The 144,179-nt window shown below is 35.3% G+C and overlaps 5 protein-coding genes, 1 long non-coding RNA gene and 1 pseudogene across 10 annotated transcripts; 3 read left to right on the plus strand and 4 right to left on the minus strand.

The window, feature by feature from the left end:
- Nucleotides 1-32,341: 32,341 nt before the first annotated feature.
- LOC18438476 (U-box domain-containing protein) lies at nucleotides 32,342-53,612 on the plus strand. Its single transcript, XM_011626748.3, has 16 exons — nucleotides 32,342-34,199; nucleotides 37,998-38,202; nucleotides 38,302-38,453; nucleotides 38,782-39,058; nucleotides 46,946-47,098; nucleotides 47,584-47,787; nucleotides 48,315-48,427; nucleotides 48,847-48,961; nucleotides 49,818-49,907; nucleotides 50,029-50,232; nucleotides 50,446-50,541; nucleotides 50,703-50,825; nucleotides 50,950-51,042; nucleotides 51,575-51,739; nucleotides 52,830-52,919; nucleotides 53,174-53,612. Exons 1-16 carry the CDS (start codon nucleotides 33,388-33,390, stop codon nucleotides 53,288-53,290), a joined length of 3,009 nt encoding a protein of 1,002 aa, XP_011625050.1. The 5' UTR covers nucleotides 32,342-33,387; the 3' UTR covers nucleotides 53,291-53,612.
- Nucleotides 53,613-58,029: 4,417 nt separating this feature from the next.
- On the plus strand, nucleotides 58,030-64,166 carry LOC18438475 (glyceraldehyde-3-phosphate dehydrogenase, cytosolic). The gene is made up of 12 exons (XM_088850076.1): nucleotides 58,030-58,098; nucleotides 58,287-58,319; nucleotides 59,084-59,184; nucleotides 59,552-59,667; nucleotides 59,823-59,922; nucleotides 60,297-60,443; nucleotides 60,668-60,728; nucleotides 60,854-60,951; nucleotides 61,154-61,296; nucleotides 61,504-61,587; nucleotides 62,644-62,733; nucleotides 63,850-64,166. The coding sequence occupies exons 1-12, from the start codon at nucleotides 58,095-58,097 to the stop codon at nucleotides 63,896-63,898; spliced, it is 1,026 nt and encodes a 341-aa protein (XP_088706202.1). The 5' UTR covers nucleotides 58,030-58,094; the 3' UTR covers nucleotides 63,899-64,166.
- A 3,695-nt stretch (nucleotides 64,167-67,861) lies between these two features.
- On the minus strand, nucleotides 67,862-75,224 carry LOC18438472 (glyceraldehyde-3-phosphate dehydrogenase, cytosolic). 3 transcript variants are annotated; one of them, XM_088850077.1, is made up of 12 exons: nucleotides 75,159-75,224; nucleotides 74,664-74,696; nucleotides 74,235-74,335; nucleotides 73,880-73,995; nucleotides 73,579-73,678; nucleotides 72,444-72,590; nucleotides 71,147-71,207; nucleotides 70,863-70,960; nucleotides 70,375-70,517; nucleotides 68,776-68,859; nucleotides 68,606-68,695; nucleotides 67,862-68,223 (listed from the first exon to the last, which is right to left on the minus strand). In XM_088850077.1, exons 1-12 carry the CDS (start codon nucleotides 75,160-75,162, stop codon nucleotides 68,175-68,177), a joined length of 1,026 nt encoding a protein of 341 aa, XP_088706203.1. In that variant the 5' UTR covers nucleotides 75,163-75,224; the 3' UTR covers nucleotides 67,862-68,174. The 3 variants fall into 3 exon arrangements, with proteins under 3 accessions (XP_088706203.1, XP_088706204.1, XP_088706205.1); XM_088850078.1 differs by having other exon boundaries at nucleotides 74,972-75,224; XM_088850079.1 differs by having other exon boundaries at nucleotides 74,907-75,224.
- A 10,857-nt stretch (nucleotides 75,225-86,081) lies between these two features.
- On the minus strand, nucleotides 86,082-87,260 carry NRP1 (nodulin-related protein 1). The gene has a single exon (XM_011626747.3). The coding sequence runs from the start codon at nucleotides 86,892-86,894 to the stop codon at nucleotides 86,382-86,384; it is 513 nt and encodes a 170-aa protein (XP_011625049.1). The 5' UTR covers nucleotides 86,895-87,260; the 3' UTR covers nucleotides 86,082-86,381.
- Nucleotides 87,261-88,900: 1,640 nt separating this feature from the next.
- LOC105420992 (pentatricopeptide repeat-containing protein At1g08070, chloroplastic pseudogene) lies at nucleotides 88,901-90,959 on the minus strand (annotated as a pseudogene). Its single transcript, XR_016043128.1, has one exon. The product of XR_016043128.1 is annotated as a pentatricopeptide repeat-containing protein At1g08070, chloroplastic pseudogene (transcript).
- Nucleotides 90,960-99,355: 8,396 nt separating this feature from the next.
- On the plus strand, nucleotides 99,356-108,799 carry LOC110007644 (uncharacterized). 2 transcript variants are annotated; one of them, XR_002281690.2, is made up of 3 exons: nucleotides 99,356-99,940; nucleotides 107,976-108,336; nucleotides 108,430-108,799. It is a non-coding gene; the product is annotated as an uncharacterized LOC110007644 (long non-coding RNA). The 2 variants fall into 2 exon arrangements; XR_016043130.1 differs by having other exon boundaries at nucleotides 107,976-108,213.
- Nucleotides 108,800-117,216: 8,417 nt separating this feature from the next.
- On the minus strand, nucleotides 117,217-119,993 carry LOC18438470 (uncharacterized). The gene has a single exon (XM_006848655.4). The coding sequence runs from the start codon at nucleotides 119,391-119,393 to the stop codon at nucleotides 117,609-117,611; it is 1,785 nt and encodes a 594-aa protein (XP_006848718.1). The 5' UTR covers nucleotides 119,394-119,993; the 3' UTR covers nucleotides 117,217-117,608.
- Nucleotides 119,994-144,179: the final 24,186 nt, after the last annotated feature.

The raw sequence follows: 144,179 nt of genomic DNA on the forward strand, positions 1-144,179 counted from the left end.
ATTCACCTGCTAATACTTCACCCCTAAGTGCAACTTATAGCATCCCTATACAGGTTAATCGTTACAGGTAGACAATGAAAAACAAAATCAAAAATTATTTTGAATGCATATTAAGTCAATGAAAATAAAATACATAAATTAGATAATATACCAATGTCCTCTCGTTATAATGGACTGCGAGGGGGGGTACATGGGATTGTGACTGCGAGGGGGGGTACATGGGATTGTGACTGCGAGGGGAGGCACATTGGAGTATTTATATAATTTGATTACGACTGCGAGGGAGAGCACATGGGAGTATTTCTATATCTATGAGTGAATCTATTGTACCAGCTCATATATTCATTTGTAGGTATTCCACCATATTTATCAACGTCTGCCTTGACAATGTTTCATTCTCGTTGCCGCCAATCAATTATCTCAGTTCTCAACTCGTCAATCCAACTTGTGGGATGTAAACCGACCTTTTCCTTCCTATTCCACTTGGGTGGCCCAACAGGTATCGCTTGCATCATCCCAAATTGCTATAATACACGATCAGGCATATAGTACTCTGCAATGTTGAAACATGTCAAATATGACCGGTACAATATGTTTTCTTTACTTAGTGTATCTAATGGATTGTACTTCTCATATGGTTGTCAAGTCACCTACAACAAAAACATAACACAATAATAACTTATTTGTATATGTATTTACCCCATTTTAAATCTGACAAATTATGTGGTTTCCTGAACCCTTAGGATCACACTTAACCTAGTAAACCCATTTTTTTTATATAAGTACGTATTGGTTCTGTGAGTATATCCTCCCTAACACATTTTGACCCCTATAAACCCTCTTTTTGTGGCCATTTGGAGGAAGAAAGAGACCAAACCCTAGGAGAGAGCAGATAGAGAAAAAAAAATATGAGAGACAGGAACCCTAGGGAAGAGAACAGATAGAGATCAGAGAAAAAAAAAGAAAAAAGAAAAAGAGTTACCAGAGAAGAGAAAACCCTAAAACAGAGAGAGTTACATGAGAGAAGAGAAAACCCTAGAAACTGCTTCAGGAACCCGAGCCTCTTGAGAGAAAACCTAAGTCTGAAAAAACCTAAACCTAGGGCACAACCACCCTTCTTCAACAAGAGACTTTTTGGTTAACATCCGACTCAGAGAGACAAAAGAGGACCGGTTCTGATACGGGTGAGCCCGCCCAAAAGGCTTGGGAGTCTCGAGCCATCTGGCCCGGTTCAGTATCGTTCCTTACTCTTTTATTATTTATTTTCTACTTTTATTTTATTTTAATTAGATTAGATTAGTTTTTATTATTTTTTATTTCGTGTTTCATATTCGGATCAATGTTGACGCTGCCATTGATCTGATAACAGATCCGCTCGTTTCTAGGCGGATCTGATAACAGATCCGCTCTGGCCTCAAATCAAAATTTGATTTTCCTCATATTCTCTATCATCTGTTTTTAAAATCAGTTTGTGGTGTTCTGAAGATCTCTTTGATTTTGCACTATTATCAGTTTGGCACCTGCCGTGGGGCATTTCGAGCTAGATCCGTGAATAAAAAAATTAAAAAAAATAAAAAATAAAATAAAAGCATCCCCCGATCTCTTTTAGGGTCTTTTTTTAAAAAAATAAAATAGAATAAAATAAAAATAAAATAAAATTCATAGGAAAATCTTGTTTTCGTTACCTTTTTCCCTTTGTACTTCTTTTCATTTTATTTATTTATTATTATTATTGTTTGTAAGTAGGAAAAAAAAAAAGGATCACTCATTGGACTTTTGTGATAAGAGCATGTTTATGTTTATGTGTCTGTTTCTTTTCTACTTCTAAAAGGTTGTTTTGGGTTCGCGCTTATCTCTATTCAAAAAGGCTACTCAACTTCCTATTTTCTTCTCTCTCCCCCTACTCCAACTTGTTAAGGGTTTGGATCTGTTCCAAATAATTTTCTTGTGTTTCAAGGAACTTTCGTGTCTTTGTTTATGGCTATAAATTTTCAGATCTTAATGTTTTCTATTTTATTTTCATCTCTTTGAATTTTTGTGAGTTTTAGACGGAGAGAGAGAGAGAGAGAGAAGAGCATAAATATTTTATTTTGGGATTCTGACTTTAGTTTCCTTTTTTTTTTTAGTTCGTCTGTTGTCTTCTTTTCATTCCTCATAAGGTTTCCTTGTTGTTTAGTTATTTTCCTTTATCTTATTAAAAGAGGTAGAGTTTTTTATTAGGAGATAGAGCTTTCTTTTTGGAGTTATTATGTAGTTAACACTTTGGGTTAATTGTTAGCCATCTCTACTGGTATTCACGTTCAAAACATTCTTTGGTCTCTTTTTCCTTAATCTTTTTTGACATTCATGGAATAATTTTTTCTTCTTTGGTATTCATGAGGTAGTTTTTCATATCAATAATCATGAGATAGTTTTTCATATCAATAATACGTGACTTTAAGTTAAGTGGGATGATGCGTATGAGTTGTCAAGAGGATTTTGGAGAATAGATAAAAACTATTCCCTTAAAAGGAGATTTACATAGATAGCAATAAATCCCTTTAAAGGAAATTTATGGAAGATTTAGATAGAGATGGATAGGGAAGGGAGATTGAGAGAAAATAGAGAATGGAGATTGAGAAAAAATAGAGAGAAGAAATAGGGAAAGGAGATTGAGAGAACATAGGAAGAAAAGGTCGTGACAGAGAGAGAGTTTTAGGGTGTGGGAGAGAGAAAAACCAAAAAAAAAATTAAAATTAAAAAAAGCACTAGTTTTTCAAAAAAAGAAAATTTATTTTAGGGCCATCTTGCTTTTTAAAAAAAAAAAATTTAAGGCCTTTCTCATTTTTGAAAAAAAAAAATTCCTTTGCAATAAATAAATAAATAAATAACTTCATAAGGTCCCTTTGTTTCAAAAAAAAAAAAAAGATCTTTTTTGTGAAAAATTGTTTTGTCTTTTTTAAGGTCATTCTATTTCAAAAAAAATAAAAAGAGTGGGTGTTTGAGGTCATCTTTCTTATCCACTAAAAAACAAAAAAAACAAAAAAAAAAAAAAATATCTTTAGCTTTTTTTAAAAAAACTAAAAATCTCTTTCCTAAAAAAAGAATATTAGCAAATGTTTTAGGCATCTTTGTCTCAAAAAAAAAAAAGAATAAATCTTTTAAATGCAATCTTGCTTTCAATATATATATATATATATATATATATATATATATATATGTGTGTATTGAGGCATTTCTCATTTTTGAAAAAGAAAAATTTGATTTACAAAAAAAAAATCACTTTTGCTACAAGAGTTTTTTTTTGTAAGTCATTTCGTTTTTACAAAAAAAAATAAAAAAAAGAGAGAATCTTCACTTTAAAAAAAAAATGTCAAAAAAAAAAAATCTCTTTCATTTCTTTGCTTCTAATTCGTCATTTGCCGCTTCTTTCTCTCCTCATTAAACAAAAAGAGGTTAAAAAAAAAAAAATCCAGGGTCACCTGCACTCTATCTGATTGTGCTTTGATCGAGTCACCTTCAACTTGGGACGCGCTCAACTAGGCACAGGTTGTACCTAGTTCCACTTTCATTTACTGTATACCTTCTTAGGGGTTGCTTGCCCCCACATTTGAACTGTGCTTTTGGTCAATCAAAAACCCGACCCAAAGTACACCTCACTTGGTACGATTTGCGTCAAGTGCTCACATTTTTCTTGTATTGTTTGTCTGCTTGCTTGGTACTTTATTTTTGCTTACGTACTTCTTTACACACTCTTACACACACCGGACCGAGAATGCCTGGGAAATCAACAAATATTTTCAAAACCCCCCAAAATCTACGTTAATGGCGTGAGGGGAACCTAGCTTTGAGAGTCGAGGCGGTTGGAATTCGCCTAACTTTAACTGTGAGCACCCCTCTATAATCCTTTGCCTCAAAGCAACGCTGCGTATAGTAGCACCTATTGAACATCCTATAACAGGAGGACTAGACCTATGCGGGGACCTATATCCGCCTAGCCACATTTCAATAGTTAGGAACCCACTCTCAAGTCAAGCTTACTTATAAACTAAGTCAAAAGTTTTCATGTGATGTGCTTGCTTATATTTTTTTGTTAATCTTAGATCTCAGATTGGCCTCTCTTTTAGTCGGCCCCTGGGTCCAAGTCCAGGCTTGTACCCAGCTTAGCCTAGGTCTGAACCAGGTTTCGCCTTGGTCCGAACTTAGGCCCCCTCTCGGTCCGAGCCGAGGGCACGTTCCTAGTTCATCTTTGATCTAGTTCGGGTCCATACCTGGTTTAATCATCAAAACTCTTTGGGTCCAAGTTCAAGCTTATACCCAGCCTAGCCTAGGTCCGACCTAGGCCCCCTTTTCGTCCAGGCCTAAGGCTTGTGCCTGTCTCAACCTTGATCCAGTTCGGGTCCACACCTAGTCTGCACCCAGCTCAGTCCAGGTCTGAACCAGGCTCACACCTAAGTCCGAACCTAGACCGACTCTTGGTCCGAGCTGAGACTCGTACCCACCTAGTCTAGATCTCAGTATAGGTTCTAGTATAGGTCTAAGCTTAGAGTTGCCTCTAGAGCTAGACTAGGCTTACCCTAGTTCAGAGTCTGAACCAAAACCCATTGAGTCTAGCAAATTTCATCCAGTCTAGTCTTAGCTTAGATTTTATTTAGGGTTTTGCCCTTAGAGTCAAACTAGGTCTACCTTGAGACATCAAGTCTAGATCTCACCGAGTCTAGGAATCATGACTCAGGATCATAGCAGAGCAAGGTCCAACCCCATGGCCCCATCTCAGTCTAGATCCAGAGAACCTAATCAGTCCGAGAGGCACCGTCACAGTGCTCCCTCACAAATCATTCATAACACACGTGTCAGTGAGCCGACTCTGGACCTACATGGAATCAAACCTAGCCGTCCGAGCCGCCTTCAGGCCACCATTTAGAAGTCACGAGCCAACTGGTTGATAAGGTTTGTAACGCCTTGAATAGTCAAGGGGTCAAGCCGAGGGCTATCCTCCAAGACATAGGGGTTAACCTCAAATCCAGTCAGAACGACACGAATAAGGCCCCGGCCCAAATCTCTGAGTCAGGCGATCTCAGCCGTATGTACCCTGATGGTCAATTAGTAGCCCAACATTCCAGTCTTGACAATCAGCCAGTAATGGACGAGTGGATTCACATACAACTAGGGAAAGTCTACCCGAGCAACCCATCACCAATAAAGATCAGGGTTTTGACTTAACTAGATATAAAAACAGTCCTAAGGTACATGCTTACTTTTAAGACTTGCTCAATAGAGGATACACCATCACTCAATCTAGGAAAGTCAGGTCAGAAGCTCAAGTCATAGCCCAAGCCCAACATTTTGGCTCAAACTAGGATAATCCTAGGGTTGTTAGCCTGCCAATCCAACCCACTACGGGCCAGGGGTCTAGTTCTAATCATCACTAGAGCCTCTGGTAGTTATGGCTTTCTTCACTCTTTCAGTCCAGTGTTGGGGCAAGAGAGTACCCTAACCCTAGGGATAGATCATCCAATCAAGGTCAGGGTCAGGTAGACCTAGCCGCCCAAGGTCAGAGGTCTAGTCATCATAACAACTTGAATCATCCATCCTAGTTAAGTGGTGATTCTATCCTACAGGCCTCAAGTTATGCAACCTCCAAGTAATGGGTATACTCTGACCCAATTCAACTCGGGTGAGTCTACAAGTCGACAACCGGCACATTGAGTTCAACACATTCCTCAGGCTCAGTCCTTGGGGCAACTTGCTACATGGGCCCAACAACCAGTTCATACGAGTCACATACCACAAAATCAGGTTCAATAAACCATACAACTAAGCCAGCTCACAGTTACAACGACAGCTCAATTCGCTCGTATAAAATACCTCCAAGACTCTTTAGAGAAAATGGGAATATGAGAAATCTCAACTCCTAAAGCTTATGTACAAGAAGTTATATAACACCTAGAAGATCTACCAGTGTGGTTTGTGATGCCATAGTTTAGAAATAGATTTCAAGGAAAGAGGATCCTGAGGCCCACATCAATGCCTATTTATTGATGGTCCACACACTGCGAGACCGACCCAACCAACTTAAGGTCATGTTCTCGCAAAGCTTATCAGAAGAACCTTTGATGTGGCACATAAGATTCATGAATAATAACCCTCAAGCAACTCTTGACGAAATGTTCATGCAATTTTCTTCTTGCTATAGTGGAGGAAGGCTAAGACCCATCATCCTTGGTGAGTTAACTTCCATCAAACAAAAATTGAGCGAATATCCTTCCCTGTTTATAATCAGATTAAGAGAGGTCGCTATGCCAGTCATTGAAACTCCACTCCCTGAAGCTCCGAGGGTAAGCTTGGCATTAGATAACATGACTCCAAAATATGTCATGTTCTTCAGTATGGGGACAGTTTCTTACTCATTTGATGTTATTCTTGAAAGAATAAAACCTTCTCACGAAGGAGAGGTAAACATGATCAAGAAAAGCAACCTTCTGCAAACCATTCACAAGAAAAGACCAAAATTCATTGTACCACATGGAGAATGCAGACTTCCACACCAAGGGAATTCATTCCCACTAATGAGCTTATGACCGATGTCATGAAGAAGTTGCTTAATGCAAGGCTCATAGAATTACAGACAACAACCAAGATTCCTCCTTTCCATGGAGGTGATAGATCTCGATGGTACGATTGGCATCAAAACTATGCCCATAGCACTGAGAAATGTCGAGCTTTCAGACATAGAGTTCATGACTTCATGATAATGGCCCTATAAGTGTCAGAAAGAAAGACGCTGATGACATAAAAAAACCAGAAACTCTAGATTCTTTGAGAAACAATTATGATGTCAACTTGATTAACTCTGGAGAATCACAAGCTGTGCCCAAACCCGAAGAACATCCACAAAGGACTTGGAGCACAAGACGAAATCAACTGGAAAGTCCAGTAGATGAAGAACGAAACGAGCATAATCTTACCCAGGAGTTAATGACTACGGATACTCAAGATAAAAGCAGTGAGGATGACCGTAGCTCCAAGCCCATAACTGAAGAAGGGGGAGAAGAAAGGGGTATTGTATATGGGATTCCGCTCCAAGATACACTTCAAAAAATGTCACAAGAAATCCCTATCATCAAGAGTCACACTAGGGCATATAAACCCTTCAACCTGTACTTTCAAGTTAATACAATAAATGGTTCATATGTGTATGGCAACGAATCAAACTCGCAAGAGCAATATGAACTCGGGCATAAGCTCAACCAAGGTTTCAAGCTATGGATTCCCAAGCCCATGATAACAAGAAAAACCTTAATTCTGGGACAATAACTCTTGAGGGGGCAAAGGAGTAAGTGTTAAAAGGAAGCCCTTCACCTCAAAACCTTGACGACCCACCTAGGTGGGATCAATATGATGAGGATGACGTTTCAGAAATTGAAGTGATCTAGATCAACGAGAAGGGATCATCTTCCAAACAATGGGTCAACACCCCAAAGTCTCCCATTACACTTCCAAATAAGGGGCAAACATCTCAAATATCAAAAGAGGTCGAACCTTTGGAAATTCTAAGAAGCCCACCTGGGCCTCCTTCACTAGACTTCCTCGTCAACCCACCTACATGGGATGAGAAGCCAAACTTAAAAGATTTAACCGAGTCACCTCTCGAGGTGAACCCAATTATAGGTGATGGAAAAGCAAAGAGCCCAAATTTGACTATCCTCAAAGATTTGGCATCTTCACTAGAGTTGATAGAGCTCGAACATTTAGAAATTCCAAGGGGCTCACTTGGGCCACCTTCATAAGATTTCTTGAATGATCTGCCAATCTGAGATCAAGAATTGGATATTGAAAATCCGACCATGTTACGTCCTCAAGAGGCAGGCTCTCTAAAAGTCATTAGCGACACGAGCACAACTTCGATAACCGGAGCGCCACCATGTCAAGAGAATTCATCATGTAAAGAACAAGTTTCCAACAGAACAGAAAACCCTGCAAGGCAACCCCATCAAAATATTCAATAGGGGCAAACTCCTCTCATGAAAAGGATACAATAGCGGCAACTAATGAGACTGAACCCTTCTTCGTTGACTCCCAACATGTCGTAAGGCCATCTAGTACCAACTCAACCACTCCTCTTATTAGATAGTCTCACCTAAGCTCGAGTACTGAGAAGGAGCCTATCATGGAGTTAACCTTTGAAAAGCAATTCGAAATTTCCAATGAAAAATATTATCGAAAATAAGTCGGGTGATCAATCACCCCTTGCAAATAACCAAATGATGCATTCATGCCTCACACTTTAAAAGGCATTAACGCCTGATGAGTAACATTAAGTACTCTATTAACAGGAAAACCATGATGAGCCTATCGGTCCATACAAAAGACTGAGAGATTAAAAAATTGAGAGTGATTTTTAGTCCCAAAATCAAGGTTCAAGTGGAGCAGTTTAAAGGAAATATTCAACAGAAATTCAACAACCATGGGAAGACCGATATTAGAACCTCCCTGCCACTTGGAGGAAGGAAAGATGATCAAATTCTTACATAGTCTTAACGCGAATTGCTAAAAAAAAAGAGGAGCACCTTTGACTCTTCTCCCTCATCCTCCGCTTCTTTTATCGTTGTTCTTTTCTTAAAAATAAAAATAAAAAAATCCGCTTGGCTGAAAATCCGAAAGGAACCCCAAGTATTGGAAAAAAGGCTACCGCGCTGAACAGCCGAAAGAGACCCCGGCGCGATGAAAAAGAAGAAGTTATCTCCTTCCTTCTACTCTTCAAAGTCTCTTCTCTCTAAATATCTTCTCTTCCTCCCCTGAATCAAAGTGGTGTTAAAAGAAAATCAATAAGCATTTCTCCTTCCTTCTACTCTTCAAAGTCTCTTCTCTCTAAATATCTTCTCTTCGTCCCCTGAGTCAAAGTGGTGTTAAAAGAAAATCAATAAGCATTAGCCCGATGGAACATTGTTAATGACTTAGATCATCTGCAACTTCAAAAGGTGAGTGGTGGAGGAATGAAATCGAAAATCCAAAGAAATTCTGAACACCCAAGTATAGTATCATATATTTTCAAGACTTTGTTTCGCTCGAAACTCCAGAGAACTCTTCTTGAATTACAACACAAGAGCTGAGGTTAGAAGATAAAGAACTACTTGATGATTCCTCGTCCCGAAGATTCAAGCAAGGACCCGATACATTCACATAGGGTCCACCAAAGGGGTGGTTAAACTGTAAGATAGAAAATAAAAATAATATATATATATATATATATATATATATATATATATATATATATATATATATATATATATATATATATATATATAAAATAAAAAATAAAAAAATAAAAACTCCATGGTCGTATGAGTATAACTGTTGACTACACCGTCCATCGCTGCTTGACGTTAAACTGCTTAGAGGGCTCTATGGTTGCGGGAGTTTAAACTGCTAACCAACCTTGTTTTTTGAAATATCTTCCCCTTTTCAAAATTTTCACTATATGTCTTGTGTTTTCAAAAACTTTAATTTTTTTGTTAAAATCGTAACTTGTCCCTACTCTAGGTTCTATTTCAAATCTCCCCCTATCTTCAAAATTTCTAAAACGTCTTTTAAAACGAAGGAGCTTGGACACCCGTACATGATGAGTATCGCATTTGCCGTGATTGCCGCGTTGCTGCCTCGTCTCTCACTTCAAATTCGGCCAGAAAAGTTTCTTCCTATAAAAAGCCTTTCCTATAGACAGCTTTAGGAAACCCTAAGGAGATCAAAGAAGATGCTAGGGTTAAAAATTTTCGAACTTCAAACACCTAAAGTTAAGTGGCATAGCCAAAAAATCCAACTCGAGTTTCAAGCTTGTGTAACTCATTGACATCTCACGCCGAAAACCCTAGGAGGAAAAATGCCCTAGGTGGGTGATCTCAATAAGCATAATGACTTGGAGGGATAGTTGGTATGCCCTCTGACCAGGTGACCTCAGGAAGAAATCTTTGACGTTCACTTGCCCCTCGAAGGACAGGGAACGCCAGAGGGTCTACTTTTTTGCCACTCACCTGTCCCTCAAACGACAAGGAGTGCCAAAGAGGGACAACTGTAAAACACCCCATTTTAAACAGTTAAGAGAAAACCCTAGAAACTGCTTCAGGAAATAAGTCTGAGAAAACCTAGACCTAGGGCACAACCACCCTTCTTCAACTAGAGACTTTATGGTGAACATCTGACTCAAAGAGACAAAAGATGACCGGTTCTGATACGAGCGAGCCCCAGAAGGCTCGGGAGTCCCGAGTCATCCGGCACCGTTCGGTATCGTTTCTTACTCTTTTATTATTTTTTTCTGCTTTTATTTCATTTCAATTAGATTATATTAGTTTTTATTGCTTTTTATTTCGTGTTTCATATTCGGATCAATGCTGGCACTGCCACTGATCTGAGAACAGATCTGCTCGTTTCTGGGTGGATCTGGCCTCAGATCAGAATTCGATTTTCCCCACATTCTCTATCAACTGTTTTTAAAATCAGTTTGTGGTGTTCAGATTTGAGGGATCTTCCTTTGAAGATCTCTTTGATTTTGCACTACAAACACAATTACATAAATACACAAGCAAATAACAAATAATATCAATTAAGATGTCATCAAATGTTGTTAATGGGTCTTTCCTACGTAGTTGTTTCTTCCATTTGCAAGCTTTAGGCATTTCTATAGTGATAGTTGTAGGCTTGCTGCCTAGAGCTGGAAAATGCTCATAGATCCAACACTGCAAAGAAAAATAGCTAGAATGTAAAAATATATCAAGAAGTAATTACTTTGAAGCCAAATGAATTATAAATATCAGAATACTGACTCTAAAAATTAATGTCCCATACAAGTTACCTATAATAGTGTTGCTGACCCACTAAAATGTGTATCCCCATCCACGACCTTAAATAAAGAACAATACAAGAATGCAAGCACTGTTGTACCCCTTGCATATTTCCTTGTCTCATTGAGATCTCGGAACAGTTGCAGGTAACTTGTCGGCGTTGATCCTTGACATGCATCAGCAAATACAGTTGTGTCGACTAAATACAGGAGATAAGCTCTAATGTATTGAAGCAATTTTAATTTCATAGGTTTTTTTTGTAGTTGCTCAAATTTCATCGTCAAGCAAGTATGTTTAAGGCGGCTCAACTTATCACCATTAGGGAAATCTCCCAAATACTCCATGATGAAAGCCATGTAGTCTTTAGGTCTGATATCTGTTCTATGCTCGTTTGTCATGGGTAACATTAATATGTCCCACACATCGTAGGGGGTTGGAGTCATCTCACCAACAGTTAAATATGCAGTATTTGTTACGTTGCATCACTTTCCTACAAAGGCCCTCAGTAGACTGCAATCGATATAATTGCCCCCTATATCTATCAAGGAGCTCAAATTGGTTTTTTCAACCAAAGCTATCTATCGTGGATCTAGCTCCCATTTTTCCAAGGTATTAGTTGATTCAATAATACGAAATTTGTTTTTCTTCTGAAATTGGATTCAATAAAATATGTCAATAATTATTAACAATATAAGAATTACCTAATTAATGTAAATCATGAACTAAAGTAAATCGAGTATCATACATTTTCCCTTCGATCGGAGGAAGTGGATGGGCGCCTTGTTCCAATTGACGGTTCTGGGTCTTGCATCACTATATCTATTTATATTATCAGAGTTTACATGTGCACAACATATGAATTGACAAAAATAGCTACAACTGCACAATTTAGACTTGTACAAGTACAATAACAACAATCAAATTAAAAAGAGAAGTCAAAATGAAAGGGCTGCAAAATTTACATTTGTACAAGTACATTATAATTATACTAGTACACAACTGCAAAATTGGGCCCCTTGTTCCACTTGATGGTTCTGGATCTTGCATTACTAAATCTATTTATATTATCAGAGTTTACATGTGCACAACATATGATTTGGTAAACATAACTACAACAACAATCAAATTAAAACGAGAAGAAAATGCAAATAAAGTATGCTTCTGGGAAGAAAATGTAAATAAAGTATGCTTCTTTAACCAAAATACATAAAAAGTGGGTACTTTAACCAAAATAATTAAGCTGAGTATAAGTTTATGCCTTCATGTGAGTGCTTTTATAAGTTATCATGTTATGATCAGTTCCTCTGCACCGACTACAGTGAATAGGTCGCACTGGTACTTCCTGTGACTCGATGCGCTTTTTTTTAGGTCGGTCAGGGGGCGTCTTGAGTGAGGTGGAAGTACTCTTACTCCCTCCGGATGAAGTTGTCCACTTAAACTACACCCAAACAAGTTGATCAAGGTAACTGGCATGATAGCTATGTTTCACGAAATTTCACAACTGTGAAATATTCTTGACAATAGTCAACGGGATCCCTATTCATTACTTGAAGGGCTTTACAAACATGCTTGCGAGGAAAACTCGTTATTTGTCAACCCGGGCATTCACATTTTCGTATAATAATATTTACCTTGTAATTCATGCGATCACCCCTAGCTTCATAAACTGCTTCATTTGATACCACAGTGACCCTCACAGAAAGGGATTATTTTATAACATTTTTTAGTTCGTTATGTGCTTTTGGGATAAGTGTTGTAGTCCATGTTTCAGCTTTCAAGCTGCGAGTGGCTATTAGTTCCATGATTTGTCTCCTAATCAAATCAATGTACTGGAGAATTAGTATATCTCATGTTTTTATAATTCACTAGTTATATGACTCATCCACATTAGTTGTTACTTGGTCATATCGATTACCCTTGAACCGTGATGTGGCCCAACGGTTTGGTGAGGCTTCCATGAACCATTGAAATGCGTCCTCAGAGAGTGATTTAATTTCCATGGTCCTATTTGCCCTGTTGCATAAGTACCAGAATTTATCTCCATCACACGGTTTACATATGCTGGTAACTAGTTGTATGCCTCCTCTTGTGAACTATGTATGTCTTTGATGACCATTTCTTTTTCTTGCCAAGCCTTTCAATAGGGTAATTCTAACCAATAATCTCGAGATAAATCACTCATGATTTCTCTAGCCTTGTAATGTGCATTGTCACTTAATTTATCCTTGATTAATGATGTAACAAATTTATGTGAAGCTCTTCTCTGTACATCAGGTTGTTCCAATATTGCATGAGTGATCACTTATCCATGTTTTGATTATGAAAACATTCGTCTTGCTATATATCTCTCATTTGCATCCTTCACCTTTGCATTTTGCCCTTATGCGATACCCCTCATCTTTAATAAAATGATATGTGAAAGGGTTTGCTATAGTAAACTTGCCAAGGGCTTCTCGAAAATCTTCTAAATATTCAAACTACTGCCCTATCCCAGAAAGTGCATTCTCTCATGTGCTAAGTAACTTTGGTGCAATGCTTTGTTTGGATACAGAGACTAAAACATTAGAGGATTGTGGGGCATAGTATTATGTGAAGTACTTTCATCCCTACGTTCACTTCCATCAAATACATAGACAAACACTTCATTTTCACCTTTATGGACGTTCAACATCCTAATAATATCGTCATCATTGTATAGGTTCACAATAAATCTTTTATTTCTCGGGACAAAGTATCCCAAAGATATTAAGTGGATGTCAAGTGAGAACCGCTCTGCTACGTATTTCGCATGTCATCTAACCTAATACTACTGTTAATCATAAATGTACATGCATCACCACCAATATAATCCAAAGTTTATCGACACTTGTACGGAGTTCTCCACCAAAAATACAATAACCCAATATGTTATCACACATTTTCTTTTGTCCTACACAGGATTTGTAACAATTTACACTCCACACATTGCATTACAACATCTTAATACTAGCCTTAAACTTGTAGAAGTTTAGCAAGCTATTAAATTTTTTTTTTCAAAGAGCTACAATTAAATTTTAAAAGGAGGTATGCATATTGTTGAGGGTATATAACCTACAAAAAAGTGGAGCTACACATAATTTTTTTTTTTTAAATAAACTAAAGTTAATAAGAATAATAGGATGGATTATTCATATCATAATTGACAGCAAAACAAACTCAATTGCAGCCAGGAGAATAAAGAATCTCTCTTATTTATTCTCTCTGATTTGCAGCAGACCATAGGGGACACATGTTTTGATCTTTTCTTTTCTCTATCCTTTTTGTAAAAAGGGCAACTCTATAATCCCAACCTTGTCTTTGTAACAAGCTCTCTCTTCTAATCAATTTTTTGTACAACTAACTTCACAATGAGTCCCATCTTTGCTAAGATGTCACATTCAAGACCTAAAGATACCACATTCAATTTTTTATACAAAAAGTAAACAGTTTCAAACAAAAATTTACAACTACCAATAACATTCAAGCCCTAAATATACCACATTCAAACCAATCTCTATTCCTTTAGATAATCTCAACAAAGTCGATAATCAAGATTGAGAAATAGATACACATGGATTAAATTATTCTCTTTGATCGATTTAATTTCTCAGATTTAAATATTCAATACATGCACAAAGAATATATCTAGCCAGGAAAAGAATATCACATAATATATATCATCAACAATTTACCTAAATAAAATCCAAAAAAGTTAAATTACATGTAGGATTAGAGTAAATTATCTAGAAACCACTAGCCCAATTAATATTTTATTTTAATAGAGAGGGCAATATTTTTTTTTTTTTTTTACAATAATAAACTCTCTTTCTACCTATGGGCTGATTTAGGGTTAAAATCGAGCTCGGTTGCTTCAGCCTAGTTTGAGGGAGCCTGGTTTGAGGGGTAAATCGTGAAGAGCGAGAGAGCACCAGAGTAAAGAGAGAGAGCCGGTGGAAGAAGACAGTGAAGAGAGAGAGCCGATGAAGACCGGATGTCTGCTTGTCCTGCGAAGAGAGTGAGAGAACAAGACTAGAATACAGTGAAGAGAGAGAGAACGAGAGTGATAAGTAAAAAAAAAAGAAGGAAAAGATAGGTTTTATAAAAGGGAAGAGAGTACGAGAGAACAAGGGGTAGTATCGTCTTTAGCTTATTACTTTTGGTAGGTGGGGGGGTATTTGTTAGAAAAGATAAGTTTTATAAAAAGGTAGTAATGAAAGTTTGGAAGAGGGGTTAAGTTGATAGAAAAGCTATTTCTGGGGGGTTTTTATAATTTTCCCAAAAATAAAATAGTCGAGGCTACAGAGACTTTGGTGTTAGGTTTTTAAGTTCAGGAAGTGGATAAGCTCTAATTGATAGGAATTACAACCACAATTACGATGAAATTATGATTGTAACTGGCTTGGATGCTATAGTAAAAATTTATTTGGAGAAAATATCTTAATTTATATATGATATTGTTGTCGGCTCACTACTAGCAATCTTTAAATCAGATTTGGTACGTATAAGTTATATCGACATAAAGAAGTATGAAATGTTGGGTTTATGTGGCCTTTAAAGGCCTTATGAGTGCTTGTAAAATGAAATGATATAGTGGAACATGAACTCAGTGGGAGTGTGGTCCCTTGTAGACTATACTAAGCAAACGATGTTTACAGATACCGGATTATGCTTGACAATCTAGGCCAATCGGTTGGGAAAAACCCATGTTACCATGATATAAAGAACAAACCGAAAAGGGTTCTAATGGGTTAGCCCTTGATGAGGTCGGAAAAAATGCCCGGATGAGTGAGCCGAGGGATTGTGTGACCCTTGTGTGTGATGGTGGCCTATAGAGACGAGGGTCAAAGCCTCATCCATGTGCCATCACACAGCATGCATATCGATAGATCGTTCGGGAAAGCCAGAAATCCATCTTTTAGGGTGAAGCGTATGCATGTGCGAGAGATACCCCTATGTACTATAAGAGCTATGATCGCATCAATTCTAGGTGACCTTGACTCGTCTCTAGGTGAGGACTTGAAATCCACATACTGAGATTGCGATCCCTTGGCTCATCGACCGAACTTTGGCGACCCGCTAATGAGCCCCTGTTTGGACTGTGGGTCATGAAAAACACTGGTCGGTCTGATAAAGCAAGTGTGGTCTGTAGTCCACGATTGAAGGTGGAGTGCCCCGTGATTGTTGATTCCTAAACCATATGGATCATTTTCCCATCAAATTAATTTAATTGTGTTTGTTTTATGATGGAAATTATTTTAAGATTATTATTTGAATTTTTATGAACCCCTGGATATTTTATTTATAATTTTTAGATTTATAAAATTAAAGATATTGATTTTACAATTGTTTAAATATTCAATAATATTCTAAAATATTTTTATTACTTTTAAATAGATAAAAATATCATGGGGGCCCATTGTGCACATGGGCCCGTCATATTTTTAAAAGGTGCGGCCCATGAGTGTCTCCCTTGGGTGCACGCCCCACCCTTATTCTCTTTCCTATTTTTTTTTGGTGATATGGCATGTGGCCATATAGGTCTTTGAAAGATTTTGTGGAAAGATTGAGTAGACTTGTCTTATTTTATGGTATGCACAATATTTTGATTAGATTTAATTTATTTAATTTCTATTGATGAGAAAATGGTTTAGAAAAGGAGGATAATGGTTCATGCACTTTCCATAATGTTGATGGCCCATCTATGGAATGGATGGCTCAGATCTCTCACCCCACAAGTCACCCTTGATCGACAGTCTATGTTCAATCTCACAAGAAAAAGCAAGCCAAAAAAAACCCTAATCTTATTCAAAGCCTATAAAAAGGGATTGTCTCTACCAAAAAAATATCTACACCTTCCCTTTCTATCTCTCTCTCTCTCTCTTAAGAAAGTTTATCTCTCTCATCTTTGATCTCTCTCTCACACATTGTGAAAGAACCTAAGGGTTTAGGTTATGGAGTTCTTCTCTCCTATCTCTCAAATATGGATTTACGGCTAAGGGTTTAGGGTTTAGCAAAAAGGGAATTCATATATATCAAACTAGGTTGCTAAAAGAATTCACTTAGGGTTTGAGTTTGTGATCAAATGGGTTCATATTCTATTGGTGTGGCTTGACCGAAAATTGCTTTCCCGGATCACGATTGAAGCTAGACCGTTGATCCCGCGCCATCAAATGGCGGTGACTCGGCGTGGGGTGTAATAAGCCCAGTTGAGGTAATCTCCCACACTCTTCCTTTTGTTTATTGTAATCTTATTTTTTATTCTCAAGCCATAGTTGTTTCAATAGCATCAAGTTGTTAAGATCTTGGTTTTATTGTTATGTTGATTTTATTATCTTATTGTAATAAATACCACCTGTAAGTGATCTTTTGCCAAAAGAAAGGGGTAAAAAAAAAAAAAGTATTTCTCGGTAAAAGATCACATAGGTCTTTCTTTCATAAAAAGCTTGCCAAATTAAACTTCCTTCTTGAATTTTAGAAAAGCTCTGACTTGAGCCTAAATTTTCAAATTTTTTGTTGAGAACTAGTAATTTGGCACTTTAAACTGGTTTGGGATGACAATGTCATATGGAGAAGTGATAGGGTATTTCAGACAAATGTAAAAAGGGCTTTAAATTTTGTGAAAATTTGAATTTGAAAATGCAATGTAAAAGTCAAAGAAATGATTTATTTTGAAGGGGAGGTGGAGGGTGCCCCTGAGAGTTGCCTAGTCAAATTTGTTTGCTAATAAATTACCATCCACTTCAAAGAATTATTCAACCCTAAACTCTCTCTCACACATTCGTCTATGAATTATTCACTGGGCTTGTTCGGTTCCCTAGAAATGGGTCTTTGGGAGATCCATTTCTTTGGAAATGGGCTTGAGAATGGTGTCTTTTGAGCGATCCAAATAGTGTATAGGCATTTTCGAGGTATCTTATAAGATGTCATAATCTGTATTATATGAGATGCCAGGGATGCCAATTCAAGAATAGGCATCTCCCTAGGATCCATTTCCAAAAAATCAAACAAGGCCTAAATTCTTAGCATCCCTTCCTCTCTCTTCCCCTGCAACATGCACCTCTCCCATCTGCAACCTCAACCACCACCCCCCCTCTCTCTCTCTCCAAATGACCCCATTATCCTATGGAGTGTTTTAAAATCCACTGATTTTTTATCCAGATGCATAATCCGCCAGGGACCGAACTGATTTCTGAATGGTATCCCTCCTAAAACCCCCCATTTCAATATTTCTTTTTACTTTAAGCTTATCTAATGTTTTTTTTGGTCCCCCAAATTCCCACCCCATAAACCTCCATTTTAATTTTTATTTTATATCATTTATTTTTATTTTGTTTACATCACCGATTCCGATGAATCAAGAATGATCTGTATCACCGATCCAGACCGGGATTGGGGGTGATTGATCTACCCCATCGATCTATTTTTTCAAACATGATCCTATGCAACATGTCTCTCCATTCAACACAACTCCCCCTCTCAAGTTCACAAAATGTCTCTCCCCAGACATACACATACACATATCACCACTTCAATGAAAGTAGCAGCTCAGTCAAAATTATAACCGGTAGAAGTTTAAAAGGTCCATTAATACCCCACTACTTTCAATACTTATTTTTGCATGGCATTTTGGTAATTTGCCCCAAGCGTTTTACCACCGACACCGACAGTCCACCTATTATTAAAAGGGAAAATATCCTATTATCACCTATTTTTAGCTTCTATATCTCAGCAGACCTAAGAATTGAAAATATTGCTTGTAAGCAAAAGGACTTCATCTTTTCTATCTTCCAACCCCCTAAATCCTTTTGACCATGTATTATGAAATGACTCTATCTATCTATCTATCTCTCTCTCTCTCTCTCTCTCTCTCTCTCTCTCTCTCTAAAACTCCATCTCTCTCACATTATCGTCTCTCTCTCTCAAAACTTCATTTCTCTCTAAAACCCAAACTCCATCTCTCTCTCACACACATCATCGTCTTTCTCTCTCTCAAAACTTCATCTCTCTCCCTAAAACTCAAATACCATCTCTCTCTCTAAACCTCCATCTCTCTCTTTCTAAAACTCGATCTCTCTCTCACATAAGAAGGTGTGCTCGTATTCGAGCTCAAGCTAAACCCCTTAGCTAGTAAACTCATCGAGAAGCGAAGAGAGAGAGAGATAGAGTTTTAGAGAGAGAGATGGAGTTTGAATAGGGTATCATTTTAGTATTTGTTTAGGTAAAAAATTTATAGTCAAAGGGGTCCAGGGGGTTGTAATATAGAAAAGATGGAGACTATTTGCTTATAAGTAATATTTTCAATTCTTGAGTCTCATGAGATATGAAAGTTAAAAATAGGGGATAAAAAGATATTTTTCCTTACTAAAAATCATCCCAAACACAACATAATCAATGGAGATGTGTGTCCACATTTATATATATATATATATATATATATATAGAGAGAGAGAGAGAGAGAGAGAGGGCCTATTAAAGAACACTAGGACTCCTATGTGCAATGGATTTATGTTTAGTAATCCTTGGATTAACACACAATCATTAGGTAAGAGGGAGAATCATTGGTCTTCCACTCACATTTATAAGAAAATTAGTGCTCCTCTCCCCATGATTATTTGATCAAATTATCCATTTGTACCATAGATTTTCTCAATGAGAACAAAATTTCTATTATTTCCCACAAGGACAATACACTACGTGGGTTTCTGCATCAAAAGAAAAGTCTCTCTCTCTCATGTTGAAGGACTTAAATAGTGCCTTAGTTTTTTAATGTAAGTTATAAGGACACGGTTTCTGTGAGTCGATGTAGAAATGAGTCACCTCTTAAAAATCTACTTTTGAGATTGATTTTTGGATTTAATTTTTAAGGACATGTAGTCTCTAACATGTAGATCATGCATATGATAAATAAATAAATTTTCAAAATTAAAAATAATAATTCTATTAAGAAAACATTTGAATCATTGGTTTCGATTGTTTTAAGATAGACTACCTATTTGCATCCATCTTTAGGATGGATGCTTTATACCTCGAGGATTGCAAATGTAAAAATGTGGTCCTCGCCCCCATGAAACAATTTTCGAAGTTATAATCCTCAGGTTTTAATTTTCACTATTTATCAGGAAATGCAAAGGGTGTCTTTTAGGGTTTTGGATGATAATGGAAATAACTTAGGTTAGACATTAAACTTTGGTTATATAGTTCAGAACTCGATTTTAAATTCGATTGAACAATTTTATGGACCAAATTTTGACATAAGCAAAAAGTTAACATACTCCATCTTGAACGTTTACGTAATCTCTATCTTTTTGAGAAGAAAACACCTCGGGGTTGAATAGCGACCGTCCAATTTTTGGTTTGTTCAGATCTAAGTATTTAAGAACTCAACAACGATTTTCACTTTCTAAACATATTCATATCATGATTCTGAAGTGGATTTCACATCAAGAAAATCATCTTCAACATGTCTTTTGTATAAGAGATTAAGCATATAGCGTGGTCCCACAGGAGGACACCATAGATTATTCTGATTAAAAGATATGGGTGAGAGAGAGGCATACTCCCACATGTCGCACATTATACATTTACTCCCTTGGGCAAATACATATATAAGAGGATTCGTTCGATCTGATTTTTTTACTATCTCTGGATGACTACATTTAGAAAAGAAAAAAAAAAAGGGTAAATCAAGTTTCTAACTTATAAAGTTGACTATCAAAAAATTAGACAATCTCTATTCAATCGCAGGACAAGCATCTTCAGCAGATACATGAAGTGCATGTGCAATTTTATTTATTTTTTGAGATTAACCACTAATCTGAGGATATTACATTCGACAATCTAGGGTTTAGGGTCCTGTCCCCTAAAACGATTTTATTCCCAAGAGTGAGTGCAAGATTTGCATATAATCTTTTTGACTTAGCAAGGTTGGGCTTGTTTGGTAACAAGTTTTTCTCGAAATCGAAAAGGGACGGTTCCTTCCATTTCTGCTTCCCATGCAAAACAAACCCTAAAAAAATGAAGGGTAGTTGTATAGTGTCACACATAAAAGTAGAAGTTTATTAAACGATAATTGGCCCTTTCTTTGTTCATGAAACATGAAGAAAATAGTGCTGCACACTTGAATAGTGTCAATTTTTTTTTTTCCATCCTTTTGTAGTGTGAAGGGTATTTCTACTCTCACCAAAGTTTCATGGAGAGTTTTAAGTCCACAATTCCCATCTAGGGTTTTATAAAATATAAATCCTACTATATGTTCCTCTCTTGTATAAATTATATATGTTTTCTGTCCTACTGCTTCATGCACTAAATAAATGGTTGGGATTGCTTCAGTCTTAATGTCACAAATTAGCCTTTGATTGTCTGATGAGACGACTTAGGGTATTTTATTTTTAATGATTTGTATAAATCATCTTGACAAAAAATTCATTTAAGACATGCCTATTCTCATAGGGGCACACCTAAAAAAGTTTTTCTTTGATAAAACAAAGTACCTAAAATACTCATCTAAGTTTTAGAGGTACTTAGATATTTTACTTTATAAAAAAAATATTATTTTTTATATTTTGGGCATGACCCTATAAGAATAGGCTACCTCAAAATTTTATATCAAGACGATTTATAAAAATCTAAATTAAAATCATTTTATAAGCACAAGCTAGCCCAGCTGTTCATTCAAAATGAAAGCACGTCCTTTGTAAAAAAATTATATGTGGGGACGGCGAGTTTGGCTTCATGAGTCGTGTTTATCTTGACTTAATATTAAGAAAATATTGTTTTGGCTTACATGGTTGTCCTTTTCATCCAAACTTTATACATTTGATCCATTTGGTCTCATGGGTCAAACCACTTGTTCAAGCTTGTGATAAAACTTTTTTTTAGAGTTACCTTTGATCTATGATTCTATTCAGTTTAGCAAAATTGTTTCATGCAGCGGGGATCGTATTTCTACATTTATAATTCCTGCGGTACGAAACATCCAGTTTAAAAAAATAAATATTTAAAAGATAAATTCTCTTTATTTTTAAAAAGATGATGGTTGAAACACATATATAAGATGATGGTTGAAACACAGACATAGAGATCTATCTCGAAATGTTTTTGAGTTATTTATTTGAAATTTCATTCCATCTCAAACCTATATTATCTGTAATATATTCCGTCATCCTCTGTCTCTCTCTCTCTCTCTCTACACGCAAGAACACATTTCATATCAATCATCTTATCCTCACTAATTTCAACTAGATTTCTTAAGCCACGTGCCTTACTAATTTAACTCCCTACTTATTTAATTTTCTAAACCCAATTTCCACGTTCGAGAAGCCAACATACATGAAACCATCGATGCTAAAGCAATGTGAAACCGCCATTTTCATTCCAAATCTCCCAATCAAACTCAACTTCCACCTAATTACCCAAGCCCAAATGCTCTCTCTCTACTCTCTCTCTCTCTCTCTCTCTCTCTCTCAACCCCCACCTAATCCCCATGCCCTCAGTGATTACTCTTAATTATCCTACAATAACACCCCATGCTCCTTAGTTCTCTCTCTCTCTCTCTCTAGCTATAAATCACCCTTCACATACATGTTCCCCCACATGTAGAGAAAATGGCTCTTCTTTCTCCCACTAAATTTGCTTTTGAGCTTCACTCTCACCTTCTTGCTGCAATGTTGCATGTGTTCAACTAAAAGCTCTACTCCTTTGATGGATTCCTCAGACTCTCCATCCTCTTCAGGGGAGAATTCTCACCATTTGAATGTGAAGACCACTCAAGAGGCCCTGCTTAACACCATGGACGCTATGAATGTGCCCGTACTGCCGCCCGGGCCGAGCATGCACCATAAGTGAGGAAATATACTAGGGGGAGTATACAGTAAGACTATTTACCTATGGTACAATACGCTCACAATTTTTCTTAGCTATTATAGGCGAAATTGGATCGCTAAGTGTGTTCTTCCCAAGTTTGGAGTCCAATAAAAAATTTCTTGAACTTTGAGTTGGGAAACGAACATTCTGGTTATTCTATTTTGCATCTGATGGCTTCGGGTGTTTGTGACCTTTGTTTATCGAAAATAACGGTCTCATTGTAAACAATCCTGGTATACAATATAGATATTTAAGTGTGATTGCAAATAGTATTTGCATGCTTTTTATGTGACTTAATTTGGAACATGGTATGTATTACTTATTTCTTGCAAATAAATGGCTTTGTATGTATTTGGTGGGATTATATGGCCTAGAGTCATGTTTTATCTAAAACATAAACTTCAAATATGAGGCATATGAGTGGTGAATGTTTCATTAAGAATCAGACAAGGTATCTATATACATGAATGGATGGAAGCATGGATTTATGAAATAAAATTCATTACTCTTGTCAAAAGGAAAAAAAAGATATATAGAAGCATGGGTTTATGAAGGATGTATGGTATGCCTAGCGTGTAGGAGCCCACGTATAGCATGTAGGGCTGCCAGTCGGGCCAGGTGACCAGTAGGCCTCCAGGCTCCAGTTGGCTCTGGCCGAGCTTGAACAACCCAAAGGGCCCTTGTGCTAAGCTAATCCTTGTCTAAACCATGCAAGAAAGCGTGGAATTTGGATCATTTGTAGGGAGAGATTATTATTGCTACCTACCTAAGAAGAAATGTAGGTAGTAATAATAGGAATATTAGGCTTAGGGAATAGCAATGGATTCCCTTGGGCTTAGTCTAAAGAATAGAGGTCAAAGGAAGGAATCAAATCGAACGAGTAGACAAGAACTTCACACAAGCAAGCAGGAACTCGCTGATAGAATAAGCTCCCAAATGTTTGAAGCTTTATAAGGTTTTTAGTAGTCAATCTTTTTTTTCCTGAGCGAGTGAGGCAGCCGAACGAATAAAGCGAAGCCCTTTCCATTCCTTACTCCCTGGCTTTCCCTTAAGAAAGGGAAGAGTCGTCCTTAGGCCCATTCTAGTGGGGAATGAGAGAGCCTTCCTTTGGGAACAACAATTTTGGTACTCAATCCACCTCAAAATCTAAGTTTTAAGGTGGATGTATAAAAGTCTCAAGTCATTCTATCACATTCCCTTCGGAGCTCTAAAAATGTCCCAAATTCGCCGTGACCCTAAAACCAAATTGGGACTGTTTATTCCAAAGATCGATGGATCAGGGAATTTCAAATTGGGACTATTTATTCAAAAGATCGATGGATCAGGGAATTTGGACGTTTTCTCGATCTCCCAATCACATTAAAAAGTGGTTTTTGAGGTGGTTAGAGCATCAGCTTTGGTGATTTGGAATCATTCCCCCAATTTCCTAACGTCTCCTTGCTTCCCCTCTCTAAAACTATAATCCTAAATAACCGCTTGGTCATTTAAATATCCTATGGAACTCCCAAAATTAAATAAAAAATGATGTTTAGCCCCCATTTTTACCTTTCCATGGTCTAAATTATCGAATTTACTATTTGTTTTCTTAAGCAACATGTTATTTCTATTCTAGAAAACTTTCTTCTCTCTTTCTTCCTCACCTGTGGACTTTTTTCTCCCTCTCTCCAACAACTTTCCCTTAATATTTATCTCTATCTCATCTCACTAACCTCACAAGTAAGTTAAAAGTACGATCACAAATTCGATGTGTTTTACGAAGTTAGGGACAAAAAAATATGATAAATTGTGTAATTTAGACGATGGAAAAAGTAAAGAGGGGGTTGTTATTTTTTTTTTGTTTAACTTGGGGGTTCATAGGATATTTATTGGAGTAGGTGGTTATTTGGGATTATAATTTTGAGAGGGGGATTTATATCTTTTTCCCTAAATAATAACATTGGCATGGCATTATAAGATTTTCATGAATAAGCACTGATAAATGAACGAGTGTCTTTTTCCCTAAATAGTAACACCGGCCTGGCATTATAAGATATTCATGTATAAGCACTGATAAATGAATGAGTAACACCGTTGTCTTCCCTATTCTTATAAGCACGTGGACTATGCTCTTGTGAGAGTATATTATACAATTATTCTTTGGGTGAAAATGCTGCTTTGAAGGATCTTTTTCGATCTATAGTTAGGGGATCCACCTAACCTCAAATAATTGAGAACAAGCTTTGATGGTGATAGGCTAGATATAATAAAAACCATCAAACAATTAATTTAAAAATAATTTTGGATTTTCAGTTTTTAATCGCTTTAATTCACCCTCCCTCCAAAAATTAGATGACGGATATTTAATCTTGAGAAGTCATTTTCTTAGGCATTGACTTTTTCTTTTTTGCTTTTTTTAATCTCTAAGTTTTGTATGCCCCTACTTTGGCTAAGGGGATTTTTGGGTACCTACAACCTTAAACCATTGGGCCCAAACCTAGTTGCCTTCCCGGAACTATCCCAAATCTAAAACCCACTTTCTGTCCTACATAAATACATTTTTCCCTCCTAAATCACACTAGGTTCCATACTAGCCATGTAATCCATAATGTTCTATGTCCCTTGATTCATGCACCCTAGGAAACAACCTAAGAATGTCACAAGAGCTCCCATCATTAAGGAACCATCAATGGTTAAGCCTAAACCCACTTAGCCAACCCTAACCTTTCAAATTAAGCTTAGAAAACCTTCTTAATTGGGCTAGAAACCTTCCTATTGGCTTTGCCACCTTGATCATTTTTCGAATTATCACAAATATACTTTAATTTTTATCTATTTAGAAAAACACTATCAACTTTCATAAACCTCACCCACATCCTTTTTTTTCAATTTTAAACGTTTTTTACCAAAATAACCTTCACCTCACACACACCCTTTTTCTTCAATTTTAGGCGTTTCTTGACAAAAATAACATTCACAGTAGTCGTATTACTGTGAAGCACCTTCATCTCACCCACACCTTTTTTCTTCAATATTAGGCCTTTTTTTTTACCAAAATAACATTCACAATAGTCGTATTACCGTGACGCACCATTACGTCATTTAAGTACCGTAAAAACTAACCCATATTATACGACATTTTATATATCGTAAGGAGTTGAAGTATAAACTAACCCCTGTTATACGGTATATAAGTATTATTACGGCACTCAGAAATACCGTAATAGTATCGCACCTTATAAATCTTACCTGAAACATTTTCTTCTTTACGGTTGCGTCTGTATTTATCTTTAATTTATCTTTTTAATTCTTTTTATATTTATCTCTTCTTTTTCTCTAATTCTTTTTAATATTTATCTCCTATTTCTCTCTCTAAATCGCTAAAGAAAAAAAGATTTGGAAAGAGAAAGAAGAGATAAATACTAAAATGAATTAGAGAGAGAAAGAAGATATAAATACAAACATAACCGTAAATGAGAAAATGATCATTTTTTCATTTACGGTTCTATTTGTATTTATCTATTCTTCCTCTCTCTAATTCTATTTATATTTATCTATTCATTGTCTCTCTAATTCTTTTAAATATTTCTCTCTAAACCACTGGAAAGAGAAAGATTTAGAAAGAAAAAGAATAGATAAGTATTAAAAAGAATTAGAGAGAAAAATAAATTACAAACAGAATCATAAATTATAATGTCGTGTTAGTTTTTACTATATATAAAATACCGTATAACATGGGTTAGTTTTTACTGTACTTAAATGCGACTACGGTGTGAAGGTTATTTTGGTAAAAAACGCCTAAAATTGAAGAAAAATAATGGTGTGGGTGATGTTTATGAAAGGTGAGAGATTTTTTTAAAAAAATAAAAGAAAATTAATGTATATTGGTGATAATTTTCCCATAAAAAACTGATAATTTCCCCATAAAATAAAAATAAAAATGGGTTATTAACCACAAAGCTAAGGCGAGAGAAGCTCAATCTTTCTCATCCCTAGGGTGTGACAAAGGTTGAAGGCATTATATCCCTGAAATTTGGGGTCTTAAGAATATTAAATCGGATTTCACATAAGGAGTAAATGGATAGTATGCTCCTACAACGCAAATATTTTTTGGCTTACATGATTACCCTTTTCGTCCAAACGTTATACATTTGGTCTCATGGGTCAAGGGACTTGTTCGTGACCTCAACTTTTTTGGAGTCACCTTTCATCCATCATTCTATTCAGTTTAGGAAAATTGTTTCATGCGGCGGGGACCGCATTTCTATAAATGTAATTCCCGATGTACAAAGCATCCATTTTAAAGAGGAAAATTGTTTTATATGGGTTGGACTACATTTCTATAATATACGGTCCAGAGGTATAAAACATTTGAAACAAGTGTAACTAGTGGTGGAAATGTTTTCTTAATATAATTATTATTTCTAATTTTTAAAAAGCATTCATTTCATATTCATGATCTCCATGTTAAAGATTATATATCCTCTAAAAATTAGGATTAAATTATATTTCAATAATATTTTTATAGCCAAGCCCACATTTCTACAATATGCAGGCTGGCCGCATAGAAACCGTGTCATTTTAAAGATAGATGCAAATAGATGGTTCATCTAAAATTAACCCATGTGTATAGGACCCCAAAGGATCACCATTAAAGTTGGCAAAGATCTCTAGAAAAGTTATCACATGGGTGTGGAACTTAATTTTTCTAGAGATTTGTACCAAATTTAATGGTGATCCTTTGGGGACTTACACACATGGGTGTAGGAGGATCTCATAGGATCATTACTCTTTTATATATATATATATGAAAAGGGGGGTTAGGGAGGGTTGGGCTAGTACCAATACCTTCCTAGAGCTAGTTCGGTCCCAACCCTTCTCGATCAGGATCAGTGGGTTTTAAAACACTAGAGCAACTCATTCTTGCGGGGCCACCAATTTATTTTTGTTTGTTATTTTCAATACCATAAAACAAGTCATTTCAATATATGTTTGAAAGTAGTCAAATAAGTATTTATCCCTCCTTAAAAATGAAAATAAACATTGAGAGGGCCCTAAGCCATGTGAAAGTTTTTGAAAATTAAGTGTTTAAAAAAAGGACACGGTTTCTATGCGGCCAGCCCGCATATTGTAGAAATGCGGGCTTGGCAATAAATATATATTTTAAGTGTAATTTGATCCTAATTTTTAGATAATATATAATATTTGAAAAAAAAATCAAAATAAAAATAATAATTATATTAAAAGAACATTTGGACTGTTAGTTACACTTGTTTTTAGATGGACCACCTATTTGCATCCATCTTTAAGATGGATGCTTTATACCTCTAGACTGCATATTGTAGAAATGCAGTCCAACCCGCATGAAATAATTTTCCTTAGAAAAGTGCATCGGTGGGGTGGAACGTCCAATACCATGTCAAATCACTAGATCATTGGTCTAGGAGAATTTCTAAAACAGAAAAAGTATTTTGAAATTTTAAAAAATTAAAATAAAATGATACAAAATTATAAGGTACTTTTAAACATAGTTAGCAAGTCAGGGAATAACAATATATCGACAAATCAAAACATTGGAATAAATTGGTTTTGCTCCAAAAAGTCAAGCCGCAAAAAAATTAGGTCAAACATACGGATTGCCATAAATTAGAAAATCTTGAATATCACGGATTTGGTTAAAAAAATGAAATGAAAAAACCAAATATGTAAAGACAACACAATATAAAATTATGAGTTGCATTTATTATATGGATACATTAAAACCATTGTCATTACCTAGTATTATTTGAGTCATACTTGAAAAAATTTTACGTAAACTTTTAATAACTATAAAACGAATGCTTACTATGTTTTCTGTTGTCACGACACAAAATATATGATAGATTTATTTAGAACATACATACTACAACAACAACACCAAACACAAGAAGTACATTAGCTAATAACAAGAATGGAATCCAAAGTACAATTTTATCATTAGAAGAAAAAAACAAATATGACTTTTAGTATATGATTCCAGTTAACTAAAACGCAAAAACCTAAAAATGTAAAATAGTGATCCATCCAAATTGTTAGGTTGTTTATATTAATGGAGTAAGAAAAATTTTAAAAGCAAAATTATTCAAACTTCTATATGCAGAGAGAACTAAACAAAATGCGGAAATCCAAATATTCGAAGTTCATATTGAATTCCTAGCTACTTAAATATTTAATTGTCATTGAATCTTTCTCTTGCTCTTATAATGATGTTCCATGTTTAGACGAAAAGGAACTTTTCATTAGGTTATTCTTCGTCTAACTCTAATAGTTATTTTGAGGGCAAAGGTTTCTATACTTCCCCTACATCATAGAAGATGTATGCTTCCCCTACCATCCAGCCGTCCAATTTTAATCAAAAGATCCACTCATCGTTTGATCTTAGATCTGACGTCTCAAAGTATTTTATTTTTAGTCCTTTTTATACAAATTGTATGAATATGAAATTTGGTATGTGTGTATTCACATTGGGGCGCACCTATAAAAAATATTAAAAATAATTTTTCGATAAAATATAATAACCAAAATACCCCTTGAAACTTTCAGGGGTATTTTCATCATTTTATTTTATTGGAAATATTTTTTTACTATTTTTCGCTAATGCGAGTTTAATAGAGGATTCGACATCCAAAATTTGGAGTCAAAATAGTTTATAGAAAAAAATTAAAAATAAAATAGTGTAAATACGTGATATTGTCATTGGAGCAATCTTAGCCCTCCATTCAGAATGGACGGTTGGATAACAGGAAGTATATAAGTTTTATGATGTAGGGGAAGCATAGAAAGCTTGCCTTATTTTGAGATATATGGTTGTTTTGATGAATTTTGGGAAATATATTGTACTTTTTTTAAGGTAACATATTGGTAAAAAAAATTATGAATTTGTTTTTTAAATCAAGATTCTTAATTTACTTCAACTTTTAATCTACTTATCTCTAATCCAACTAATCCAAAATTTAAAGATAATAAATTAGTGAAAAAGTTTTTTGAAAAAAAGATAAGATATGGCTCCATTAAAAAACGCAAATTTTTAAGATCTTTTAAAAAAAAATCTAATTCCAAAAATTTATTTATTTATTTATTTTTAAAATTGTGTTTTAAATAAAGACTTACAAATTGCTTCTAAACATTGGAATGCAATAAAAAGAAAATCAATTAAACATCAACAAAAGTATAAACAATAAAGAAAGAGGATTTTAAGGAGCGAAATCAGTTTGGTTCCACTGATTCCGGCCTTTCGTGATCCGGATGGCAATTTATGGATTGATGTTAATGGTTGAAAGAACCTTCTTTATTCACTGGCCGTTGCAAGCAAGGTTTAAAAAAAATGAATGGGTAACTCAAATCGGTCACACCCATACCCGTTTCGGATTGGAAGAATTTTTTTCTTCAAAGTTTTTTAAAAAATAATTCAAGAAAACAATGTTCATCCTTTTTCTTTTTGCTTGACTCGGTGAAGAATTGGTCGAAATCGGTGAAGAATCTGTCGGACATGGTGAAGAATCGTCGAAATCAGTGGTTTCGCAAAAAATTGGCGATTCTACTATTTGGAACTGCGTGAATTCGAATCGTCCTGGCCGATTTTTTATCCAGATCTTCCGATTTCGAATCGGGTTACCGATTTTTTAAACCTTGATTGTTAGTAATATATAGGGAAAATATCTCGATACCCTTTATTTTTATGTTTCATTTCACAATAGACCTAAGGTTTTAAAAGATATATTGGGGTTCTATTTTTTCTAACCCCCTGAGCTAATTTAAACTTATTTTTTAGGCCAAATAAATCTAAAAAGACATACCTTTTCTAAAAGCCATCCTCCCAAACTTCTAAAATAAAAGGGGGCTTTATGGAGGTGAGAGGTTACCAACAGGAGAAAGAGGTATTTGGAGAAACACAAGAGGAGAGAATATGAGAAGCACAAGAAAAGAAAAAAAGAGAGAAATTTGTAGTATATAAGTGAAGAGAGATAAAAGATTGGGTTTAGAAAGAAATGAAATGCTTCTATGCTTCCCCTACAGCATAGAAATTCTATCCTCCCCTTACCATTTAGCCGTCCAATTTTGATCAAAAGAGATACTTACCATTTGATCTTAGATCCGACGTTTTAAAGTATTTTACTTTTATTTTTTTTATACAAATTGTATAAATATAAAATTTGGTACATGCCATCTTCTCATTGGAACACACCTATAAAAAATATTAAAAGTAATTTTTTGATAAAATATAATAACCAAAATACCCCTTTAAACTTTTAGGGGTATTTTCGTTATTTTATTTTATTGAAAAAAAAATTTATATTTTTCGCTAGGGCGAGTTTAATAGAGGAATGGACGTCCAAAATTTTGTGTCAAAATAGTTTATAAAAAAAATTAAAAATAAAATAGTGTAGAGACGTGAATGTGATTGGGGCAATCTTAGACCTCCATTCAAAATGGACGGTTGGATAAGGGGATGATAGAACTTCTATGTTGCAGGGGAAGCATAGAAAGCTTGCCCTAGAAAGAATATGTCTTTCTCATATTTATTTAAGTTAAAAAAATAGGTTTAAAGTGACTAGAGGGTTAGAAGATATCTATCTTATAAAACTTTGTGTTTTTCTAAAGGAAAAAGTTTAAAGCAATGATCCAATGCAAAGGTTGTATCATAGTATAATGCAACGACACTTCTAAAAAACCATGTGTTGTGGTATTTGTACGACCTCAAATTTTGCACACACACTCTTTTCATCTCAATAATCAATCCCCTAAAAAAAAGTTCAATTTGAATTTAAATATGGTTAAAATTAGTCCCCTCCAAAAACGAAGTTAGACTATTCATTTTGTGAATTTCAAAGTCTTAGCTTTTATAAACTTAAAATCAATTTTCTCTTTTTTAACATTGTTCATCTAATGATAATAAAGCCATCCAAAAAAATTTGAAATGAAAAAATCTTTGTAAGGCATAGATCTAAGCATCTCACCAAAATGAACATCTCGACATCGAGATATATGACTATGAAAAATAAAAATATTTTAAATCTCATAAATAGTGCATTTTACAACATATTATCTACACTGTCCATTTTCAAGATTTTTATATGCTTATAGATCTATTTGATTTTAACCATTTTTGAAATTTAAAATTTTATAATTAGATATAAAAATAGATTTTAAGATAATCCTAATAACATTTTACATCAAAATTATATACCATGATAAAATTTGAAGGGCACCCTACCTCTACACCTACGAGGCGTCCGTATGGAAACTGCAACTTTTTGTAAAGCTTTTTATGTTCCCCCTACAACATAGAAGTTCTATGTTTCCCCTACCATCCAGCCGTCCATTTTTATCAAGAGAGCCACTCACCGTTTGTTCTTAGATCCGACGTCTAAAAATATTTTATTTTTAGTTTTTTTAATACAATTTTTTTTAATATGAAATTTGGTACGTGCCATCTTGTCATTGGGGTACACCTATAAAAAATATTAACAATAATTTTTCGATAAAAAATAATGGCCAAAATGTTTTTAAAATTTTTATAAGTATTTTGATTATTTTATTTTATTAAAATTATTATTTTTTTACTTTTTTTTTTGTTAGTGCGAGTTTAATATATATGAATAGACGTCCAAAAAATTTGGTATCAAAACAGTTTATTAAAAAAAAATAAAAAAAAAACCATACTTGCATTGTGGTTGGGACAATCTTATCACGCCATTAAAAATAGAGGGTTCCCGAGATATTTTCCCCAATGTATATCCTCTTCTTCTTTGATAAAATGACTTTCAGCTCTTTTTCTGAGCCGTTCTTGTTTCTCAACTAAAATGAATCTCTACCGGAGCTCCTCTTTCTTCTGAATACTAATTCCTCAGCACTCGGTGAGTCGTATAAATTCTCTCTCTAAAATTTGTTAGTTATTTGTTGTTATCGATTCGAATTCTGCTATTTCCTGCGAATCTCGCTTCCGTTTCTCTGCAACTTCTGGAAGAACACCAGGTATTGCAATCTGGGTTGTTCCTTTTCTCGTGAATCACACGATTGTTTAATCGAGTCCCTCTATTTTCTCTTTCTAGTTCTTACTTTCTCTCTCCTCTGTTTTTCATCAAAGGTCCATATCTGTATTTGGGTATCTCTTTTTTGCTTGAATCACCACACCAGGATTGCTGAATTCTCAGTGCATACCCATTTCCGGCAAACCCTACTCTCTCTCTCCTAATTTCTCTCTCTAGCTCTTACTCTCTCTCTCTCTCTCTCTCTCTCTCTCTGATTTCCATAAAGTTCCATTTTTTCCATTTGGGGTCCCTTTTTTTTTCCTGAATCACCCACTGCTTAATTTTCAATACCCATTGCCTGCAAACCCCTACTTTCTCTAACTTCCACTTTCTCGCTCTAAAATCCATTAAAATGTCTATATTGATCATCGCGTAGTTTGCTTAACCAAACCAGAAGGATTGCTAAATGCCTAATATCTATTTCCAATAAATCCCTCCAAGCACTCCACAGTGTTCCAGCTATCTGATATTCTAATGGAGAACCAGGAAACCCACAAAACCCTTACTTTCTCTCTCTGACATCCATTGATATCTCTTTCCAATTGGATATCCCGGTTTTTGCTCAACCAACCACCCAGGATTGCTCGATTCTCAATAACCTTTAAACCTTTTTACAACCAGTACACCTTCTTCTAAGCTCTCTAATGGCAAACCAGAAACCCCGAAAAAGCCTTGCAGATATAGAGGATGGCTTACTCCAACGCATCTTTCGCGTTACCTTGAGCGACGAGTTGGGCTCGGACTATGTGTATTTAGAGATGACAGCTGCGGAGATACTCAGCGAAGGGAAACCACTTTCTCTCTCTAGAGATGTAATGGAGAGAGTTCTCATCGATCGTCTATCTAGAGTCCTTCCAGACACCCAACCTCCATTTGAGTACCTAATGGGTTGCTATCAAAGGGCTTATGACGAGGGCAAGAGAGTAGCCTCCATGAGAGACAAGGAATTGAGGTCTGAGCTTGAATCTGTGATCAAACAAGCAAAGGATTTAGCTGTTTCTTACTCTAGAATTCACTTGGGTAATCCAGATATGTTCCCTCACCCTCAAACACCTGACAGATCACCTCTTCTTATGGTAATTTTAACTATGTTTTCTAGTAGTGTTGATTTAATTGGTGATGGTACGCCAATTGGGCCACCTGGTTTTGTTGATGATTTCTTCAGAGACGTGGATGAAGAGACACTGGAGCCGGTATTGAGGCCTTTGTATGAGGATTTGAGAGGCTCAGCGAATAAGGTTTCAGTTCTTGGTAGTTTTCAACAACCATTAGGTGCGCTTTTGAAGCTGGTTTCTTACCCGAATAGTGCAAAGGCTTTGGTTAACCACCCTGCATGGATTCCTAGAGGGGACTATGTAGATGGTCGGGTCATGGAAGTGGCGAGCATCCTTGGACCCTTCTTTCATGTTAGCGCGCTTCCTGATCATGATGTTTTCATGAGCGAACCAGATGTTGGGCAAGTTTCTAACTCATCTTTATTAATGTCTTCCTTTCCAATGCAGTATTTTTCATGGGGTTCGACTTTTATATTTTGATTTGTGTCTGAATTATTGTCAATAGTAGCCTCTTATTTTTTTATTTTTGCGTTCTATTTCTCAATTCTCATTTACTTACTGCACCTTCCATGCCATTTCTATGATTGGTATGGATAGACACAATTTTTTTTTGTAGTTTTGTGATTACTTGTATGTTCAATGTGCCACTTTTGTGTCCATGAGTATCTAGGATTTTCTTGGTACTGATGTTTGCATTTGATAGAAAAGAATATTTATGCTAGGAATCTTCTCTTGTGATTTAATGACTGCTCTATGTTTCTGGTGTTCAAGACTCACTTCTTCATATATCACGATACTTTGTTGAGTTACTGTATTCATTGCTTCCCCTGAACATCACCTTGTTTGAAGCATTGTTTTTTTTCTTTTTTATTGGTATTGAAATCTCTAGTGTAAATTCAAGGTAACATTAAAAAATAAAAAGGTCCAATGCCATAACATGTAAAGATTACAAATTGATAATAGATCCCGACCAATGGAATGTTGAGGAAGCATCATTGTTTTACCCAGTGAGACCCTAAAATGCTGACCAATGGCAATCCACCCCCTTCTTTGACTAAAGAATAAGATGCTTTATTTGCCTCATAAAAGACATGAGAGAAGTAAATATTTTCGGGCTTGCACAAGATTCAGAAACTTGCTAATTGCGATGAAACTGGCAAAATATCGATGACTTTTTCACTGGATCACATTGAAGGAATAAATGCAATAAAATGGTTTGAAGAGGAGTTATAAGAATTTCCAACTTTTTGATCAGTGAGTGATAGGAGGTTGGGTCATATAAGAAGCACTCTCTCCTCTGTCTCTATGTCTGCCTCTGTAAAGTTTCACACTGATGGGGACCTCGATGAGTCCCACATAGTCCTCCTTAGACAGTCAGTTGAAACTGGCAGAATATTGACGAATCTTTCACTTGATTACATTTAAGGAATAAATGCAATAAAATGGTTTGAAGAGAGTTTTAGAATTTCCAACTTTTTGATCAGTGAGTGATAGGAGGTTGGGCCATGTAAGAAGCACTCGCTCCTCTGTCTCTGTGTCTGCCTCTGTAAATTTTCACACTGATGGGGGCCTCGATGCGTCCCACATAGTCCTCCTTAGACAGTCAGTAAATACTACATACTACTGCAAATTCTAGATGATTCATTGGGAAACCATAAAATTTAACTCAAGAGCTAAAAGATTCATTTGCCTCCTAGTGCGACTGATTAGGCTTCCCCCTTTAAAATGCAATCATTCCCCAGGAAAATGTAAGGGAGCTCTCCCTCTGCAGGATTTGTCGTTTGGATGGGAGAAAAATCTAGATCCAACTACGGGAATGAGACGTATGACGTCCTCTAGTGTCACCCATTTTACATCATAGTTATTGGAGGTGGAAGCGAGAGTGGAGGATTGTTGCTTTCTAGGGACTTCTGTCTTTTGGGAGCGCCATGAGGACACCCTTATTATAAATATATTAAACTAGAGAAGAAGAGAAAGAAATCATTATCTCTCTTGTACACATTTATAAAATGTGACAAATGTTGACCACCATTCCCTACATTCAATGTGATTTTGAAGTACTGGAATTAAAATTTTCCTTTTGTTATTGATGCAGATTTAAGAATCACTTTTATTTTGACATGGGCTCTAGACAGAGGTGGTAGTGTGGCAGTTGCCACAACATGACGTCTAGAATTCCATTCACACCAAACCAAGCCTAAGTTAACATTAAAAAAAAAACTCTTTTAACAAATCAGGAAACATATATTCGAATAATTATTTTTTTCTTTAATTGATATGTGCTATCACCTTCTTTTTTTCTTTCTTTCTTTTTTTTTCTTTTGGTTTTTCATGTATTGCTTTCTTTTTTAATTGACATGCATATATTTCTTCTTTTCCATAAGTAATATAAAGAATATGGGTTTCTTAACCTGTTGAGCTACTCCTATTAGCTTGGGAATATGCTTCGCCAGCATCTGATCACATCTAGGCCATGATCCTGCTCCAGGAGCATGGGATCCCGTTCCAGGAGATGGATTGCCACCCATATTCGAAGAGATGGTAACAAGATTTGCTTCCTGTCAGTACAAAATGCGGGTTTTGTAAGCTGCAATTCTAGATATGATCTATGATGAGAATTTTAATCGAACACAGTAACCATCAAAAGCTTCTACCTTCAATGGAACCAGGATATTCCATGTCTTTTGTTTTGTTTTTTGAAGTGTGAAATTGGGAAAGGTTTAGGAAATCTGCTACATAAGTGAGAGCTCTATAAAATGACATAACTGAAGATACCCCACAACTATCGAGAGAGATCGAGAGATCGAGAGAGAGAGAGAGATCGAGAGAGAGAGAGAGAGAGAGAGAGAGAGAGAGAGAGAGAGAGAGCTGCACATATCTTTTTGTACGATGTGAGAACTTGGTCTCTTCCTTTTTTCTTTCTGTTTTTTTGGTTGAATCAGTGGGGAAGACGCCCTAACCCTTTTCCATTAAGAATAGAAAAATAATAGCTGTTGTCATCAATTCAGTTTTGGCCAAAAGGTCCAAAGCGTGGTTAGTTTTATGCTTAATGTGTTGGATATTCCACTGATCATCACGAATCCACGAAATGCAATTATGGGCTAAGGTGCAAAAGCGCCATGGAACTGTCATCGAGTCTCTCACAGACCCCGCCACCAAACTAGAATCACTTTCAATTACAATATTTGTGCAATTGAGTTATTTATTAATCCCCTTTGCAAGGCCTTGAACTCTGCTGCATTATTTCTATGTAATCCAATGGGTTTTGAAAACGTGGCCATGAATCTCCCATTGTGATCGTGAATGACTACTCCATTAGCAGCTCTTACCTGGGTTCCCAGATGAAGCCCCGTGAGGGCTTAGCTTAAACCAACCCATTGTCATTTACTGATAATAGTAATACAAAATGGCAGGCCCCTCCAAAACCCTGGCTAGCTTAGCTGAAAAGAAAAAAGACGAGTTTCCATATCATATCCTGTGCATCCCTGGATATGAGAACCAAGTTGCTATGCCCCAATGTCTCTTGAAATGCTTGGACTCATGGCTTGAAAGTTGACAAGTTGCCAAGATTTTAGTTGTCCGGAACTATAAGTCAATCAGGAAGTCTGATATTTGTAAATTAGCCAAGGCATTACCTGTCACTTCGAAGGTGATGGAACTGTACTGGGTTATTGTATCAAACTCTAGAGTTTATTGGACGAGGCAGATTTAAGGGACCAGATTGTCCCCATGACCACTTGCGAAGTTTGATATAAGAAGGAAATATCTTACGACAAACAAAATCCTGGAGGTCTCAGCCCTGCTCTTGAACTTGTGCACATTATTATCTGACTGATTTGGAACCATCTGAGTAAAAGCATTATCAGGAATATAAAGTGCATTAATGGGACAGAAGCTTGAGAATGCAGATAATCAAAGTCATCAAGATATTGCAAATAAACATGAGTAAATGTTAAGGTGATAAAGAACCCTCAACCTTAAGGTGGCAACTAGTGCCTTCCAGTTGAGCTGTGGGTTTGAAGCCGGATTCATGGCTGTACTATATCACATTCTTTGAAGTATTATTACTATAAGTATATTTGACACTCGTATGGAATTCCCATTTTCGAATATTTGGATAGGCTTCGAATGATTTAAAATGATATTATGCTTTCGGTTCTAATTAATAATTGATATGTTCTCTTTCTTGAAAATGCCAGGTTACAGTGTTTCTCAAATGCATCAACACGTCGACCAGCAGATCTAATGTCGTCTTTCACTACTATTAAAACTTTGACGAACTATCTCTATGATGGCCTTAACAATGTTTTTCTCACACTATTGAGGCTGAAAGATACTCGAGAGCGTGCTCTGAGCTATCTTTCAGAGTTGATCAAGAAAAACTCGGGGAGATCTCATATTCAGGTGGTCTACCATGACATAATCCCTTTGTATTTGAATAGAAACGGCAGTTTCTTTGATTGGGTTCAACTCGGATTTAAATTTATATTTGTTTGGTCATAGGTAAACCAATTTTCCTGTGCGAGTTCGGGTATGTTTGTCAATCTCAGTGCTGTCATGCTTCGGCTGTGCGAGCCCTTTCTAGATGCAAATTTGACAAAGAGGGACAAAATTGATCCACAATATGTTTTTGATAACAAAAGGATTGACTTAAGGTGAGATTTATTTATTGCAGTGCTGCATTCTTTATACTTATTTGTTTGGAAAGTATGGTAGAACTGCATTAGTATTATCTAGATTAACATTAGTATTTCAAACAAACACTTGATTGACGAAGTAGTCCATTTAAGAAGATGACATTTTTGGTCATTGTTGGACCTGCGTTATTTATGCAGGTCTTCCAGGCACTTATTTGATATTCCCCCATATTTTTATTGTTCTATTTGAACTTGATTTCAGCGAGTCTCAGCATCCTATTTAGTGTGGTTGGGCTCTAGTTTCCTTGGTAATCATAACCAATAACCATCTTGGTTTTTGTATCAGTGGTTTGACAGCTCTTCATGCATCATCTGAAGAAGTTGCTTCTTGGGTTGCCAATAAATATTCTGAGCCCACGGAAGGGTCTACAGAGAACCGGTTCTTGGAATCTCAAGAAGCCACAAGCTCTGGGAATAATGTTCTCTCTAATACAAAGCCATTGCTGAATTCTCGTGGGACATCAAAAAATTATAAATTTATCTGCGAGTGTTTCTTCCTGACAGCAAGGGTGCTCAACTTGGGTTTGTTGAAAGCTTTCTCTGATTACAAGAATATAGCTCAGGTAATGTTTTGTCTGTGATTCTCTACGAAAACCAAATCCTGGTTAAGAACTCAAGTATGATGTGTTGTCTTTTTAAATGGATGAACCCAATCTTTTTTTTTTTTTGATAATTATGAACCCAATCTTATTCGTTATAGGAATTCATGACTTCTTAGCTGTTCTTGACCTGAAACCTTTTTTATTAAAAAAAAAAATACAAATGTTTCATTTTGTACATGACTACATTAAGAAACAATTCATTTTAATATATTCACATGTTTTACTTACATTGTTCACAAAGTTTTAATCTAATAGTTTATTATCTATACTACATTAGCAAGCATAGTTAAAAGTGGATATGTGTCACAAGAATAAAAGGGGACCCTATCTCTAGAGAGGATGTAAGGCATGCGACCTTCAAAAATAGTTAAGGCCTATAAGATGGCTAAGGGCTCAAGCCCTTCTCTCTCGTTCGCAGGCTCTCTCTCTACATATAAGAAGGGAAACGAAGATGTTCAATGCGAGGCCTCTCTCTCTTACACAGTCACATGTGTACACAGACACACATGTGGAGCCATATGCCCTGGCTCTACATACAAGAAGAAGAAAGAGAAGAAGATGGCCTCCAAGTGTTCAATTTGAGGCCCCCCTCTCGCTCATGGACTCATATTCTATCGCTCTCTCTCTCTCTCTCTCTCTCTCTCTCTCTCCACTAAGGAGGGGGAAGAAGATTTCATTATCAAATTATCAAAGCTAACCAACTGTTATAGCAATATTCTATACATATAAACCAGTTTGTTGGAACTAGAAAATAACCAAAACCCCTAACCAAGTGTGAAATTGACTAGATTACCCCTGAGCCCCATTTCCTATACTTGCATGCAACTTTCATACCCCCAAGTTCCATACATGAAGCCAAACTTCTAAGTATTGAAACAACACATTTTGACCTTTGGACTCATGGAAACTTTCACACATTAAATCACTTGTCTCTACGCCTAATTCCCTAGATCTTAACAAATCCCGAAATGACCAAACACATCCTGGGACCCAAAACAAAGAAATAACGACAAATTAATACCGGTGACCAAAACAAATCCTGAAAATGACGATTACATCCCAGTGACCAAAAGATTCTGAAAATGACAATTTCATCCCAGGATCCAAAACTTATAAATGCAATTTGCATCATCCTCCTTGAGTTGAAAAAGACTCGACCCTGTCGGGTCGCCGTCACTATGACATTCAAATAGGTCTTGTATGTTGAAGATCGGGGAGATATTCCACCTTCTTGGTAGCTCTACATCATAGACATTGTCATTGAATTTCCTTTTGATTTTACAAGGGCCAATCCTCTTTGCTTTGAGCTTGCCATAGGTACCGACGGAAAATCGCTTTGGCCTGAGATACACCATAATATGGTCTCTAACTTTGAACAACTTTAGCCAATGGTGTCAATTCACGGTAATACTTAATGCAACTTTTTTTTCTCAAAAAAAAAAATTACTTGATGTAACTTTCCTCTAACTTCTTTTGAACCTTTTCATGTAACTGCTTCATATAGTCAGCCATGTTTGAAGCATCTGCATCAACATTCTCACACATAGGCAATGTTAGATCATGAAAATGCAAAGGTGATATGCCATAGACCACATTAAATGGAGTTGTCCCATTTGACTGATTTGGAGAATTATTGTATCCGAACTCTGCCTGTGGTAACACCAAGTCCCATACTTTCAAATTCTCTCTAACCAAGCTTCTTAACATAGTATCAACACTCCTATTAACGACCTCAATTTGACCATCAGTTTGTTGGTGATATGCACCCACATTACTACATGCAATTTAGTTCCCATTTTCCCCCACAAAGTTATCCAAAAGTGGCGCGGGAGCCTAGTGTCTCTGTTGGATGTGATGGTCTTAGGAAGACCATCCAAGCGCACAATCTCTTTGAAGAAGAGATTGGCTACCATGGTTGCGTCTGTGGTTCGCCTATAGGGTATAAAATGTGCCATCTTTGAGAACCTATCAGCCATCACCAAAATCGAATCATGGCCTCTTGTTGTCCTTGGCAAGCCCACAATGAAATCCATTGATAAATCAACCCATGATCCATTTGGAACCGTCAATGGAGTGTATAATCCTGTATTTTGAGAATGCTGCTATAGCTCTTGATATTTCGTACACCGGTCGACAGATCTATACACATCTCGCCTCATAGAAGTCCAAACATACCTCTCCTCCAATAAAGAAAATGTGCTATCCCTTCCAAAATGTCTACCAAGACCACCGGAATGCGAATCATCAATGAGATGCTCCCGCAAAGAGGTATTAGGGAGTCATAAATGAACACCATAGAACAAATAGTCATTGGACAAAAGAAATTGGTGATAAGAGTTGCTCTTGTTTGCTCGGCACGTCTCCACAATGCCTTGTAAGTATGGGTCATCTTGATAGGCTTCTCGCACGGCTTCTAAACCCATCACTTCAACTGCTAATGTTCTCACCAAATAAACTCGCAGACTAAGAGCATCAACCACTCTGTTTTGCTCTGTCAATTGGTGCCTTATAGTGAATGTGTATTCTTGCAAATAAGCCACCCACTTAGCATGTCTTGCACTCAACTTCTTTTGGCTATTAATGTGCTTGAATGCATCATGGTCGGTGTAGAGAACAAACTCTTGGTGAATCAAGTAATGTCTACAATGGCAAAGAGCTTGAATGACAACATAGAACTCAATGTCATAATTTAAATATCGCTGCTTCACGTCATTGAGTTTCTCACTGAAAAATGGAATGGGTCTCTTATCTTGACTCAACACAGCGCCAATTCCCACATGAGAGGCATCACACTCTACCTCGAATGCCTTATTGAAGTTAGGCAAAGCATGGACTAGTGCATGTGTCATCCTGGCCTTAATCTCCTTACAAACCTTTGTAGGTGCAGTAATCCACTGGTAGCCTTCACCCTTTAAACACTCAGTGATTGGCGCCATGATGGTGCTGAAATTTCAAATGAACCACCTATAGAATGTGTCAAGTCCATCGAAACTTTGAACTTCAGTTGCAGTTTCAGGAATTGGCCAATCAACTATTGCCTTAACCTTCTTAGGGATCCACCTTAACACCATCAGAGGAAACCACAAAACCCAAGAACACCATACTGTTGGTCATGAAACTGTACTTCTTAGTAAGCACTTGGTGCAAATGGCTAAAGTGTGCCTCTGGATCAGTACTATAGATCAAGATACCATCAAAAAACACGACTACAACTTGCCAAGGAAATCTCGCAAGACTTGAGTGCATGAAAGTGCTAGGTGGATTGGACAATCTTAATGGCATGACAAGCCACTCATACATGCCACCCTTTGTCTTAAAGGTTGTTGTCCCCTCATCCCCTTCACGAATTTGAATTTGGTGATACCCATTCAAATCTATTGTTGTGAACACCAAAGAGCCAGCCAACATTTCTAACATGTTGTCAAGTCTCGTGATTGGAAACCGGTACTTAACAGTAATCTTGATTATGGCCCAGCTATGAACAAAATGTGCCATGAATCATCTTTCTTAGGTGTGAGCAGTGCCCGGACAGCACATGGGCTTATACTTGGTCAAATCAGTCAGACATCAATTCATTAACTTGGTGTTGTAACTCCTCATGCTCCTTAGGAGTCATTCGATATGCCAGTAAATTTGGCAAACTAGATCCCTGAATAAGGTCAATAAAATGTTGTATACTCCTTATTGGCAGTAATCCAGCTGGTAATTCTTTCAACCTAAGGTCAACAACTTCATCCATTAGAGGCTTAAAGATTTCAAGCACCATAGAACATTGTCCTAACTCATTTTTAACTATCATGAGAACTTTGCTCACTTCTTCAGTAGCTTCAACAAACTGTCAATATGAGATCAAAGCCACACCCTTATCCTTACTAGATTTAGGTGAAACTTCTTCTCACAATGGCAATAAAACAATCTTTCCCCCATTTTCCAAAAAGTACAAGTGTTACGCTCACCATTATGGAATATCTTGCAATCATATTGCCGTGGGCGACCATATGGCATGCATACATTGGTGCAACATCACACCACACCTCGTATTTATAAAAATTTCCTATAGAAAATTTAACAAGACAACTGGAATTAATGGGTACCTCAAGTCCTCTTTTGAACCAAGCAATCTTGTAAGGTTGTGGGTGCTTTACCTCCTTTAGTTGCAACTTGTCTACAGCCTCCTTTGACACCATGTTCTCGGAACTGCCGCTATCGATGATTAAGTAGCACACTTGCCCATCACAAGTGCTCCGGGTGTGAAAGATATTTGAGCTCAACCAACCATTATCTTATGGGGCTTTAGGAAGAGTGAGAACCCTTCAAACAAGCAACATCTCTCTTTGGTCCGCAAGAACCTCCTCTCCTTATTCATCCTGACCATCCTCCTCATCACACACCGGTAATCAGCAATTGCCTCCTCTTCTACCTCACCACTTTCCTCGAACTCTGCAAGATTAACATGCCGTTGTGTAGCAGCCGATGGATGCTCTGCCGCCCTACGATCCAGATTGCTCCTTTGTTCGGGCTCGCAATCTAGTGTTGTATGGTATAGCACCCGATCAATCACTCGACGTCCTTTCTTTACTCGGGCCAGCAACTCCTTGGGTTGGAAGCGTTACCCTCTTGGGTTGTGATGTGCCTACACTTGGCCTCCAAGTAGTACTCCTTTTTTGCCTCTCCTTGGCTCGCAATGCAGCCTGATATGCCATTTCTACTGGGGGAAGGTGTTGCAAGGAAAGTTCATCTTGGATTTGAAGCCGCAAACCTGAGATATACCTTGCCACTTGTTGGTCCTCCATCTCATCCAACGCCAAGCAATGGAAGTCTTCTGTATACTCACGGATTGACTTCGATCCTTGTTGCAATTGATGGAACTGTTTATACACGGTTTGTGCAAAGTTTGGAGGAAGAAATTGCTCATGCAGCTTTGCCCCCATGTTTGCCCTAGTTCGAATCTTATTTTTTCCCTCTCTCAATTTTTCTTCCTAAACTTTATCCCACCAAATGGATGCAAGTTCCCAAAGCTTAATTGCAACTAATTTTACTTTCTTTGAATCCAACAAATCCTTCCATTCAAAGAATCTTTCTACCGCGCTCAACCAATCTGAAAACTCTTTTGGTGATAAACTATCAGAAAATTCAGGTAAGTCAACTTTAATACCAGAGTCGTCTTCATGGTGTCGAGCTCGCCTACACTTGAGTCACCATCCAACTCATGCCTTCGCGAGACCTTTGTTTATCAACACTTCCGCGAATCAGTCCCTAGTTCTGAGCTAGAAGAAGTCATCTCCATCTCCAATTCACGGTGCTCACCAAACAAACCCTCATGTATGGGATCTATGACCGGGGATCTGCTCACATTTTGCTGATTTCTATCTTGCAAAAACACAGCCACTGACTTCAGTAGATTGTGCATAGTCTCCACCAACCTGCCGAGTTCATGACCTACGTTTACGTGGCCACGACCTCTACCACAAGCAGCCATAACCACAAACCCGGTCTGATACCGAACGGTGCGAAGCTGAGACCAACCGAGAAGGTTGAGACCATGTAAGCAACAAGACTCGTCAATTGCCGTTAAGGAAGGAAAAATGGTCCCTTCAATCTATGAGAATTCCCTGATACCAAATGACGCAAAACCGGCAACAGATAGTATAGATCCGAGGCCGATTGTGCAACAACGACCTAGCTGTCTTGATCTCAGTCAAGGGAATGAAGAGGAAGGGATCTTCAGCCCTTACTCTTGCCACTCAAGGTACTTGCAGTACACAAGGATGGCCGTCCAACTCAAGGTACTCAATATGGGAACTCTCTTACTCTCTGTCTCTCTCCACCAAGGAGGAGGAAGAAGTTTTCATTATCAAATTATCAACAAAGCTAACCAACTGTTATAAATCAGTTTGCTAGGATTAGAAAATGACCAAAATACCCCTAACCAAGTGTGAAATTCAATAGATTACCCCTGTGCCCTATTTCTCATACTTGCATGCAACTTTCATGCACCCAAGTTCCCATACATGAAACGAAGCTTCTAAGCATTGAAACCACACATGGAAGTTTCCATGACCTTTGGACTCATGGAAACTTCCACACAATAATTACTTGTCTCTACACCAAATTCCCTAGACCTTAACAAATCCCAAAATGACCAAACCAACAAAGAGAAAATGACAAACACATTCTGGGACCCAAAACAAAGAAATGATGACAGATTCATACCGATGACCAAAACAAATCCTGAAAATGACGTTTATGTCCAGTGAACAAAAGATCTTGAAAATGACACTTTCATCCCTGGATCCAAAACTTCTAAACGCAATTTGCATCAATTATGTATAACAAATTACAGACTAATATAATAGTTGTATATGAAAACATCAATACCTAAATGGATTGGGCCCTACCTTTTTTAATACTTTTGAATATTCTACTCTAATAATGTCACTCTCTCATTCCCTCTAAAGAAACATGTCATCTTTATTCAAAAGTTTGAAGTAAATATGCTTTATTCAAAAGTTTGAAGTAAATATGCTTTCTCCCATACATATTTAAATGGATCTACGACTTGCAATGCACGTATATCAACTAGGCTTTTTGTTTTTTTTTTAACATGATTTGACATCCATTTTCTGCCCAATGGATCCAGCGACTACCTAGCTCAACTTTTGTTACGATACAAGCCCAGATGATCTGGATGAACTTATGTGCTTCATCCCAGATTTGTTTTTTGCCAAATGGTTATCGGTAATCGAGATCTAACAACTTGGACTTGATTGCACCACTTTTCTGGTCCAAATGTTTGCATGAATAAAAGAATACTTGAAATTGAACAGTTGCACTCACATAAGTGCATAACATGTTGATGAAGTGAAAAGTGGTCAAGTGGAGCAAGTGAAGACTATCATATTGGGAGAAGCAGATTTCGCCTAATGCATGCATCTATTTGGAGGACGCAAACCCCAGGCGAGCTACTAAGAAGAATAAGAGGAACAAGACCTGATCTGGAGGGTTTTCAATTTATTTTGGGACTGTTATAGTGATTTTTATAGGTTAGGAGCATTATTGACTTTTGTTAATTAAATATTGAATAAAAGAGGTGCATGGGGTTCTTTGGGGCATTCATGTAAAAAAAGGCAAAAGAAGCTTTTACTCCCTAATTAGGGTTTTGGGAGGTAACCTCGGTTCCCTTTAATTGGTGCTTGGGCTTTGCTTGGAATTTGTTTAAGTTTCTGTTTTCTTCATCAAATTTCTCCATTACATATATGTGTGCATGAGATAAGGTATGGTGTGTGGAGGGGGTGGAAGGTAGCAATAGTGGTGGAATTTCTTCTATGTTGTCTAGCAAAAGGGCGGAGTAATTAGGAATTTGGGAGGAATTAAGTTTAGGATGGAGGACTGAGGATGATCTTTGGCATGGGGAGGAGAGTTTTAGGACTAGGTCAAGCTGTTTATTGAGAATAATGTTGAAAATAGAAGGTTGGCTCTCAATGAGAAAGATTTTATGTGCACTGGGTTGGTGCAGGGGTTTCTGTTGTTATGAATTTCCATCCTTTACAGTAAAAGGGTTAAATTGATCATACCTTGTTACTACCAAAAAAAAAACTCAATGGTTCATATCGGGAATTTCATGTTGTAAAGCATGGTCTAATTTATGTTGCTATAAGTACTTTTATTTTATTTTATGTTTTGAAATGTTAATGGTGGGAGTGGAGGGTGGGACGTTATGTTGGAGCATCAAGCCCCCTAACCACCAATGCGCCAACCCCATTCCCTATAAGAACTTTTATTGTTTGATACTAATTCACTCTTTTATTTTAATAATTTGATATTTGATTTCCCTATCTTATGAAATAGGACTTGACAAGATGTGAAGATACTCTTGCTTCTCTTAGAGCAATGCGGGAACGGGCATCCTCTTCCCAGTTGGAGCAGGATTTAAATCGTTTTGAGGTTGAAATTGAGAGAATCCTACGGGAGAAGCTATGCTATGAAGCTCAAATATTGAGGGTATGTTTTGTACTAGAGTTGCATTGCTTTTCTATTCAAAGCATTTTCAGTTATGGAGACCTCAATTTCCATTTTTAGGTCATTATGGCATGAGTATTTTGATATACTCTATGCTTCTATGAATTTATATCTCAGAGTATGATACTTGTCCAGTTTATGTGGAATTAACTAATAAACTGTACTTGGTTCTGAAGTACTTATAAATTGAAGAAGATTCTCTTTTGTTCGAAATAAATGGGTTTCATTTCTGTATCTTATTATTAGACATACTATTGCCATGTTAGAATTCAGATACCATCAGAGCAAACATGTAAAAAGCTGGATTTCTTGTTGATTTATAAACTGAGGCTTAATCTATACAACATAAAATTAGGTCTTAGAGAGGCTCTTTTGATGGTTAACAATAACTTAGAAGCATATGTTAGTATAGTAGGAATTAATGGTTTTCGATGTTTCTCTTCTAATTTTGCATGTTATTTTTGAAGGATGAACAACTTCTTCAGCAGGCCCTATCGTTCTATAGGCTAATGGTTGTCTGGTTGGTTGATCTTGTTGGTGGCTTCAGAATGCCACTCCCTTCCAAGTGCCCAATGGTCTTTGCATGTATGCCAGAGCACTTTGTTGAAGATGCCATGGAATTACTTCTCTATGCTTCTCGTCTTACAAAAGCTTTGGATGGTTTCTTACTGGTGCGTATGATTGCTCACTGATCTTTTCTCTGCATTGTTCCAGCATAGAGCTTCACTTTCTCGCTCACTTATTGTTAGTCTTATATAATTGGTCCAAAGTTCATCATTATGGTTGAAACTCCAGCCAAATGTGCGAAAGAGTATTTGTTCGATGGAATTAGCTTGAAATTTGGCTTAAATCCTCTTATATATTGTCTGCATATGAGCCATTTTTGGGCTAATATTTGGTCCAAATTTTACCAAAATGTTTGAACGAGGCCAAACCATCCAAATTGGCAGAACTCGGTAACTAATTTATTTAACAAACCTTTTAAACTTGGGCTAAAACTTGGACTAAGTTTCCCATACTTTTGGCCCAATACCCAATTTCAGCTTTTTAATCACCACATAGTTGTTTTAGGCATATCCATGTTTCTGCATTAGTCATGCCTTGCATCAACCTTGAAAGCAGAGGAGACTAGGCATTGCTTCTGTTTTCTGTTATGGATCACCTGAATTCAATGTTGTTTATGTCTGAATCTTATCAGGATGATTTCATGAATTTTATTATTATGTTCATGGCAAGTCCAGCCTATGTAAAAAACCCTTATCTAAGGGCAAAAATGGTGGAGGTCTTGAATTGCTGGATGCCGGATAAAAGGTTGGTCATTTGATTTCTTTATCTTGGCTGCGAGTCAGCATGTTTTGTTTCACTTATTCGTTGAAATGTTATACTTCACTGAAGCAATATCATGAATATAGGAGGGAAGTGTGCTAGATACCAGTGGACTCCGGGAAAACCATAATGCATTGGGGCCATGAATGGATGGATGATGCTGGAGGGAGTGGGACCCACTATAGGGTCATGTGTTGTTCTTATGGGTACACTCTCTCCATCACCGTCCATCATTTCATGGGACAGTGATGTCCTTAAGGGACTCTAGTTTTGCATTGTCCGTTGAACTTTAATATACATTTACTATTGGACAATGTACGTTTGGGAAGAAAATTGTTTTTCTTTTATGTCGATGAAATGGCTTTCTTAACATATTTTTGATGCCATATATGTTCTCCTTGCAGTGGTTCTTCTGCTACAGCTTCACTTTTTGAAGGCCATCAGCTAGCTCTAGAATATTTAGTTTACAATCTTCTGAAGCTTTATGTGGACATTGAGTTCACCGGTGCTCACACACAGGTAGTAGCTATAAATGAACATATGATTGTTTTCTACATGAAACTCTACTCTTGATTGACCGCCCCAAAAAGGCAAGGGCATTCCCGTTATGCATGCTGAAGACTAGGTTACATGCACATGTAGAAGTTTGGTAGCTGCTGTTGTTGGTTTTATGGCAATTTTTCATCATTCATGTTCGCTTTCCAATAGCCCTTGAACCAAACAAGTTTGAATAACATTTTGTTAATGCTTTTAGCTAATCTTATGGACTTTTGCCCGTTTAGTAGCTGGTTTCATACTCCTCGGTCTTATACTAGATCAATGTTTTCATCAATGCCTGCTTCAACATGACCTTTTGCCAGTTGAGTCAAATTTTACTTGCATGAAAGCAAAATTGAGGAAAAATTAAATGCTTAATCTTATTAAAGAACCTGGTGGATAGCTATAGTTTGGTTGATGTGTTGTGACCCTGCAGTACGAAGCTCTTCATCTCAATGATTCGGCTTCTGCTCTGAATCAATGACTATAGACCAAACAAAAGGGAAGGACTATAGCTATAGAAACTGTATCATGGAAATGCTTATTGTGTTGAAACTAGTGGCTATTTAAGAAACTGGCAAACGAAGATGTCGGGATGACATGAAATTGGCAAACGAAGATGTTGGGATGCTTGCTTTCATGAAATTGGCAGAAATAAATGTGTTGCTCGTTTTCATCATTGAACTAGGAATTCCTTATTTTCATCTGCTTTGAAATCAAAAACTGTCAATTTATTGTGATTTTTGTTTTATATCCAAATCTTGCTTGTATTAAACCATTGATTATAATTATCTTTCTTTTTTTATTTTTTTTTGGGCTTTTTTTTTCTGTTAAACAGTTCTATGATAAGTTCAACATTCGGCATAATATTGCCGAACTTCTCGAGTATCTTTGGCAGGTTCCTAGCCACCGTAATGCATGGAGGAAGGTAAATAAATGGTCTCAAAAGCGTCGTGTTTTACTTTTGTTCTGAAGCCTTCTATACTCTAAGTGAATCCATGGCTTTGTCTTTATAGCTTATACTCTTCTCTTCCATTTATTGTTGGCAGATTGCTAAAGAAGAAGAGAAGGGAGTTTACTTGAACTTCTTGAATTTTCTCATTAATGATAGCATATATCTTCTTGATGAAAGTCTCAATAAAATTCTGGAACTAAAAGAGTTGGAATCAGAAATGGCTAATACTGAGGAGTGGGAAAAGAGACCAGCACCAGAAAGGCAGGAGAGAATGCGCCTGTTTCATTCCCAAGAGAATGTGGGTATTGGAAATTTTGCTTGAAACTATTTGGAAGTGTTTCTTCCTTTTTTTTCTTTATGGATTGTTTGGGAGTCCTTGGGGTTTTTAGAGAGGGAAACACCTTCATGCATTTAAAGAATTAAAAGTGCTTCGCTTGCAAATATTGTTTAAATTTCTCTGTGGATTCGGAAGGCTCTTATCTACTACATATGTGTTTGCTGGATTTGCTAGATTATCCGAATTGACATGAAATTGGCAAACGAAGATGTCGGGATGCTTGCTTTTACATCGGAACAGATTACTGCTCCCTTTCTTCTTCCTGAAATGGTAATTTTGTTTATGTTTTTCTTGCTTTTTAGTAAACATGAAAGAGATGCTGAAATTCCATTCTGTCAAGATGTAAAGATCACGTTGCTGACTGTATCATTCGTGCTTTTAATTCAACTATGCTTTCTTTTGTGAGAGACAATTGGGATGCTTTCTCACAGGTAGAAAGGGTGGCAAATATGCTAAACTATTTCTTGCTACAACTTGTTGGGCCCCAAAGAAGATCTCTGCATCTCAAAGACCCTGAAAAATATGAGTTTCGGCCCAAGAAACTGCTAAAGCAAGTTAGTGTCACTTTCCCAGCCTTTAAATTAATGTGTATAATGCTATATGTTAGCATTTTGTTGATTTGTTTATTCACCAAGAAATTTGCAAGATAGCTGAGTCGATATATAAAATGGCTTGAAGATTGTAGATATTTATGTTCATATTGCACGTGGAGACAAGCAAAATGTTTTCCCAACTGCCATCTCCAAGGATGGTCGATCATACAATGAACAGGTATGTTTAACCCAAAAAAAAGAAAAAGAAAAAAATGAGCAGGTATGTTCTTTGACCTTTTTGCTTATGATACCCATTGGTCCAAAGAGCCATATGCTTTGCCCCTCCTCATCAGCCATTTAATTTGGATTTTAAACTTTTTGACTTTAGAATTTAATGAGTTTTGGCCTAAACTGGCTCAAATGCCATAAAACATTCGACAAAATTCTGGGGATTGTCTTCCTAATTTCAAAAGTAAGCACTTACCTAATATCTGAAGTAAGCAGCTAGATGTTTGGCAATTTCCAATATGAAGATAACTTCGCTATTGAATTTCAACCAAAAATTTTCTCATTGTCCATATTCTGGGGTTTCCCAATAAAAAATGAATCCGTTACGTTCAAAATCCATCTGACTTTGGAATCATCAAAGTTCAGCTTTATTTATTATTTACTAGTATATTTTTGTGAAACATATCATAAGCGATATATATTTAAGAGAAATATGAATGAGTAAATCATTTGGACAATGATCTTCTGATGTTTGCTTCCAGATATTTGCTGCTGCTGTGGTTGTTCTTTGCAAAATAGGAGAAGATGGGAGGGTAATTCAGGAATTTATTGAGCTCGGTGCAAAAGCGAAAGCTGCAGCTTCTGAGGCAATGGATGCAGAGGCTGCACTTGGAGACATACCTGATGAATTTCTCGATCCAATTCAGGTTTTTGTTTGTTTGGTTTTGTTCAAAAGAACCTGAAACATAGGAAGATCCTTTATCCATACTGAATCAAAAAATGGGATTCCTCGTCCAATCAAGAATTCCATTGAATTTCTCACAATTGGACATCAAAGAAAAAAGATGCTTGAATTATTAATTGTTTCTCTTTAAGCTCTCTCTCCTTCACTCAAATATAAGGAAAAATCTCATAAGTGAACTCATACAATATTGCATTTATTTATGGCGCATCACCGTCTAAAGTCCATTAAACGGTCATTATTGTTTGATAGTATTTGAATTTTAATATTTCTTTACAATTCAGATTAACCTCAAACTTTGTGGGTGTGTGTGCCTCAACGAAACACATCTAACTAAATATAAAAAAGTATTTAGATAATAAAATTACCAAATTACCCCTATAAATATTTCGGGGGTATTTTTATCATTCTAGTTCTTGATAATTATTTTTTTAATATTTTATTTTTGTGCGAGATGGTTAAATGTACACATGCCCCAAGGTTCAGATAAATTGGATTTGTGAAATAAATATTAAAATTCAAATATTGTTAGATAATCATAACCGTTAGATGGACTTTGGATAGTGATATGAGTGGAAGTACTATAGAAATTCACTCCACCATGGCCGGTTCCAAGCCTGTTATACCAGTCCCAAGCCCAGAGAAAGGAGGGTTGTGTTAGGTGGGCAGCCTGTGTAAAACTTTTACTACGTCTGTTTCATGAATCATGATCTAATGTGGAATGGCGGAACATGATTGGTGTTCTTGACTCTAAATAGTTGGGATAAGGCTCGGATATAGGCACACGCACACCCACTCACCCACGGGTCATTCTTTCAACGCTTCTTCTAATCTCTCTTTCTCACACAAATGTCCCTTTCTCTTAATTTACTACACTCTCTATATCTAGTCTTCCCATTCGATGGGCTTCTCTCTAAGTCCATTGTTTCACTTGTTATATTTCTGCCCACCAAAGACCGAGTTGAGATATATTCTTTCAATTTTCTACTATTGATGAGTAAAACTATATACTCTGGCCATGAAAACTGATGTGCTTACTTTTGTTGTATATGCAGTACACATTAATGAGAGATCCTGTAATTCTACCTTCATCGAGGATAACAGTGGACAGACCAATAATACAGAGACACTTGCTCAGCGATAATGTAGTTCTTTCTTGACCTCCATCTTCTTGATATGCTTGTTAATATATGAAATCAACCCCTTACTTACAGTTTCAGTTTCTCTGTCCACCAAAAGATAGAGAATCATGAAACATGATCAAGTTAGTTTATGAAGCCAACTATTTATTTAGTGTAGTTGCTCTGTCAAAATGAAGAAAAAGGCCGGAAAACCAACCATTTAATAATATTTGAACTTGTTTATTGTAATGGCTAACATGTCTTGGCTATGATTGCAGACTGATCCATTCAATCGATCACATCTCACTCAAGACATGCTTATTCCTGATTTAGAACTTAAGGCAAGAATTGAAGAATTCATCTCATCCCGAAATTTGAGGAAACATGCCCAATGATTTGTACTGTACAGCTTTTGTAATATCACCAACATTGCAAGCAAGCTCTTGATTATGTGAATTTTTTTTTTTTTCTAGTATTTATCAGAAGATATGGGATTATTGAAGCAGGACCTAGGTGAAGATGCATCACATTTTTCGCAATTTGAAACAAATTTTGGGCTTGTCGACCCAAGGTGGGGGATTGGTTAAGAATGTGGCTGTGGAGTCATTACTCTCTCTCATGGCAATGCGAAATTGAAACAGTTAATAGAGAGAGAGAGTGCCATGAATCTGCTATGAATCTATTTATAGGCATACAAATTTCTTTTGTCACAACAAAGAGACTTGTTTCTGAATATGTCCATCAAAAGGTGGGCAATGCAAGACGCTCTCTATGCTAATGGTATTATAAGTGGTGGGGTATTTATGCTGTGGTTGAATCTCTCTCTCTCTCTCTCTCTCTCTCTCTCTCTCTCTCTGGTAGGTAGTATTTGAACAGTTTCTGAAAAAAATGAGACCAGTATTTGAATAGGCGCCCACCCACACACTCCCATATGCACACTCATGGTTTTCTGAATAGTCCTTTTGAGAAGTGAGTGTGTTAGGATTGGGCTCTCTCTCTCTCTCTCTCTCTCTCTCTCTCACATTTATCAAAGGGGTGTGGTTTGTATAAGGTTGAGGCTTCAAACAATGAGTACAAGGCACACCTCTAAAGAGTGTGGAAAGCTGTTTTTAGGTAGCAAGAATCTTTGTAATAGCTTGAAAGTTTATTTTCATGTCTAATTATCAAATTCAATGCTTGAAAAACAGTATAGATCAAGCAAATTTATAAACACTTAGAAAATATTGAAAATTGAGGACACGGATATTGTATGGCAAAATGTGCTATTTTTTAGTTAGAAATTTATCTTTTTCACCTCAATACATCTTGAGGTCATGATGATCGATTTGAGAGTTTTTCAACACCACAACAACAGCATCTAGTGAATTTTTGGGGTGCGCTTTAATTTGATTATTCGGATCCCTAACTTGATACAAATGTTTTACTTTATCAAATGCATTGCTTTGTGTGGTGAGCTTTTGACCATATCTGTTCTCTCGGCGGACAGGGAATCCGAAAAAAGGCAACAAAATGATTCAACTTTTTCATGGAACAATATCATTAAAAAAAGGGAATTCAAAAGACAGATGGGACCGCAGTTTTTCATACCTAGAAGGTTAATGCTAAGAAAAATAGTGCAAGTATGAAATAATCAGGGGCCTGACAATATTCAATGCAATTTCCAAAAGAATATACCAATGGTATCTACCCTCTTTTCTTATTTTCTACAATATGATGTTTGGTGATATGCCTTCTCTTTCGAGTTAGGTCAGGTGATCTCTGTAATAATCTCGAGAAAACATAGGAAGGCTACCTACCAAAAGCATAGAAACCACCTAACAGTCTCAAATACTCTCTTTCTCTCTCTCTCTCTCTCTCTCTCTCTCTCAACCATAAGGCTTACCCTTCACTTGCTAAGTATCATGTTCTCATTCTCTGATGACCTGTAATAAATAAACAACTAAAGTATGAAATTTCTTTAAGGCTTATGTTTTATGAAAATAAAATAAAGCCTCAACTCAAATCCACATCCGAAAAGCACTTTAGGCAATGGAAATCTCCACGATGATTCTAAAATAAAATTTCAACACCGACAATAAAATTTGAAACTACAGATCTTGTAGATCTATGATCACTTAGTTTTTGGGTGAAATGTACGGTCTAAATAATTTTTATAATATACACTATTTGTATAGCTTGAAATCCTAATTTTTATTCCCAACCCTAATATTCAAGTTGAGATGATCGATGCAAAGGTTTTTCAATATTTGAATTGCAATTTTTGATGAGTTATGAGGTGAGACTTTACTTATTTTGAGGGCAGCAGTCCTATCAAACCATTTTCCATAAATAAATAAAAGAACATGTTCAAGATGGTTAAATGGCGGGATACCACACAATGTCATTTGAGTTCCATTCTTATAATGGGTACGGAGACCTCTTCCCCACTAAACTACCAAAAAAAATAAAAAATAAAAAGAAAATTACAAATATATCCATTATAGTTTCCGTTATTACGGCTATACCGAATAATTTCAGTTATTACCACCATATCCCTTTTTTCATGTCAAAACGAAAATTTCAAAAGAGGTAGAGAGAATACGTGACAAGATTTCTCCTAATCTTCTAATCTCATAATCCTGAATATTTCTCCTAAATTTAGGGGCTCAAAATAGTTGTTCCCCTTTGATTTTATTCGGATAACTATGACTTCAAAGAGGTAGAGAAAATACACCACAAGAGAGAGAAAACACTTTTCGGTTCTTGAAGAATCGAAAATTTAAAATTTTTGGTTCTTCAACAACCAAAAATTTTAAATTTTTCGTTCTTCAAGAACCAAAATTGGTGTATTTTCGGTTGTTGAACATCCGAAAATACTTTGAATTCAGTTGTTCAACAACCGAAAAAGAGTAAAGTCGTCTTTTTTTTAAAATTTCCATTTTGAAATGAAAACAATGGACGTGGTGGTAATAACGGAAACTATTTGGTAGAGTCGTAATAACCTATATGTATGTAATGGTCCCAAAAATAAAATAAAACATCAACTTTTCTAAACTTTTTGAAAGTAGCCCAAACTTTGAGAAAAATAATAAGAATTTCCTCTCATCAAAATTTGGGGTTTTCCTTTTCTCTCTCGAGCTAAACAAAACAAATTCCCAGAATTTCAAACTCCTTGATAAGATTATCGTAGGTTCGGGTGATATTCATCCCTTTTGTTGTTATGGAAAACATAAAAATAGATCATTTCCGCGGAAAATATTCGATGAGACTACTTATTACGATACAAAAGAGTTGAAAAAAGCACCCCAAGGCATGTTCCATGGTCACACGAGTTGATCACCGGCTGCATTCAGAGTTCGAGAAAATTTATCTTTAGATTTTGAAAAAATAATTGTATATCTAGTTTCACGTTCAACAGCTTAAGTAACCTTCTAATGTCAAAAATAAATCGTATTATTTGTATTGTTCCCTTTTTTTCGTGTTATTGACGAATCTAATCAAATTGCCACCGTCTCCTTTGCTTTCTAGCCGGAAAAATTTCAAACGTGTTGCTCATAAAAGCCTTGCTATGCTAAACAAAATACTGGGGAAAGTTAATATGACTTACCCAGAATAGTGGTCCATCCAAACTAGCAATTGATGTTGAAATATAGAGAATTTGATTTTGTTTTTTGAAAATAAAAATGTGTTTAAGCTATGAACTATGTAACATCTTACCCATGTTTTGTCTAATTTTAGATAGTTCATTGTGCTGATTAAAATTAAATAGCCCAACACTAATCCATTTTTTCTTTGAGTTATTAAATTAGATGAAAAAATATTGGTCCAAATTTTAAGTATTTCGATAAAAAAAACGTTTATATAAGATTTCAACCTCACTTGTAAAAGTAAGGTTGCAGTAATCTGCACCATCCATCTTATTTAGACATTGTAAATATAATACTAACAAGGACATGCTATACGTTTATACTGACTTAAAAAATGTGTGAAATCTAGGTTGTCCAATCAAAATAGATAACCTTATTTTAGTTCTCTACCAGTGAAGTCACCACCTTATACAAACCCCATCCTTCTAATAAAAAAACGTATTTGATGCAACAGGGATCCAATTCCAAAGCAACATCCTCAAGGCATCACACAAAAAATTGTGACCCCACAAAAACCAAAATAGATGTTGTTAAAAACATACAAAAAAAATACTATTTTTATTTTTTTGATTTATTTTATTTTTTATATTCATGTTGACCGTGGTTCAGATTCTTAACCTGAAATCTTTTGATCCAAAATCCATCTCAAGAGGACTCATCTAAAAAGATGAGCCAATGGACTCATCAAAACCTCATTCTTTTGATTAACTTTTTTGGTGTTTCACTAGTAATTGAACAATACTTTGAACAATGGAAAAGTTCAGCAGTAAATGATCATCCTTGGACAAATGGAAAACTTGTTTGACGTGTCGGGGATGCATAATAACATTTGTATTCCCCCAAGCATCACACATCTACCTTAGTAACAACGCCTAAAATTAACCATTCATTTTTTTCAAAAATTATCATATTTATTTTATTAAATTATATTTTTTTATACATTCATGATCTTTTTTTCGTAGGTCAGTCGGAAATACAGACTCCAACCCAATCTTTTTAAAAATAATTAATGGTTTTCAAGGGAATAGAAACCCAAAACCATCTAAAAAATAGATAATAGATCACAAAAATAGGACATATATCTACATACGAATCCTATGAAAGGACACGGTTTCGATGGGTGCATGAATAAATAAATAAATTTTAAAAATTGAAAATAATTATCCTATTAAAAAAACATTTGAACTATTAATTTCAATTTTTTTTTTTAAATGAACCAATTTTATATCTCTAAAATCGTAGGTATAGAAATGCGGTCCCCGCCGCATGAAACAATTTTGCAGAACAAAAACTGCCTTGCATGAATCGGTCTTCGTTAGTGTCATTAGACTCGCCATGTCGCCGATCATGTGGAAAGCACGCGTGCGAGTTCTCATCCCGGTTTTTCAAAAACCGCCGAACCGCCTATTGAGTGGTTTCGATAAATCCGTCAAATACATGGAGCTCCCCTGCTTTTCTTGTTGATAACGCCCTAGCTATAAGAGCCCATTGCTCTTCTAGATTTCTCCATTCGTGCTCTCTCTCTAGCTTCTGAGATTTCTCTCTCCTCCAAAACCATCCAAAACTATCCTAGATGGGTACGTTTGATGTTTCTCACTCTACATTTTGTTCCATTAGATGGCGATCGGTGATTGGTGTTTCTCTCTAGATTTGGTTCCACTGTATTGCGATTATTTTTATGATTTCTCCTCTATTATATTGTGCATTTTTGTGGAGTTTTTAAAATTTTGTTTTTTGCGTTATGTCATCATGGATTTTTTTCCAGGTTCTGGCAAGAAGATCAAGATCGGCATCAATGGTATTGATTCATAATAACTTATTTGTTTCTCTCTCTAAATTTTCTCTTGCTCGAACCATTTATTCGTGCTGTTCTCTGTATATTGAAGTTATTTTTGTCGAGCTTGTGTTATATTTAAGTCCTCTTTTTTTTTTTTTTTCTTCTTTCTCTGTAACTTTTTCTCTGATTTTAATTATTTTATTCTCTGTATCTAGAAGTTTTTTTCTTTTCTTGTTTTAATTTTTCATATGCATGATTCATCTCTTACAGAACTGTTCTGATATCGGTTTTAGCAGTTTTTTTAGCTGTTCTCTTTTTTGACTCATTTCTATTGTTTTGTCGATTAATGTTGCTCACTAATATTGATCTATTTTGATTTCTGTTGTTAAGGTTTCCATTAATTTCTTCTTGAAGTTTATTCTATGATCTGGTTTTCTGTTAGGGTCTCCTTGATCAGTTAGTTTAAACCACTTATTTCTAATTTTTCTTTTAGTTTCTTTTGATGCCTTCATCCATTCCACTTTGATCTATTTTTCGTTTGTTTTTCACTTGGATTCATTTTTCACCTACTTCTATTCTATTTTTTTCCTTTTTGTGATCTGGTTTGCTCTGTTATTTGTTCTGATCTGCCGTCCTCTGATGCATGTATTTTAACCAAATCTATTCAGTGCATTCTTTTTTATTTTTTGGGTTAAGTTCAAAATTGCATGGTGTATTACTATTGCCTATTGACCAAGAAAAAGCATTTGGGATTATCTGATATGGAGTTTCCATGAAAAAATTAGGGTTTGGAAGGATTGGGCGCCTGGTTGCCAGGGTGGCTTTGCTAAGAGATGATATTGAGCTTGTTGCTGTCAATGATCCTTTCATCAGCCCTGAGTACATGGTATCTCTGTCTCTCTCTCTCTCTCTCTCTCTCTCTCTCTCCCTCTCTCTCTCTCTCTCTCATTTCAACAACTTATCAGCAGATTCAACACGGACACAGTAATGAAGAACTTTGTCTCCTCTTTTCTCCTATTTACCTTCTCCTTGTTCTTGAAAATCTGACTTCTATCTGCACAACCCTTTGTTTTATGTTATCGTCTTTTTGTAAGAGCTCCCAACTTCTGGGATGCCAGCACTCACATCTCGTGAGAATTTTGTAAATTTTATATGAATTTGTATTTTCGCTTTGTCAAAAAAAACTTATTAGTAAATTATGCTCCATATTAGACACTTGTATTCTGAATATATACTATTTTTTGTTTTGGCAGATCTACATGTTCAAGTATGACAGTGTACATGGTCAATGGAAGCACCATGATCTTAAGCTGAAAGACTCGAAGACCCTTCTCTTTGGGGAAAAGCCAGTAACAGTTTTTGGCAACAGGTAAAAATCCATCCTCAACCTGGTACCTTTGAAAGGTTCAACATTTTATTCCATTGGCGTTAGTGTTTTATTTTTATTTGCATTTATGTGCTGTTTTTCTTTTGAGATTTGGATTTCATAATATTTGCCTCTTGTGATCTTTGTTGGGATTGAAGAAACCCTGAAGAGATCGCATGGGGTGAAGCTGGAGCAGAGTATGTTGTTGAATCTACTGGAGTCTTCACTGACAAGGACAAGGCAGCTGCCCATCTCAAGGTCTCTTTCTCTCTCTCTCTCTTTCTCTTAAAAAAAAAATGTTTGTGTTAGGAGCTTAGAAAATAAAAACTGATGGTTAACAGTTATTACTTTGGAAGCTTAACAAAACTGAAACATAAGATCATTCTGTTAGCTATTTTATGCTAGTTATTCATTTTGGAACATTCAAAACTGTGAGAGTAGGTAATCGGTTGGCACTTCCCTAGATGTAGAAAACATTATGAACATATTTGCTCATAATCTTCTGGTTAATTGCCAAATTTGCCAAACCATTGTGACTTGGATATGTCAGCCTGCTCTGAATTATTTTAATCATTGTTTGCGTATCTTTGAATATGAGATCTCTAACAGATGGGTGGTCTCTGAATATTCAGGGGGGGGCTAAGAAGGTGGTTATTTCAGCTCCAAGCAAAGATGCCCCCATGTTTGTTGTGGGTGTGAATGAGCACGAGTACAAGCCTGACGTTCATATTGTTTCCAATGCTAGCTGTACCACCAATTGTTTGGCACCTCTGGCCAAGGTACTTTCTTGTTGTCATTTGTTTCTTAGAATTTACTTGGGCTTATATCATTGTGTGATAGCTGCACCAGAAATGATGAGAACTGGGCAGCTGGGTTATTTTATGTTATGGTGTTAAGATATCATAGAAATTGTGCAGTGGAGTTGTAGCCCTCAGATCTATTATTGCAGCCATACTAACATGCTGACATGGAATGCTGATTTGTATTTCTATGGAATTGGCAGGTCATTAATGACAGATTTGGCATAGTTGAGGGTCTTATGACCACTGTCCACTCTATTACCGGTTTGTAATTCTTCCGTTGATTTGTTCTCAAATTCTTTGTTTATTTAGTCTCTCGTGATGTCTTTCACCAGCCTTTTGGATATAATTCTTGGCTTTTCTTATCTATTATTGTGCAATTTTTACAGCCACCCAGAAGACAGTGGATGGTCCCTCAAGTAAGGACTGGAGAGGTGGCAGAGCCGCTGGCTTCAACATCATTCCCAGCAGCACTGGAGCTGCTAAGGTAATGAAGCCCAACAATAACTAAGTTTTTTTCTTTCTTTTTTACTTTTTTTTATTTTGATGGGGGGGTAGAGAGAGAGAGAGAGAGAGAGAGAGAGAGAGAGAGCTGATGTAATGTTTAGATTTCTGTTTTGTTAGTCCCTATGGTTTTCCTTTCTGTTTTATTGAATGGTTATTGTTGATTGCATCTTTGAAATTCAAAGGCTGTTGGCAAAGTGTTGCCATCATTGAATGGGAAGTTGACGGGTATGTCATTCCGTGTTCCAACCGTGGATGTCTCGGTTGTTGATCTCACTGTTAGACTGGAGAAGGGTGCTAGCTATGAGCAGATCAAGGCTGCTATCAAGTAAAGTTTCTTGCTCCCACTATACCTTATTGTTTTATGTTGCTCGATCAATTAGTTTCCAACCCCTCTCTCTCTCTCTCTCTCTCTCTCTGAGGATTCATGATACTAGATTGCTTGGTTTCGTCTTTTTAAACTTGTCCCAGATGAAAGAAAGCGATAAAATGTGAGGATAACTACAACTGGTGGTGGCTTTTCTGTTTTTTGCAGGGAGGAGTCTGAGGGTAAGCTGAAGGGGATCTTGGGCTACACTGAGGATGACGTGGTCTCCACTGACTTTGTTGGAGACAGCAGGTACATGCATAAGCCTCAACTTAGTTTATTCCTATGGGGGTGGTGAAGGATATAATTTTTGCCCAATTTTCTCAATTTTCAGACATGATGAGTGTAGATGGAGTGGGCCAATCTTTGGTTAGTTTGTATAGGGCAAATGACAGTATAATGTTTGAAGTTACTTTAAAATATATCTCTTGATTGTAACTTCAAAATTTATTGGCATTGAAAAAATGAAACAGGTCGAGAACTTTATTTTTCTTGTACTCGCATGATCTTAGTCTGGTGTACCGTGGAAACTTTTCATAAATTTCAGCTAGAAAATATTGGTAACTGCATATTCTGACCTGAAATTATACACCTTGCCCAACTTGTTTGTGACACTGGACATGTCATGTACCGTGAAAACTATTTCTTCGGTCTAAAAGGATCATGACTTTCAACACCCAAGATATGCCTAGCCAACTAATGGCATTTATAGACCAGATCACATAACAACACCAATTAGTTTTTTGTACCAAACAAGAAAAGCAATATTAAGGTTTGTTTCTGTAAGATTTTGAAGGTGTTCATTTGGAAAAGATAAAGCCAGGATGGGAGGTAATTGGTGATTTTGTAACTAGTGCTTTAGATTACCTTCTAGTAGACTAGTGATACTTGCATGTTATGTATTTATTGGGCATTTTAATTTAGTGTACGGGAGCAATAAATCCAAAGCTTGAACTCTTAGCAACCTTTACACTAGACTTCCCAAGACCAAGCCAGAGTGGCCAGTGCAACTGGTGAGACTGCCCGGTGGTCCCTTGGCTTCTCTAGTTTGGAGGAAAAAATTGCTTGGTCAAAAATTGGTTAAACCAATTATTCAAACTGGTTGGAATTGGCATTTTTGGACTAGCCAAACAAGGTTGTGCAACTCTTGTTGTAATATATGCTTGATATTTTAAATATATTATTCCATATATTTGTTGGTTTTAAAAATCTGGTCTTACATGTCTGCCTAGCGATTGGACTCCTGACTGTTGCTCTAAAGAGATTGTCGCAAGCATCTGATCATGACATTGTTATGTGTTTGGGCAGGTCGAGCATCTTTGATGCGAAAGCAGGGATTGCATTGAATGATCACTTTATGAAGTTGGTGTCGTGGTACGACAATGAATGGGGCTATAGGTGTGTATGCACATTCTACTGAACTTTTGACATTGCTATATTATTTTTTGTTGGAGCATGGTCTTTTTTATGTTGTTTTACTACAATATGTGCCATTCATTTCTTGGGTTCACATGTATCGCATATATAAATGTGTGTATGTACTAGGCTATTCCATAGGGCAACAATGTGTTTTGTATTACATATAGGTCTTCAAAGGGATACTCACTAACAAATGTATGGCCTAGAAAACCCTTTTGGCTCATACAAAACCAATTGTATTTGCTCCTTTTTCTCATGGAACACCAAATAAGTCTAGGCATGGGAGACAAATGTATCCATCGTACCCGTTACTAAAATTCAACAAATGAGTTGGAGTATGTATGGTCCTGTGCACCCCCACCAAAGCAGGACGTGATCCCTGTGGTAGGGTCATTCTCTACCATAACTCTCCTGAATTCATGTGTTTAGGACCATCCAACAAAGGGGCGGCACCCTTGAGGCCCTAGATCAAGTGATAGAGAAGCCCCACCACCCTAAATCCTATGTCCTTTTGGCCCAAGGAAAGACTTATCACCCTATGGACAGCATGGAAGAATGCCCTCAGTGCAGAATGCATCCTTGCTTCTCCACAATCAAGTATACCTGGATTTTTGAAATGGAGATCCCTCTTCCTTTGCTTTGCTCAAGTTTCACTATTCAACTTGAACAACAACCTTCAACCTAAGGATGTTAAAACTCATTACCTCTTTCCACCCTGCTCCTTATCCACTAGAAATAACCATGGGATCACTTAACCAGCGTTTGCGTCTCCATTTTCTTCAGTTCTCTTTGGTTTTAGTCATGGGAAGCCTGGACACATTGATTATATCTAAGAATTGGTCTGGCTGGATTGAATCTGGCCTGGGTCCGGGTCAAGCCAACCTGGTGTTTGCATATAATTTGAACTTGAACCCAGGTCGGATTTGGGGCCCATTTACAAGCATAATTTGTTTCTAAACTTTTTTGGGTATAAGTTATTTGTCAATATTTTTTTTGAGTATTTGTTATGAATGTACAACTTAAAAGAGTTGATATCTAATATTTTTTAAGTTTGCTTTCCACTTACACTGACCCTTGTGTTTTTGCTTCTTGTAGTACACGTGTGATTGACCTCATCTGTCACATGGCGTCCGTATCAAATTAGAGAGATAAAGAAGAGAGAGATGGAGGTATTTCTCTCTCTACTTTTTTAGGGACGTGACTTTGTGTTCCTGAGGATGTCTAAGCTCTAGAGTATTTTTGAGGATCAAGAGTGAATAATGAGTGTCTGAGTGGGTTTTGAAACCGACTGGTCTTCGTATTTAATGTTTGCGGTTATGCTTTTAATGTCACTTTATTGTAGTTATGTTCTCCTTTGTTATATTTCTATCTTTTTTGTAATGGCATATACACCTAATTCCTTCTTTTTGCAACGGCATACACGCTTGATGTTTTGGATTGGGTTGGGGAGCTGCTTGTTTGTGGTTTTCTGGATGGACCACATAGCTCATGGCCTCGCGCGTACGCGTCTTGTCTGTTTGAGAATTTTCATCTCATCTTTTGATGGTTTAAGGATGATATAAAAAATTTTGGATGTAGAAAAAAAAAAGAAAGGGAACCTCGTGTTTTGGGCGACAGACCATGTTCTATTCTATTGTGGGCGGGCGGGCGGGCTGGCTGGCTGGCAAGATCAGCAAATATTTATAGAGAAATTGTTTAGAGATGCAATTAAAGGAAATCGGTTCTCTTATTGTGGGTGGGAAAGAAATCCTCCATTCTCGATGGAAATCATGCGACCCCGTTAACATGTAAATTTGACGCCCCTTCTCGGCTGTTCGATCTAAATCAACCCCTTCTCGGCTGTTCGATCTAAATCAATGGCAGGCATTGGTCACAATGTTGTACCAAAAAACTGTTCGATTGTAATTTTCTTTCTACAAAACCTTCTATTGTTGTTATCTTTCGACCAAACTTTCTTGGCTGAACTTTGGGGCGTTCCTAAACCTTTGGCGCCCCTAGCAAGAAAATTAGTTCTCGTGAAAATAAGTGATTAAAATGCCGCTAAAAAATGTGGGGGTATTTTTGGTAATTTTTATCACATGAAACTTTTTTATTATTATCGTATGCGCTCCTCTTAGATGCAGCATGCGTGCCTCAAATTTCACTGTAGAATGGTTTATAGAATAAAAATTTAAAATACAATACTTTGATCAAGATCTGATGCTAGCTTGTGAATCAAACCGTTTCAGCCATCTATGCAATTTAGATTTGGTGGCTGATATTTGGGGCCATGAATACTGGGCTCTCATGAAAGCTCTCCCCTCCCAATCAATAAATAAGGACATTAGTACGGTAGTTCTCCAATGCAATAATCGGAGGGAAAATGCTAATAATGTACGCTTTTATTTTGTCGGTGTGCATTTATGCGGGTTCCGTGTTAGCCATAGAGAGCTTTAGAAGGCTCTTGAATAAACTCAATGTGTGACGGCACAAAATTAATAATGTGATCCACAAAAATTAATAAGAGTAGTGTGATCCCTTGGGGACTTTGTGCTTAAAACAATATTAAAGCCCAATTTTAAATCTACCAGTCAAAATGTGATCTGTGCGTAAAAATTAATCGGTCTCATTATATGTATTTCCAATTCAAAAAAGAGAATATTGCCGCCGATTGTTATTTCTACAAGAGGGAACAAAGAAGTGATTGGTGATAGTTGATTTTGATGAGGGGGAGTTTTGAAAAAAGGAGCATATAGGAGCTCCTATGATCCACTTTAATCAGTCTTTTCACCCATGTTTTGCAATCTTTGAGGGTAGGTGTTTGCCCTGGTTTTAAGCCCTCTTTTGCATTTAGAAGTAATAGGCCAGCCCTTTTTTTTTTGTTTTTTTGGGGGGGGGGGGTGGAGTCGCTTTTACTACTATAGTCAGGACCCCTCTTCAGTGTTTGAAGTACCAAGTGGCCTAGCCACCCACATTGGTGAAGAGGGCTAGAGCCTTACCAAGGAAAATAGTCATCCAAACTGGGCCGCACCTTAGTTAAGTACCACCCTATCATAATTTGCGTAAAGTTCCAACATTACACAATCAAAGGCACACCTCTAGATTTTATTATAAAATGCAATTTTTGGGTAAAAAATTATTTGAAAATCTATTTTTATCTCTAATTATAAAATTTTAATCTCCAGAAACATTTCAAATTAAGTAAGTTTATGAGCACATTAAAATCTTGAAAAAGGACAGTCCAAACAATGTTTTGAAATATACACTATTTTTTAGACTCAATTTTTTATTTTTTCAATTTCTATACTTCTCGACATCGAGATGTTATACCACAACAGCCTTTTCTTGATAGATTTTTTAGATGCACTTTAGTTCTACCTTCTAAAGTTGCAACCATGTATAAACCTTTTCCATCATAAAAAAAAAAAACTTATTTAGATAGGTCTTTAACCTCATTCCCATACAGAAAGGATTGACACCAGTACTACTGGTTCTTTAACCAAGTCTTGGGGGTCTACCATGCCCATATGTAAATTCCAGGACCTTTGTCATATTCTAAGTATGTAAATTCAAGGACCTTAGGCATATTCTAAATTTAAGCACAAAAAACTAGTGTACTTAAATGACCTAGGAGAGATTGAAATGAAAGATAAGGAGTACAAATTTATGATTATGGTAGTCATGATAGACATGTAAAGTTCTAAATTATTGATTCATATCCAATATGGATTTTAGAAAGGGTTGATCCTCCTACGATAGAGGATGATAGGCAACTTTAAGTTAAAATTAGAGAAATTATAAAAAATATACCCCTTTTTTTATATTATTAGAAATAAACCCCAAATTTTAAAAAAAAAGTCATCTTCACCCCTTTTGCATTTTTGTGATTGAAATACCCTTCACATAAAGTATTAGATCAATGAAGCCATAACAGTTCTTTAAGCGCCGTAATGCTTCAAGTGACCAGCACGGTTCTTTAAGAGGCGCGATGCTTCAAGTGACCATCACGGTTCTTTAAGAGGCACAATGCTTCAAGTGACCATCACGGCTCTTTAGTTTCTGCGATGCTTCAAGTGACCATGTGATAATCTAGAAACCCTCTGTGATGCTTCAAGTGACCATCATGGTTCTTTAAGAGGCTCAATGCTTCAAGTGACCATCACGGTTCTTTAAGAGGCATGATGCTTCAAATGACCATCACGGTTCTTTAATTTCCGTGATGCTTCAAGTGACCATGTGATAGCCTAGAAAACCATCACGGTTTTTAATTTCCACGATGCTTACCATGTGATAGCCTAGAAAACCATCACGGTTCTTTAGCTGATGTGATGTTTCAAATCACCATCACGATTATTTAAATGCCATGACGCTTCAAGTGACCATGTGATAGTCCAGAAACCCATCGTGGTTCTTTAAAAGCCATGATGCATTGGCTTAAAAGCCGCTATGGCCATCACGGTTTTAGGTCAACCATCATGCCTTCACGGATCTAAGACAACCGTGAAAGGCATTATCATCAAAAGGCCACAAACAATAGATTTAAAAAAAAGGTTTGGATGAGATTTTGAAAAATTTGAAGTTTATTTCCAATATTCCAGAATAAGAGTAAATTTCCCTTAAAACTAAAACATGACGAGAAATAGTTTAAATATCACGCGTACATTGACAAATTTCCCAGGAATTTATCCTAAATGAAATAAAGAAGGAACCAATTTATTACTAAGCAAAGATCAATGCATGTCGGTGCTCTCAATTAGAGATAAGAGACATAATAGCATCAAAGATGATATTTTCTCACCGCTGCATATTATTTGAATGGAATGGATTTGTATACAATGAGACCATTTACTTCTTATACAACGTGGTTTACAACCATTTTATGTGAAATTTGATAGCTTAAAATTCAAGAAAATTTCTTTTGAGCATGGTCTATAGAATAATTGTAGCCACCCAATTTCATATCCAATAGTCAAGATTAATGTAGGAGATTACAATTGTTAAATCCAAGGTGCACTACATAGGTTCAAATCTCAAATGGAGAGGAGAGGCGAAAGAGAGGCAACAATAGTAAAACCAACAGTAAAATAGCATATTTAAGGAGATAGAAAATTTATCAAACACCTAAAAGTGATAACAACTAACACTTTCACCTATATTTTTTATTTTATTTCATAATATCAATGTCTTCGTACGCAAGTTTTGCCAGAGGCCGTACGCTGAAAGGCAAGTCTGCCCGGGCGTCGTTCCAGGCACCGCCCCCTCATTCTCATAAAAAAACTAAAAATAAAAATAAAACGCATAATGTTGAGAGGGAGTAGTTGTAAATGGGTAAGATACTAGATAATCTCTCTTGTGGGTATCTCGATAAATTCCCTACAGAGATTTTAAACACCAAACCAAAAGGAAAAGAGCTCCCTCATCTTAATAAAACTTCCATTTCCTTAGCGAGCAACGGATGCCATGTGACAGATAAGATCGATAACCCGTGAGCTGCACCAAACCAAAAATTTCGTTTAAAGAGAGAGAGACGCTGCCTAAGTACATGAAATTATACTTCACTGAAATAACTTTCGCATAGAGAGACCAATCAAATAAGTACTAGAAATTAAAGCTCATAAACAGTGAGAAACCAATCAAATAAGTATAAGTACTAGAAATCAGAACTTATAAACAGAGAACGAACTGCAGCAAACCAAGAAAAACTATATATTTTTAGAGAAATAGATACTGAATAAAGTAGAAGTAATTACATCTTAGAGATACTTCCTGTGGTTCCATACATTTAGAGAGAGGGATCTATTACATAAGCACTAGAAATTGAAGTTTATGAAAATAAAATTTTGATTTTAGACTTCAGGGTAGTGAAGTATACCTGTAGCCCCACTCATTGTCGTACCACATGACGAGCTTCATAAAGTTGTCGTTCAGTGCTATTCCTGCCTTGGCATCGAAGATGCTTGACCTGCCCCAAAATACAAATTAACACCATTAAGTAACAAAATCTCTCTTTTCTCTCTCTAGGCTTAGGGGTAAGTCAGGTACCGGCTGTCTCCCACGAAATCGGTGGAGACGACATCATCCTCGGTGTAGCCCAAGATCCGCTTCAACTTCCCCTCCGACTCCTCCCTGCAAAAACAAAACCACCACTGCCAAATTTAGTGAATCATCCTACTAATAAATCTAAAAAAGAACAGCCAATGCACTATAACCATCAATATAGAGAGAAGACATCAAGGGATTGTCTACAAAGAGACAATTTATCTTTTATACGTGGAGGTCACACTCATTCTTGTTCCTTAGATTTCAAAATGAGTGGTTGTAAGGTGTCATTGAATAGACACAAGGTTCCAAAAAAAATTTCTCAACCATCCAATTTGACATCTAATGAGTGAGAATGATTGTGACCTCCATATACAAAAGATAAATGGTCTCTTTGTAGATAATCCCTTCCTATAAACACAGATATAATACATATTTTGTAATGCATTTTTTGACCGTCAATTTTCAAGATTTTCAAGTTTTCATAAATCTATCGATCTACACCACTTTTGAAGTTTTAAACTTTATAAATAAAGATGAAAATATATTTTAAGGCTATTACAAAGATTTCTAATGTTGAAACCACATTTCTCGACACTATTTAAAGGTAGGCTCTTATTTGATTGTTTAGAGCCTAGCCTCTATACAAACTGCACCCTATATATATAGGGAAAAGTTAATATAGAGCCGAGGCTCTAAACAATCAAATTTGAGCCTACCTCAAAAATTTCACTAGAAGAGCTGGTTTTGATGCCCAAATATCTTCAAATTGATCGTCTTGACATCAAGATGCATAGACATAAGAAAAAAATGGATTTCAAGTTTTGGAAATAGTGTATTTTGTAACGCATTTTTAGACCTTCAATTTTCAAGATTTTCAAGTTTTCATAGATCTGTCGATCTACACTATTTTTGAAGTTTTAAACTTTATAAATAAATATGAAAATCTATTTTAAGGCTATCACAAAGATTTCCAGTGGTGAAACCACATTTCTTGACACTATTTGACGGTAGCTCTAAGTTGGTTGTTTAGAGCCTAGGCTCTATACAAACCACTCCCATATATATATATATATATATATATATATAGAGAGAGAGAGAGAGAGAAAGAGAGAGAGAAACAGACAGGCAGAGAGAGTTCTTTCTATTACAAGAAGATGAGGAACAAAGAAACAAGTTTGATGAATCATGTGACAGAGAAGAACAAGCACTGATTTTTCAGATGAAAAGGAAAAAAAAGATATGAACACCCACACACACACACAGATTGAAAGACAAAATGTGGGAAACAAAAATGGAAAACAAAGAAAATCCAAAGAGGGAGAGATTCGTTCATCCGGTTAGATACTGAAAATTGGGGTGGCAACTTTCTTGTGATTTAGGAGATGAAGATTAGATGGAAGGAAGTGAAATAAAGATATAGAAAGAAAGGAAAAGATTATAGAGACAGATTTGGGAAGAGATTGGAGAGAGATTAAGATTTCGAAAGAGATGGTAAAGATGATAGAGAGATATTCGAAAGAAATGGTGTCTGTGTGTATATGTATAGAGAGAGAGAGATGAATGACTTGAATTTAGGAAGAGTGAAAGAAAGAAGCATACTTGATGGCAGCTTTGATCTGTTCATAGGTGGCCGCCTTCTCAAGCCTAACAGTAAGGTCAACAACCGAAACATCGACTGTTGGCACACGGAATGCCATACCGGTCAACTTCCCATTTAAAGAAGGCAACACTTTGCCCACAGCCTTCCAAAAAATCAATAAATCAAATCAAATAAAAAATCAACAAAGAGAAACAAATGAGATTACCAAAGAGAACCCAACATTGGAAATTTATCAAGATAACAAATGAAACTGATCCAGTAACTTCATCTCAAGCTAACCCCCCCCCCCCCCCACCTCTTCTTGTGGGTCTCTCTCTCTCTCTCTGAACCCAACATTGGAAAGTTATCAAGATAACAAATGAAACTGATCCAGTAAATCTCCATCTCAAGCAATCCCCTCCTCCCTCTTCTTGTGGGTCTCTCTCTCTCTCTCTCTCTCTCTCTCTCTCTCCAAAGAAAGCCAACAAGTGCTGTTGCAATTTACTACCTTTGCAGCTCCAGTGCTGCTGGGAATGATGTTAAAGCCAGCAGCTCTCCCACCTCTCCAATCCTTGCTTGATGGGCCATCCACTGTCTTCTGGGTTGCTATAAAAATTACACAACAGATAAGCAAGCAAAATTTATAAACTCTAATTCTTAATGCAGAAGAAAAGAACAAACAACAGACACTAACACAGAGAGAGAGAGAGTAACAAAGAAATTAATGGAGAGAGAGAGAGATAAAACAGAAATTAACGATGAGAGGGAGGGGGGAGAGAGAGAGAGATGCACCTGTGATGGAGTGTATAGTGGTCATCAGACCCTCTACTATGCCAAATCTATCATTGATAACCTGTTCACCATAAAAGGACACTCATTCATTCTCAATTTTTAGGGTTCTCAATAGTAACGATCCTAGAATTCTTAAGTTCAGAAAAAAAAAACAACCACCCTAGAAGTCTTACTCCAAAGAAACAGAGAAAGATAATCATCTTTCTTTTGAAGACCAAACAAGAGACATAAATATATAGACAAGGGGAGTATTTCATGCAACGGTTTTATAGTATCATAATGGAGCGCCCCCTCAAAATTCATGTCAGGGGCATTTGTAAAATACATCATTTTCATTCATATAAACAATCTCAAAAAAAAAAAAAAAAAATTGACAATGCATCCTAGAAAAGTTTGAGTTCTTAAAAGCTTAGATCTCAATGTCCACTAAATGGTCAGTTTGGATCCTTTGTTGGACTTATTTTGACCTTTTCTAGGATGCAAATTCAATTATTCTTTTTGAGATTTTATTATTGGAATGAAAAGAGTGCATCCGCGAAATTTAGGGGTATACACTTCCCATGACATGATTTTCTAAAAGACCAAGTTCATCATACTATAAATGAAACATGACCCATAACATCACTTCCCTATACATAAATAGAAAGGAAAACATGCAGAGACACATTAGAGGGAAACCTTTCTCTATGTATCCATACACTCAGTTGATTTAATTCTAGAGACCCAAAACCGTCTAATCTTGATCGCACGGCTATAAAGTGAGCCTACAATGATAATGATGTTAGTTGTTTTTATCAAGTCACAACTATTGTGTTAACATTGTTGTCAGCTCACTTGCAATCGTTTGATCAAGATCCAAATGTTGCGTCTCCATATAACATAGAAACCTCACCTTAGATTTGTATATGCTTGTGAATGTGCCTAGCCGGGGGGGGGTCGAAGGAAGGGAAATAGGAAAGTTCTGGCTACCCAATAGAATAGTAGGCCAGACAACTCAAATTGATTATTGAGTACATCCAATGACCAACAGCATTATTTTATTTTTTTATAAAATCTTTTGAGCTGAAATTTTGGGGAGAGATGTGGTGAACCAAGAGAAGGATAAAAAAGAAATCATACTTACAAAACAACAATGAAAATACCCCCACCTTTATTAGTGAAGGTCGGCCATCCAGATTGGGCAATCTGGGCCATCTAGCCTATATTATAGCATAGGCCAGCTTGGACACATAAAGTGTGTGTGTATATGTGTATATATATATATATATAGAGAGAGAGAGAGAGAGAGAGGATGAACCTTAGCCAAGGGGGCCAAGCAATTAGTGGTGCAGCTAGCGTTGGAGACAATATCAATGTCACTCTTGTACTCATGCTCATTGACACCCACGACAAACATGGGAGCATCTTTGCTTGGTGCCGAGATAACAACCTTCTTAGCCCCACCCTGTAAAGCCACAAAGCACCCATCTTCAGAATAAATGAAATGAAATGAAAAAAGACTAAACCGAGAGTTTACATGTATCAAGCAATAACAGAGTTCAAGTCCTATCTTTACCAAAACAGCAGATTAAAGGGTCAACAAATGACCAACTGATTACTAATTATTGCATTACACTGGAGGTCCATCAGGCAATTTACAGATAACCATCATTTTGAATGTTTCCATATAATTCAATATGGCATAGAATGGCCGATAAATATATGTTAAGTCACGTTATAACAAGTACAAATACATTAAATCATCACATAATATGTTAACTTAATCATGCAATGGATCATGCAGTTGATGCTCAAAAGGATGCGCAGGAAGCATCAAGAACAAATCATGCCAGTGATGCTCAAAAAATGGGTAGCAAACATCAAGACAAATACATACCAGATCTTAATCTTAACATAGGAAATATATGTTTTGATTTTTTTCCTTTTTGAAATCAAAATTCAATGCTTTTGATCATGCTAAAAACAAATTATTAGTTTGTATAATATTGACAATGCTTAATTGGACATTTAGACACCATTCTGCGTAAGCATGCAAGTGTGCACATGTGGCTTGGTGTGCATGCGCATGTGTGTGTGAGAGAGAAAGAGATTAATCCCATGATAAGATTCCTTATTTTTGTACATATAAAATCAGAAATCTTCCCTGAAATGGTGGCAATTTTACGATTAAAAGTTAAACGATATATATATAGAGAGAGAGCGAGATCGATTCTAAATAAGATTTCTGTCTTTCTGTTCATATAAAAACCAGTAATGCGTACAATACTAGCAATGCTACAAGCACTAGTCACACGTGTGCATGCAGAGAGCGAGAGATCGATTTTAAATAAGATTTCTATCTTTCTGTTCATATAAAAACCAGTAATCCGTACAATACAAGCAATGCTACAAGCAATAGTCACACGTGTGCATGCAGAGAGAGAGAGAGAGACCTTAAGGTGGGCAGCTGCCTTGTCCTTGTCAGTGAAGACTCCAGTGGATTCAACAACAAAGTCAGCTCCAGTCTCACCCCATGGTATCTCTTCAGGGTTTCTTTAATCCCAACCAAAGAAATAAAGGAAACAAAGATAACTAAGATCAAAATTTGAAAGTAAAACAGCCCACAAATGCAAATGAAACAATAATCACAATCTACATTTTTTTTGTTTTGATTTGCAACAATTCAATCGAAATTTTAAACCAGAAAGTAATACAAAGTTTCTAAAAGATTAGAACTGGGGCTCCATTTTTTACCTGACCCCGAATACTGTAACTGGTTTATCCCCAAATAGGAGGGTTTTTGAGTCTTTTAACTTAAGATCATGGTGCTTCCATTGTCCATGAACACTGTCATACTTGAACATGTAGATCTACAAAAGAAAACATCGACAGGTAAATGATAAATTAAAATAATCTTGAATTGATGTAAGTTAACCACATTAAAGAATATAAAGTATCGTAATTGCCACACACAGAGAGGAGAGAGTATCAACCAAAAAAAACATAGACAAGTAAATGACAGAAAAAACTGAGGTATTGAAATGATTCAAATGAACCATATTACGAGTATGAAATCTTGTAATTTCTAGAGAGAAAATAAGAGAGCTACCATGTAATCAGTTGTGATGAATGGATCATTGATACCAACAAGTTCAACTTCATCACTTTGCAAAGCGACCCTAGCAACCAATCGACCAATTCTTCCAAATCCTAATGCATTACCATTAAAACCCAATTCAGAAAAGAAAATTCATGTAAAAAGCGAAAGGAAATTAACAAAAAAAAAAAAAAGAGCATGGAAGATAACAGTGAACTACAAGAAAAGTTAATCGGGCAGAGAACTGAAATGAACTGGATCATGCATGAGACTTAAAAGAGGTAAAAACCAACCTGGAGAATGTTGAACATATAACAGTTGATAGAGGGAGAAATGATTGTTAACATTTTACAATATCAGATCAAGCACCAATATTTTACAGAGGAGAAAATCAGGCAAAGCCAACAACCCAAAAACGAAAAGCTACATTTTTGTTATTACCATTGATCCCGATCTTGATCTTCTTGCCTGAACCTGCAAAAAAGGACACAAATAAGAGCGAGAGAGAGAGGAAACAAAAGAAAACCCAACAAGAAGAAACGGGCGGATCGCTTCGGGTTTACTAGAGAGACAATAAGAGCAAAATACTGAGAGATACAAGAAGAGGGGAAACCTTGTTTTTTCTTTAGAAAAAGTGAAAAACAAAATAGCGAGAGAATAATAGAGAAATGAATCTAAACGTACTCATTTTGGTTTTTTTTAGAGAGAAACCGAAGAACAGAGGAGTGGAGCGAAGAATCAAGACATACTCATTTTGGTTTCTAGAGAGAGAAACCACAGAAAAGACGAGATCTTGACAAGAAGTAGAGAAACCAGAGGATTTCTTAAACAGAGGAAAAATGAAAAACCATAACAAAAATAAAAATAGAAATAGAGAAAATAAAAATAGAAATAGAGAAAATGAAAAAAGAAAGGAAAAAGTGAATCAGAACGTACTCATCTTGGGGTTTAAGAGAGAGAAACTCGAAAAAGCAAGAGCTTAAGGTAGCAAACAGTGAGTGTAACGAGAATAAGCTCGGGAAAGGCGTTATTTATGGAGAACGAAGACAATAAAACCGGTTTTAGTAGCTTTAAAACCGGTTATGATACGGAAAACTGCTTTCTGCAAGCCATTTGGCGGTTTTAGATGAAACCAGGAGGAGGAGGTTAAACATGCGTGGGCCCACGTCACCGAATTTAGAAGAAGGGTCTCGTCGTCGTATTGTGGAAGGCGCTATTCTCTTTGCTCTCTCTCCTAAAATCTCTCGCCTCTTTCTCTCTCTAGAAAAACATACAACATAAATGGTTATTTTCTCTCTCTAAAAAAACGTACAAGATAAATTTTTTTTTTTTCTCTAAAAAACCATCCAAAAAAAATTGTTATTTTCTCTCCCTAAAATCATGTGATATTTAAAAAAACCAAGGTTTAATTGATTAGCCCTTGATGATTTACTAAGCCACGTCCTGGGCTCGATTCTTGCCAAGGGGTCAGTCCTCTTCCAACTTCCTCACCAATAAAATAAAATCATCTTAGTAAATTTATAAAAAAGGTTCTTTTTTTTTTTCTAATTTTCTTGAGAGTTAGTCTATACATCTCTCTCTAAATTTCTCATGGTCCCCTCTGATTTGTATAAGGCTAAGGTCCTGAACAATCTAAATAAAACGCATCTTTGAATAGCATTGAAAGATGTTGTTTGTATATCAAAAATCTTTGTGATAGCTTAAAACTTTATTTTCATCTCTAATTATAAAATTTAAAACTTCAAAAATAGTGTAGATCGAGTAGATCTATAAATACTTTAATATTTTGAAAATTGACCGTCCATAAATCATATTACAAGACGGGTGCAATTGGCATACAGATGTAGAGGTAAGGTGCACCTTCAAATTTTATCATGGTATATAATTTTGATGTAAAATGTTCATAAGATTATCTCAAAATCTATTTTTATATCTAATTATAAAATTTAAAAAATGGTTAAAATAAAGTAGATCTATGAACATATGAAAATCTTGAAAATGGACGATGTAGATAATATGTTGTAAAATGCACTATTTATGAGACTTAAAATCTTTTTGTTTTTCATAGTCATACATCTTGATGTCGAGATGATCAATCAATTTTCAACATTAAAACTACCTTTTCCGATGGATTTTTGAGGGGCATTCGTAGTTCTACATTATAAGGTAGCATCATTTTATAAACTTTTTCCTTACAAGGTGCACTATTTCCAATAATTGAAATCCTTTTTTCTTCACATACATACATCTTAAAATATATCACAAGATGCACTATTTCCAATACTTGAAATTCATTTTTCTTTATGTGCATATACCTTGAGGTCGAGCTGATCGATTTGAGGATTTTTGGGCATCAAAACAACTTCTTATAATGAAGTTTTGAGGTGCGCCTCAATTTAATTGTTTAGGGCCTCACCCTTTCTATAAACTTGGATAAAGTTTCTATAAGGCCTAGCCTTTATGAAAACAAAATAAAGCCTTACATCAAATCCTTGCCCGAAAAGCACTTTCGACAACAGAATGGCCCTCAAATCAATTTCCAACACCAATAATAAAATTAGAATCTAAAAAACTGATATAGATCTTGTGGATCTTTGAATTCTTATTTTTAAGGCGAAATAGACAATCTAGATAATTTGTTACAATATACACTATTTTTGCTTGAAATCTTATTTTTTTCACAATCATAAGATTCAAGCTGAGATGATCAATGCAAAGGTTTTCTAATGCTTGAATTGCAATTTTTCGATTAATTATAAGATGAGACCTTACTTATTTTGATGGGGCTGTCATTTTCCTAATAAACTTTTTCCCTCTCTAAGGTCATGTTTGGTATGCATGAAAATACTTCTATTAAAGTATTTTCACATGAAAAAACTCCCTCATGTGATTAGACATATGAGTTTTTTCACAAGAATGGGTTATAGTGCATTTCTTTCACATTAATTGGCAACATGTTAGTGTGAAAAAAACTCCCATACTTAATCATATAAATGAATTTTTTCATGTGAAAATACTTTCACATAAATATTTTCATGTACACCAAATGTACCCTAAAATGTATGTATCTTTCTCTTTTGTAATCTCTCTTTTCAATTCCTATATTTCTTATAGATATATCTCTCTATACATCGTAGAAAAATAGTATATAAAAAGACCATAACTTTGAGCACAAGGATATCGCAATCAATTTTATCTTACAGGTTTCAAATTAGGTGTTTATAAAAAGCATCATTACTAGATTCAAAATTCAAACAAACAAAATCTCAATTTTAGTGGCATCCCCCAAACCAATTAATGTGGTATTTAATGACCGTAAGTAATCGTATCCGCTCAATAATAAATATAAGTGGTTGTCATAGTGTACAATCCCCAAATAGAATCGCACACAGCAAGACCATTTGTCTTTTAATACAAGGAAGTCATAATTATCATTTTAGTACAAAGAAGTCACAATTATTGATAACCATGAAATCTAATAGCTTGAGTGTATCACAAAGTTCGATAAAAAATCTTTTGAATATTGAATTTGGTCAATGGAATAGATGCAGCTACCGAATTTCACATCTAGTGGTCAATATTAATTGTGTCCACCTTATACAAAAGGTAAATAATCTCATTGTCTACTTTTCCCTATTATAAAGAGCAATAGAAAAATTCAATAACAACTATAGATTTAAGCAACCAGGGTGAGATTCAAATATGTGGATTTGTCTAAACATTTTGTTGCCTTCTATCTACACACCTTTTCAAAAAAATTATTTTACTGGTGTATACAACATGGCATTTTTTATGGACCATTATTTTACATTATTGGGTTTTGTATTTTAGTTTACTACAATCCCATATCGAGGAACTTTTTTTTTTTTTGTCTTCGAACAACAATCCTATACGTTAAAAATGGACTTGCAAATGTACTTTACATTTAATTATGAAATTTAAAACTACAAAAATATTACAAATTGAGCGGATAAAATCTTAAGAATGGACGACCTGGATAATATATTACAAGATGTTATAGTTTTAGACTTGATAATCTTTTAATTTTTTTCCACATCCGTACATCTCGAAGTTGAGATGATCAATTAGAGGGCTTTCAACATCGGACCAATATTTTTAAATTGATTTTTAGGCATTTTTTATGCTACAAGGTTGCAACCTTAGGTAAACTTTTTCCATTTAGTATTGTTGTTGCTGTGCATTATATGATCCGAAAAATGTGTCATATGTTTTGTGACAATTGAGTAAGGTCATTATTGTTTTTATGGAAAGTTGGGATAAAATTTGTCAACTATTACTATAATGATATTAAGTAAAGACATAATTTGTGTTCAATGGCTTTAGTATATCCATACAATAACAATAACAATAAAATTATAATCGTATATTCTGTTATTTTTACATATCGAATTTTTGTTTTCACTTTTTTTTTTAAAAAAAAAAACTCAAAATATTCACAATTTCCTAACTTACCTATTTTTTTTATGTTTCATATTGTGTCATCTTTAATTCTTTTCCAATATTAATTCTTTTTGAAATTTGAGCTTAACCAATAGAATATTTGTAGCCACCCAATTTTACAATTAGTAATCAAGAATAGTTGTGACATCTTTGTAACAAAAATAAATGATCTTATTATATATTTTTCCATATACTGCGTTTCCCAAGTCGTCCTCCGTCACTCTATCTCCTCTTGACTCTTCTTTTCTCTCTACAAATTTCCCTTTCCCCCCTATAATCTTCTCTTCTTTTTTTTCTCTCCACCAAAAAGACGTTAATGAGAAAAAAAAATGTAGAATTTATGAGTGGAGAGGAGAGAAGCAAACATCTCTCTCATTTGAAAAAAGTTATATTGTTTTGTGGACCAAATGAATTAGATGAGAAAGGTTGGACGCCACTTCTCTCTCTCTTCTCGTATAATTTCATTCAGAATCCCCCCCTCTCTCTCTCTCTATCTCTACCAGACAATCCCACTATTTTTCTCTCACTACATGGGTATCCCACTCTTCTTCTCTCTCTCCATGAGAATCCCCCTCTCTCTCCCTCTTTCCCGTGCGAATTTACGCAGAAGATTTCGGTTTTTTAAAAACCAAAATTTTTTCATTTTTGGTTTTCAAAAAGGTAAATTAAAAAAAAATTGATTTTTGAATAATTTATTTTGTTTTTTGTTTTTTGGTTTTTAAAACTCTCTCTCTTACCTTTTTCTAGTGAAGTCTTCTTCACCAACTTTCTCTCCAAATCCTCCTTCTTATGTAGATTCAAGCTCTTTTTTTTGTTGACCAATTAAAACCACTGCTTTCAATCTCATTTTATTTAGATTTATGAATGTAAATGGAGAAAGTTTAGTTTTGGTGAATGGATTTTTTTTGGGGAGGTTGGGGAGAAAGAGAGCCAAAAGTTTATCTTCAATATCCTTTTAGGAAACTTGAATTTCAATTTTGGGCCAAACTCTATTGGTTGTCAGCGTGCTATATTTATCTGAACTTATGAGTTTTTTGGACCATTGCAAGCTTTCACCATCTACATCTTTTCCGGCCGTTTTAACAGGTTTCCATTGATTTTACGATGTGGTTCAACCAAAATTTTCAACCCGCTTTATCTTAGGTTGAATCTTAATCGTTCGAGGGCGTTTTTTCTATTAGCCATTTCTATGGCATATTAGAGTTTGCAGGGTTTTGCCCCATTGTAAATTTTAAAAAAAAAAAAAAAAAAAACTCCGGTAGAAAAAGGGTACAGTGACAGAGAGCTTCAAAAACCAATAAAACACAAAACAAATTTTGTTTTTTAAAAATCGAAATTTTTTAATTTCGATTTTTGAAAACCCGAAATTTTTTTTAAAAAAAAAAAGGTTTTTCAAATACAAAAAATGGACAGCTTTGTCCTTAAAAAAAAAGTTATTAAGTTGAAAAGTTTTAGGTAGGTATTTTTATACTAACAAAAAATATAATGGATATTTATGTAATTTTCCTAAAAAAATTCCTCTCTCCAGATCTCTTCTTCTTTCTCTCTCTAAGCTTTTCACTCTGTCATCGTTTTACTCATTATTATAAAAGGTGATGTTCCCTTGGATTTTGCAGTTTGAAATTTGAAAGCATGGAATAGCATGTGGTCTCTATGCCCTAACCACCATGCTAAAAGCCTATAAAGGTTTCTAATAAACAAGTAATACACAAACTCTCTCATTCATTTTATAAGAAATAAAATAATGGATTGTATATAATTAGATTATTTAGTTATACTATAAAGAGGTCACAATTAATACATAATTTTTCTTTTGAACTTTAAACTCGGCCGATGGAATAAATACAGCAACACAATTTCACATCTAATGATAAAAATTAATTTTGACCGCATCGTACAAAAGATAAATGATCTCATTATATACATAAGGTAAATATATGGATTTGTCCACTAAATCTTTTAAGATCCAAGTGCGTTTTATTATTTTGCAATAAAGGTCTTTGAATTTGTTTGTTTTAAAATATTTTTTCCCTCTCCTAACATAGTAAAAACTTTATTTGTAGTGTTTCAAAATTCGCCGATTCAAATCAAACTTGAATTATAATTGAACCCCTATCGAGTCGAAGTCAATTGCAAATTTCAACACAACTTTGGACATTAGAGTCCGGTTAAATAAGGTACCCTTACATGCATTAGTCTCACTTAATAACTCTAAATCAGGTTTCATCGCATGTTCCGGAATAAAATACATTTTTAATTTTTGAAATTCCTTAATTCTTTATCAAGGATAGAATAAAAAAATTACTCTGAAACTTTCTATCCCTAAATTATTCTTGTTTAACAAAAATTTGCCATTTAAAATTCACTTACTCAAACATTAAGCTTTTGTTATGCGGTAAACTATACTTATGTATACGATAAATTTAAATGCTCAAAATATAATATTTCTATAAGTTCTTTATTTTTTTTTAAAAAAAAGGGTATGACACTTTTTAGTATATTTATTCAATTTTAAAAAGTGATTTATAGTATTTTTGGTTGCGCGTGTGCATGTATAGTATTAAAATATTCATGCGTATGATTTATATATAGGCAAATTTGCTCTCCCAAAATAAGCAAAAAGGAGTGCTGCAAACCCTTGACCTTCCATACACAAACAAAGGTGTCACACCATCCACCAACCCCCAACATTACTCATGTAATTGAGCATCACACCACTGAATACCTAGTTTTTTTTGTTTATGGATTCATGTCTTATTCTTATTATTATTATTATTATTATTATTGATGAGGTTTACGTAAGTTGCCCATTTTATACATATAAGAGGCACCTCTAAATTTTGCGAGAATATGTAATTCTGATGTCGAAAATCTTAAAATAGCTTGAAATCCATGTTCAATTCCAATTATGAAATTTAAAGTTTAAAAAATGGTTAAGATCGATCAGATCTATAAACACATGATAATTTTGGGAATAGATAGTCCAGATAACTTATTACAATATATACTATTTTTAGAAATTGAAAGTTTTTTTCTTCTTTATATCGAAACACCTCGATGTCAAAATGATCAAATTGGAAGGTTTTCCAACTTTGGATCACTCTTTTCGATTTTTGATGTGCACCTTACTTCTATAGTATAAAGTTGCAACCTTATGTAAATTTTCTCTATTATTATTGTTATTGTTATTATTATTATTATTATTATTATTATTATTATTATTGTTATTAAAAATCACAAATACCTTAATCCATTAGATGTAGAATGGATTGGCTGGGTTTGTGATTTTTAATCACAACTTGGGGTATCGATGGCCATTGTGAACAAAGGGAAGCGGCGTCAATGTCATTAGGGTGTGGTTTGTACATGGCCGAGTCCGTAAACAATCAAAGTATGGCGCATCTTTAAATAGTGCTGACGTATATATTTTTAGTATCAATTTTTTTTTTTGATGCTCCAAAAATTTATTTTTATTTTTAATTATAAAATTATAAAATTAAAAATTTAAAAAATTAAAAAATATTGTAGATCGAGTAGGCCCATGAACACTTAAAAATCCTGAAAATTAATGATCTAGATAATAAATAACAAAATACTCTATTTTCAAAACTTAAAATCTATTTTTTCTCGTGTCCACATATCCTGAGGTTGAGATGATTGAATTTAGGGTTTTTCAACATCTAAATAACCTCTTCTAATGAATTTTTTAGATGTGACTTAATTGGATTATTTAAGGCCTCACGCTTATATGAACTTTTTCCTTAATTGGATTATTTAGGGCCTCACGCTTATATGAACTTTTTCCTTATTGTCAAGTTCTTCTCCGTGCACCAATTTAGATACTTGACTTATAGTGTTTGATTTCTATTATCATTTTTGCTTATTTGATGAATTATAATTATAATTGTTATTTTAAAAATTTGTTAAATATATTAAAGAGATGAACTACTTAATTTTTAAATTATTTTTTATTTAATTAAAAAAATTCTATCCAAATATGTATGATCATGAGTTGGAACCGTTTAAAATGTCAAATGATAGATAAAACATATTCTAATAATTTTCCATTATTATTACTATTGTTCACTCACTACTCAATAGCATGCGCACAACTTGCTATTAGGAAGAAGGGTAACAGTACTTAATTAAGCCAAGGGATTGGAAAAGTGTGGAAACTTGGCCTTTGCATTTATTAAAATCAGGCCTACACCCTAAAAAAATAAGGAAAATTTTTTCGATCACATTTCTACAATATGCGGTCCAGAGGTACAGAGCACCCATCTTAAAGATGGATGCATGTATGTGGTCCATCTAAAAACAATTGTAACTGTCAGTACAAATATTTTTTTAATATAATTATTATTTCCAGTTTTCATTTTTTTTTCATATTCATGATCTCCATGTATTATATATTTTCTAAAAATTAGGATCAAATTATTTTAATATATATATATATATATATATATATATATATATATATATATATATATATATATATTTATTGTCAAGCCCACATTTCTACACTATGTAGGCAGCCTCATAGAGACCGTGCCCAAAAATTAATAAATGACTTTGAAAGTAATGGTGATTGATGGGTCGCCAATCTTAAACCCTAAATTGGACTAAACTAACAATCATTTTAAAAAGTAATAGATTTTTAAAGAACAATTGTTTCATGCGGCTGCATCTCATTTGTACAAAATGCGGTCTAGAGGTATAAGGCATCCATCTTAAAGATGGATACAAATAGGTGCTCCATCTAAAAACAATTGTAACTAACGGTCCAAATGTTTTATTAATATAATTATTATTTTTAATTTTAAAATTTTATTTATTTATTCATATGCATGATCTCCACGTTAAAGATTATATATTCTCTGAAAATTAAGATCAAATTATATTTAAAAAATATATTTATTCCAAGCCTGCATTTCTACACGTGCGGGCTTGGCCGCATGCTAATCGCATCTATTTTTAAAAGCCTGAAAACCCAAAGCTCTAAACTTGATAGCATTTTTTGTCATGAATTAAGAAAACCTAAACCCTGTATCCTAAACCCAGAAAGACAATCGACCAGAGACTATAAACTACGAAGTACATGCCTTATGCAATGCTTGTAGTCCAGTAAAGTTCCCCCCAAACTCTGTGAGTGCACCCGTATACATGTATTCCATACTCTTTATTACGTTCATTGCTTAATTTTTTCTCTCTGAGTTCTATTCGTATTTTACACACTCAGAGTTAAGAAATTGCCAAAAGATTATATGCTCCTGTGATAGCATGATAAACAGTTAATCATTAGATGAAGTTTATATTAGGCCTAAGTTTTATGAAAACAAAATAAAGCCTCACCTTAAATTCTTATCCAGAAAACACTTTCGGCAACAAAATTATACTCTAAAATCAATTTCGAACATAGGGAATAAAATTTGAAATTTAAAAAATGGTATAGATCTTACGGATCATTGAACACTTATTTTTAAGGTGAAATGGACGGTCTAGATAATTTGTTACAATGTACACTAGTTTAAAATCCTTTTTTTTTTTTTTTTTCACAGCCCTAACGTTCAATCCAAGATGAACGACATATAAGTTTTTCAATACTTGAATAGAGTTTTTTAATACTTGAATTGCAATTTTTTATGAGCTATGAGGTGAGACTTTACTTATTTTGATAGGACTGCAGCCCTATCAATCCATTTTCCTTAATCTTTGGATAAAGCCATTTATCTATCGAATAAGAGTTCTTTTAAGACCCCAAATTTTAGGACACAACATCTTCACCTAGCAACTCACCTGTAGAGAAATTTGATGTGCATCCTGTATGTGACTATAAAATAGCCTACTAAGGTTGAACAGGGACTCATACTAGTTGATTATAAAGTAGGATCCAAATTTTCAAATAAAAGAATACCCTTGAGTCAGTCTTTTGCTGGTGCGAGCAAGTCTATAGCATGCTCTCGAAAACTGATAAAAAATAACTTGGGGTTGAAACACATCGAGTGATTTTAAAATCATCGTCGTCAAATTTTTTTTCTAATTAATTGAGGTCAACTACACAAATTATAAATTATGATATACATCTCTGCTCTATTAAAAGAAATACCCTCAATAAGACCATAAGTCATTTTTTTTCTCATTACTTCCGATCTTTTTGCGCCTACCCCATGCCTTTTTTTAAACCATCTATTGGAACTAAGTTGCACCTCCTAATAGTTGGATCTATGCCACACATAGCTAGCCTATATAAATCTAATCTCTCTCATCTCATCGTCTATTTACACCACACTTAAATTTTTCCGAATGTATTCAATCTCCTTAATCTAAAATGGGTCCAAATTTTCAAAAAAAAAACAAAAAAACAAAAAAACAATCCTAAGTAAGTATTTTATTGGGGTAAGTGTACCGTGTGCCCTTCAGAGAGATGGCTAAAAATATAAGCTGCTATGATTGAACAAAGGCTCATCTTAGTGATTATAAAATGATCCCAAATTATTTTTAAAAAAGCTGAAGTCTGCTACCAGGGAATAATCTTCATAGTGTGCTCTGGACAGTTGGGTGTACCCACCAAATGAGAGAATATTTTTCTTGAGAGAGTGGAAGAGAGACCAGAATAGATTAGTAGTGCACGTCACATATCCCTTCAAGGAATATCAGGCCAATTTTTTAATGTAAGGGAAGAGATCACATACAACGCATTCACAATAGTGACAATATTCAGACAGCTATTAAAGTCAATGGTTAACCAGTGAATCTTTCAGCACACCTGATCTAGCAGGAGAAAACAATCGATACTAGATCTATAACAGTTTCATAATGTGAGGAAAAAGAGAGAAGAGAAAACAATCCTCTATAGATCTAAGTCAGTTTCATAATATGGAGAGAGAAAAATGATAGTGAAGAAAAACCATCCATAATAGATCTAGAACAGTTTCAGAATGGGGGAGAGAGAGAGAACTATAGAAATAACTCTCCTTGGAGAAACCATCCGTAATAGTTCTAGAACAGTTTCATAATGTAGGGAGATAGAGAGAACTATAGAAATAACTCTTTCTTTCTGGAGATTTCCTTCCCCCAATTTACAGGGCTTAAGAAAAAGATCATATGCATCAATTTAAAACACTTTTTAGTAGATCAGTGTTAGCAATGCTTTTAAACGCGGCTCGGTCCTTGGACTCAGCCTTGGCCCGAGCAGAGTAACTCCGCCGAGTGCGAGTGGGCTCAGACGAGGTGCTGTTTGTTTTGTTTCTCGTAATATGCTCAAGTCGCACCAGGGTACTCGGCTCGGCAAGGGGCAAAGTCCGAGTGGATTCCACGGGGTAGTGAAAACATGAGTGAAAAACTTGGGCCTGCAAATCTTAAAATTTTCAAGAATTTATCAACCTCTCGACGCAATGATGAAAGGAACCAAGGAAAATATCATTCATAACAGATCCACAAGAACAAAGAGAGAGACTACTTCTCAACAACTATTGATCTACTTGCAATAATATTAAAGGAAGAAACCCCTAAAACGATTTCCATAACACTTGCAGTTTTACATGATAAAAGAAATTTGATATAACAGCAAAGGAAGAAACCATCCATACTAGAGAGAGAACATCAAATAAAATCCACAACTTCTTCAGAATTACTCAGAGAAAGAGAGACAAAGATCCATCTAAGGTTACAACTTTTACGGAGAGCCAATTCCATAACTTAGTGCTTCTTCAAGAACCCTTCAGCCATCTTCATATAATCTCCATATCCACCCTCCTTAGCATCCCCTGAGTGTGAATTTTGCGAAGGTTCGTTGAAGAACCCTTGAGCCATCTTGATATAATCTCCATATCCACCCTCCTTGGCACCCCCCGAGTGCGAACTATGCGAAGGTTCATTGCTCGAATGATCAGAGCCATGAGAACCAGTCACCGAGTGGCCACCGGGTTTAGTGCCTGAACCGCCATGAGTCTCTTCATAGTTGTGAAGATAAGTCTCTGCCTTCCCCAAATATTTTCCAATGCTCTTCTGTTCGAGCTTTCCGTAATGGCTGGCCGCTTCAACAAGATCAGCCGCTGCGCCGGCTACCTTTCCTTTGTTTAAATTCTCAGTTTTATGGCTCATGGCTGATTTTGCAGCATCTGCAACAACTTTCGCGCTTGAAAAGAGCTCACTTCCTGAGGCCACATGGTGATTGTGCCCCTTCTTTCCCTCTCTAAGTTCATGATCCATGGCAAATAGTTCAGGGTCTAGTGAGAGAACCTCTCAGTTCAGATGAGATATAAAGGGAGAATTGTAATTTAGCAAAGATCGGTCCTGTGACTTGGGTTTCTCCAAAGTTTCAGTTTCTAGAGAGAAGAAGATGGGCTTGGAGTGAAATCCAGAGATAGAAACTCCTAATATATGATATGGAGAGAGAATTGTGATCTAGAGAAGATGGGGTCTCTGAATTGGGTCACTCCAAAGTTTCTATCTATTGAGAGAAGATAATGGAACTGGGGAGAGATCTGAATTGGGTCAAATGGGTTCTCTCCCTCTACAAAGGTTACTTATGGATAGCTTTGTGGAGGCCTGCATATAGAAGCAAGTGGGTGCAGTTGACTCTGCACAGAGGGTCTTGTTTCAGTGTTTATAACGCGTTAAGGCAGAGTACTGGAGGAGCAATCGTGAGTTCTTTTTATGTGGCTGGAGGAACTCAACGCGTGGGATCTTTGGATCACAATAAATCCTTCCATCTTTTCCATTTCTCACTTTTTTGGGTAGATAAGTGCGGAATATTAAATGCCCTATCCATCTTTGAGAAATATTCATTGGTTTAGTGGTCCTCCACCATGACCTCAAACCCATTCCAAATGAATTTGTTCCTCTCTGGTTTTTGGATAAGAAAGCCTTGGTTTGTTTTTATAGTGAAATTTATGTCGACCTTGTTAATTCTCCTGTCATTTTGGTCTGGTGGTCCTCACTCACGTTTTCTTTTATTTTTTTTATGGTAATATGTTTTAAGCATCGTATTGTATATTATATATATTTTTTAATTTTATGATTTTTATGGTTTGATGCTAAAAGCATCCAAAGGTTCGATGTTCAAAACATCGGACCGCCTTGAACCCTCAAAAAATAAGATTTAAGGACAGTCCGATGTTTCCAACAAAACATACCACTTTAATAGGTGAAATCATAATTGGAGCACATTGAGGGAGCTATGTTACCAAATCTTATTACATCTTAATTGGTAACACATGTTGGAGTACTTATGCATGTACATCAACACGACATATCCATGCTATTGAAAAGGGTGGTCCAATGTCTGGGATCATGAGTAGACCTTATTTTTTTAGGCGGTCCGATGTTTCGGACATAGACCGACTAAAGTGTAAGCCGGTTTGATTTTTGAAAAATCGGACCACCTTACAAAATTAACTTTTGATGTTTTTAACATTGAACTGACCCATAAATATCATAAAATCAAACAAATAAATTTAATATGTGATCCGATATTTAAAATATCAGACTTGAAGCGAAAAAAAATGAAAAATCAGGGGGTTCAGTGCCGCAACATAAATATGTCATATTTTTTTACCATCACACAATAACGGTCAAACAAAATGGAACGGACAACATATCCCCTTTTTTTTCCTTTACTTAACAAGCCTTGATTTTTTCTATAGATAAGAAACCTTGAGCCTTGATTTTTTCTATAGATAAGAAACCTTGAGCCTTGATTTTTTCTATAGATAAGAAACCTTGAGCCTTGATTTTTTCTATAGATAAGAAACCTTGAGCCTTGATTTTTTCTATAGATAAGAAACCTTGAGCCTTGATTTTTTCTATAGATAAGAAACCTTGAATATTTTTTTAAAAAAACTTAACAGGCCTTGATTTTTTCAGGGTATGGTTTGGTGCTTACACCTCAACAAACCCTCTCTCTCTCTCTCTCTCTTTGGTTTGGATACTCGACATGGCCGAGCCGTCTCAAGTAGAGTCTGGCCAAGCAAAAAATGTTAAAAAATTAAAAAATACGAAACAAACCCAAAGTAGAGGAAAAATATGTTCGAGATAAACTTAAACAAAATACATCTACAGGAGATGGAAAAATAAACTGGATTTTGAAAAGATCAAGTTGTGATGGGGAGTACTTTAAAAATAATCCAAAATGAGGAAAAATATAAAAATAAGTATTCAGGGCCAAAACGCTTTCCAACTTTTGTTAAAAAGACAGAAAACATAAAAAAAACACATTACAAATAAATGTTTTATTTCGGATTTTTATATTTTTTCATTTTTTTTTTTTTTTTTAAGATCCTCGAGTTGGATCACCCAACTCGGGATACTCAGACTCGCTAGGGTGGCAAGTCGAAGTTACTCAAGCAAGTCCGAGCTGGGTCAGCCGGAGTTTCTCCACACTGATGCGAATGTAAATCAGTAAAATCACCTAAACAAGCATTATGCAACACTCAGGCCCAGATCTCCTTCTGTCAATCATTTCCTGGCCAATTCATAGGACCTTTCTCTTGGTTGTGAAGCTGGGGATACTTGACCACAAAATCTCTCACCCCATGCCCCTTCACCAGCAATCTCTACAAGAACAATCTCCTCCTCTAAAGTGGTGAAACCAGTTTCTATCTCTAACTGTTATATCTCTCCTATAAACCTTTGAAACAAGCTTAAAATAAGTGTGACAATCCTTGCACACTCTCAAATTCTTCACAATTCTTATGACTTCCCCTTCTTGAATCTTTAGAAGCCCAAAAGCCAGAGCAAGCTTCTCACTGTCATACATTAGAGAAGTTTCTCTCTTCTTCCTCCACATCATAAGAAACCATCTCTGTGTCTACTACATAACCAGCAAGCCTCAACTCTCTCTCTACATCACTCGACATCCTAAAAATCTCTTTTGAAACCGCCCTCCCAACTATGAATTCATAGACCACATTCTCTATTTCTATTGAGCTACACCCGGGTTGCTTTCGAATACCTCTAAGTTTCATAGTTTCTCCCACTAGAGCAACATCATTCCACCTATGAGCACGGGCGTAGAGGTTAGAGAGAAGGACATAATTCTCACCGTTTCCGGGCTCTAATCGGAGGACGTTCTGGACTGAGAGCTCTGAGAGATCGGTTCTTCCATGAATCCTACATGCTCCATGCAGTGATCTCCAAACTATGGCATCTGGTTCAACGGGCATGGACTCAATCAAAGCCATGGTCTCTTCTAATAAACCAGCTCGGCCTAGAAGATCAACCATGCATCCATAGTGTTGAATACATGGGGTCATGCTGAATTCACCTCTCATCATGGCCAAGTACTGGTAACCTTCATAAACCAGGCCCTCAGGGCTGCAAGCACATAACACACCAAGAAATGTCACCCCATCAGGCCTGATATGGCCATCACCCACCATCTCTCTAAAGAGTTTCAGAGCTTTTTCACCATAGCCATTCATGGCCACGTCTGATATGATGGCATTCCATGTGTACACATTCCTATGCCTCGTGCCATCAAACACCACCATGGCCTCATCTATGCTCCTGCATTTTGCATACATGTCAATTAGTGAAGTACCCGCAAAGACATTTACAGTTAAATTCCTGGATTTTGTGTTTTCATGAACCCATTTCCCCTGGTTCAAAGCACCCAAGTGAGCACAAGCAGAGAGAACACCAGTCACCGTGGTCTCAGTCGGCTTGAACCCAGAAATTCGCATCTCCGAAAACAAGTTCAGAGCATTCGACAACTCGCGATTATGGGTATAACCGGTGATCATGGCGTTATAAGAAACGGAGTTCTTTTGGGTCATTTCATCAAATATTTTGCAGGCCGAAGCCATGGATTTACAGGGAGAATACATGTGAAGGAGGGCAGTGTCTGTGTACACATTGGAATTGAAACCCAGGTGTATGATATGGGTATGGATGGATTGGCCAATATAGAGAGAGAAGGTTTGGGCACATGAGGAGCTGAAATGGTTTGGTGGTAGGCTAAGATGGCCTCATGGGGTTGGTGGTTGTGGGTGTGGGTTCTGATGAGGGAGTTGAAGGCAGGTGTGTCTTGGGGAAGAGAGAGAGGAGGGAAGAATTTGGGCATGAGAGGGAGTGGGGGAAGATGAGGGAGGTGGTAGTTTGGGAGAGAGAGGTGTAGAGAAGGGAGATTGGGTGGGTAGTAACATGGAGAGAAGGTTAGAGGGGGATAGTGGAGGTCTATCCAGTTTGGTTGGGGTTGGTAGTTTATCGTAACATTTTAAGATTCGAGAGAGACAAGGTTGGTTGTTTAAGGTAAATTGTAATTTACGTAAATATGAAAACAATATGGTGTCACAATATGATATCTTGGATTTTATTTTTATTATAGATAAATAATTTATTTTTTATTAAAATATTTAAAAATAAATAAATAAATAATATATAAATGTATTATTTATTTTTAATACAATGAAGTTACAATCACTCTTGCTTATCCGATTTTAAATTATACAATTGTGAGTATGTTAATGACTAGACTTAAAGTCCCAAATAATTTTTTTTGAATTTTGTAACATATCTTAAATCATCCAATTTGACATTCAACCAATTAGTAGTAATTGTGACATCTTTGTAACAAAAATAAATGATCTCCTGATATACAATCCAAAACAAAAAAAAAAAACAAAAAGGATAAAAGTCTAGAAGAGGCTTCAACTTTGTGCTATAGAAGCAAGGAAACCCACCCCACTAAGCCTAGTGTAGGTAAAGGACCCCTTCCTCACTAAATTACCGATAAACAAAAAACATGGGGAAAAAAGTCTACAAGAGGTTACAACTTTGTGCTATAAAAGCAAGGAAACCCACCCACTAAGGTTGTGCTGATGCAAAATTCTTCAATTGATAACACTTTGATAACACAGGACATGACAAAGGATCTTTAAGTTTTAAAAGTAGTTTATTTTGTAAATTATCTAGATTATTTGTTTATAATTTTTTTTCCAACTCAATTTATATATATTTTTAAGCTTTAAGTTTCAGAATTAGGTATGAGAATAAATTTTGAGTTATAGTGAAATTTTTCATCCCAAAATTACAACTTCAATAGATTTTTGAGGTATATCTTGCTTTAATTATTTAGAATGGCATGAAAAATGTTTTGGAGAAAAGGCAGGCGTTGTGTATCAGATATAGGCATGTTAACATGTTACTTGAGCTTCCGAGGGACTATAGTGTATAGCAGGTCCATTGGGCAAAAGACAGGCGGTGTCTATGATTCATAGTCTGTTGCCTTGTGATTTGTTTCGAAAGAAAAAACCAAAAGTAGATTTTGAGCTCTTGAAACCCCATTATCCTAAAACCCTAAATTTGTTTCTCCACAACCCAAATTCGATGGTCAATATTGGAGCAACTTTTTAGCTACAAAGTGGTGTACTTTATTTCTCTACTTTTTTTTATTTCTTCAGATTTTCCTAGTGATGATTAAATATTATTTGAGAGGTCTAGGTTCTAATAAGTTCCTTGCTGTTTTGGTCATGGAACCAATGTACAGTTTAGTCCCATTGGCTAATACCAATTCCTTTTAAATATGGTATGTGGGAAATATTAACTACAGAATATGGGAATTGAGCTTAGGCCGTAGCATTGCAAATCATCAAGCACTAACCAATTAAGCCAAGTTTTTTTTTCTAACATCTTTTTGCAGTAAAAAATTTATACTTTTAATAATTTAAATTCATATTTGTTATAAGTACCTGGTTTCTATGCGGCCACACCTGCATATGTAGAAATGTGGGCCTATTAATAAATGTACTTTTGGAGATGGATTTTTGGACTTCATTTTTAAGGACATGTAATCTCTAACATGAAGATCCTGAATATGAAAAAATAAGTAAATTTTAAAAACTAAAAATAATAATTCTAGTAAGAAAACACTTGGACCATTAGTTTCCTTAGTTTTTAAATGGAACACCTATTTGCATCCATCTTTGAGATAAATGCTTTACACTTTTTGGACCGCATATGTAGTCATGCGGTCCAGCCCGCATGAAACAATTTTCCTTGTCATAATCACATTATGAAATGTAAACCACAACTGAGTTCACTTAATGCTATGATGAGTAATCCTTTTCAATAATTTCCATCGTCTTTTGTTATGGTCAACTAGAAAAACAACAAGCATTTGGTTATAATTGCTCAAAAAAAAAAGAAAAGAAAAGAAAAAGAAGAAAGCTTTTAGTTTTCAAAACTCAAACGTGTTTTGGAGTTGTATTATTAAATAAAATTAACATAATTAAATAAAACCAATGAAATCAAACATTAAAGAGTTATTAACGAGGAGTATAGTTATGAATGCAACGTTTGGACTGGAAAGATAAAAAGGGTTAGGCTCGTTCAAAGGGGGGAAAAAGAAACAAAATAATTTTTTTTTTTTTTTTTGTAAGTAATAGTAGTATCATATTTTTGTATTTTTTATGTGAGCATTAACTTTATGACGGATCTACATACGTCTAGTTGTGTTACCCACTACCCTCATCACCTATGCCTAGATACTATTTTCAGTTTCATAATTTCCCTTTAATACATGACTAGTTAACAACCATGTTATGTATGTGCTTGACATGTTCTTTGTTTTTTTGTGCTTTATATTTTTTGTTGCTTCACCCGAGTTAGTTTGAAACTTATCATTTAACCAGCAATTATAAATGAAAATTATAAAGTTTATCTATTTTCAATTGGAAAAAAAACATAAATTTGATATGTAACCCCCTTATTTTAAATTGACATAATTGAGAATTTGCAAAATGAAAATTTTTAAATATTTTTATTTGAGATTTTCAAAAAAAAGAAAGAAGGTATTATACTATTGTTTTTTTTTCCACACAAATGAGGGTTTATGCCAGTGAATTCATCAAATAGGGTCGGGAGTCACCGATACAGACCGAGAATCCATGAAGACATACCTGATTCCTAGTCTAAATTGAGAATCACATTTGTTTCCCACATACTCACTATGTTTATTCTTCGAAGTGGGTGAGTTTGTCAAGGAGCTAGACAATCCGAATCACCCAAATCACCATGTTTCCATCCTCTCTCTTTTTTTAAATTATTTTTCATATTTTCAATTTTTCAAAATTAAAAATATAATTTAACTTTTTTAGAACAATTTTCACACCAAAGAATTCATCCAGTTTACCCATCCGGTCCAAATATTCAGAAGGCTAGTCTCTCAGCCAATTCGGTGTACAGCACCAATTTTTTTTTTTTTTTTAGAACAATTTTCGCACCAAAGAATTCATCCAGTTTACCCATCCGGTCCAAATATTCAGAAGGCTAGTCTCTCAGCCAATTCGGTGTACAGCACCAATTTTTTTTTTTTTTTTAGATAAGTCATTTATGATGACAAACCCCTACCTATTTTTGAAATAGTCAATTTTTTAACTGAAACTCAAGCTGTACTACCATCACGACCTAGCCGCATTCCCCATACAGCACCGCTTGCAATTTTTTCCAATTCCCACTAACTTGTCATGAATTTAATTGGAAGTTTGTTTCTTTTCATGGCCATCCATAGCATTGACGCCATTGCCATGTAAGACCATTGGCCACAATTTAATTTTTATGCATTTATTAGTGAATACAAGACCCTCACTCTAAGGAAGAGCGTGGCAACGGAGAACACCGGAGATTTACTCCTTCTAGCAAAGGACCTATGAAGGATATCTTTTTTTCGTCTTTTTTTTTTATCTCAAATTTTGAGCTCCATATTTTCAACAGAAAAAAAGAGACAAAAAGATATAATATCATTATATACATTTTATTTTCTTATTTATTGTTTTTTTAATATGTTAAAATAAGATATTATAATGTAGTAATATTATGCTCGGTTTCTATGCAGCCAAGCTTGCATATGTAGAAATACGGGCTTCGTTAATAAATTTATTTTTGAGATGGATTTTAAGATTTAATTTTTAAAGACATGTAATCTCTAACATGGAGATCATGAATATGAAATAAATAAAGTTTAAAATTTATAAATAATAATTCTAGTACGAAAACATTTAGACCATCAATTTCCTTTGTTTTTTAGATGGAACACCTACTTGCATCAATCTTAAAGATGGATGCTTTACACTTTCTGGACCACATATGTAGAAATGTGGTCCAGCCCGCATGAAACAATTTTCTATAATAAAAACATTTAATGTCATTATATTATTATGGGGTGTGGTTTACATAAGGCTGAGGCCTTAAACAATCAAATGAAGGTGCACTTTTAAATGTTGTCGAATGATGTTGTTTCAATATTGAAAATCCTTGTGATGACTTGAGAATCTATTTTCATGTCTAATTATAAAATTTAAAACTTCAAAAATAGTATAAGATCAAGCAGATCTATAAACACTTGGAAATCTTGAAAATTGATGGTCCATAAAGTATAATACAAGATTCTCTATTTTCAAAACTTTGAAATCCATTTTTTTCATGTCAATACATCTTGAAGTCGAGATGATTGATTTGAGGCTTTTTGGGCACCGAAACAACCTCTTTTAGCGAATTTTTGAGGTACGTCTATATTTGATTGTTTAGGGCCCCACCCTTACATAAATGGTTTCCAATTATTATTATTTTTATAATATTATATTATTATCTTGGTGTATGAACATATTTTTATACCAATATTGTAATATTACAATTTTTTTGTTAACAAATCATGATATTAAATATTATGATATTATATTTTTTTAAAATTATTATAATTATGATATTATAATATAATTTCAATATTTGTATATAATATTATTACCATTATTTTTTTGAATTTTTTATTACTAAAATGGTAAGAAATTAATATTTACTTAAATAAATACACATACCCCCTAAAATTGGACTTTCTAAAAACCTCCTCCCAACCACTTTTTGTATTGCAACTTTTACCGCAAAACAAACTTTTATAGTAAATACCCCCCAAAATAAAAAGTTATAGTTCTTTAAATGAAAATGTCATTGTCCTTACATTTGGCATCACATCCCCGTAAGCGCTTAATGACCAAAGATGGTTTGACACATATTCTTTTTGGACCAGTACCCATGTCAATAAGCTCCCTGTCAGACTGCGACAAACAAGTACCAAACCGATGGCACATATTGCTAAACCACAATTTCACTTGCCGAACCGAGATCGATATACTTGCTACAGGATCACCATACAACATTGGCGGATTGACATCACCTTCTACCTGATGGACAACACACAATGCCGGGTCGAGTGCACCTCCTGTCGGACTGAGTGGATACTATGCCTGATCGAGTGCATAATATGTCAGACTGGGGCGTGGATATAACTAAAGGGAGGGCATTTTGGTAGTTATGTGACATTCTTTTTGGATTCGGGGGTATTTGTTAAAAATTTTTGTTTTGGGGTAACAATTGTGAAAAAAATTTTGGTTGGAAGGAGGTTGTCTAGAAAGTCCAATTTTGGGGAGTATATATAATTTTCTCAATATTTTATTATAAATAATAATATTCTGAGTGGAACATATTTTGTCATTCATATATTACTCATATTTTAGTATTTGTATTTAAGAATAGTATAGTAATAGCTAGACAACATAGATATAGTCGTATAAATACATATGACAATATTTTTAAATAGTAAAATATAAAATTAAAATAAATTTATGTACATATCTCCCCAGAATATTGTGATAAAAAATAAGAAAAATTTGCTTCAATTTTCAAATTTTGGTTCATAACTCATTTTTTTACTTTTAAAAAAAAAAAAACCCAAATTGCCCCTTCTTGTATCTTCGAGATCCGAAATTCCTATGGTAATTTCATGAAAATTCATATTTTGAAAATTGGAAAGTTCTTCTAGTTCCACATCCCACTGTTGGTGTACCGTGGGAATAAAAAGAATTTGAGGTTCTTAAATCCTAAAAATTTAAATTTGGAGAATCCAAATGCAAAAGCTTTGGGTTTTAAAAATATGAAACTTTCAAATTTTGGATTTATAAATATATTATATTCTAAATAGCAAATCTTCAAAATCCAAAATTTTATCCAAAATTTACAAACTTCCAACTTACTAAATATGAAAGAATACATTTGAAAGAACTTAGAGGTGGCTCCAATAAGAGACATGATGAGGAAAGTAGATTTAGGTGGGCTGCCCATATACAGCGGGGACCCAATATAGGGCCGGTTAGTAAATGCGATTTTTTTTTTTTTGGGTTAATCAATGGGGATATTAGTCCACTACCCGTTTTATTAAAAATAGCAAAAATATGTTACATGAACAATTCTTATACAACCCTTGGCAAGGGAATACTAGCAACATCAGATAAAATGAAAGGCGTTACAAAATCTGAGGGGCCAGCACGCCAAACCGTTGCTTCATTCATAGAAACTGCAGCCTTGGCCAAGACATCAAGAACCAAGTTGGCCTCTCTATAGATATGCGAGATCTTCCAATGATTACCAACAAAAGAGCCAAGCTTTGAATTACAAATATCCACCATTGTGCGCAATCTCCAAGGAGGACTACAACGACGACTTATGGAATCAACAAGAAGCTTGGAGTCACTTTCAATAATACTAGGTAGTCATTTTAGCTCCTTTGCTAGTGAGAGCCCCTTCTCCAATGCATAGAATTCAGTTGTGTTATCAGAGTTATTCCTCAACAAGGATGCAAAGGCCGCAATGAATCCACCTGCATCATTTCCCCCACAACCAATGCTACATGGATTACGCCTGGAAGCCCTGTCAATGTTGAGCTTGAAGAAACCTAAAAGAGGTGGCAGCCACACCAAAGCCTTAACCTAATGCAAAATATGTTGCAAGAGTTGCTCCCTAAGTGCACTTGGCCCCCCCAAGGACACGAGCATTTATCTCCATCAAAAATTTCTCAAAATGGTAATGGATTATATACTATTCCAAACATACTGCATACTTGTGGATCAAAATCTAAATTTGATCCAATCGGCCATCAGAGTAGCTATGGTTTGCTCAAGGGGAAAACACTTCCCGAATCTATTGAGAATGGATCTCCATATCAAATTAGAGTATGTGCATTACACCATAACATGATCCGGAAATTTTTCCTCTTAGGCACACAATGGGCAAATAGAAACTAAAGCGAGGCCCCTTGATTGAAGTAATGATGAAGTAGGTAAACTGGAATACAAAGGTAACCATGTGAACCATTCCACCCATGGAAGAGAAGGCGTAGACCACAAGATTATGAGGACAGGTTTTACAGGCTCATCCCTTTTGATGTACTCCCAAACCCTCCTCACTGAAAAAATACCATCGGCCGCATGGATCCAAACAAGCTGATCCTCAAATGAATGGATATGTAAAACATTAGATAGTACTTCTTGGGAGATATGGTCCAAGAAGGAGGGGAGAAGATTCCATTTGAGAGGTGCACATTCTAAAAAATCAGATACTTTTGCCAAGGCTTAAGAACCAAGAAGCAAGAGAGAATTCGTACTATAGACTATTCTGATAACTATAGTTCGGCCCATAAATTAATGTGCCTACTATTGTCAACCAACCATTTAACATTAAGTTGCAGCCTATTTATACCCAAAACTATAACACATCAGGCATGTAAGCATATTACAAACTTAGCCTTCCAAATCGTGGTGTAGCAATAGTAACTATAATTGAAAAATCTTGCTAAGAGAGTAGATAAAAATGACTCTCAAAGCAAACTTCATCGTACCAGCTACATTAAAGTCTAATACATGACGCAAACCCAATCCCCCCTCTTCTCTTTTCAGGCATAGCTTATTCCAATTTACAAGATGCAATCCCTTATTTTCAATAGTCCCTGCCCAGAGGAAATTACACTGCAACCTCTTAATGATATTACAAGTGCGCCCTGGTAGAATAAAAAGCAGCAGCCAATAAATAGTAGATGCGATTTGGTTTAAGTAAAAGCCTTTAAAAGGACAAAGAGAATGCCCACAAGAACATAGATAGAATTAATGAGAAAAAATATGAACACTGATATTCATATTGAGGGTATAACCCTTGATAGAGTAGAATATTATAACAAAATAACTTACCTCAAATAGTTAAGATAAAACTACGATGATGACGACGACGACTCAACGAAGAGCTAAATTATTTGATACTTAAAAAATGACAGAAAATAGGTACGGCTACTTTCCTCCTAAATTTGGGTCTTAGGTTTTGCAGGAATAATAAATGGAAAATGGTTTGATAGGGTTGCATCCCTATCAAAATAAATAAACATCATCTCATAATTCATCAAAAATTACAAATCAAGCATTGTAGAACTTTTATATAGATATCTTCGCTAGAACATTATGATTGTGAAAAAAAGAAAGGATTTTAAGCTCTAAAGTTGTGTATATTGTAATAAACTATTTAGACCGTCTATTCCACCTTAAAAATAAGTATTCATTTATCCGCAAGACCTCTACCATTTCTTAGTTTCAAATTTTATTGACGGTGTTGTTGGAAATTGATTATAGATCCATGAGATTTCCATTACCGTGACTTTATTTTTGTTTTCATAAACCTTAGGCCTCGTAGAAACTTCATCTGATGGTGTTGTTGGAGATCGTGTGGAGATTTCCATTACCGTGGCTTTATTTTTGTTTTCATAAAGCTTAGGCCTCATCCATAGTAAATTGACGATATGCTCCGGCGGGAATATGAAATCGTTTTACTATAAATCGAGTGGTCCCTGGTGCCCGAGAGAAGAGCGCGATCCATACGCATCAGAAAGAGAGAGAGAGACATCACTTCCTCTGTGTGTGTGAGAGCGAGAGAGAGCACTTCCTGGTTTTAGAGAGAGAGAGAGAGAGGGGTTCGTGTCTCAAAGGGAGTGACATATTCCTCTCATCATCATCCTCTCTCACTCTACTGTCTTCAAGTGAGCTCTGCAACTTGTGCTTCCAATTCACATCCCCAGCAATAAAGAGAGGGGAGAATGGGGAAGGGAAGGAAGCCGATCCCGCTTCTCTACACTCAAAACTAGAGATAGAAAGCAAGGTTCTAGAGAGAGAGATTGTGTGTGCGTTTGTAAATTTTGGAGAATGGGGAGGCGAAGGAAGCGGATCCTGCCCTGTGCTAAGAATATTGGTCTGCCTCTGTTCTACGCGTACTGGGTGCCTCCTGTGATTGGAGAGGAGAACTCAGAAGAAGAACCAGGCGAAAAACAGAGAGGAAATGAACAACGCTTCATTGTTCTTGGAGGAGGATGAGGCGACAGCCGTACTGGTCTCCAAAACACCCTATTGATCGCCCAATTCGACTTTGCTACCAATTCTCTCTCTGAACCAGTCAGTCTCTAAAACTCTTTGTGTGTCCTTAGATGTGATGCAGATTTATGCGTTTTATTTTTTTAGAGTTTAGGCATTTAATTCATCAACTTATTCATTGATGGTTACTCCCAGTTATTTTTTGTGATGATTTTGAGCCTATTTTCATGAGTATTTCTGGTGTATTTTCATCCTTCACTCTTTGCATGAGGAAATAAATTATTTAGGTTAATCTGAAACTGTCTCTTCTTTTTGCCCCTTTTTTTTTCTGGTTCTGAAAGAGAATTAAGAGGCATTAAGTGTAACCACTCAAGCTGATAAAATTAGTATTATTATCTATGAACGGAATTGAGCAATATAATTGAAAAGTAAAGATTGTCAATAACCGGCGCTATACTTCCAATGGGGATGGCATTGCTCGTATTCACGGTCTCTATGAAGTAATGGCAGGTGAACAAGTAGAATTTGAAGAAAGTACAATAGGCATTGCTCTGAATTTCAATCAAGGTTTCAAAAGAAATATTCAAATATATACATATATTTGCTGTCTGAACGCACATATATGCATATATTTGTGTTAATTTTGTAATCTATTGCATTTGAAAATATTGTAACGTACCTTTTTATATATAAACATATGTCATATCGCATGTTGAGAATAAACTTGTTCACAATTTTTCAAAATTCAAAACATACAAAATTTAAAAGTCTAATAGGCTATGTATTAGTAACAGTCTCCAATTCTCCATATTCCATAATAACATGGACTCGAAGTCTCCAACTCTCAAAGTCTTTAACAAACTTACATAAGTATAAAACCAAACACCAAAATAGTCCAAAAAGGCAAAAAGTTTAACATCCAAATGTCTAAAGTCCAAATCGAGATGGTGCAATTACGAAAGAAGAAGATAGAGGACATATGCATTTCTTCAATCATCGTCAATAAGAATCAGAATCAACATCGTTATTGCTTGCATTTGCATTGGAATCAAGACCGTCATCATCAGAATCATCACCCTCTTCAACATATTGCTCTTCTTCTGCAGTTTCTTCTAAATCTGCCTCCTCCTCCTCTATCTCCCTCTCCCTCATGAGTGTGAAGTACCAGTAGAACTCGTTGCTCGAGTGGCCCGCCTAGGAATCAGAAGCTCGACTCGAAGCCTTCTCGATCATTTCCCAAGTCAAACCCTCCCTGGGGAATACCTCCTCAGTACCATGGTCTCCGACGAGCGAATCAGAAGCATTATTCATATCTTTCGAAGCAATGTGATCCTTCTTTTGTTGGTTACTTTCTTCGAGCCTCTGATTCTCTCTAACAAAAACCAAGTCATTGAGCTTCCTTTATTCGAGCGTGTTTCTTCTCTTTATATGCACCTATAAGAAACAATGCATGAGTACTAGGCTACTGGTCTACTTTTATTACTATTACTAATTAAGTCATATGTCAGTAAACTATTATATCATCTGTTAATATGTTTGTATCTATTCACTCTTATGAATCTATATTATAAAAATGAACTTGTAAAAAAAAAGAAAGAATATACAATACCATTTCAAACGAAGTGGGCAACCTTCTGGAGGTGTAGAGCACTACTCCCATGTTGTCTCTACCATTGGGCTGCAATATGTGGGCAACCCTTATAATTAATTTACTTATTTAACATTATCATAAAAAATTTTAGGAACTTGAAAGAAATTTTCAAACAAATATACAAAATATATTATTATTACCTGGTTCGTGTTTGCTTATCTATCTTACTGCCATATCTTTCCCGAATGACATCAAAGCACACTTGTATGAATGAGCTGTTCAATTGATATCTAATCTTGGATATTTGGATCGGGAACTAATCTCGCAAGGACTCATTAAAACCATCTATAGTTGTATCTTTTGCCTCAATATCAACATCAACATAAAAGAACTTGGGGTTCAAGTAGTACCCTGCATGCAATGGTCTATGGAGCTTCTTATCCTACTTGTCATCTATAATCTCCCAAATTGGGTCGTACCTCATCATTGCCCAAATTATCTACAATCTCCTTCTTAGCTCCTTCAATCCCTCTTAGCTTCTTCAAGTGCATCATATATAAAGTCCATAGAGGGCTTATCAGCATCAACCAAAAGCAAGACCTTCACCAAAGGTAAAAATACTAGTATCGCATGCTTTACCCCATGCGAAAAATATTAAGAAAGAATAATATCCCGTGTCTTCTTTCCCTTGGCATCTTTAGACCACCTACACGTACTCCAATCCTCTAAAGCAAATATAGCTCTTAGTAGTGTTTTGCATAACTCATATGGAGTTGAGCCTTTCAACCCTGACCCAAATTTCCCAATTGCTTCCAACATTGTATGGAAGCTATTCTCTGTGGGGGGCCTGGGAATTCACGGCCACCTTACCCTCCTTTGCAAGTGGTGTTGGAGACTCGCCACTCAGCCTGACAACCTTTGGCACCTCATCCTTCGATCCAATTATCGACTTTCTGCTTTGCCTTGGTCCTTACCAGAAGCTCATCCCCATAGTGTTTCCGGGTTTTGGCAGTCCATCTCACACTCTCTCCACAATTTCTTAGCCCATATCAGGTTTTTTCCCAGGAACAGGCGAAATGTGCGATTCTGGCTTGATCTTTGGGTGGGAGATTCTTCCCTTTCCATCCAATTCCTTCTCTCTCCTGCCTTGCTAGAAATCCCCAGGCATCGAGAGGAACTCCGTCCGGTTTCGGGCACCTCCACTTCTTGGAACCCTGAACTTCACCGGCTCTTACGAGACGAGGAACCTTCTCAGTAGCCTCTCTTTTTCGTTTCCTCAATCACCCCCAACCTGAACCCTCAGGAACCTCCTCTACCAATCCTTCGGCTCCGAGGGCTTGGAACCCTTTGATCCCTCATAGTTACCTGTTATTTAACTGGCTCGCCTTGTGGGGAAGGGTCCTCACCATATATCAATTACAGAGACACGGCTTACAAACCCCCAGTAGGTGTGTTATGTGCCTCTCTGTAGAAGAGACAATTGACCATCTCTTTATGCATTGCCCTCTAGCTTCTAACCTATGGTGTGACTCCAACTTTTCGATTTGCTATGGGTCACTCTCGAATCCATCCCTAGTCTCTTCAAGCTCTGCTCTTTCCTCCCCTGACCTAAAGCCGGTAGCTTACTCTAGAAAGCTATAGTCGCAGCAACCCTTTGGACAGTTTGGGAGGAGCACAATAACAGGGTTTTCCAATGAGTTATGGCACCAATTCACAAACTCATAGAGACCATTCAGGGCACGGTAATTTTTTGGGCCACAAATCACAAACACTTCAAAGCCATGCCCGCAAACGACTTTCACCTTAATTGGGGACACGTCCTTTCTTTTAGGTAAATGAAAGTCTCTCGGTCCACCCTTTGGAGAGCCCCTAATAGGGGCACCATTAAACTTACCTTCGATGGGTCCTCCCTGGGCAACCCTGGCGCCGTAGGCATAGGTGGCATTTTCCACAATCATGAAGGCATCTCCCTTCTTTCATTCTCTTCCTCCATAGGGACAACAAACTCCACGGAAGCCGAATCCCATGGCCTGCTTGAAGGCCTAAGATTGTTCGATCCTTCATGGGTCTCCTCCCTCACTATAGAAGGGGATTCAAAAAAATGTCATTCTCTGGGCATCTAGCCTTTCCCAACCCCCTTGGAAATTGTGGCACATCTTTGACGAAGTTCATAATCTTTACAGGTGTACACAGGTCTCCTGGACTCATACTTGGAGGGAGGCCAACCAGGTAGAGGAGGAACAAGCCAGACAAGGAGTTTCTATGCCATTAAGGACTGCGATGGTGCTGAGTTTTGTGTCTCTCTGTTTTTAGTTTGTTTTAGGTTTGCTTTTCTTAGCCTCTTTGGTGTTGTATGCTCCTGTGGATTCCAGGGGTTCTTTTGGTTGTTTTCTTTTGTTTGCCTTTGGACCTTGTTGTTTTCATTTTCATTTTTCCTTTGTCACCTCTCGCTGTAACTTCACCTCTCGGGGACCTCTTTGTAACCTTCTCTTTACCTTCAATACAATGTTAACAATATATTAAAAAAAGAGGACTTTTGATTAAAAGCGTTAATATTTGTGCTTAAAAAACAACAAAAAAAACTTTAAAGTTTATAATTGTTTAAAACCCTCGGTTGGTGTTATTAGAAGACAAATTCTGTTCACTGCTTTGAGGAACATTAGTTATTGTTGTAGTTGGTATTGTTATCATTCTTACTGATGATTTCATATTGGCATAATTATTATGATTGAAACAGTTAAAATTGCCTTGAGTCAGCATATTATAAAAAAGAAAATCATGTAAAATGGTTTTTGTGGAGAGAGAAAATTGGGTTAATGTCAATTGCCAACCAACTATTTCGGTGCTCTGTTAGATCTAGAGTTAGATGTGCTCAAAATTATTATTATAAATTATTTTGAAGTTGTTCATCTACTGATTTTAAAACCATCCCTAAAATTTAGGGTCAGACAAATTCTGTTTGGATGGTCAAGTTGAGGGTTTTGTATGTGGGGCATTGTTCTATCACATTAACCTAGTGGCCAATGTTAGCTTTTTCCACACACACACACACCTAGAAATGTTCAACACCTCCCAACACCACTCCCTCCCCCCCAAAAAAAAAAAGTTCTTTGGAGTGCCTCATTCATAAGGCAACAACCCCTGGCTGCTAGGGTGCTTGGGATGTGCTTCCGCCTTTCGAAACATGAGGCCAATTTGGACACTGTGATTGGAAATTGTTATAAATGCCCCCCAACATGGGGCCCATTTGGGCTACTAATAGAAATACTCTTCTTAATTCTTGTTGCAAATGCCAGATGATGTTGCACTGTACAATGGTGGTGCTTCTGTTATTGAGTTTGTGGTGTCTTGGACTTTGTGCCTACTTATCCTTTTTTTTTTTTCCGTTGATAACCCAGTGGCTACTTATGTTCTGACAGGCAATATGTTTGCTTTTGTGGTTATTAATCTGTTTTCTATTATTGGTTTTGTTTCTTGAGGACTTAAATCTGAGCCCATGGTCGGGAGATAGAAATATGAAAACATTATTGCCACACTTGGTTCACGTTGCTATGAACCAAGAATGCCCCATATCAGAAACATGCAAAAATCATTGGGGTCACGCTGTCTGAACCCAAGATACCAAAGGAACCTCACTGACCAAGAAACCGACTGCTGGAGGTATTTCTTTATCTTCTCAACCCTCACTTTACCCTGAATGCCTGAAATAACCTGGTGTTGCAGCCAGCAAAGTTTGGTAGGTTCTCGGTCTTTCTACAAACAACTCGGACCTTGCCCTTCAAACCTGGTTATGGCTAACAAAGCATGGTTCACCCCAGTATCCCCCTAAAGATCAGGCTTTTTGCTGGTTACTTATTCATAAGGAGACCCTAAATGTCGACCACCTTTAAAGAAGGGGGATTCATCTAGCAAACTGTCGTATCACGTGTAAAGGTGTGAAACTTGCCTGACCACCTGTTCCTGCTATGTGAGATAACCATCATCAAACAATGGTCTTTCCTCCTAAACCTCTTTGACTTTGAGGGGGTTCATATTGGGGGTGTCAGACAAGTCTCACACAGTTTACTTTTAGCTCACCCTCCCAGGGACTGGTCTTCTCCTTTGGAGATCTACATTTTGGCCCTGGTTTGGACCATTGAAATGAGCATAACAAGACCTTTGGAGATCCGCATTTTGGCCCTGGTTTGGACCATTTGAAATGAGTATAACAACAGGATATTTGAGGCTTGGGGATCCTATATAGAGCCCCTGAAAGACAAACTAACGACCATTGTCAATAGATTCACTAGACTATGAAAGGAGTTCACTTCCTTCTCCACTTCTGATTTCTTACCAAACTGGCAGTACATCTCAAGTCCACCCACATGGGCACTTGTAGATCTATTTTTTCGGGTCCCTCCCAAACAAGGAAATGTCAAACTTAATTTCAACAGATGTTCCTACATTGATCCAGGAAGCGCAGGAGTAGTCAGGAACAGTGAATCATCTGTCTTCTTTGTCTTTTCAGGTCCACTTGGAAACACGAAAGCAATTGTTGCTGAGGCGCAGGCACTACCAATGTGGCTAAGTTGTTTCAGCACCATGGGGTTCCTCCTTGGTAGGTTAGGGTGATCAAGAATGTCATCAATCGGGCCAAAAAGTTTTCTCCCTGTCCCTGGTCTTGGGAACACCTTTTCAAGAAATCAATGAAGTGACTGGCTCCATGAGTATTTCTTTTTCACATTTGGGGACAAGCAAATGCCTTAGCAAACACCCTCACTAAGGAGGGTGCTGACGATCCAAAATTAGCCATCCTACGGCCCCTGACCCTTTAAAGTGCAAGGCACTCATCCTTATTCGGGCCAGTCTTACATTTTGGGTGTTGTAGTAGCCTCCTACCGAAAGGAGTTACTTGTCTCTCATCTCTCTCTTTTCTTCCCCATTCTTCTCAACATGACTCTGAATTATTACAACCTCTTGTAGCTACCACAGCTTGTTGACTACCATACAATTTTTGTAAACAACATATTTTTATACGTAACACGGTTAACTTTTCTCCCAAAAACAAAAGAATAAGAAAGGGGTCTAGTCAATTAAAGCTTCATAAACAAATAAACATGTACAAAAGCTTAAAGTGTCCTTTTCATTTTGAAAAAGTGGATCATCATTATCATCAGAGCCTTTTTTCCAACTATTTGGGCTCAGTTATATTATGCCACTTCACTCTATCAAGGGTCATACTCTCAGTTAGGCCAATGCTCTGCATAAGCAGATAATGTAGATTCAAGACTCATAGAAAGTATTGACAAAGCTTTATGTTGGCTGTCTATCTAACACAACCCATATCCTTTACCTAGGCTTGGGACGAATTAAGGGAAAGTTTAAGGTCCTCACCTTTTTTGGATCAACCCTAATATATATAATTATAATATAATATATATAATGAGTCCACACATAAAAGTGCGGTTGAACATAACCAAACTTCTTTGTCATCCATTGTCTTTACGTTCCTTCCTTTCCTTCTTCATTCTGGAGGACGTTGAGGGCGTCGAGGGCAAATATCACAAACATATCAATATTGTAACAAATTACAAAGATACTTTCCTTCACATTGCAAAAAATTTTCTCCATTTTATTTATTGCTTTTGCAATTTCAGGAATTAAATATGCTTGAATGTCATGTAAACATTAGTTTGCCAGATGTGAGCTAAATATTTATAAACAATAGACCAAAATATTGAGTTCCTGCAATTTCAAAATTGAAAACTATTGGGGACTTTTATTTTCCTTTTTTACTCTTTTATATTTTCTATTTTTTTTAGTTTTTTTATTAATTATTTTATTTTTCCTTTTTTCAATAAGATTTTGGCAAAATTTCCCTAGAGCACATTGCACAAAGGATCTATTATTTTGTTAGGCTCTATCCAATGACGAAAAAAGTTTTATCCCTGTTGGTCGCATATGCAGCAAACCTTGGCTGAATGTAATAGCTAATGTTCTTGAAGTGCCAGATGAAAGATCCAATATCTATAATGTATGCTACTTGTAATGTTTGGGATGTCCTTATTCAACTTTATTGGACGGAGCATACGTCTTTAACCATCTTTTATACTATAAGGATACCTTTGTCCAAAATTATTAGTAAGTGTATTCTGAAATTTAAAATGGGAATAATCCGTCATGCCTATGGTTACTTTTGAGAGTTTTTATTTCCCTTCCCTGGAATTATGGAGCAAACCATCACTGGTCATACTTTATTGACTTGTTAGCACTTAACAGATAAAATTTTTCATAAGATCGGCTTGTAGTGTTGTTCATAATGCTTTCATAATGCATTTCTGAATGTACTTCGAACATTGATGACTCACTGGGCTTCTTGGATGCTTTAATACTATAGATGAACATTCACAGCATTCATCTGATGTTTTTTGCATGTGGTGATACTAGCATGGTTGTGTTTATATACTCATTATTAGTGAATTGGCGTCTTATCTTTTCTTGTTCTTTTTTCTAATGTTCTAAGTTTCCCGTATGTTCATTTTGCAGGGGAACCATTGAGGGTGACATTGCTATTATCAAAGCGTCTAATATGCAGGTGCAGCGAAGACTCAAAGAGGCACACCTGATATTGTTACATCCATGGATTTCTCCCAGGATTCCAGGTTTTTCTCTTGTCTTGTTCTCAAATAATACATTATTCTCCAATAATATGCAGGTGCAGCGAAGACTCAAAAGGGGCACACCTGATAGTTTTTACATCCATGGATTTCTCCCAGGATTCCAGGTTTTCCTCTTTTCTTGTTCTCAAATAATACATGTTTGATTTGCAATTCTTTCATGGCTTTGGTTTCTGTTTCTGGTGATTCAAGTGCAAGGGTGACAGTGATTGAAGACCAGCATAATAAGGGTTTGTTTTACAGTTTGTTCTTCTTCTTTTTCTCATGGTTTGTACTGCCATGGTTTCGACGGAGGTATCTGATTGTGCCTGATGTTTTTGCAGCTTGGTATATCCAGAGTATCATAATCATCCTCGTGATTCTTCTCGCAAAATCTATGTTTACTACTTGAAAAACCCCTCTCTTCCGTAGCCGAGATGGGTAACAACTTGCTTCAGCACTGGAGAATGCTGTAATTTGTTACGTTATGTTACTAAGGGCCTTTAATTTCTTATAAGAAATGGTTTACTTGGGTGTACAAAGATGATCCTTTTAACATTTCTTTTTATTTTACTCTTAATTCAAATATCAATTTTTTTTGTTTAAGTGGTAGAAGGCATAATAGTGGCAGTAGAGAAAGAACGACGATTGTCTCCTAAATGTCTTATTTGTTTGAATCATTTTGACATATTGGAGCTGCTCTGAAAACAAAAAGCTTGCATTATGTGGCTTCTAACATTATACTAGGAAATAACAATGAGGCCTTTATGGAGGTTGGATACTATGGGGACTCATTGGGCTCATTATTACTACGGTAGTCTCACATAAGATGAGATTGATGATGTCCCTACATAATATTAAGTGAAACCTAACAAATTTCTTTCTCTCACCTTCTCTCCTTCTCCCTCTCTCTTTATATATATATATATATATTATAAATGTTTATAAGTAAAAATGAATAATGATTTCGTCTACTCTCATCACTGTTTAAAGTTCATTTACAGTTACGATTGTTCGATTGTGTTTTATTTTTTATTTTTTTTACAAATCGGAATAACTTAAAATTTGGAGTGTGTGTTCATCAAAAATAAGAGAATTTACAAAAAATATCAAAAACATATTTTACATGAAAAAAAATTGATCGAAATACCCCCGAAAGATTTAGGGGGTATTTTGGTTAATTTTTTTTCATAAATTATTTTTTTATATTTTTATTAGGTGCGTGTCTCATTAAGATGTAGACACATTCCAAATTTCAAATCATTCTGATTTATAGAAAAAAATGAAACACTACCGGACAATCATGACCGTGTGATGGATTTTGGATGGTGATAAAAGTAGGCGAAATCACTGTTTATTTTCGCCTATAGGCGTTGAGAAGATATATATATATATATATATATATATATATATATATATATATATATATATATATATATATATATATATATGTGTGTGTGTATGTGCGTGCATGCGCGTGTAGAGGCATTCATGTGTATAATAAGGCTTCTCGATGTGGCTGAAATTTACATCTTCACTAGAGTTTTCAATAACGTGAGTTCTCCGGAATGGCAATAGAGCAAGTCGGATGCCAGTTCCGAGGCTTATTTTTTCTTTGTCATTACGGAATAAGGGAAAATTAGATTTTTTATTTTATTTTTTATCACCTAACATGTTGGTGTTTTTACAAAAGTGGGGTTCCAAACGTAGTTGCGGTACAGTTCCTGCATAACGGAAAGAAGACACTAGTACAAAACCCATTCATCGGTCCATCCAAACTAGGCTTTAGAACATTGTGCAAGTTTGACTATGAGCAAACTTCTCAAACTCTGAAAATGTACGCTCATGCGAGTTTGGGAGATGGCTCCAATCTCAGGGACAAGGAGTAGCCCTGCTTAATTTTATTGGAAAATGATTTGATAGGTTTTATCGGAAATCTTTTACATCGATCATCTCGATTTGAACATTATAGTTGTGAAAAGAAACTAGGATTACAAACTCTAAAAATAGTGTATATTATTATCTAGACTGCCCATTTTTTCTTAATAAGTGCTCACGGATTCACAAGATCCATACCATTTTTTGAGTTTCTAATTTTATTGTCGATGTTGAAAATTGATTTTAGAGCCATTATAAATTTCTGTAGCCAAAAGTTTTTTCCGGATGAGGATTTGAGGTGAGGCTTTATTTTGTTTTTATAAAGCCTAGGCCTTATAGAACCTCATCCTATTATTAATAATAAATCATTGCTTGAATGTTCAGTGAGCACAAAAACAAAGAATTAAACTTCCTCTCCTTATTTACCTAATTTCATGTAGGTACCACTAGTTACCTTCTACCCCGCGATTACTTGAGATTTAGATCAAGATAATAAAGAGGATACCCCCAAAAATTGGAAACCCATGCATATAATCTGAACGATATTGAGACTTAAGAGAGGCCAATGTAGAGAGAGAGTATGTGTATGTGTTCTATGTGGTTGTATTTTTGCCGGTGCTTGGCTTTTTGCATGTCAATGATATACTACAATAATTATTTTTTTAGCATTTTTTTTAAAATTTAATTATAAAAATAAAAAAATATTGTTAGTGTCACATATAAGCCATCTCTTCTTCTTTAAATGGTGTATGGATATATCATATTTCTTGGCATTTCTGATTTATATACCTATGAAACACGGACACGTATTCATGTCTATGTGACCTAATTATTAACTTAAGCTTTGCCCTTGAATGATAAATTACTAAGTGAATACTAGAGGATTGACATTTGCTTCTTCTTCTTTTTTTTCACCATTTTTCAGCAATTTTCTTTGTTTCTCTTCTATCTTTTACCTATTTTTATTTTAAGAAAACCCTTTTGATCTTCAAGTATTTATAAGATCTAAATCATTTTTTTTTTTTGATATGTGACATCTATCGGATGAAATAGATGATAGATTGAGTTTTCTTTTTCACTCTAAAATTGTTCCTTTTAAGTGTTCGTTTACTTTGCTTTTTGGTTTTGATTTTAATTTAGACCATCCATTTTATTTGGATAGTGTAGATCGAACACTATCTTAAAAAACGCACTATATATTGAGACTATATTAAAAGAATGTATTAATTCCACACGATCTAGTTAAAATGGATGGTATTTTCACAAATAAAGTTGCAACATTAAACAAACCGCACCCTTTAATTTATAGTTCTTGCTAGATAAAATCAAAAAATTGATTGTAATTGTAAGTGATTTTTTTTTTTTATTTGCCCTTTTTTCATTGCCTATATTTATTTTTTCCTCACTTTTTTTTAATACCTGTGGACCACCGATGCAACTCGTCAAGCTGACCAATTCAACTCAAAACCAATTTAATTCACAGGTTCCACTTCTCAAACCTTGCCTTATATACATGATTCTCACAAAAAATACATGGACCCTTGTAGAACTGTCAACCTATTTACATATTATTTACTGATCACATTTCATGTCTGAAATATCTATCTTCAAATAAGACTAAAAGATGAATATAAGACGTAAAAATTCACAATGCCTGTTTCTTGAGCCATTAACACATCGATAGTCTTGGGATCAACTGGGTTTCTCAAAACATCAGTGACGGGAAATGTATCTGTTGCTTTTCTACCCTTTGTAGTGATCTTAGACCTTGTGATACATAAGTTGTTTTCTCAAAATACTCCAATATTTGTAGTGATCTTAGACCTTGTGATACATAAGTTGTTTTCTCAAAATACTCCAATATTTGTAGTGATCTTAGACCTTGTGATACATAAGTTGTTTTCTCAAAATACTCCAATATTTGTAGTGATCTTAGACCTTGTGATACATAAGTTGTTTTCTCAAAATACTCCAATATTTGTAGTGATCTTAGACCTCGTAATACATAAGTTGTTTTCTCAAAATACTCCAATAACATCCGGATGGAGGTCAACCAGTGCAGGAAAAATCAGACGGCTCAAATTCAAACGGTCAAGTTTCGGTTTCAGCCGGTTTTGGTGAACCGGGTGTGGTATTTTGAAAAAACTTGAATAAAATCCCAAAAAATAAGAGATTTTGTTTTTAATGCATTTTGTTATGATTTTCATCCTTTTGCCAAACTTAAAAATTGTTTTGGCCATTATTAATTATTTTATATTTTTCTATCTTTTTTGGATAAATTCAACAATACTCTTGGGAACAAATCGATTGTTTAAAATCTTTGTTTGATCATATTTTAAATATACTTTTTATATTTTATTAAAATAATTTTTTTTTAAACATTTTTTTTATTGCTCGGGACTTGCCGGTTAGGCTAGTTGAACGACCGAATTTACCTGTTAGTACCGCATAACCGCTTTAGGCCCATGTCGGGTTAACTAGAACCTACACTGAGGTCAACCCTGTCTTGTATACATAACTCCAACTCATGTCCCTGCAAAACGCAAATCAGGAACGCCGAAAAAACCATTGAGTGAGAGAGAGAGAGAGTGAGGAAGAGGTTCGAATGATGAATTTGGGATGGAATAACAAAGTGGCCCAAATGGGATCCGTAAGTCCGAAGGGATATTGATTTTAGGGGATATAAGCTTTTAACAAACCCGTCTTCATTTCTCAGCAAGTAGATAATTACCGTAGTCTTGGCTAATGTGCGTAAGCCTCCGAACTCGAACAGTCCAGCTGGTCCGGTCTAGTCTAGTCGGATTCGTAAGAACATGGATTACACACTATACATAATCGGCCTTGTAAAAAGAGGATCGTGAAGAAACTAGATTTTTAATCTATATTTCTGATACTATCGTCTTTGAGCGAAATGAGTTTGTGTGCAAGAGATAAAAATGGGTTGTACTTAAAAATAAATAGTAGTTTAGGTTATGCTCTCAACCGTTGAATCAGGTGGTTGAAAATATATGTCACTCTTTAAATTTTAATCTTTTTTATACAAATCAGTTTAAGCTATAAATTTTAGACGCATATACTTGACATTATCACACACTGTGTAAAAATATTTTGAAAAATATAAAATGAACAAATTACCCCAATCATTTTTAGGGGTAGTTTGATCATTTTAAATTTGAGAAAATATTTGTTTTATACTTTTTCCTTTTACGCTCCATTATGGGGTACTCATCCAAATTTCATTTTGATCCAATTTGTAGAAAAAATATTTTAAATTTAAATCGTAACGTACGTTTACAACTATCTTATCAAGATCTAACCGCTGAGGCTATAACCTAAACTACTATCTATTATCTCTCTCTCTCTCTCTCTCTCTCTCTCTCTCTCTCTATATATATATATATATATATATATATATATATATATATATATATATATATATATATATATATGAGCAATGATCCAATGCAACAGTTGTATCATAGTATAATGCAACGACACTTCTAAAAAACCATGTTTGTGATATTTGTATGACCTCAAATTTTGCACACACACTCTCTTCGTCTCAATAATCAATCCCACAAAAAAAAAGTTCAATTTGAACCCAAGATATGATCAAAATGAATCCCCTCCAAACACGAATCTAGACCATTCATTTTGTAAATTTCAAGATCTTGGCCTTTATAAATATAAAAACATTTTTTTTTTTTTTAACATTGTTCATTTAATGATAATAAAACCATTCAAAAAAATTGAAAATGAAAAAATCCTTAAAAAGATTAGATCTAAGCATATCACCAAAATGAACGGCCTATGTTAATTGGCCTAAAAAAATACTTTTTAAATAGTGTTTTCATTTTAATTTTTTTTTTGTGATTGTTCATTAGAATGAAAAGAATGATATTTCAAAATTTAGATCAAACAAATGACCACAAGATGGCTTTTTAAGATTATTGCATCATATTACTATACAACGATTGCATGAAATCATTGCTCTCTCTCTCTCTCTCTCTCTCTCTCTCTATATATATATATATATATATATATATATATATATATATATATATATATATATATATATATATATATATATATGATAAAGATTATATAAAGTTTATTTTGATGTAGAATTAAGGTACACCTCTAAAATCATTCCAGACAGGTTATTTTGATGTTGAAATAACATATAATCATCTTGACATTGTGATGTATATATATGGAAAAGAGACATTCAGACTGTCCATTTTCAATATTTTCATGCATTTATAGATCTGTTTGATTGGAACCACTTTTGCAGTTTAACAATGTCCCTATGCAAACATCATTTCATGAAGCCTCCTCTCTGTGAGAGTAACCTCATTTGATACCCACTGATTTCGCAGCTCGACTGAGTGTTGTTCCCTTTCTATACATTGCACAAAAGCTCCCTAATAAGATAGCCTTTTTGGGTCATCAATGGAGCTCCTGTATAAACATCAGTGACTCAAACAAATGTTGTAGCTCTTGAATTATAGGTCCAGATCTCAGAATTATGACTGCACATACTTTGGAGAGCAAGCCAGGGCAATCAGTCCATGTTAATTCAATTGACTTGTGCTCTTTTAAAGGCTGGACTCCCACAGATCTTCTCAAGGAGGTGAGAAACATGCACCTGACTGCAAAAATTAAACAAATTTTTGGCTGGGTTACTTGGAGTTATTTCATGAGTTTTCTCCATGTTGATCGGTGACCATGACTACCGGTAGTCCAGCAAGAGGGAAAAAGAAAAAGTAAGCTTAAAGGAGAAAAAATGAAACGAGAAACTTGAGCAGGTAGTAAAAGTCAAATGGATCAAATATGCATAAAATAGATCAGCTTAAATTAGGGTGCACACTATGATCACATATAAATAATAAAATCTCCTGAACAAAATTAAAATAGGTTTAAGCTACAATTTTTCCATGAACGAAGCTCAAAATGGATCAAATTAAACACATGAAACACTGGATGAAGCATAAGAAGAATAAAAACTCAGACTCAATACTGTTCAAACCCATGATCAAAACCGTCCATTTTGGATCAAATTGATAACCATAAACCACTGGAATAAGCACCAAACAAAAAAATGCACTAATACAACAAAAAATCAGGGAACAATCAAAGCTAAAAATACAAAAAAAGAAAGAACATGCGTAAAAAAAGGAAATGGAGTAAGAATTTACTGGGAGAAAGAGAGTGAGTGAGGGAGAATAAGAGGGTGTTCAGAAAGTGTGTGTGAAAGGAATGAGTGGGTTTCTGAGAAATCAAGAAATTACAGGTTAAATCTGAGAAATTACAAAGAAATAAGAGAAACTTCAAAGAAATTACAATGTAATCTAAGAAATTACAGAGAAATTATAGAAATCAAAATGTAAAGATGAGAATCTTACCTGAAAATGACTAAGAAAATGGGGGAGTTGAAGAAAATGGGGGAGTTGAACTCAAAAGTGCGCTTCACAAGGCTTTGCAAAGTGCTTCAGGCTTCGCAGACAGCTTCACAACTTCATACAGATGTGGGATCACAGAGAAGAGAGCCCGAAAAGAGAGTGGAGAGAGCTCAAGGGAGACAGAAGGGCAATATACAGGGTGGGGGGTGAGAGAAGAGGGAGCACCGGCAAGGAGAGAGAGAAGAAAGAGCAATGGCAAGGAGAGAGAGGAACAAGAAGAGAGGAAAAAATGGCCAGGGTTTTTATGAAATCGGAGAAGCGAACTTCCCTAAGCCCACTTCTCTACAGGGAGGGCAAAAGTTCGGGATCCTCTTCTTTTCAAGACCCGTACTTCCAGTTTCTCATTTCCTGTAGCACTTCCTTGTTATAAAACAAGGAAATTCTTCAGTAACCTAGAATTTCTAGCCTTGGAAGCCGAATTTTCCAGTTATCAAATGTGCCATATAGAGAGATCTATCATTAGCTATGGATGCACATACTTCATAAGTTATTATCAGAAAAATGGATAATAGATCCTTTTTTTTTTCTCGTAAGTCTGAAAGCATTGGATTTCCATTTTATGCCAGCATCCTCTCTCTAACACTGAGGTTGCATCGTGGGATCAATCGAAAGACAATGACATTATCTTGAAATTGCTACCTAAAAGACATCTAATCAGTCCATGATATTTTTGGTTGCACCTATTCTATCTTTCCTCCAACAAGGAAGAGCAAGCTTGACTAGCTTCTAGCTCTCCCGTGGTCTCAAAAAGGAAACTTGATTCCAGGTTCGATCACTTTTTAAGAGTTTATGGTTCTCGGCTACCACCTCTCGAAGCTCGTTTGATACCTCGTGACCGATAAAAAAGAAGCATGAGGGTGCCACCTCGCAAAAGGATGTGACTTATATAATTCTTTGATAGTTAGAGAATATTTTCTCTTGAATGATTCAAGCGCATGAAGCTAACTAGATCGCCAAGGTCCAAGTCTTTCAAGCTACTATGATTATCTACAAATTCAATGATACAGTAGGAATTCCCAAATGCTAGAAGGCATGCCCAAGCAACTACTGGAAACATCTACTAGTTAAGATGCACAAAAATTCTTAGGACTGGGGAAAAAATTATCAATTAAATCAACCATGGATAAATTTAGAAAAAAAAAAAAAAATAGAAGGAAAAGGTTGAGCGTGAATTACAAATTTTGCAAACATCGATAGCAAATTTTCACCTCTCCAAAACACTTTATTTGCTCAAAGAGTATTTCCCTTCAGCCAAAGATTCCCTTATTCCAATGAGATGCTGGAAAATTCTTCTAAATCAATGGCAATAAATTGATGATATCATGCCAAAGATGAAAGCATTCAAAAGTAATGATAAGTTAAAGCAAAAAATGGACTTCACTAATCTAGAGACAATCAGTAATCAGAAATTTTGGAAACTATGAATAGGAAAGATCACAATGTACGAATATAAACCTTCCTTCTAAAAGATCATCAATTCGGCTGGTCCAGCCCCCAGAAAATTTTCATAAAAAATAAGTTCAAATCCAACTAAAACCAGAAGCAAAGATAGTGAACGACTAACTTACCCTCTGGCTTTGAAAAAATAAATTATAATATAATTTGTCTTAAACGTAGACAAGAAATGCATGGTCAGAACAATAATTCCATGTCAAATATGCCAAATTGCAATGAACAAGACCTCTATGAAAAGTTCTAATGAACTCATAATTACTACTTGCCTCATCAATATATTATCAATACCCATAGAAAGCAATTAATGGAGTTAAGTTCCAGCAAAGAACAAAGACCTACAGAATAATTAAAAGATCACATTTCTTTCAAAATCTTATCAACTGTAAGCACATTAATATTTTGACAAGCTTCTAAAAGAAAGCCAACTTTTTTTATACATATCAATACCTCATATAAAGCTTTGTAATATCAAATATTAATACTTCGAGTTTGAAGAGCGAATGGTATCAAATATTAATACTTCGAGTTTGAAGAGCGAATGTGATGTTTGAGAATCACAAAGTGGGTTTGTCCTTCTCTATCTTCAGAGATACAGATAGGCTTTTATACGAAAACCTCTTATATTCCTTTCTCCCATTAGCCAAATTCTTCAATCTTCATATTTTCAGAGTTTGCAATATAACAAGTCCAGATAGGAGACAATAAGTCCTTACATTATCTCATGATTATCAACAGAAACCCATGATGCCTCTGCTAAAAGAACGTGAGGATCTCACTCTACCTTTCTTTCTACTGCTCCTTAAAGGCGTCAAGTAAAAGCGAAGAAGTCCACTGTCTATGTAACTTGGAGAGGCATAGTGAACACTTCGGCTCCGACCAAATATAAAATCCTTCTTCTGCAAATTGGGCTGAAGCCCCTGTAACTTTTTCTGATTGCCACCTCCATTGCTCTTGACACTATGTAAAGTCCTAGAACTCACACTACTAGAGCTTTGAAAGTCTCCCCTAGAAGGATGAGCTCGGTTTCTCTCTCTGTGGTTTTCTCTCTGCAGTTCCTGCCAAGACCCAGAAAGGGATCGCTCCAACACATTTCGCCTCTCACAAAATTCAGCATTATTGGTCTCGTGTTTTTGAACAAAACCGCAAATTGGGCTACTTAAGGTGCGGCTCCATCCCTTTCCCCATCCATGAGATTTTCTTGATTGGTTTGAACCAGTTAATCCTTGACAGTGTGATACAAGATTTTGGCTCTCTCTCAAAGGACTTCGGAGAACAGCCTCTGATGAGATTGGCTTGAGATCATCATCCAGTGTTGGTGGGCTAGGGCTAACTTTGGTGATGTTTCTCATGTCATTGCATGGCTTGAGATCTGTTAGCTTGTTGTTTTCATTAAGACCTACTTTTCTACTCTGTAAGGGAGAAGACTCCAAGAAAGAATCCCCAGTTTCTGAAGGAAAACCAGGGATGTCCCTGTTTACTCCATTCAAATCGATGGGCTTCAAATAAAATTTGCTATCCCATGAGTGCCTTGTCTCCTCCCAAGAAGCACTACTGGAATCAATGGAAGCTCTACAATCACATGATCCCCTGCATTCAACCATTGTTTCAGAGTATGCATCACAAGCTCTTCCCCTGTGGTTTCCTCTCTTATCACTTTTAGACCTAACCTTCCATTTCTGCAGCTTTCTAGACAAAATTGTAGCCAACCAAAATGACATATTCTTCTCTCTCAAAATCCCATATTTTCCTCCCCCTCCATCAGTGACACCAGAAACACCAATTTCAGAATCAACATCTCGCCCAACCTCAGTTCTTTGAAAAAGATCATTTATTTTTCTTCCCTTTACATTGCCATATCCATTAACAGAACAAACCCTATCTGAGGACGCATCAAAATTTTCATCTGCTCCAACCCCCTTATCAAAACTAGCGGAAGAGGAAACCCCTGCTTTAGTAAAAGAAACTCTTTTTTTGTCCTCAATCAGAGAGAATCCATCAGCATTTAGTTTAACCTCTTTAACTGTCTCAGGCCTCTCATTAGAAGAAGACACCCCTGTTTTATGCTCAATCAGAGAAAACCCATTAACATTATCATATGTTTTAACCCCCTCAGTACTCTCATAACCATTAAAAGAAGAAACCCCAGCTTTATCTGCAGTCAAAGCCTCACCCTGACTTTCACTTTTCGTAACATGTTCACCATCATTATCATTCATGTGAAAAAGAGACAATAAAGTGATTCTCTCCCTAACCTCACATGATTTCCTCTGTGATTGAGTAAAAGGGTACTCTACCTTTGCTCCAGCCTCATCAGTTGCAGAGGAAAATCCATTGCTTTCAAGGCTTTTCCCATCAAGAAGTTCGTCCCTTTCAGCTCTTGACAAGTGCTTTAATGTCCGATCAGCTGGATCAACACTGGAAAGCCTTTCAAGAAGACAGGTGGAACAAAAACCAGTGAATGCCTGAGATGGATGTTTCTTGCAGGTGTAAAAGCTACCACTTTCAGGATCCATTTCAGGCCAGATTCTCAGTACATGGTGGCTATGAAAACCCTAAACCTCTGCAACTTCTCCACCACACGGGTTTTTCTTAAAAACCAGTAGGAGATCTTGAGTCAAATAAAAAAAACTAAGAAAACCCATTTTTCTGTGGGAAAAATGAGTTTGGTCCATATGGCTTTCAGAGCAAGAAAACTGTGTTTTTCCCGTCATAAACCACTTTTTCTTTGAAAACTCTAAGTGGGTTTGGCCTCCTAAACCTAAATAACATAAAGAATCCAATAACCCATTTGTTTAATGTTGAAAAATCAGTCAATTTGCTCAAAACCAACCAAATTCAGAGCTAAACATTGTCAACATAGAAAATCAATCCTTTATATTAAAAAAGGCTTGATTTCCTTTGGGATTTGGATTGAATATTTGTTAAAAAAGTAGTCAAAAAAGCCCATTTTTCTCTGCAAATCTTGGTGGGGTTAGGCCATACCACAATTAAAAATACTCATGGAATCAGAAAATCAATTGTTTATGATGAAAATGGGGTTGACATGAGGGATTCTAAGGCCTATAAATCACTAAAAAAATGGGTTTTTTAGATGGTTATCCTCGGATTCTCACGTGGAACCGCTGAAAGTGTCACGTCCATTCGTGTTTCTTCAGGCCTTGGGAGCCGTTACACGACACCGCAAAAGTGTGAAAGCTTTTTCGGGGCCCTTTTTTCTTTATTTTTTGGCCGCTTTTTCTTGCTACTGCCTTTTGTAAAAGAAAATATTGTTAGCTTTACGCTACCCTTGCTCTTTTCCAGATATTACTACAATACCCCTTTTTTAACTTTTTTTTGGAATTTCCTTTTTATCTCAGAGCCTAGGTGACCTAGATTACTGAAGTACCCCTACTAGCTATCGAGTCCATCCTGTCTTCCACTTGAGAAGAGATGGGTGCTCACATGTCCTTTACAACTCCATAATGACTTTTGTATCCTTTCAAAGTAGGAGTCGTTCCTTGATAAGGAGCTAAGTTAAAAATAAAAATATATATGTTTTTATAGGGCTGTGCAAAATAAGTAGGAAAATTATCAAAAATATATTTTAATATTTTGATTATTGGATATAAACCCAAAATCTCAACCATACCTATTTTTTTAAATTTTTTTTATTTTTTTTATCAAATTAGCTTTTACGGTAGTCCTATAAACGTGAACTCATCACCATATATTCATTATCGCGATGATCATTGGCAGTTTTAATGTTTTATAGCATCACGGCCCTTAAACAACCTTGATGGTTGTTAAGAGGCATCACGGCCCTTAAAAAGTCATGATCGTCATTTAGGCATCACCGCACTTAAAAAGTCGAGATGCTTAGGTAAGGTAAGAGAGGATAACAGTTAAATTAGAATTGTGTAGTTCAATGAACCGTCACGGTTCTTTAAGTGTCATTATACTTCAAAACTATATTTGACTTACAATCCATGATGACTATCACAATTTTCAATAGACCATGATAACTTTACAATTCTAGACTACCGTGAAGGTTATTTTCTTTTACTCACCCCAAAAAAAGATATGGATAGGTTTGGGCTTTATTTTCAATAATCCAAAAATTAAGATATATTTTTTATAATTTTTGAAATAGGTAAAACCTCATTACAAAACTCGCAACAAATTGTAGTTTTAGCTTCGAAAAACCTTCAAATCAATCATCTTGGCCTTGATCATTATGTATATAAAAAAAATTAGGATTTCAAGCCTTAAAAATATTATACATTATAATACATTCTTTAGACAATTCATTTTGCCTTAAAAACAAGTGTTCAAGGATCCGCAAGATCTGTATCATTTTTTAGGCTTCAAAATTCATAGTCGGTGTTGAAAATTAATTTTAGAGCCATCATGGAGATTGTCCATGCTTTAAAATGCTTTCCAAATGAGGATTCAAGGTGAGGCTTTACTTTGTTTTCATAAAACCTAGGTATTATAGAATCTGCATCGTAAAAAAAATAGATCGGCCTATTGAATGAGTTTGCAGTTGGACTAGATTGATTTGGATCAAAATCATTTGGACAAGTGACTTCTACCCAGATCGGCCGATTCAACGAGGTGTTAAAAAATATATTTATATTGAAATTGCATAATTTTAGAGCTCCCAAAATCATATTAACGACTGAGCAATTCCAATATGGACTGGCATCTTGGTAGACAATTACACAAACAAAAAAGAATGAGTTCCGATAATCAGAAGACCATTTACATACGATTTGAAACGGGAAGGACCAAATTGACACACCCCTTTTCTTTTCATAAATGCATACAATGAGGCTATTTACTTTTGGTCCAATGAGGTCACAACTATTTGTCGATCGTTAGATGTAAAATTGAGTGGTTGAGAATGTGATGTCGACTAGACGCAATGTCCAAAACAAAATTTCTCGAATGTCGTAATACATTTCAATCCATTAAATATCACATCCACAAGCTAAGAATGATTTCGAAATACCAAAGGTAAATGATTTTATAGTATGCAATCCCTTTCTTTTCCTAATTGAATATACAAAGAAATTAAGAAACAAAAAAATAGTTTTTGATGAGTCAACAGATGCATTACCCTAGGGCCAAAACTCTTTATTTTTCAACTTCTTTGGGTTGGGGTTGATTTAGGACTTTCTTTATAGCATAGAAATACAAGCTAGTTAGTAAAGAAATATGGATTTTTTCTCAAGTAATATAAAGATACATTACATTGAGTGTTTTTTTTTTTTTTTTTTTGTACAATGTTATGAACTTTTATTAAAGCGATGCTTAAAGAGCATGAGATTATAAAAATTGGATCAAAACGTTAGAAACTTGTAAAAAAGGAAGAGAAGCACTATGTTTAGCTAGCCCATCAGCAACATCATTGACTTCGCACATGGTGTGACTGAAACTTATCATCAAATTAGGCCAGGCATATTGAGTGCTCCCCATGGTGTTGTCCAGCTCACATATATAGATGCAAGATGATTCAGGTGGGTAAGCCTCATACTACTCAGGACAACTTGGGTGCGGGCGAGGGACACATACTATTCATGACGACTTGGGTGAGCAGGGTGTGGGGTGATGGCGAGCTGAGGGTGAGTAGGCTCGCCATGGGGTGAGGGGCAAGGGCAAGGGCGAGGTTGAGCATACTCGCCATAGGGTGTTGGCGAGGGCGATGGGTAAGCATGGTGAGTTTGAGCAGGCTCCCCAATCTTTTGACTCATCCCTTGTTGTTGGCTCGAAATTTTCCTTTTTCTCTTCAAAACTTCCATTTGAGCGCTTTTTGCTTTACTATTTTTCTTAATAGCATTTGATTCTTGTCCATTTGAATACACTTTTTTATCTTTTGCAAATTGATCTTCTAATGTTCTCATAGGACTTCAGATTTAAACCATTTTTTTTATAAGGAAATCTGTACAATGAGACCAATTTCATGTAAGAATGTTACGGTTGTCATTAAGCACTGGATGTGAAATCGGGTGGTTGGAGATATGTCTTCGATTGGGCATAAACGCCAAAGTACATGTTTCAATCTTACTATATCTCAGATCTAATGGGTACAAATGATTGAGACCTCTTTGTACTAAAATAGACGGTCTCATGCTACACACATACATATAAATATACGTTTGTCTAGGGTTAACAACCCTCAAAATAGCGCAGAATAATGGTGGCATGAGTTGTAATAGGTGCATTTATCAGGAAAATTATTACTTTTTGTTTAGAACTTATTTTAATAGGTAAATTGACAATAATTGATAAATTTAAATTTTTTTATAAAAGAACAATTGTATTTTAAAAATCAGTGTCCTATAACTTTGTTTATAAAATGCTCTTGTCATTTATTAAAATTTAGTACAAAGAAAGAAAGAAAGAATAGGGATACTTTTGTCATCATATGGGTAATATTGAAATTTTTATTAAATGACAAAAGCATTATACAAACAAAGTTTCAGGACACTAACTTCTAAAATACTATTGTACTTTTATAATAAATAAATAAATGTACCCTTAATTAATACCTATTAAATTAATTTTTAAACAAAAAATAATTATTATTTTTATTAATAGACCATCACAATTCATTCTAAAACAAGAGTATATAAGTGTCCAATATTTGTTGAATACAATTATAAAATGCTCTATAGTGTAAGCACATACACACAAAACATATATATATATACACACAAAACATATATATATATATATATATATATATATATATATATATATATATATATATATATATATATATATATATATATATATATAATCTTGCAAATCTCTTTTGATATCAAATCCATGAATTTGGAGCTCAAGATATGATTAAGCACGAATAATTAAAATAAATGGTTGAAAAATAACTAAAATATGGAAAATTAGTTTTCACCTCAAGTCCATGAATTTAGAGCTCCAAAAATAACACATCTATGATGATGTGCGAAGAATTTAAGGGAATGGTCCCAAAATAAAATAAAATAACCCATTTTCATTTTTCTTTTCTAGATTCATGCTCATGGCGGTCAGGATGACTAATGTATGGAGTTTTGGATCCCCGATTCATCATCGCCAATATGGGCTTTAAAAGCAGAGATAGATTTGGGAAGCGCAGACATCAGGACTCACCTAGCCTCACCCTCAAGATACAATAATTCTTGTGAGGTGGGCTCAGGAACGTATCGAGTGCATTTGCATGCTTTATTTCAAAATTATTGCAAATTCATTTCTACATGTAATCTATGAATAATCGAAATAAACAGTCTAACACATACAAGATAATTTTTTTTATCTAATCTATATTATTTTTTAATTCGAATTCATGATTGTGGAGGTCAAGATTCATAATCTATCGAGTTTTTTTATTGTCGATCCATTTGGAAGATGGATTTTGAACGAGTGACCATATGACTTTAGAGACGCGCCAACGCTCAATGGGGCGTAGCCTTCTTCTCTTTGGCTTAATGGGTAGGGAAAAATCCCCACCCTTCAATAGACTGATTGTGAAGACAATAGTAATTGGTAAATGAATAAACTACTGAAGTCAAAAAAATTTATCCGATTAAAACCCCATCTAGAATTAATTTTACTATCCAAAATTTTGGGAATATTAACGTTTTCAACTCATAGATTAACTTCAATAAAAAAAATTATAATTGCACCCTCTATACACTTGAAAAAAATAATGTCTCAAGGTCGAATAGAGACTATCCAATTTTTAGAGAATAAAATCTAAGTGCTAGAAAACTCAAATTTCTATTTTTTTTTTTTTTTTTTTAGAATAATTCTTAGCTCCTTCCCAAGATTTCAAATAAAAATAAGTAAATGTAAATTATGCTCCCGTGGGAGTATAATATACGTGTCCTATATTAAAATAAGTCAATACATCAATTATTTAACATTTTACTCATTCTCAACTATTTTATCTAACAAATAATGTATTTTTCTATGCACTTCTTAAAATGAAATAAAATTATATAAAATTCTATTCAATATTTTGATAAACTCCTCTCGATAAAATAACAAATTTGGGGTGAATGAATTAAATTCTAGAGAAATTTTCTAAAAATGTCCTACTTTATTATGAAAATAAAAAAATAATTCTGTATATTTTATATTGTATATTTAAGTTCGATCTTTTTAGAGTGCTTATTGTATTTTATTTTTACAATTGGTTAAGTTCAATTTTAGGGGGTTCATACTTCTCATCATATCGCATTTGTAAATAAATATTTGGAAAATTAAAGTCAATAAATGACTACAAACCCATAAAATTTAAAAGTTGTTAGGGCATCTTGGTATTTTTAATTAAATTAATTATATTTTTATATTTTTATAAGTGCACTACATTTAGAAACAATGTTTCAAAAGCAGAATTCATGGGGTGGATTGTCTATCCTACGTATCTGTGTCAGATTGTTTCATCAACGATTCAAATCATTGTGCATTGGTGAACTATAAAATTTTAAAATAAATATAATAATAAAATAAAATAGGGTTCTATGGGATTGGGATTTAAGAGGGAACTAAAAAATTATATAATCTCAAAAAAGATAAAAAAAAATATAAACAACGGGTTTTAGGTGGGGAACTAGGCTGGGACTGATACCTTCGTGGAACCGACACAGTCCTGGAGTTCTCAGTCGGAATCGACAATTGCAAATTTAGATCATTAGGTTTTAAAACGATGGTGAGAAGTATGGATGGATATCTTAAATTTAAGTTTAGTCATATATATATATATATATATATATATATATATATATATATATATATATATATATATATATATATATATATATATATATATATATATAAAAAGAATAAAATAAAATTATACTATTTTAATTATAAATAGAACTTGGTATAATATTTAGAATTATTTTTAAATTCAAAAATAAAAATACTTTTAAAATTTAAAAATAAAAAATAATTTCTATTAATTCCCTAAATATTGTTCCTTTCGCGCTAAAATATGGGTCGGGGTACTTCGGTAATTAACAGACTAACCTGTGGGTCTCAAACAACTAGTGTCAACAAGAGCTTGGAATAACGGGCGCATAAATAGTAGACAATTGCGTCATTATTTTGGCCTTTTAGAGGCATGGAGGTCAACTCAATTATTAAATGGAAGTTTAAAGCTAGGGTTGTGGAGAGATAAGGTGGGAAGGGAGTGGTCATAAATATGCCGCCCACTTGCAATTACCCTACTAAAATAATGGACAAAAGTAATAGAGAGAGACATAAATGTTAGAGACTAGATAGATAGGGACTTTTATTAAATATATTTTATATAGACTCTAGTATTTTTATATGGGATTGCATGCAATGAGACCTCTCTTTTTTCTTTTTTCTTTTTTATTAAATATATTTTATGTAGACTCTAGTATTTTTATGTGGGATTGCATGCAATGCAATGAGACCTCTCCTATTTTATTTATTTATTTATTTATTTGTTTTTTTTATAATTATTTTAAAGGTGTTACCACCACGACCACTGCCTCTTTCTTTTTAGTATAAAGGGATTACAATTACTTACAATCATTTGATGTGAAATTTGATAGCTTGCGTTTGTCACAAAATTAAAAAAAATTTATTTTGAACTTTGAGTTTGGTCAATAAAACAGATGCAATCACCCAATTTCACATCTGATGACTAAGATTAATTGTAATCACCTTGTACCAATGGTAAATAATCTCATTATAATTTAGTGGGGAATATAACCCCTACCTATATTTTCAAATAGTTTAGGAGTTACTATTTTTAAGGTGTTAGTTAGGGGTGGCAACAGGTCGGGTCAGCCCTGGTCGGACTTGAAAAAATGATATGGGACCCAGGCCTGAACCCGAAATTATAGTGTGGGACCCAGACCCAAACCCGAATTCACCAAACTTGGACTTGAAATTATAGTGTGGGACCCATACCATATCGGACCTGACCCAAAAATTAAAATATATATGTATTTAACTATATATAAATATATTTTATATTTTGATACCCGAAAAATGTTATTAGATCCGGATCTGGACTCGGATAATATTCAGGTCCAAGATTTTAACCCAAACTCGACCTGGGTCCAATTTTTTGACCCATACCCATACCCAAATTTGGTCTATCCCTCAGGTCTTGGATCAGGTATGGGTCCATTACCACCCCTAGCTTTAGTGAGGCGGTCTCAATGGGAATAAAAAACATGTGACTAGAGTGTGGGGGTGATATCACCGCAACCTCAGCCCTCTTCCCAAAAGTTTATATAAGGAGTCAATTTTTTTTTTTTTTTTTTTTTTTTTTTAAGGTAATTCAGTGGAAAAAACATGCCCCTACTTGTTTTTTCCAAAACAAAGATCAAGTAGGATCGGGTTAAGGGTATTTCAAATGGGGAGTCAGAACCCGTTTTTATAGGTTGTAGGGTGGCTCTTAGAGGTGTCTGGTCATGTGAACAATAACGACTCTTCGCCAACAGCTTCCAAGGGAAACATCTCGCAAAAATGGGGATAGAGAAGTAATAAATGAGTAAAGTATAGAGATATTAAAATGAAGAGAGAATTAAACAAGTATGCCAAAAGATTTCATGCTTATGAGGGAGCATACAGTCCAATTACTTCTTCAACTAAATCTCAAGGTGAGTATTTTTCGGACTGGGATGTACTCTTCAATCTAGCAACCAACTTAAAAAACAAAACGAATTTTAATCAAATTCTCCAAGAGAAATGTCCTAAAGTTGAACAAGGCCATTCTAAAATTTTGAAACTAAGTGTTAATTTTTTTTTTCCCTCAAAATTCATATGCTGAATCATAAATAGATCCCAAAATTTGAAATCTAATAAATCCTCCCAAGTAACTTTTCCATTTGAGGGAATAACTGAATAGTATGCTCCTACGGGAGCATGGTATAAGCACCAAGTAAGTATATTATATTCACGCTTATAAATTATGGGCAAAGCTTCCCTAAAGCATACAAGTTCTATCATCCCCCTTGTCCAACCGTTCATTCTGAATAGAGGGCTAAGATTGTCCCAATCACAATATCATATCTCTATATTATTTTTATTTATTTTTATAAACTATTTTGGCACCAAAATTTGGACGTCTATTCCTCTATTAAACTCGCACTAGAGAAAAATATAAAAAAAATACTTTTAATAAATAAAATGACCAAAATATCCCTGAAAGTTTAAAGGGGCATTTTGATCATTATATTTTATGGAAAAATTAGTTTTAATGTTTTTATAAGTGCGCCCCAATGAGAAGATGACACGTACTAAATTTCATATTCATACAATTTGTACTAAAAAAAAACTAAAAATAAAATACTTTGAGACGTCGGATCTAAGATCAAACGGTGGATGACTCTCTTGATCAAAATTAGACGGCTGGATGGTAGGGGAGGATAGAACTTCTATGTTGTAGAGAAAGCACAAAAACCTTTCCGATAAATTAGTAATTTGGGTGAGAATTCAAAGTATATTATTTAGTATTTGGGGTGAGAAAAAGTAGTTTTTAGAGAAGATGGTCAACAAACCAAAACCGGTATAAACGGATGAAAAGTAAAAGATCAAAGTATTGTGATAGAGAACAAGCATGTGCCTTGCCTTGTAAAAAGCACAACAAACAAATTCGTAGGAGAGGAGAGGAGGGAAAAGAGACAAAGAATAATCATGATAGAATTGAATGCAATTGGTATATTTTAAGAGAGGAAAGGGACACAAGTTATTTGGACCCCTTTGCTATGTATGTGGTCAATGCAAAAAACAAGGATCATAAATAGCCATAGCTTAGTCTTTTCAAGATATTTATTCATGGTTGTCTCTATGATGAGATAGTATACTTCTATTCTCCCACTAGAAGACTTATTTAGGAGGAATTTTTTTTTTTTAATATGAAATTTTGAGAACCACTTAAGAATTACTAGATAATTATCTGAAAAAGAAATTGAGTTTTTTAATGCTTAGATCTCATAATTTAATAATCGAAGGGTCTCTTATAAATCTCAAGACATTATTTTTTTCGAGTAGATAGAAGGTACAATCATGAAATTTTTTTAATTGAGGTTAACCTATGAGTTGAAGAGGTTATCCTATGAGTTGAAGAGGTTATCTCCAAAACTTGGTGTCCTAAAATTAATCCTAAGGGGTTTTAAACCAGAGGGAGTAAATGAACATTCCAGTCCTCTGGAGTAGAATATCTTTTGGCCTCTATAATTATACAAAAGGTAAGAGAGAAGCATCACCACTAAAACTAAGAATTTTAAGTTTATAGAGAAATTGAAGCCTCGAACACAAAAAGTTTTTGGAATTACCGTTACCATTGCAAATTATCAGGGGTAAGAGAAGACAAACACTCAATATAAAGAACTCGTAATGCATGCTCTTGTGGGAGCATACTGTGCAAAAACTGTCTCTGCAAAAGAGTAAATTGGGAAGATTTCTTCGATCCGAAACTTTCAGATCCTTCAAGTATCAATAGGTAATTATTATTAAGAAAATAATGTGGATTTTAAGTTCTTAAACAACTAGATCTCGCCCTCCAAAAATTGTACGGTTCTTGTTCAATATTGAGATGTTAATTTTTTTTTGAGGTACACAGCGAGTCGTTTCTTTTTCGTTTTTTTTTGGAGGTTGATTACTAGGTTCTAGAGGCTATATCCCTAAAAATTGGGGTCGAAAAAATATTCCCTACATGAGTTTTACCTGAGGGAGGAAATATACAGTATACTCCCACGGAAGCGAAAAATCTTTTCGGCTCTAAGGGAAAAAATGAAGCGTGAGAGAGCAAAAAGGACAAATAGTAAAATTCATACGATGGAAAACACGAAGGTTTTGCATTCAAGAAATTATGAGTAAAATTCATACGATGGAAAACATGAAGGTTTTGCATTCAAGAAATTATGAAGAAGAAGGAACACTGTTTTACCTGTTTCTACTTTGTAGCAATGTCTCTCCTTACTCTCCTCAATTAGTTGTTGGTAGGGCCCCGGTAACGGGTTGGCCCAAGTCCTGACCCGGACTACAGAGGCTTGGCCCTGCTTATGGCTAGGTCACTGGCTCTTTTGCAGCCCCAGTCCATTTTGTTTTATTAAGAGCATATAGAATTTTAAAATGCAACTTATAGTTTCAAAGCACATTGGAATTTGAAATGCGAGCTAATGGCAATCATTCATATCAATTTGGTAACCATTGAAGCCTCACTACATATTTGTATACTATTTGGCCAAAACTTTGTATACTCTGCTAATTCAATGTGGGATTAATTTGGGACCTCAAATTTTTGGGATGGAACGTATTCAACCCATAGGCTAATATCAATAAATTTTTTTTCCAATTGCACTCTATATACACCAGAAAGAAAATGATGTCTCACTATTGAACAAAGACCTCCAATTTTTAGAGGGTGAGATCTAAGTACTAAAATATTCAAAATTATTAATTTTCTTTATAAAATAATCATCTAGTGATTCTTAGGTAGTGTTAGAAAGGGTGACTCGGACCGAGTAATTGGTCCTGGCCCGAGTCGATTGCTCGGGCCCGAGTTCAGTATTGAGCACAAAAATGGGGCTAAAAAATGCAAAAACATTATGGAAATTTGTAAAAAAAATATTAAAATTATACATGTATTGTTTTTATACATTTTAAATAAAATAAGTAAAAAAATAATTATAGGCATAATTGGGTTTCGAACAGAATTTTTAGGCACATGAGGCAATTCGTTTTCAGTGTACATATTATAAAAGTGAGAAGCACTGCTTAAAAGTAGTAAGAGTGACAAAGGTGTTTGGGATTTTCTTGAGCTTTACTATCAAGATTCACTAGGCCATAAATTGTCGTTAAGCCTGGTGAGATCTATAGAACATCATTAGTTACTCGGTCGAGTTGGAAAAAATCGGTCTAGTTTTCTAACACTATTCTTAGGTGGTTTCCAATATTTTAGATTGAGAAAAATCCTCCCTAGTAGATATTCTGGCTGAAGGAGTAGATGTACAATGTGCTCCCATGGGACCATAACATACACGCTCATTCTACTATTTAACTTAAAAATAAAAAACAAATCTATCACACAAACACAAAATGCAATCTAATATCTAGGTTTTTATCAGGGCCTAGTATTGAGCATGTACCTCTTAGTTATGGATTACTTAACTATACATCTATAAGATAAGATACTATGATGCATGTTGTTTGCAAATAACATAGTTTTGATCGATGAGACTCAAAATGGTATCAACACGAAGGGATTCTCTAGAATCTAAAGGTTTTAAAATTAGCCGGACAATGACAAAGTATATAGAATGCAAGTTTAGTAATAATAAGAGTAGAGATGAGGAAGTCGTTAAGATTGAGGGACAAAGAATCCCAAAAAGAGTGCACTTACGATATCTTGGGTCGATAATCCAAGAAAATTGAGAGATTAAGAAAGATGTCGCACATAAAATTAGAGCTAGGTCGGCAAAATAGAGATGTGCAACCAGAGTTTTATGAAGCTGAAGGGCAAATTCTATATGACAATTTTGAGACCAGTTTTATTTTATGGGGCAGAATGTTAGGCGGGAAAAAATAACACACCCATAGAATGAATGTAGCTGAGATAAAGATGTTGAGCTGGATGAGTGGCAAAACAAGAAAGGATAGAATTTGAAATGATTACATTCAGGAGAATTTTGATGCGACATCAATAGACGATAAGATGAGAGAAATTAGACTTAGGTGGGCTGGCCACATGTGGTGCAGACCCAGTACAACACCTGTTAAGAGGTGCGAGTTAGTTTAAACGGAAGGCTAAAAAAGGGCAAGGGGGCCCAAAAGGACATGCAAGTAGTGATAAAAGATATCAAAATTTATGACCTCACCGAGGATAAGGCCTTAAATAGGTAGAATAACATACCAAGATTCGTGTAGTCAACCTCAATTAGTTAGAAAAAAACTTTGATAATGATTATAAATCTCTAGGTTTTTCTCTTAAATTATAAACTCCTCTATCTCTCCTAACATACAAACTTCTCTCTCTATCTCTCACTCTCTTAAACTACAAACCTTCTCTCTTTGTGTGTATGTCTCCCCAACTTATGATCATGTCTCTCTCTTTACATGTGGTCAATCCTACTAGTTTCCCTCTCTCTCTCTCTCTGCACACACACCTAAAATACTTCTTTCTTCACCCAATGTTCTTCCTCTAAGCAAAATCTTACTGCTCTCCCTCTCTACATATCCAAAATAGTTCCTCTCTCTCCAAAGCTTAGTCTCTCGACCCTCAAGTTAATCCTACTTGTATCTCTGTATGCAAAGCCAACCCTACTATTTTCTCTCTCTTCCTCATTCTACATGCACAAAGTGCATAATGTTACTTCCCCTTAACCCTCTATCTATCTCTACATAGTGGATAAGGTGCCCTATGGGCCAGTCTTATTTGTGTGCTAGTAGAGAGACAAGGAGTCTACTGGGATTTATTTTTGTTGAGAGGGAGCTTGGTTCTATGGGTTGGGGAAGAGAAAGAGCTTCGTTTGCAGGTTGAGAGAGAGAGAGAGAGAGTTTTTATGGGCTATAGAGAGAGAATTTTGTGTTCGAAAAGAAGGAAAATTTACATATGGTTGACACCTTAAAATGTAGAATTAAGGTGTGCCTCTAAAATCTCTTGAAAATGGTTGTTTTCATGTTGGAAATATATCTAATTGATCATCTCAATATTGAGATATATAGATACGGAGAAAAAAAAGATTTTTCAGGCATAAAAATAGTACATCTAAATCATCCATTTTCAATATTTTCATGTATTTATAGATCTGCTTGATTTAAATCATTTTTTGGGGTTTAAAATTTTATACTTAGAGATAAACATAGATTATCGCACCATCTTAAGAATTTCACCACCAAAATTACATGTCATGACAAAGTTTGGAGGTGCACCTTACTTTGATCGCTTAAAGTTGCAACTTTATGGAAATCACACCCTAGAACCAAAGAAGATGGGTTTGTAGATAAGAGAGAGAGAGAGAGGTTTGCGTTGGGTTTTTAATAAAGGGTGCAGTTTGTATATGGCGGAGGCCCTAAACAATCAAAGTAAGGCACACCTTTAAATAGAATCAAAAGATATCGTTTCAATACTGAAAATCTATATGATGGATTGAAAATTTATTTTCATCTCTAATTATGAAATTTCTAGCTTAGTGTATATCAAGTAGAACTATGAATACCTGAAAATAATAAAAATTGACGGTCTAGATAATACATTACAAGATGCACTATTTTTCAGACTTAAAGTCTATTTTTTTTATGTCCATGTATCTCAAGGTCAAGATGATCGGATTTGAGGGTCTTTAGCATCGAAACAGGTTCATCTACTAATTTTTGAGGTGCACCTTAATTTGAATGTTTAGGGCCTTAGCTTTATATAAACTTTTTCCTTAAATAAAAGGACCCGGTTTCTATGCGGCCAAGCCCGGATATGTAGAAATACGGGCCTCTTAATAAATATAGTTTTTAGATGAATTTTAGAACTTAATTTTTAAGGACATGTAATATCTAACATGGAGATCATGAATATGAAAAAATAAATAAATTTAAAAAACTAGAAATAACAATTCTAGTAAAAAGCATTTGGACCATTAGTTTTTATTATTTTTAGATGAAACACCAACTTGCCTCCATCTTTAAAGGTTCTTTGATGGCGTTTTGCTACAAATGGAAGTTATCGAAAGTACAATTTTGGAAACGTTTTTTCATGGATGGTGGTACAGAATGAATGTTTTCTATCTCAAAGGTAGATGGGAGCCTTTGGGATGGGTATTATTAGGCTAAATTTTGATGGAAGGTCCTCAAACAATCCAGGGCCTACAGGAGTTGGTGATTTAATCAGAGTTCATCAGGGTAATATCATATTGTTTTATTTTAAGACTATGTTGAACTAATCACTCTATTGAAAGGGTTAAGACTTTTTGTTGAATTAAATATTGGAAATTCGTTAATGATTGAAGGAGACTCTCAAAATGCTATTTGGCGGTGTCGCAATAAACAAAAAATTCATTGGCAACTTAGATCGATATGGCTACAAGTTATTGATATTATGGGCTCTCTCAATATTTCCTTCACGTATGTTTTTCAAGAAGCGAACTATGAGGCAGATCAATTGGCTAAACAGGGGGTTGCTTTCTTTGAACTCTTGGTGGTTCGTGAGGCTTAGTGTTCTTTAATTCTCTTTGTTTACTTATTGATCTAATTGTTACTTTTAATAAATGAAATACCATTTGTCAAAAGAAAGGTTTGTGGGTTGTAGAGAGAGAGAAAGGTTTGTGGGTTGTAGAGAGAGAGAAAAAAAGATATATTTTTATTGTTAGGAGAGAGATAGTGATGTTTTATATGATATATTTTTTCAAAAGCTTTTGCAACATATATTTGTAGGTAACATTGTGTTTGTTATATGTTTTTAGGTATTGTATATTATGAATCATTTATTTTTTGTATAAGGAGGTCATAATCATTTTTAGCCATTGGATGTGAAATCCAATAGACGAAAATGTCACAATATTTGATAAATTTTATTTTAGATTTTGTGTCCAAACAATGACATGTCCTCAACCATCCAATTCCAAATCTAACCGTTAATGATGAATGTGACCTCCTTATATTAAAAGTAAATCGTTTTATTGTATTCATTTGATTCTAAAATAGGTACGGTTTGTATAAAGCGCCAACCTTAAACAATCAAAGTAAGGCACACTCCTAACTATGCCAAGAGATACAATTTTAATGTTGAAAAGCCTTGTGATGGCATGAAAATCTAATTTCACTACTAATTATAAAATTTAAAGCTCATACAGATTAAGTATATCTATAAACAGTTGAAAATTTTGAAACGGGACAGTTTAGATAATGCATGCATTAAAAGATTCACTATTTCTATGACTTAAAATTATTTATTTCTCCTTATCTATATACTTCGAGGTTGAGATGATCAATTCAAGAGTTTTCCAATATCATAATAACTTTGTGGTGCACCTTACTTCCATGTATAAGGTGGACACATTATACATAACTCTTTTCAAAACTCAAGTCTGGAAGTACTAAGTGCTGCCTTATTGAGTGGCATGCATGTATGCTAATCAAAATTACCAACGGTCAGATTTAATCTTAACCATTTTTTTTAAAAGCCCTCTTTATGTAGCTTAGAAAACCCCTAAAAAAAATACATTACAAGTTAGGGCTTGGCTCCGGACCTCTAGCGGAAAACCTAACCATCCCGGTCGCCAGCCTTGATGTCAAGCTCGGGACAGGCCTACAGGCAAAGAGATTATTTACTTATAATATATAGAGGTCATAATCACTCTTGTTTGTCAAATTTCAAATTAGGAAAAAACACATAAGGGTTGCTTACACATTTGTTGAATCCATGAGATTGAAATGTAATCTAGACTCTATATAGAGAGAGAGAGTTATGAATGAGAATGTGAGAGAAATGAGTGGTTAAGAATTTATTTGCGATGGACATACGATTTTCTCAAAAGAAAGGGTTGGTGGTTGGTCGTTTACACAAACTTCAATGATTTGAAGTTTGAACCCTTGAAGTTTCAAAGACAAACTTCAAAAGAAAGGGTCGGTGGGCTTTGATGCTTTCTTAGATAATCCTCTTCACCAACTCTCTCTCTCTCTCTCCAAACCTTATTTGCAGGTACTCTCTATCTCTCTAGGCCTCTCTGCACCTTCTATGGCATGGGAATCTCTAAATTTACAAGCCATTTTAACTCTAATTCACTCTATGAATCAGAGCTAACTCTAATTTTAATATGATTTTACATGCCATTTTTACATAATTTTTCTCTAATTTTCTTGTTAATCAGAGTAAATATCTCATTTAAATCAGAATGAATATCCAATTTTTTATGATTTCTAGGCACGTAGAGTATAGAGATGGTCTATATTTACTCTGAGTTTAATCCAATTCCTCTGTTAGTTTATGGGTGAGCTTCACGTTTGTCTTCTAATTAAAAGATTATTTATTATTGAGAAAATTACATACACATCTGTTATAGTTTCTATCATTATAGCTCTACCGAATAGTTTTTGTTATTACAACCGTGCCATTTTTTTCATGTCAAAACGAAAATTTTTAAAAAGACAGCTTCACTTTTTTCGGTTATTGAACAACCGAATTCAAAATATTTTCGATTGTTCAACAACCGAATTCAAAGTAGTTTTTGTTGTTCAGCAACTGAAAATACACAAATTTCAGTTATTGAAGAACCTAAAATTTTCAGTTCTTCAACAACTGAAAAAATATTTTCTCTCTACCTCTCTCAAGTCGTCATTATCAGATAAAATCAAAAGGGGACAACTAGTTTGAGCCCCTAAATTTAAGAGAAATCTTAAGGATTATGAGATTAGAAGATAAGGAGAAATCTTGTTGCTTATTCTCTCTCTACCTCTTTGAATTCATGGTTATCTGATAAAATCAAGGGGAAACAACTAGTTTGAGCCCCTAAATTAGAAAACTCAGCGATTATAAACTTACCCAAAAAAAAGACTCTGGATGAAGGGGAGAGAGAGAGGGTTTAAAAAAAAACTATTTTTACCTATGTAATGTAAAGAGAGAAGTAGAGAGAGGATATGCAGACCTGCTAGAGAGAAAAAAAGAGAGAAGTAGAGAGAAGATATGCAGACCTGCTAGAGAGAAAAAATTTGGTTATTGAAGAATCGAAAATTTTAAATTTTCGGTTATTCAAAAACCGAAAGTGGCCCGTTTTTTGTTGTTGAACAACTGAAAATACTTTGAATTCGGTTGTTCAACAACCGAAAAAAGATAAAGTCAGTATTTTTTTAAAATTTTCATTTTGATATGAAAAAACAGACACGGTGGTAATAACCAAAACTATTCGATAGAGCCGTAATAACGGAAACTATAACGAATATGTATGTAATTTTTTTATTAGTATTTACCTTTGTTAATGAAATTCATTGTTTGTTTTTTTTTTTTTTTTTCAACATTTTATGGTTCAAATAGTGAACCAATTCGTAGCTCTGTTTTTTATTTTATTTTTTTACATTGATTGACACCACTATGTAGAATGTCTCCTTTTACTCTAACAAATTCCTGTTTTTGATGCTTTTAGTCCCTCCCATCAATTTACTTCAACAAACTGATTGTATACATATATTTGGTTTAATATTTTCATGATGGGTAGGATAAAAAAGTTGCGGTCTTTTACATCGGTAAGATGTGATGTGTCTATTAGAGAGTCTCCCGTTGGTTATACCAGTCAACACGTCTATCTCTGTGGTTAGAGTATCACCATCAGTAATGTCCATTGGAGTGGCTTCTAAGTTTTCTTTTTGGGTACTTCAATCGGGAGGACAGGCCCTGTCCGCTTTTCAAATAGTTAGAAGGTTAGTTTTTTTTAAAAGATGCTACAATGTGGTGATTAAGGTGTGTGGGTATTACCACTGTGATCCAGTCTTTTTTCCATCCCAACTCATAATTAAGTTTTATGTATGTTGCTTGGAGTGCACCAATCAGATATGTCAATTTAGGGTTGTCAATCAGGTTGGTTCTACCTGTAGATCAATTCAGGTCCAAGTTCGGGTCCAGCTTTTGGACTGCGCTGGTCGGGTCTAGGTCTAGAGGTATGGACCCAAGTAGGTCGGGTTCATATTTAACCAGGATTTAATGGGGTTTGAGAGGTTATGGCTCTTGATAGAACAGAAAGTGAACCATGATCTATGTAGCGGACCCAAATAGTTGGGAAAATGCTCTGATGATGCTGATGATGATTGTAATAGCATTGTCATTCTTTTTGAAATATTTCTAAAATTCACCCATCACAAATTGAATTTTTTCAAAATCTATGTTTAACTACTTTTTCAACCTCCTTTAGATTTGCTTTATTTAATTTTAGAAAATTATACCCAAGCTTTCATTAAACCAGCGTTTTAAAAAATGCCGAGTCGAACCGGACTTGCCCAGTTTGACTCGGAAATCGTGAAAAGGGATCGGATCGCCCAAAAAATCGGAAATCGTCCGGTTCTAGAGAGAACCAGACGATTCTGTACAGTGAATCGCCGATTCACTGTACGGAATCGGCGAGTCCGAACAGTGAATCGGCGATTCCGTACGGAATTTTTTTTTTTTTTTTTTTTTTGTAATCCATGATAGATTTTTTTGTAATACTTGATCGATTTTTTTGTAATCCATGATCGAATTGTTTTTGTTTTTTTGTAATCCATGATCGAATTTTTTGGTTTTTTGTAACCCATAATAGAATTTTTTGTAATCCATGATCGAAATGTTTGTTTTCTTTTCTTGTAATCCATGATCGATTTTTTTGTTTTTTTTTTTTTTTTTGTAACCCATGATAGAATTTTTTGTAATCCATGATCGAATGTTTTGTAATACATGATCGAAATGTTTGTTTTTTTTTTGTAATCCATGATGGAAATGTTTGTTTTTTTTTTTGTAATCCATGATTGAATTTTTTGTTTTTTGCTTTTTTTGTAACCCATGATAGAGTTTTTTGTAATTCATGATTGAATTTTTTGTAATCCATGATCGAACTATTTTTTTCTTTTTTTGTAATCCACGGTTGAATTTTTTGTTTTTTTTTGTTTGTTTTTTTTGTTTGTTTTTTTTTGTAATCCATGATCGAATTTTATGTAATCCATGATCGAATTTTATGTAATCCATGATTAAATTTTTTGAAAATTTGTGATTTTTTTTGTTTAATCCATGATCGAATTTTTTTTTGTAATCCATGATAGAATTTTTTGAAAATTTGTGATTTTTTTTTTAATCCATGATCGATTTTTTTGAAAATTTGTTTTTTTTTTTATTTTTAATCCATATTATTCAAAGAGAAAAGGAGAGAGATGATGATTCTGAGGCCACCCTATCCCAGCCATATTATTCACATATCGAGTCCCAACAGCAACAGTGTAGGGATGAGCACGAAATACTGTAAATTAAATGCTGAATGGCGGTTCATGCAGGGAAAGAACATATCAATATTCGCATATTCATTCAAAAACATGAAAATTCTTAATGGAGTACCCTCATTTTTTATTGAATTCCTAAAAAACAATATTTATAATGAATTTTAATAATTTTTTCGAATTTTTTTTAAGCTTTATTCTGACCGATTCACCCGATTCCCAATCCGGATCGCCGATTCGCCGATCCGGATCGGTTTTTTGGAAGCCCGATCCGGGTCACTCATCCGTTTTTTAAACCATTGCATTAAACACATCACATAACTTTTTAAGGTAGGAAAATTTCTATAATCTCCCCAAAAATAATTTCATAAGAAGGATTTTGGAGCTCCAAAACTATGACTGCATCTTCAAATCTTTTTTGTCTATTTGAATGACCAATTTAAAGTACTTTATATCAAAATTTACTTGAAGGAACCACTCCAACAACCATCTGTTCAAAAAAATAAAGCAAATGAGTTGGTTTAGAGGTGCTAAAACGTTTTATATCTATAGCCACCACAATTAATCCGTGTAGCCGACCCCAATTAGTTGAGAAAAGGTTTTGACGATGATGATGAGCCACCATAATCTTTGATCAGGCCATCTATGTATAATGAATGTTTGGTTCTCGAGGATTTGGGGCTCCATAATTCCTTTTTCATTCTAATTTTTTCATGGGCTTCTTTGCTGACGCTAAGAGATTTACCAAATTTCCAATGAAAGAAATGCTCCTAAGACCTCCAAAATAGGGATGCACATGCAGCTGTGGCCTGGCCTTAGACCAAAGGAATCTATTAATCTTGTAAGCAAGGTGCCTCAAATTAACCCAATATGTGCCGTAAGGTTTGGAGTTCACTGACAGCTAGACCATCTATGTCCAATTATTAGTCATCTACTCGCATTTATTTTGTTAGTACTTAGTGTGACAATTTATGGACGGACCAGGATTTAATCTCTATTAATTTTTAATAATGTTAGGTTTCTATACTTCCTCTACATCACAGAAGTTATATCCTCCCTCTTATTCAATTGTCTATTTTGAATGGAGCGTTAAGATTGTCCCAATCACAATGTCCCGTCTTTACACTATTTTGTTTTTAATTTTTTTTCTATAAACTTTTTTTACACCAAATTTTGGACATCCATTCCTCTATTAAACTCACACTAGTGAAAAATATAAAAAAAAATATTTTCAATAAAATAAAATAACTAAAATACCCCTGAAATGTTCAAGGGGTATTTTGTTCATAATATTTTATCGAAAAATTGTTTTTAATATATTTTTATAGGTGCACCTCAATGAGAAGATAGCACGTACTAAATTTCATATTCATACAATCTGTATAAAAAAAACTAAAAATAAAATACTTTGAGACGTCGGATTTAAGATCAAACGGTGAGTGACAATCTTGATCAAAATTGGACGGCTCGATGGTTGAGGGAGGATAGAACTTCTATGTTGTAGAGAGAGCATAAAAAACTTGCTCATATCTAAAATGCCAACATCCCAAGTTCAGTCAAACATGAGATATAGTATAGGGGTGGGATAGGTCGCGACGGACCTGACCTGGACCTGGTTCGGATATAGGTTGGATTCAAGTCAATTGGACCTGGATTGCGTCGGGTAAGGACTGGTCTATAAATAAAATATATATAATTAATATATTTTATACTATAATTTATATTGTTTATATGTAATTTATACTAATATAGTTGGGTCGAGTTGGCCTTAACTTGGACCCAGCCTAACCCAATAGGATCCAAGCTAGACCTGCCGATAATAGTACATTATTTTCAAAATTAAGTCATATAGTATATAAAAAATATAAAATAGATTATATAACACACAATATTTTTATAATAAAATACATGGTGCATCTAAAATATTTAGGTCAGAATGGGTTGGGTCAATCTAGATCTAGACCCAACCCGACCCGATGTCGTGTCCCTATTTTTGGACCGGGGCCCAATGGGTCGGGTCCAGAATAGGACCCAGACCAAGATCCAAGTCGGGCCGATAGGGTTGACCCGACTGGCTACCCACCCCTAATATTGTAGTAACCAAGATCTAGATAAATTATCAAACAACATATTTTCTAGATCCAAGATCCAACAACCTTGGACCCGAAAACCAAGAAACCTTGAATCTTGTGGTTTTCCAACCCCTCCTTGTCAAATGTGCTCGTGCTTTTTTCACAATAGATTTGGGAAGAATTGGCCCAAATTTTTTCGATGAACTAACTGGAGTAGCGTACGAAATGACATTCCAAAAACCCACCAATCACAAATGCAACATTTACCGTCATTGTTTATTATTTTTGTCAAAATTTGTAAAAATACATTTTTTAGTCCTTGGGGTTCCTTGATAGTTATTATAGAAAGTAAGGAATTGGCATGGGTCGAGCGGTGGCAGCTTGGTTTTCATAGCACTACGTCTCAAATTTCATTCCTATGTAACTTTATAAAAAAAAAATAGTTACCATGGAAAGTGGTCATAGGCCTTTAAAGGGTTATAGGACTCAGAAACACATCCCAAATCACTACAAGTTCATTTTGGTATTATCGAAGCGAAAGTTGCATAGGGCCTTTTGCTGCAAACCCTACCAATAGTTTGACCTTGCAAAGCCCTTTAGAGTGGTTTGCAATATCAAACAAAGCCCTCGCTCAATTTCGGGCTGCTACCACTGGCTTTTCTGTCGTTTCTCAATGCATTTATTTAGACAAAGATTATGTTTTTTCCTCTTTCCAGATGATAAATATTTCTCAGAACATGAAGTGTGAATCAAGGGAAAAGTTTATATAGAGTCGAGGCTCTAAACAATCAAATTTGAGCCTACGCCCAAAAATTTCACTTTAAAAGGTTGTTTTGATGCCCAAATATCTTCAAATCGACCATCTGGACATCAAGATGCATGAACATGAGAAAAAAATGGATTTCAAGTTTTGGAAATAATGTATTTTGTAACACATTTTTGGACCATCGATTTTTAAGATTTTCAAGTTTTCATAGATCTGTCGATCTACACTATTTTTTAAGCTTTAAACTTTATATATAAATATAAAAATATATTTTAAGGCTATCACAAAGATTTCCAATAATAAAACCACATTTCTCGACACTATTTGAAGGTAGGCTCTAATTTGATTGTTTAGAGCCTAGGCTCTATAGAAACCGCACCCATGAATCAAACCTATGTTTGAATTGAAATTGAGATACTGATGCCCTTCTAAATCGGCTGACAATAAGTGAGTTTCTGGCCAGTAGCCATCTCAAATTTGGATAGAACCCCTTTCATAGCAATAGTAGTAGTAATAGAGGCTTCAAAAAAAATCACAGCATCATCAGCATAAAAGAAATGCGAAACCCCATAATCACACCTCGAAGATTCATGAATCTGTATCACAAAAAGCAGTACATATATGGTGTTATTTTTTTAAGAGAAAATGTGTAGTTAAAAGAATGAAAAGTATACAAGAGACTATTTACTTTTAGTACAAGGAGGTTTCAATTGCTCTTGTCCATCAGATTTTAAACTGGTGGTTGTAAGTGTGTCATTGTCACGACCTGACCCCCCTGACCCCTAATGTTTCCAACCGGAGGGTGACAGAGTATAGAATTGCGACGGGAGGTCGTGTACGTCACTCAAGTGGGAGTGGCATCAACACGTGTTATAGATGCTTGATCAAAGCAAACCATAAACTCATAAACAAAGGGCCACAAATAGAGCAGAATAAAAACCATTTATATAGGTTTAGTCTCCAAAAACTCTTTTACAAAGGTTCAAGGCACTACTGGCCCAACAACAAAATACAATTCATCACAATACATTGTGGCACAACCACCAGACATCTACAATCAAAAGATTCTTGGACAGAACTTGAGCTTCAAAGATCAGCTACCACCGTCCAGCAGTCTACATGTGAGCTATCTACTATCACTCTACAAATAAGGGGTGAAAAAAATGGTATCAGCTAAAGCCCAATAAGTAGGTCACTAATCTTATATTCCTGACTATTAGCATAAGCATCATAACATAGCCGATGGATTGTCAAAGACCGTACTGGCATTAGAAAGTAGAATCATGCATCATAATATCCACTATAACAGTATCAAATGAGTATTGTTCAGAAGTCGAAGTATCTAATATTTCCTAGAATGGCAGTTACATTGATGCTTATCGCATTCATAGTCAGATAGCCATACAGAGTGCTTAATTCAAACATACAGAAACAAAATCAGAATCATAAATAAAATCAGAAACAAAATCAAGAACATAATTATTTACTCTCGAAGTAGAAGTCATAGCGATCAGGCTAAGTGTCACACCCCAAGAATTTACAATACTATTATTCCTGAGATGTGACGGACAAAACATATATACATCTATTGAGAGAACAAATTTACAGTGGCGAGGTCTTACATAGTAAATAAAGAAAGCTAGCACAACAACAGTATCTTCCAAGGTTGATCTTGACCAGCACTCAAAATGAATCCGTAGTTATCCTGAAAAATGTTTACCATAGTTTGATGAGTTTGACTACTCAGTAAGTGATCATCATAATCCTAAAAATAATCATGATTGAAAGATATCAATATTTTCCAAAATGAGATCTATTAACAGAAATGCATCAACAGTTTCACTTTCAATAATTGCATAATTAAGTATAATCCGAGTAATTGAAATGTTTATAACACTTTTAACGACAGTACATAATTCAAAGGATTTCACAAAATACCCTACTGGCGTCCCAAGTAGGTCACCTATATACCCCATCAGCGTCCTGATGGGTCCACTTAATCCCTATCGGCGTCCCAGATAGGTCAACTTAATCCCTGCAGGTCCACTTATACCTCACTGGCGTACCGGATGAGTCCACTTAAACCCTACCGGCGTCCCAGATAGGTCCACTTATACCTCACCGGCGAACCGGATGAGTCCACTTGCATACTTAAATTATTTTTAAATCTCTTTAAACATTCGAAAGCAGCAATATCATGTACTCAACATATCACTGAAACCATTAATATGAATTTCACTTAAACCATTAATAACAGTCACTCTCTATAACATTTCAAAAATAACCAATCAAATATTTTGGGCTCAAATTTAGAAAGGTAGCAGTTGGTAAAGGCATTCTAGCATAATTGCCAATTTAATATGTATAGAAAAACTCTTATAAAAATTCAAGAATACGGAATTATCACAATTTATGGAATATCAATTCACAATTAAACATTTCACAACAATACTATAATCAATTGCAAAAATGTCAATTTTTAAATAATAAGGCAGTCATTTGCACATGAATTTTACAATGTCTAAATATTCAAAACAGTAGAAAGAAAT

This window comes from Amborella trichopoda, chromosome 10, assembly GCF_054954075.1.
Source record: "Amborella trichopoda isolate Santa Cruz 75 chromosome 10, AtrichopodaSantaCruz75HAP2 v2.0, whole genome shotgun sequence".
Lineage (NCBI taxonomy): Eukaryota > Viridiplantae > Streptophyta > Magnoliopsida > Amborellales > Amborellaceae > Amborella > Amborella trichopoda.

Bases quoted from the DNA above. Each gene is read 5' to 3' on its own strand.
- LOC18438476 (XM_011626748.3), top strand. From the start codon at position 33,388: ATGGCAAACCAGAAACCCCGAAAAAGCCTTGCAGATATAGAGGATGGC. The intron at 38,203-38,301 runs GTGGTCTACCAT...GTTTGGTCATAG, and splicing joins CGGGGAGATCTCATATTCAG to GTAAACCAATTTTCCTGTGC. The intron at 39,059-46,945 runs GTAATGTTTTGT...CTTATGAAATAG, and splicing joins ATTACAAGAATATAGCTCAG to GACTTGACAAGATGTGAAGA.
- LOC18438475 (XM_088850076.1), top strand. The intron at 60,729-60,853 runs GTTTGTAATTCT...CAATTTTTACAG, and splicing joins CACTGTCCACTCTATTACCG to CCACCCAGAAGACAGTGGAT. The intron at 60,952-61,153 runs GTAATGAAGCCC...TGAAATTCAAAG, and splicing joins GCAGCACTGGAGCTGCTAAG to GCTGTTGGCAAAGTGTTGCC.
- LOC18438472 (XM_088850077.1), bottom strand. The intron at 73,996-74,234 runs GTAGCTCTCTTA...TTTCTTTTGTAG, and splicing joins TCATCACAACTGATTACATG to ATCTACATGTTCAAGTATGA. The intron at 68,860-70,374 runs GTATGCTTCTTT...TTGTTTTTGCAG, and splicing joins CAGATCAAAGCTGCCATCAA to GGAGGAGTCGGAGGGGAAGT.
- NRP1 (XM_011626747.3), bottom strand. From the start codon at position 86,894: ATGGATCATGAACTTAGAGAGGGAAAGAAGGGGCACAATCACCATGTG.
- LOC18438470 (XM_006848655.4), bottom strand. From the start codon at position 119,393: ATGGATCCTGAAAGTGGTAGCTTTTACACCTGCAAGAAACATCCATCT.